This window comes from Melanotaenia boesemani, chromosome 20 (genome assembly GCF_017639745.1).
Source record: "Melanotaenia boesemani isolate fMelBoe1 chromosome 20, fMelBoe1.pri, whole genome shotgun sequence".
NCBI lineage: Eukaryota > Metazoa > Chordata > Actinopteri > Atheriniformes > Melanotaeniidae > Melanotaenia > Melanotaenia boesemani.
Window position 1 is genome coordinate 8692156 of NC_055701.1, and position 144179 is coordinate 8836334.

General features: G+C 39.2%; 8 protein-coding genes across 16 annotated transcripts; 2 read left to right on the forward strand and 6 right to left on the reverse strand.

Annotated features, from left to right (window-relative positions):
- Window positions 1-14636: 14636 nt before the first annotated feature.
- LOC121631004 lies at window positions 14637-25350 on the reverse strand. Of its 2 annotated transcripts, none has more exons than XM_041971598.1 (7): window positions 25249-25350; window positions 24362-24433; window positions 19924-20918; window positions 19701-19819; window positions 19382-19482; window positions 14889-14985; window positions 14637-14766 (listed from the first exon to the last, which is right to left on the reverse strand). In XM_041971598.1, exons 2-7 carry the CDS (start codon window positions 24378-24380, stop codon window positions 14637-14639), a joined length of 1461 nt encoding a protein of 486 aa, XP_041827532.1. In that variant the 5' UTR covers window positions 24381-24433; window positions 25249-25350. The 2 variants fall into 2 exon arrangements, with proteins under 2 accessions (XP_041827532.1, XP_041827533.1); XM_041971599.1 differs by lacking the exon at window positions 25249-25350 and adding an exon at window positions 24926-25204.
- ldlrap1b (low density lipoprotein receptor adaptor protein 1b) lies at window positions 18696-65906 on the reverse strand. Of its 5 annotated transcripts, none has more exons than XR_006008651.1 (10): window positions 65500-65900; window positions 52145-52287; window positions 51237-51349; window positions 47346-47460; window positions 46352-46424; window positions 41191-41286; window positions 39094-39227; window positions 38707-38741; window positions 35507-36560; window positions 18696-18706 (listed from the first exon to the last, which is right to left on the reverse strand). XR_006008651.1 is itself a non-coding variant. In XM_041971603.1 (10 exons), exons 1-10 carry the CDS (start codon window positions 65582-65584, stop codon window positions 36514-36516), a joined length of 834 nt encoding a protein of 277 aa, XP_041827537.1. In that variant the 5' UTR covers window positions 65585-65906; the 3' UTR covers window positions 35336-36513. The 5 variants fall into 5 exon arrangements, 4 of the variants coding, with proteins under 4 accessions (XP_041827537.1, XP_041827536.1, XP_041827535.1 ...); XM_041971603.1 differs by lacking the exon at window positions 18696-18706 and adding an exon at window positions 37207-37238 and having other exon boundaries at window positions 35336-36560; window positions 39133-39227; window positions 65500-65906; XM_041971602.1 differs by lacking the exon at window positions 18696-18706 and adding an exon at window positions 37207-37238 and having other exon boundaries at window positions 35336-36560; window positions 65500-65905.
- A 6066-nt stretch (window positions 65907-71972) lies between these two features.
- maco1b (macoilin 1b) lies at window positions 71973-83433 on the reverse strand. Of its 2 annotated transcripts, none has more exons than XM_041972017.1 (11): window positions 83131-83433; window positions 81514-81655; window positions 79965-80091; window positions 79030-79153; window positions 78353-78531; window positions 77019-77574; window positions 76234-76392; window positions 75815-75997; window positions 75592-75712; window positions 74327-74501; window positions 71973-74209 (listed from the first exon to the last, which is right to left on the reverse strand). In XM_041972017.1, exons 1-11 carry the CDS (start codon window positions 83205-83207, stop codon window positions 74007-74009), a joined length of 2046 nt encoding a protein of 681 aa, XP_041827951.1. In that variant the 5' UTR covers window positions 83208-83433; the 3' UTR covers window positions 71973-74006. The 2 variants fall into 2 exon arrangements, with proteins under 2 accessions (XP_041827951.1, XP_041827950.1); XM_041972016.1 differs by having other exon boundaries at window positions 77019-77577; window positions 83131-83432.
- Window positions 83434-84217: 784 nt separating this feature from the next.
- On the forward strand, window positions 84218-87459 carry rhd (Rh blood group, D antigen). The gene is made up of 10 exons (XM_041972914.1): window positions 84218-84412; window positions 85307-85493; window positions 85659-85809; window positions 85885-86032; window positions 86150-86322; window positions 86424-86561; window positions 86633-86760; window positions 86833-86912; window positions 87061-87134; window positions 87289-87459. Exons 1-10 carry the CDS (start codon window positions 84262-84264, stop codon window positions 87313-87315), a joined length of 1257 nt encoding a protein of 418 aa, XP_041828848.1. The 5' UTR covers window positions 84218-84261; the 3' UTR covers window positions 87316-87459.
- Window positions 87460-87469: 10 nt separating this feature from the next.
- On the reverse strand, window positions 87470-92570 carry tmem50a (transmembrane protein 50A). The gene is made up of 7 exons (XM_041972919.1): window positions 92449-92570; window positions 91808-91911; window positions 91388-91500; window positions 89777-89844; window positions 88472-88564; window positions 88242-88302; window positions 87470-88153 (listed from the first exon to the last, which is right to left on the reverse strand). Exons 2-7 carry the CDS (start codon window positions 91907-91909, stop codon window positions 88108-88110), a joined length of 483 nt encoding a protein of 160 aa, XP_041828853.1. The 5' UTR covers window positions 91910-91911; window positions 92449-92570; the 3' UTR covers window positions 87470-88107.
- Window positions 92571-93566: 996 nt separating this feature from the next.
- Window positions 93567-95562, reverse strand: mgst3b (microsomal glutathione S-transferase 3b). Its single transcript, XM_041972920.1, has 4 exons — window positions 95355-95562; window positions 95105-95227; window positions 94775-94847; window positions 93567-94199 (listed from the first exon to the last, which is right to left on the reverse strand). The coding sequence occupies exons 1-4, from the start codon at window positions 95478-95480 to the stop codon at window positions 94099-94101; spliced, it is 423 nt and encodes a 140-aa protein (XP_041828854.1). The 5' UTR covers window positions 95481-95562; the 3' UTR covers window positions 93567-94098.
- A 1028-nt stretch (window positions 95563-96590) lies between these two features.
- rsrp1 (arginine/serine-rich protein 1) lies at window positions 96591-99708 on the forward strand. 3 transcript variants are annotated; one of them, XM_041972917.1, is made up of 6 exons: window positions 96591-96804; window positions 97182-97585; window positions 97712-97773; window positions 97858-98033; window positions 99188-99259; window positions 99356-99708. In XM_041972917.1, exons 2-6 carry the CDS (start codon window positions 97203-97205, stop codon window positions 99497-99499), a joined length of 837 nt encoding a protein of 278 aa, XP_041828851.1. In that variant the 5' UTR covers window positions 96591-96804; window positions 97182-97202; the 3' UTR covers window positions 99500-99708. The 3 variants fall into 3 exon arrangements, with proteins under 3 accessions (XP_041828851.1, XP_041828850.1, XP_041828852.1); XM_041972916.1 differs by having other exon boundaries at window positions 97182-97773; XM_041972918.1 differs by lacking the exon at window positions 99356-99708 and having other exon boundaries at window positions 97182-97773; window positions 98432-99218.
- Window positions 99709-101880: 2172 nt separating this feature from the next.
- syf2 (SYF2 pre-mRNA-splicing factor) lies at window positions 101881-107587 on the reverse strand. Its single transcript, XM_041972651.1, has 7 exons — window positions 107517-107587; window positions 107118-107216; window positions 106728-106853; window positions 106039-106156; window positions 103407-103497; window positions 102760-102858; window positions 101881-102275 (listed from the first exon to the last, which is right to left on the reverse strand). Exons 1-7 carry the CDS (start codon window positions 107532-107534, stop codon window positions 102110-102112), a joined length of 717 nt encoding a protein of 238 aa, XP_041828585.1. The 5' UTR covers window positions 107535-107587; the 3' UTR covers window positions 101881-102109.
- Window positions 107588-144179: the final 36592 nt, after the last annotated feature.

Genomic DNA, 144179 nt, shown 5'->3' on the forward strand with positions numbered 1-144179 from the left:
TTTAACATCTTCCACCAGGTGAGCGTCTAAAACCGTCAGATACTGGATCCAATTTAACCCTGGACAAACTAAAAATCTCCTAAAAAGTCAAATAACAATTCCACCTCTGGGTTTAATTTGGTCAGAAAATAGAGGAAACATCTGAGGCGAGGCATGGTCCTCACTTCAGAAGGAAAAACTGATCAGAGTCTGGCATGGCAGCCAAAAGCCAGGAGAAAGAAACTGAAGGTGCCTTCGTCACAATGAGACCTGAACAAATGCAACATGTTCATTTTAAACACATTTTGTAAATGATTGAGACATCTTATTTGGAATGAACCGAGACGGCGGAATAACTGCTTGTCGGAAAAACGGACAAAAAAATATGACAGTGATTGACATTTACAATAATTCACAAGCATACAGAATCCATAACATCAGGACAGCGGCACAGGCGGCCAAGAGGGCGAACGGCACAGCGGCCGAGAGAGGGGCACGGCAGCCAGGTGTGTATATGTGTGTGAGAGACAGCGGCACAGGCGGCCAAGAGGGCGAACGGCACAGCGGCCGAGAGAGAGGCACGGCGGCCAGGTGTGTATATCTGTGTGTGAGACAGCGGCACAGGCGGCCAAGAGGGCAAACGGCACAGCGGCCGAGAGACGCACGGCGGCCAGGTGTGTATATCTGTGTGTGAGACAGCGGCACAGGCGGCCAAGAGGGCAAACGGCACGGCGGCCGAGAGTGTATATGTGTGTATGAGACAGCGGCACAGGCGGCCAAGAGGGCGAACGGCACGGCGGCCGAGAGAGAGGCACGGCGGCCAGGTGTGTATGTGTGAGAGACAGCGGCACAGGCGGCCAAGAGGGCGAACGGCACAGCGGCCGAGAGAGAGGCACGGCGGCCAGGTGTGTATATGTGTGAGAGACAGCGGCACAGGCGGCCGAGAGAGAGGCACGGCGGCCAGGTGTGTATATGTGTGAGAGACAGCGGCACAGGCGGCCAAGAGGGCGAACGGCACGGCGGCCGAGAGAGGCACGGCGGCCAGGTGTGTGTGAGAGGTACAATGGCTGTTTGTACTTGTGTGTGGGAGGGGGGTGTTTGTGTCACAGAGGCACGGCGGCCACATTCATGACAAAACTCTTAAATGATGAATTGTACCACTGACCAAACAACCTTGTAAAAAGACATAACAATCGGACGGGACTCACCTGTGAGGATGATTCTTTGTCTTCAAAATTACACGTGATTACCGTACGAACACGCACGCAATGTAGACTGATGATGTTCGATGGCAGCCATCTTGGACAAATTGAAATGAGGAAAAATTTGATGAACACTGTAAAAAAGAAGTCTGTTAAAGACTCACCTTTAAGTTGAAATGTTTCTCCTCAGATCCATCCAAAGTGAAAAAAACCACACATTTTATTTAACTTTATTTGCAAACCATTTGTGACGGTCATTCAAGATAATCCCATTCAATCCAGTTCATTGTGGACCAGTCACACACCGTCAACTCAGAAATGGACTGAAATATTTTTAAACGAAGACGTCGCATTTGTCAGATTGCCACCATGATCAATAACTGACCAAATAACAGAACTGTAATTAACCTACAACGTTTGTTATAGTTTTCTTATTCACTTAATATTCAAAGTTGATGTTCCAATATAAAAGGATCATGTATTATATTTACCATTTGCTTTGTTGGAGGGAAAAAATGTATAAAAATTAAGACAGTTTGTAGATCTTCCTGTGGGAGGAAAAGTTAATACACCAAAACAATAAATTCAGGCCTCATTGTGACATTTAATCTGTGTTTATTTAATAATTCAGACAGGATGCTGCCAAGAAAACCTTTGTACCGTTTCAGCGCAGTGAAACATTAACATGAAGGCACCTTCAGTACAGACCAGGCAGAGAGACCAAGAAGAAAAGCAATGGCACGGCGGCCAAGAGCTGTGGCGCGGCGGCCAACATACAAAAAAACATGGCACTTACTGGTCGAAGATCTTCCAATAAACCTGGAAAAGAGGAAGAGAAAAAAAAAAATGATCAAATTTTGTTTCCAACTTAGTGGATCCTTTCCAGAAATGGAAAAAGTTTGAGAACACGAGTCAAAGGGTCGACAGAAAAATATGACATTTGTCTAAACTACTTATTGGCTCCTTTTAAAATCAAGTACATCATGGACATCTACACCAGATACTTTCAATAATAGCAGCCTTTTTCTGCAACCTCACAAAACACAGTAGTCCTTGTTAGTCTTCCTAAACCTCCAGAACCTTTCCAGGAGGCCATGAAACACATGGAGCTAAAGAAACCATGATCACAATATCTCCAGATGTCCACCACCTTTTCTTCTCATTCCGTTTCTTTCTTGGTGTAAGGCCAAGTACTACAGTCTGAAATGTGCTGTACTCGACTCCAGCATCTTTTCCACATACAGGTCATCCTGCTCAAACACCCCAAGAAGCAGAGCTGGTTTTCCCTTCCAGAGAAGAACATGGTGTGGGGCTTAAGTTTCCAGATCATTGGCATCCGATAGCTTAATGATACAACTCAAAATGGCCTCTACTTCACAGAAACTGTATGGAGCCCATCGTCCAGCTTCTGTTGACAGAACTCACTAACCTAGATCATCCTCTCCCACACCACTATGGTGAGAGCCTGTTGGTGGATTACAACTACAATGGATTCCAACCTGTGCCATAGCTCCTTGAGTCCTGTCCCAATTCAAAGCGTTGAGCTTCCTTTAGTTCTCCATCTGCTCTAATTAGTGCCATTGTCTAAACTCAGATGTTCACCTGTCCTCTCCTGATAAAAACCACCACAGGGCCTTGATGAATGCATCTGCTACTTCCAGATGGACCGTCCTACTTGCCATACAGGTGAATAGAACTTCATACATCTTACAGGTTGGCCTTCCTCTCACTGCAACCGGTCTAAAGTAATCCACCCCTGTGTTTTGGTTAATGGTTGGTCAGGAAGGATTCTCACCTTTGCCAGGCCCACCATTTTTTGTTCCAAACCTCTTCCATTGTAGCACCCACAAACGCAATCCCATGATTTTCCTGACTGTTGAACTGGCCTTTAATCTAAAATTTCCCGCTCACCTTGGACAGTATGTGAATCCACCCACTGTGACCCAGATTCTGATGTGCATGTCTGAGAATGAGCATAGAATCGTGCTGGTCTCTGGAGAGAGAGAGGATGCTTTGCTTCATCTGGCATTGCTCCTTCACCCAGTCTTCCTCCGACTCAAGTCCATCTTCAAGAACTGGATCCAAACTATATCAGACTGTCTGTTCACCATTCTTCCCCTAGATGGCCTAACAAATCTCCTGGCCAAGTTTCCGTTTGCTGAAGCTGATAACTCATCCACTGTCAGAGTGCCAGTCCTGGATGTGGATGCAGTTTGTCCATCAGCTCACCTTAAACCGTTCCTTTCATCACAGCGTCAAACGGCTTCATTGGTCAGCAGTTCCAAACCAACAGCTTTACAACTGAGGACCCATGCGGCTGCTGCTTTGTCTTTTCCAGTCAGAGAAGTCAGGTAATGAGCTGGTCCGTTAGGCTACAGATGTCACACCCTTTTAAATTTGTCATTTCCTCTCTTCTGACCTCCTGGTCATCAGGATCCATTGAGACATCCAACAGTTTCAGGCCAGTCCTCTTGCCTCCTTCTAGCCACCTGGTGCCATTCAGGAAATCAGATCTTCATTCCCTTTGATACAGTACGCACCAGCTCATGTTTGGAGCAGACATGCCTCCCTCCATTGCAAAGGATCAGATGTTTCTCTGCTGGTCGAGATTCTTTTGGCCAGACGCATGAAACCTTCCGTCCTCATTCAGATATTTCAACAATGACGTCAGTCCAAAAGACTGATTCCTCCAACAGAAAATCTTCACTGTTTTTAGCCATGAACCAACAGCATCTTTACTTACTGTGAGTATGAACTCCAGTCTTAGAATTAAAATGATTGCAGCCTTCGGTGGTGTTACTCAGTTTACAGAGCAAACTGATGTAATTTCCCTGATTGCTCATCCAGATGTTACAGTTCCATATCCATTTACTCTTTCAAAGTGTAGTTAAGCAGGTCTGAACTTGCCAAATACCATTGGCTTGATGCACCTCCCTACAGTGAATGCAGTTAGCTGATCAAGTCTTCCAACCACGTTCTCCATTGAGCCAAGATGTCTTGGTTGATCATCCTCTCCACAGCCTCTTCCACGGAGCTGGTGTTGCAACAGTTTGGCAAATATGGAAACTGATGCCAGAAAATCCAACGGTTTGACCCCAGCTTGTAACTGTCAGCCTCCACACAGACCAATGTAGACACAGAACCCTTCCACTGGAAGTTTGTTGGTCCAGATTCAAAAACTAAGCTATAATCTTCTGATTGCCTTCAACATGACTGTTGCTGATACATTTCTCCAAGATGAACCCCCGCCCCTTTCCGACAGAAAGCAGTAAGATCTCACATCCAGATGGCTTCTTCGGTGTAGAACTTCCTTGGATCCAATATAAGCTCTGAAATTCCCTCAATAGTTTCCAGTTGTTACTGTTGTGGCCACAAAGTTTCCCTTTAGTTTGTTCCTGGTTTGCGGTTTAAAGCCAGAAACTCGAACCCAGCAACACCAGGTAGATCCTGTTCAAAGTATCAGAACGCTGACACTCAAACATGACCAGTTGTCGCCATCATGTCGTGAGCTATGGTTCTCCCTCATACTGAAAAGCAACTTGACATTTTTATCATGTTTATTGGCATCTCTCATTCCTGCATGTACTGGAGCTCCATCACATTGCAGCATCATCCTCAAGATGAAAGCATGAGCTTTGAGTTCCTTCACATCCTCATTTACCATGTTAAAGCCTTCTCTATACAAGTACTTGCTATTTTGTACTCATTTCCAAAAACCTGAACTCCTCAATCATCCACATAGAAATTTTGCATAACAGATTGAACCACCACATAAAACTGGTTATGAGTAGTTCTCCCCTGGGTGTAGCTTGCACAACTAGACGACAGCTCCAAAGAGGTGCAGTCGTCCGATGCTCCATGAGGTCCTCAGTAGCGTCAAAGCAAAAAATCTAAATGACTTGAAACAGTTTCAATATTAAATGTCAGGTTCTTTTCCGAAACGAAGCTGGATTCCAAGCAACGAGCTGGTGAGATGACCTGGCCGACAGTTTGCCATTTAAGGATGCACCTTGAAATGTGGCTCAAATGTTACACGGAGGGATCCTTTTATTGAATGGTGAATGCCATGGTGAGGGATGTACCACACCTCCCCTACCCTATAATGCCTATAATGCAGTTGAAGCTGAGGCAGTTGTTCTGCCTAGCCTTTACTGATGAGCATATTGATGTGCTCAGCATACTCCTGTTGGAGCCGTTTACTGTTCAAGAACCTTTTCCTTAAACCTTGGATCCTTCGTTTGGCAAGTTAGGTTACTAGGCGTGATTTTAAAATATCTTCCCTCCTGAAGTACTGCTGAGTTCTCAATGATGACCAAAACCTTGGTCTTCTCTGGACATCTCATTCTCCTTTTTGGGTTCCCCCCACTAGCTCATGATTGTACTGCCTGACCAGCACGTATTCAAGATTTACATACAAAACCGGTTTATATAGCCATGGCAGCTCTGCTTCTGAAGCACCATCATTCAGTCATTGGGCCATTAACCCATCCCAGCACCGTCTGGATAGCATTTCTGCAACCTTTGACCTCCCATGGTTCTAGTATCTTGAGGGCATTGGCACCTATTTTGCCACATTGTGCCCAACAAACGTTTTCTCTCACTTTCTGCATTAGATGTTCTGAGCAAAATGTAGCTAAACTTCTTGAGTCCAAAAAGGTCCAGGTTATTATACAGTTTACCTTTTTGCTTCTTACTCTCATAGGCAGGATGGATAACCGGTCTGGACCAGCTGCTGTATGTCCATGTTTTAAGTCAAGTTGGCTGGTTAGACGTTTCCTGTAGCTCTAAGGCTGATTGCCTTTTAATATGCAGAACAGTGGGATGGTTTAGCGCCGAACTTTACACCTCAAGCACTTGACACATTCACAACTCATGTTTTCCTACACAGACATGCAAAACAAACCCCTGGCCCCTAAAAACTGAGTCTTTTCCTTGTGCTTCTTTCCCTTGAACTGGATGTACTCCAGAAACTGGCTGCGACCACAGCAAAGGCATCCAGCTTTCTCAGACTTCTTTGGATCAAATATGTGCTCTTTAACTCCCTCAGACGTTTCCAGTTACTGTGGTGGCCACAAAATTTCCCTTTAAGTTTGTTCCTGGGTTGCGGATTAAAGCCATCAAGTCTGGATCCCAGCAACACCACTCAAACATGACCAGATGGATTAACAAAGCTGGCTGATTAGTTGTCGCCATGATGTCGTGAGCTATGGTTCTCCCTCATTTTGAAAAGCAGCGTGACATATTTTTCATGTTCATTGGCATATCCCATTCCTGCATCAACTGGAGCTCCATCACATTGCAGCATCCCTCAAGAACAAAGCATGAGCTTCGAGTTCCTTCACATCCTCATTCATGTTAAAGCCTTCTCCATACACGTACTTGCTATTTTGTACTGGTTTCCAAAATGTTTAAGATCCTTAACTGTATAGCCACGCTCGAGCCATCTGCTGGCAGCTTCGCACCAACTCACGTGGCTGCCCTCTGGTGAACTGCTCCAAATGGTGCAGACAGTCCGCTTTCCCAGCCTTGTCCTCCACTACTTGCTCAAAAGCTTTGATGAATGCTTTGTATTGAAGGGATCCCCATGAGGTGTTGGGTTACATCTTGCTGGCAGAGCAGTGTCATTCTGCTGCACCAGAGCCACCAATATAATTTGCCTATGCACAGCGGTGAGCATGTCTCCAGGCTAGACTTGATGTTTATTTTGAACATGCTGTGATGTCCCCAGTATGTTTCCCTGATGCGATTCATACATGCCACTTTAGCCCACTACTGTTTCCTTTGGTTGCACATCCTTTGATGCCCATTTTGTTGAATCCTTGTTGTACGTCCTTTGATTTAACATCTTGTTCGATTCTGCTTCTTCCTTTCCAAACAGGAGTTCATTCCATCGGTGGGACCTTAAGTTTCCTTATCTGAAGCTTGTAATACATCTAACTTAGCTGTGGATGCAGCCATCTTAGCTTCCAAATCAAGTTGCTTCCTCATCTGCTCCTCCAAAGCATCCTGGGCTGTTAGCGCTGCAGCACAGGCAACAAGTGCAGCCTTTTCTGCTGCAGAGGTGGTACTTGACCTGCCACCGTAAGGCAATCCACAACATCCTTTTCATTTGTCATGTGAAACCAGTCTTTATATATAAATAAAAAACAAAACATTTGTTTTAAATCATGCATCATGTTTTTCCCTTCATATATGGGCAACCCAACAAATTTATGTATATTTCTCACAACTTGTCCGAGAGCATTTTGTACCCATTAAACCTTGTATTGTTTTCTTTGACAGATTTGTTCAGATATCTCAACCAAAAAAAAAAAAAAAAAAAAAAAAAAAAAAAAAAAAAAAAAGCCACACACAGGACGGAGTGTTGCGTTTGCTGCCGTGCTGTCATCCTGTGGTCAGGTGATCTAGCGGTCTGCTGCTCCATATTCAGCTCAGCACTGCAGTTCCAGCGTAGACACCAGCTTCGGATGTGGACCTTCTCCAAACAGGTCCAGCAGCCGTCCTTGTCCTCTCAACTCACGGCGCTCGTGCCAAAGTTGTCCACAAAGATCCAGCCATTCTGGATTTTGACTGTTAATGGAGCAAAGTCCATTACTGAGCTACCACGTGTGCTTGCCCCAGGATTAGGTTGGCATGCCTTTTCACCGTTGTCTGATTTATTGTCCACATTTCTCCTAGATGCAGGTTCAGTGACTTTTAGCTCATCATACATACAAGTGATTTTGTTCATACCAAAACAAATGCAGCCTCCATCTGGGGCCATTCCAGTCAAAAACCTTTTGCACATCTGATGACGGACCGACGTCTTCCGCTTTATACGTTACCTCCCGAGGTAATTCAGTGCCCCCCAACAGGAACAAGGTGAACTACTGTTGTGTAGTACGTTTCTCAAGCAGAAAGACACATTTTAAAGATTATCCAGGTTACAGGTCTAGAGCAGTGAATACCTTCTTCTGGTAGAAAAACTAAACGCGTAAACATTTCATTTTGGTCAAAACCACACAGAGACAAAGGTTATAGGTGCTTTCCAAAAATCAAGGACATATTCTCAGCTGCTTCATGTCTAAAAATCTTCCACGAAGGCTTAGCACTTAGTTTAAATTTCAAGGAAGCTCCTGCATCCTGTTGTCAAAAACACCCATGATCCTTTGTGAGCTGAGATTGCATGATAGCAGTTTAGTTTGGCAAGTTACGAAATGTGTCTTTAAAGATGGTCGATAATTGGATATTTCCAATAGATTCAAAATTCTAAATCAGGACCAGCATTTGTTCAGCTGATGTAACTTCATGAAAACCATTACAGCTCCTTCAAAAACCTTGTACAGTTGTCTGCTGGCAGATTCTCTGAATTTATTTAAAATACAAGTCGACTGACAAACTCAAGTTTATTTCCACAAAAAAAAAAAAAAAAAAAAAAAAAAGCTGTTGGAAATTTTATTTAATCATGTTTAGCTCAGACTAGGTGCTTTTACCTTTGACTTAGTCTCTGATGCATTTTCTCCAACTCCTGCCCGTCATCAGCTGCAGTCCAGGCTCCATCCTGCTGATCAGGAAAAATCAGTCAGGTCTGTTTTTGCCTTTTTAATCTGAACGCTCACCAACAAAATAAAGTTGAATGGGAGTTTAGTACCTACCTACCTGGAAATCAGATCCCCAACTCTGGTCTTTGAGGGCTGTCCTGCAGGTTTTAGATGTTTCTCTGCTGCAACACACCTGATTCAAATAAAATGGATCTCTAACAACTTGTCATGTTCTTCATCCTAATCTGAACCAGGTGGGTTGAAGCAGGGAAACCTCTGAAAACAGCAAACACCAGCCCTCAAGGACTTGAGCTGATGACCCCTGGTGGCTGCCACAAAATAAGGCTTCACTTCCACCAACTTCAGTGCTGGAGATGGAATTTTATACATTCTCATCTGGATTAAGTTCATTTTTCATGTCATAACATGGTTACATTTTTAAGTGAAATATTTTTTCCACATGTCTTAAGAGGACAGGTAAAAATATTTTCCATTACTCTGAGCAAGTTGGTGTCCGTGTGGAGATCACGTGACCATTTCATGAAGGCACGATGACAAAAGAAAATCTAGATTTTAGAAATGTGCTGTACCTCCACTGACTAGCCGGTGGGTGGCGGTGTTTGAGACGACTGCTGTCCGCGGTTAACGAGCAGGTAGATTCTTTAACTGGTGTCCACTTTGAGGACCAGTATGTGTGTGAAAACGTTAAATGCAAAATATTCGGTCATGTCCTGCTGCTCTGCATTGTCCTGAAAAAAAAGTCATTGAGTAAAGTTGCGGAGTTCCGCAGCACTGACTGTTAATGCGGTGACCTCCCTGCTCCAACACACCTGTCTCTATCGATGGGTCATTATCAGGCTCGTGCAGAAGCTGCCAATGATCCACTTAATTAGAAATCAGGTGTGCTGCAGCAGAGAAAGTGGCCCTCGAGAACCGGAGTTTGTACATTTTAATTTTACTCGCTGCACATTTAATTAAACCACAAAAAGTTTAATTTAAGAAACCAGTTATTTGAGTTGCCTTTACCACTTAAACGTGCAACTGAATCAAGAGACGCGTTTTACAATTTAGAAATAGTATTTTAAATAAAAGTTCACTTTAAAACGAACGTTTTAAATGAAGTTAAATGAAACGCCTTCATAAGTTAAACGTGTAGGCTTTAGATGCACGCGCAAGCACAAACACGTCAGTCGTTAAAACACGAGCTCCTCTAGCATAAACCTGAAGAAAATCAAACTTATTCCTCACCTTTGTGATTTTCGGCCTCTTCGGAGTGATGAACGGGCACAGCTCCGTCTATTAACGTCTAAACTCGCAGCGCGCGTGAGAAACACACTTTTAGCTTCTCGACGCGACTCCTTTCAACTTCGTTTGCTAAAATGAGGCGCAGCTGATCCGCGGGAACTGGTAATTGGGCTGCGCGTGCACACCTGTTCCAATTAGGAGTAACCATAGTAACCACAGAACCACCTCAGGAGAACTTACAGGGGTTTCAATGTTTTTTAAGAATTTATCTTTATTATTATTATTATTATTATTATTATTATTATTATTATTATTATTATTATTATTATTATTCGTTAATTTAGGGGGGAAACTAGAAAGAAATGACAAAAGAATAACTCAAACACATAAAATCTAGCAGCTGGAAAAAATAAATGAGAGGCTCAGAACTTGCACACAATATTATATATTCCATTTACCAATTCTATTTTATTTTCAGTGTTATGTCTATACAATAATTTCGGAATAAACGTGTATAAAATACAAATAATAAAGTTTTTTCCTCGTTTGTACACAAACACGCTGGCGCCACCTGCTGGATGGAGGCTGAACCGCCAGAACGGAACATGTGAGCTGGTGCTTTGTGTGATCGATATCAAAGAAGAAATGGCACGGATACTAAGTTAGGGGCGAATTACCGACTACATTTTCATCTAATCGGTGATCTCTGCTGTCAAAACGATATATAGAAGTGTCAATCAATAAATAAAAATACCACTGAAAATTGTACTTTTTTGCTATGCATAACATCAATACATTCAATTTTCCAGATTCAGGGTTTTTTTTCCACTATCCCATAAACATTGTACTTTAAACATTGTCACGACTTGCAACTATATTATTATTTTTACATTTTATTCATTTCTTTTCAAAGCATTTCATTGGCACAGTTGTTTATTGAATGAAGTATTTCGTTTTCAGTATTTATATATTTATTAAATTATAAATTAAACTGCTCTACATCCATTACAGTTTACGGATCACAATGGATCTACAAAATCACAAAACCTTTATTAGCTGATATCTGGAAATGAAAAATCCAGTATTTCACATTATGATTAAATTGTCACAAGCTAAGAATTACCCTTAAATTAACATACGTGTACACTTCCACATGTGTGTAGTAATCCTAACCACCTACACTGACTCACCTGATAATACATACAGAAGTCAGATTTATTAAGTAAGAAATATACAAAAGATAAAACAAGTTCTCCCCTGCCTTGGGGAGAGCTTTATGGATATAAGGTCACAGGACAGCAGAGGTGAGGACCCAAACACAGACTGATGAGACAGACGAATGTGACTACCCAGGATTTAATATCAAGGTAGCCGATGCAGACTGAACACAGGGAAACAACCATGATTTGGCACCGAGTAAGAGAAACAAAGGGGTATACATATACAGAGGATGACTAACAGGGAACAGGTGAATCAGACCTGGTGAACTAACGAGCCGGACACAGAAAACAAAGAACACGCAAGGGAATGAACAAAACTGCAAACAAAACTAAACATGACAAAACCGAGAACATAACCTATGACCATGACATATAAGGCTCCCCGTGATACTTAAGTATTATTAAATTTGTTTAGAAAAAACTAAACATGTTACTTTGCATTGTTCGTTGCTATTGCACACAGGATGATCAAATACATGTGGAACTAACAGTTTTGGTCTTTCCTACATTTCTCAGGGCACCATCCTAATGGTGGTTTTATTGTAATTAGCTCAATTTATTTCAGCCAGTGTTTAAAATAAAGAAGCACTGTTAGGCGTCCATTCACACACAAACATCCAACAGAATGAAAGATGAAATCACAACAAAAGTAATCATCTATTCTACCGTGTTTTTCTTCCTCTAACTTTAAGCCAACAATAATAATAATAAAAAATTCCTATTAAGTCCTATGTGCTGAATTAATTTCATTAAGGTAAATTCTCCCCGGAGCATTAAAAGCACTGCTAGGTATGTGGCATAATGGAGTCAATAAAGAAGATTTATCCTGTTAACAGTTATTGGCAGAGGTTGGTCACCACCATGCACCTCTGGAGGAACATCAGTGTGCTCCTCAGGTGTCTCAGGTATGCCAGCTTGAAGACGAACTATGTGCAGAAGGCAGGTGATCCCTTCCTCAACATCATCCGCTTTCACAGTGTTTGGAGCTGTTTTGGTGAAGGCCATTTTCCAGTCTTGACCAGTCATGGGAATAGTTGGGTGTAGAGATGTAAGGAGACGCTACAATCACATGGAACAAACAAAATGAACCACATTAAAGTTTTTCTGTTAACTGTAAATAAACTATTGAGCATCTTGTCAAATCTAGTTAAAATGATAAAAATATTGTGTATCCTTTCAACTATTTCTGCTTTAATTGCACAATATGCACCTTTTAATTCCTGGTAACTCTTTGGCGAGAGCCTCCTCTCTTGCCTCAAGGTACAACTGGTATGGCAGAGATTTCTCTCGAGGCAGGCGAAGCACGTTTTGGCAAAATGCAGATGCAGTCAAATCTTTGTCACTTCTTTCCCAAAGCTGAATGTATTCGCTCCACTTCATCACAAACCTGCAACTGAAAAATTATCAAACTGTCTTCAGTTTTACAATAATTGCAAATGTATCCTCAACTAATCTGTGGTTCAGTACAGCCGAAGAAAGTTTGTAGAAATGGTTTTAGTAGAAATTGGCCTAGCAGCTTACTATTTAGACTAAATTCAGTTTTGAAAATATTTTCTGCAAACCTCAAATAAGCTACACGTCAAAGAAAGGCACAGAAAAATAAAATGCTAAAATACTGGCTCTCTAATTGTTGAAACTTCATTTACAACATCAATGACTGAAAGTGAAAACAAAGTTTCAGTAGTAAGACAAAAGGAAAGGAGCAAAAACAGCTTAGGCCGTGTCCACATGGGGACGAGTTTAAGTGTAGCCATAAAAAATGTTCAGTGTTTGGAAATTTTGCCCTCATAGAAGCAGCATTTTGGAAGCTTGCAAAAGGGAGCTTTAACACTGTTAAAAACACAGTGAATTAATCCATAGTTTTGTTTCGGCGTCCTGAGTTGATGTCTGTAGGAGCCATTTTTAAGTATCTGTATATATCTTGTTTGGCCACCAAGTGGCAGCATTGTATAGTCTTTTGCAGGCTGCGATTTGCAGGTGGGGGTGGTGGGGTGAATGGTGGACCAAATGTTGCCTCCTTCCCGGCCTGCAAATTTGCAGAGATGTGATTGAAGCTGCTACTGATCCACCAACCACAAAGCAGAAAAAAACAGCTGACATGCTTCATCAGAGCAGACTGTTTTTGTAGCGACCTACAGGCTTCCCAATTAAAAATAACATTTTTGACAGCACATTGTGGTAAGCTTTGCCAGATTTTAAATTTATATAGGGACTTTTTAAAATATTTTATTTGTATTTGGCACAAATTTAAGTTCAGTATAATGAGCATATTCTGCTAATGCAGGAGTTCAGTTCTAGTTTTAAAGAGAGACATAGCTGTTGTGGTTATATAACCTGGGTTAAGCTAATTTACAGGAGAAACAACCATTTTTAGCCTGTTATACCGTTGGTTCGCTGTTGTGTTAATTTTTCTCAAAATGATCAAAATGTTGCTCAAAATTGTCAAAATAAAAAGAAGCATGGTTAAGAAAAACAAACTGCTTTATTAGTGTCATCATGTTTATATCCATTGAGAGTGTATCAGTCATTGCTTAGTAAGGCCTATTAGATTACACAGCTTTGATCATGAAGACAATGGTGTATGCTTACTTCTGTATGCTTAAATGAAATTAAAATATCCAATATTTTCCAATCAAAGTGCTTAATTGTGCAAATTAGGGCAAATTATGACATGTAAAACAATCCAAAGACTTCTAGGCATTTTAAGAAAACAATTTTACAAAATGCAGAAAGATGTGCAAGCTCAAACTCCACTGGGTTACAGCTATCAAGATTTTATTTTTTATTTTTTGACATGAAGCCTTTTGCTTGCATTCAGTTACTGGGGGAAAAATCAACGTTTGCCTAAGAAACTAATCCAGAAAACAAAGTTTAAAAAGAAAAAAAAAAACATGGTTTCTGGTCCATCCATTTACAGACTAGTCAGCAACTTGTATGAAAGAATGCACAAGTTTGTAATGACTGAGAAATCAATGTAACCTTAATAAGCAAAACAACAAATCTCTCTGAGCTTACTCAAGTCAAACATTACAATGCATTTTCTGCATCAATTCCAGACAAAAGTGTATAATGATTAGATGAACACCTGCAGCTTCTTCACAGAGATTCTGCTCATGACAGGAGAGAAAAGAAGAAAAAGAAACCTGCAGGAATTATACTGAATAAACAGGAACAGATGAGGGAAAAACAATAAAACAAACCACTTCAAATATATAAAAATTTAAGTTTTCTCACATGCATGAAACACTGAAGTGCTTTTTCAACTTTAATTACATGAAAACCTCTTAAAACATGGATTATATCTATAAAAGGGCACATGCAGAATTTAAAGAAAAACACAAGATATTATTCAAAGTGCATGCAGCCAACACGACCAAAGACAAAAAAAGTGTAAATACTGACAGAAAGTATAAGATTATTTAAATGCTTCAATTAAGTTGAGAATGTTTGGTCCATTCGCACACGCAGTCTTAAGGAAATGGACTTCGTTCAAATATTTTTGGGACGTTGCAGAAGCGCTTGTGTGAAATTAAATTCTTAGCCCGCCATTCACCGAGAGTCATCGAAGGGATCTCGTTGCAGAACCGTTTTTGGTAGTTTCTGGAAGTAAGCACAGGTTCAGAGCCACTTAATTTATGCTGTTTGGACTCATCTGCTTCAGGACTGCTTTAAAAATGACATAGTCCATATTATTTCCAAAGAATTCAACACAAATGGCGTACCTGCATGTAAGATCAGAAGGATGCCGCCAGTGAGCTCCATTAGAGCCCCTCTGCTCAGACACATGGGTCATCAGGTCCTGAAGTTCTGACACGAATCCTTGAGATCACAAAAATAATAATTTTAAAATGAGTGATGACACTTGTTATAAAAACAGTAGGATTTTAGACCACAGCAAGATTTGAGGACAGTTCTTTCAAATATCAGCTTCAACTAAATTCCACATCCTGTAAGAGCTCTGGTTTCTGGTCAAGACACTTCTATTGGGTAAAAACTAATAAAGAAACTTGCACTGCCTTCTGAGGACGACAGGTGGCTAAATTAATTCATTTGAAACCAGCCTGATTCACATTGCTTTTTTATTTTCACAGCTTTGAGCAGATCAGGTAGAAAACTCAGTCCATATTTCCTGCTGAGGAAATAAGCCAGTTAAACCCTGGAGTTTATGGAGGGGTGGTTCGCCTGAACAGACTTACACAAATAAAATCAATAATAACTCTACAATTCTCAGGTCATTATTAGGGCTGGGTAATTAATCGAATTTCAATCTCAATTACGATGGGTTTTTTAACGATCATAAAAATGATCCGATTTTTTGCTCCTTCGCAGTTTCCTCTTGTGCTGTTTTCAGTTGCAAATCTGCTGCAGCCTCCTCCCACAGCCCGACCGCTTTGCTTTTATTCAACCTGAGTTGCCATCACCTCTCAAGTCAAAGTGATGAGTCGTGACTAAATAACCCACCAGCTCCCAGGAACACAAAGAGATAACAAAAGTTATAAACAAACATAACTTCTTTGGGGTTTTTTTTTTTTTAGCCAAAGACCAGTACTCAGTTAACACAGTAAACCTGGGATTTAAGAACCTCATCAACACTTTGAACAAACGGCATTACTGCCATGTCGTCACCATTTTAGTCGAGTGTCTCTCCTGCCCTGTGTGATGAGTGTGGTGAGGTTGTTGTGAAGGACGTGGCTACAGTCCAATGTTTCACTACTGCTACGAAGCTGTGGTCAAGCCGCACCATAGAGCCGTATAAAAATGTCACGCTACATTTTACTGACGTGGATTTCAACGGGAAAACGAAATGTCCAAAGACATAGTTGTTGGTCTGAGACAAAAAATAGCTACTGGGGCCTGGGTGAAAAAAAACTAAATGAGAATATCACACAGCTCATAGATTTTAAGAAGGTTTCAGTGTGGACAGTACCAGGCCACAATGTGCCACACAGTTATTTTACTTTTTGGGGGGAAATCTGGCTACAAAATACAGTGTGCATACCTAAAATTATATCGCAATATTTTTCTAAAATATCTTGATAACGATATAGACAAAATTGATGTCTTTGGCCAAACAAGAAGTAACAACCTTGGGTCTGCTTAGAAGATGCATTATAATATCCAAGGAATTTAAAATCTGAAATCACCCTTTTATCTACCATTATTTAGTAACAGCAATGATCTGTAGCTTCAACTGAAATATGCTTCTCCTCTGGGTGATTTCTTTGCTTTACTAAATTTGGAAAACCTGGTGATGAACATGGAAATTTATTCAGATCAGTAAATATGTTCTTCTGAACTTCTGAAACGTAGAGAGGAGGGCCAATATGCTGCACCAACTGTCTTGTTGTAGACAATGTCCTGCAGCAACACACCTGATCCACATCACACCTGACCTGACCCTGTTTTCAAGTTCTGCACAAGCCTGTGATGACCCATTAAAAATTTGACTCAAGTGTATTTTAGCAAAAATGTAAAATATGTCAAATCTGCAGGACAGTGACTCAACAGGTCCACAGTTGGTCACTAGTGCGTCAAAAAGATAGACATTTTTAAAGGGCTTAAAATACCGGAGATGAGTACAAAAAAAAATTTAATTTAAAACTTTTTTTAAAAATTGAATAAAAAAAAAAACTCAATATTTTAATTAATTTAGATCCAATACTAGCAGGTCCAATAAATAATACTTACATTCCCAAATCAGCAACAGCTGGATTTTTCCAATGAACAGACGCAGTAAAACCATGTTGTTTACAGTGGGTCTGGTCTCAGTTTACAGTCATCATGGCAAAGTCAACCGTTATTGGGACTGTTCATAAGTGTCTCATTCTTCTTTCTAACGGAGGAGTAGAGCCAATCTGACGAGTTAACATTATTTTAGTACAAAAGCAGTAACAGGCGAACGTTTATGCAGCTGGGGCTCTAAGCTCGTTGCTAACGTAGATGCTAACCTTAGCTTCATATTACAGTGAAAACCTCTCCAGGTGTATTTTAAGGTGGATGAAGGTGGATCCAGCCATAGACGTGGTGGTTTGCTGGGCTTATAGTGGTCCCTGTTTATTAAGTTTTTAATACCCAAAAGTTACAGCGGTGCTGAAGCTGCATTCACCCGTGCTGTTTGTCATTGTTTTGATTGAGTGCGGGTGCATTGTGGACACGGCTGTGTGACGTTGCGTTTAGAAAAATGAAAGCAGATAACACAGCCAATAGATATGAGATCAGACAGAGATAAGTCTCCTAAAACACCCCAAAAAATAAAATAAAAATAAATAAATAAATATAGCGACAGAGTCCTAAGTTGGAAGCATTGAGGTGCAATGGCGGCAGGTCTACTTCTGGTATTTGCCCGGATTCACCATCAGAAGTGCGCTGTCTTTAGAAACATATGAATCACAGCTTGTTGTTTGTTGTTTTTTCTCGTTTAAAGCCAAAATCAACATTCTATATACTGTACAACCACACTCTGCTTTGCTCTCCCATGTTTACTTGTTCACTTGATCAGCTGAGCTCCAAAGAGCAACACTGTCCTGTGTTAAACGATGTCATCGGCCTGGAAACGTGTGATCGTGTGATATCACAATATTACACTTCTATCGGTGTCAAAAACTAGACCGGTATCACTGCGAATGATATATTGCCCACCCCTAGTGAATACAGTTCACAATTTGGCCTTGGCATTTAGCCACTATATCCTCAGTTTCTATCACTGTGCAGTGTATGATCAACCAGTATAAAATCAGTCATAGTTAGCATTAGCATCACAGCTAGCATCAGAACTGGATATAACTACATCTCTGTTTCCTTGAGAGTTTCTAAGAGGGTGTAAGACAGTGTTCAATAGCTCGTGAGATGTAGAATGTCAACAAACTTTATTTACACTCCCAAGACCTGTGAGAAATCAACAAGATGGCCATGAATGGCAGCAACGCTGGCGCATGATCCAGTTTCACTACTATGGACGAGTAGTATGAACGTCTTTGTCCACCTCATGCCTCCAGGGTCGGCATCGCTGGTGTATGAATGTGAATGAATGTTTGGTGAAGGTTGGAGAGGCCATAGGTGCGGATTGGCTGCCATGTTTCCATCAGTCTACGCCAGAGCAGCTGTAGCTACAGGTAGCTACCATCAGCAAATATGAATGAGGAGTGAATGAATAATGGATACCATATAAAGCGCTTTGTGTGCCTTGAAAAGCACTATATAAATGCCACTGCAAAGGCTCCCCTCTGAGCTTAGGTCACGTCCTCAGCACCATAAAGAGCAGCTGGTCAGCTGGCCTGAGCGACTATGTGTACCTGTTAAAATAAGTTTAGCAGCGTTTTGCACAGCGTTTTTCGGGATAAACACAACTGAGAAAGACCAACATAAAGTGAGTTGCAGTAATCGAGCCGTGTTGTGATGAAAGCATGGATCAATGTCTCAAAATATTTATACAAAAAGGATATGTTTGATTTTGGCTAGTTGTTCTATTCGCTGAAAAAGCTGCTTTTTACTACTGCACTAACCTGCCTGTCTAAATTCAAAGCACTGCTACCGTGAGTCTCTACCAATCACAAACTCTTGTTTCAAACTAACAACTGATCTGTTCTTCTGTCACTGTGGTATTTCTCATCTCTAACACATAATGCTAACAAACAACAGCTAGCCGCCTGACTTTGGTACTAAAATGTTCCCTCAGACACTCAAGTTTGACATAGAAACCTGAATAACGAGCCAATCGAGCAAAATAGAAACAATTTGAAAATATGGCGGCACAAGTACAAAGCAAATCACATTTCTACAGAGTAGGCTTTTTAAGGCTTATGAACTGTATAACTTTAGTTAAGTTTACATTATGATAGCATTAAACTCAAACAGGTGTTGGCCCACATATTAAAGGAAAAAAAGAAGATAAAAAGTCTCCAGTTCAAACCAGTAATTTTTTTGTTTACAGTATTTAACATACATAGATTTACTCAGAGTTTTTTATCTTATCTTTATCTTCTATCTAGTTTTTTAAAGTTGTTTAGTTTTTATTTTATAATCTTTTATGGCATTCAGTGTGGACGGCAAAGTAAGAATTTCATTGTTCAGGGAAACTTGTTTCCATTCTGTGAGAATAAACACTTTGAATCTGGAGTAAAAGACATGTATGAACTACAGATGCTAAAGGCTTAATGACATAAAACAAACAGCTGTGTTATTATGGGCACATCCCTCATAAACACTGGTTTCCTACCTTGAGTCGTATTCTGATTTTCAGTCATGTGACTGGTGACAGAAGCCACGTATTGTCTTTTTTGACGTTCCCATTCTGTCTTATTTTTCCAGATGTTGGATCTGAAAAAGATTTACAGAAAAATACATTTAGCTAGACCTAAACACAACATGCCACAGCCAATATTCTATGAATATAATAAAGGGAAAACCTTTACATTAATTCTTCTTAAAGTAAGAGAAGTAGAAATCTAAAACACACAGATAGTCACCCAAGTCTTTCATAATGTGTTTGATGGTCACACAGCACCCTCTAGAGGTAACAGTGGCCTTTACAGTACCTTTGACTCTTCACATTTTTGGCACTTTGGACAGTTTGGTCCCTGTTTTGGTATGCCTTCAGCTCTAGAGTTGGTTTGCTAATTGCAGGACGACCAGGAATCTCCACTTTGGATTTTACCTTGAAAAAAGTTTATTTGTATGAATACACTCAATGCACACTACGGCACAATATGAAATATGAGCTCAGTTTCCTGAGAAGACAGAAGAGCTGAAACAACTTACCTGTACCTGCAGAGGCAAAGAGTCTTCATATGTTGTCTCCAAAGTGGAGTGACCTGGACTGTATGTATTACAGACATAATCAGGCTCCGTGACAACTTCCGATGCCTGCATCTTGGGCTCCAGTCCAGGACTGGGCTGACATACAGATGACTCAAATAGTGGTGCGCCAATATTCCACATCCCTTCCTCCTCATCGCCCCCCTCCAAACACCTCACAGAAGAGTTTGCTGGCTTCAGCAGTAGCCCACTGTTATTCAAGCCATCATTTAAGAAAGAAGCCTGCTGACCACTTATAGTAACTTGTTCATGATGCTGTGGCTCTGGTGAACTTTCACTATGACGTTCCTCCTTTTGGTCATGAGATGTGGAAACGTACCCTTTGTCATCCTCTACATCTACAAGGGCAGGTTTAGCTTCTTTATGTCCTTCTTTTGCTATTTGGCTCAGTGGGTTTATGCTCAAGATGTCATCAATATCATCATCAAAAGTAGATGAAAGCCTAGGAAGGATCTTCTTTCTCTTACAGCTGTGCTCAGTCTCAACCTCATCTGTTGGATATGATAAGCTCCCAGATTCTATATGCTCCAAGTCTAGCCGAGTACTCACACTTTCCTTTGTTTCAACTTTACAGGTTTGTGTATTTTCACTCAGTGCAGGATAAGAAGGTATAAAAGGGGACATTGAATCTTGTCTCCCTAAAGGGCTGGAGTAGTCCATGAAACAACCAAAGTCTGGGGACACTGGGATACAGGGCTTTTTGCTTCCGGAGCAATAATTGGGGCTGGAATCATCCAGTTTCCTTTTTTTTGCAGAATCATTGGGTATTTCAATTTTAAAATTAATAAATGAGCTAGAAATTTGCTTTTGTGGACGCACACTTGACTCCTGGTCACATTTGACCATCCGTGGAGATACGGGAACAGGATCCAAGTTTTCAGTTTTTTGTAGACTGAGTCTAGCAAATACTGTGTTTGAAGGAGACTTTCTATCCATGTCTGTTGGAAAAAAAAAGAAAATGCATCCCATTACTATACCTCAGCAGCAAAAAATATATGTGAATAATGAAACTAAGGATAAAGAATAACAGATGTACATGATTATCAGGTCTATGGTCTATGTCCTCTTTTCCGATGACCCTACTCTTATGTGACTCAGAGACAGATCTTGGCATACACACACAACTAGTTTCCAGTGTTGCCAGATTAGCAACTAATATATTTGCAGCTAATGCTAAGAACGCAGGCACTGCCACGTTCTACAACAGGAAGAGATGTCAACACGCACGTGAACTTTTAAATAAATCCGACACGGTCATTTAAAGTCACATTTTCTCTTGAACAGTTTCACACTTCGTCCTCATAAAAAAAGAAAACAGTTTGATGCCATTTATCTGATTTACATGACACCATGTCATAGCTGATTCGTCCCAGATCACTGATGTTGTCAAGTAAATGGACTCAGTGTTTTAAAAATAGACAATTAGCTTTAAATGAGTCAATATCGAATCAGATTTAATGGAAATTGAATCGAAATAGGCTGTTGTGAATCGAATCTGGATGCTTTACGCTGCTTCTGTGTCTGATTCGCTGTCTGGTCTTATCTGAACTGCTGAGCTTGAAGTGTTCTGGAAACGTGCTCGTCAAAAATAGACCCAGCACGTATGTTTAGTGGAGAGCCGGAGTCCTAAAGCAGTATAGAAAATGAATGAATGAATGAATGAATGAACGATTTGGATTTTTTGTTTACAGTATTTAACATACAGACAAAAAAGAAAAAAAACTTTTATGATTCCCATTCTATTCAAATAAATGAGGATTTTGGAATTTCTGTTCCCCCCAAACACGTATGGGGTACCAATGTTAAGTTTCAATAAATAGTGTGTTGAGTTACATGTTGTTTACTTGACAGTGTCATGTCAGACATAGTGTGATGTTGCTGAGTCACATACACTTTGCAGTTCTTCTCTACACAGTATTGATTAGTCAATCCCATGTACCTCAACTGTTCCAGACAGACAGAGCATACCTGTCTCACTTTCATTTCATGCCGCATGATTCCACATTTTATCCTGATCACTGAGTCAGTATAGTCGTATCACAGGTCTGGAAGATCATTTCTTTTAAAACATTCATTATATAGTTTAGAGGTCGAAGGGTGGTGGACAGGACAACGGGTCATTTATTGGCACCGACAAAAACAGACAACAATTTTTAAAACTGAGACAAAGTTGCATTGAGTTTCCAGTCTCCGATTTACAGGAGACAAAAGGTTTCATTCATAACAGATTAAAAATAATAATAATAATAATAAACACTGTCCACACTATCTTCCAAAAAATAGTTAAAAAAATGCTAAATCAGCGGACCAATTCTGATTATTCAAATATATTTTCAGCTATAAACAAAGGAACCGCAAGCTTGTCAATCTGCAGCAATCGTAATGTGGTATACATCAACCGGAGAAGATAGCACTGCTAGTATTGATGCTGTTGCAAATGAAAATGTAATTGGATACTTGTACTTATATCAAGTGAAACATCAGGACACAGCAAGAACTGCTGTGAACTTGTCAGCTTATGTGAGAGAAAATTAAGACCAATTATGTTTGAGGTTATCTACCTGATTGCAATCAGCAAGTGCTTCCCCTCTAGTTATCAGTTTATTTTCAGAAGAAATGATTCAGACCCTCCCCAGCCCACAAAAAACCCTAACACTACTACATCAACACTCCAAGTGCAATTTGCCAAAGTATTTGTTTTATAACTTGAACATATGTATGCAACAAATAACGATGCCATCAACATGAGCAACCCCAGAAACAAAACACAACAGAACGCGTGATCTGTTCGCTGCACCCCAACATGTTGGGTATCTACAATTTTAGATGATATCAAGCATAATCTTGTCTTGGCCAACCACCTCATGTCAGTCTCAAAACAAACAAAAAGCCAACCTTTGCATTTCAAAGCTAGCGAATCAGATTGCATGTTTCTCACACAGTACGTCACCAAATCCCAAAACTAGTCCTACTAAAAGCAGGTTATTTTTATTTCCTTACCATTTCGGGGGCATTTTCAGTCTATGTACACTATTCCTTGACCAAAAATCACAGCAAACTCGTCCATAGGAGTGAAACTGCGTCACGCACCAGCGTTTTATTTGCTACAATTCACGGCCATCTTGTTGGTTTCTCGCAGGTCTTGGGAGAGTAAATAAACTTTGTTGACATTCTACATCTTGCGAGCTTTCGAATGATATCTTACACTTGAACGAGACTTTATCTGTCAGGTATACATATCTTTGAGCGTAAACACAGGAGCATCCCCACTATATAAGATCTTTGATACACAGTGACGCTCACACAAAGTGAATATAGGACGGAGATGATTTCTTTCATCAGTTTAGAGATCTTACTCATCTACAACAAAGGCTAAACATGAACAGCATGTCCACGAGACCTCAAAAAACTAAATACACCCTCTTAGAAGCTCTCAAGGAAACTCAGATGTAGTTATATCCAGTTCTAAAGCTTGCAGCACTGCTAATGCTAATATGACTGATTTTACACCTACTGATTATACACTTTGGTAGAAACTAGAATAGAAATAGAATAGAAATACTTTATTAATCCCTTCGGAGAGTCCTCAGGGAAATTTGGGAGTCCTCAGGGAAAAAACTGAGGATATCGTGGTTAAATGCCAAGGCCAAATTGTGAATTGTACGCACACATCCAGATTCCCTTCCAAGAAGTAAAATACCTATGTGGTACACTTTGGCAATTTGGGTATCAACGTGGCCAAACATAGTTTTTATCCCAATTTGCTCAGGCATATGAACTTTAACAATGCTTCTGACGCTGGGATTATATTCTGTGAGGTCTTAGCTATACATTGAAACCAAGATTATGTATATTTGAGAATTGTAAAGTTATTGTTGATTTAATTTGGGTAAGTCTGTTCAGGCCAGCCCCACCTCCAAAACCCTAGGATTTAACAGGCTTATTTTCAACCAGGAATTAATAGAAATATTATAAAAAACTACAACAGCATGAAGCACAATCACCACAAGTGGAGATGAACTAATATCTCTAATACATATGCAATAAGCTATAATAATGTCTGGTAACAGGTCTACTGAGAAAGGTTAAGTAAGAGTAAAATTCAATAAAGTCTACCACAATGAAAATGAGGAGTCCTCATGTACTAAATGTAAGGGTCATATTCAATTTTTTCATTAAAGAAACAGCATTTATAAAAGGTTTTAGCACTAATGTGGCTATTCACAATTCACACAGGTGTTCACAGGTGTTTCTTTGAACAGAAAATGCCAGTCTTGTAATCTAACTAGATCAGAAATCTTTCACATAACAAAACAGAAAAAAACACTAAAATCTATAAATATATCCATTAGTCAAACACTGGAATATATATTTTACTCACTTTGAATTGAATGGGCCATGTTCAGCTCCTCTGATCCAGTAAAATCACTCCTCAGTGTTGTCAAAATACCATCTGAAAGGAAATATAATTGTAGAGAAGTGTTATCCCCATCTGATCTAGTTTACTTGTAAATGAGAGTGTCTTTACTTATTCCTAAAGGGGTTAAATATAATACAGAGATACACTTCACGGGAATGTTATCCTTCAAAAGTTAACATGGAAACTACTTAATTTCACAACCCCCTTTCCCTAGCAGCTGGGGGTTTGTAACACATGCAATGACCAGACATAGCAATATACACTGTGCTAGAAAAAAATAACTGAAAATGACATGTCAAAACTATTGAAAGGTTTATAAAGTGATAGCATTTAACTTTTTATGTGGTGTTTCTTTGTCGCGTCTTTGGCGACATGACATCAAAAGAATCTTGAATTTGAAACAAAACACGTTATAATCAGATTAACTTTTATTCGGGCATTAAAAGAACACTACACACTACTACTAAATCTAAATAAGCGCTTCTTTTAAAATAAAACGCAGTTGTCGCGCGGTTATTAGCTTACCGTTTTGCTAATTTCCCTCCATGTGGCAGTTTACAGCTAACGCTAGCAAAAGTGTTTGGTCGCGGACAAAGTTAAGATACATTATGAATTTCAAAACATAACAAAGTACAAACCCCACATTATTTTACGCTACTTTTATAACAGTGGTCGTAAATAAATTTATATAATCTGAACTCATGGTGTTGCTTCCAAAATTCTGTTAACTTTATCAGACTCTTACAAGCCAAAAACGGAAGCAGAAACTTATATTAAAATTCTAAAAACTCAAACTCTAAAAACAGTCACAAATGCAATATTCAGTTCTCTTTTGTACATAGACTTGCCGTATCTCTTTCAGCGGGATAAGTTGTCTCGGTCAAGCGCACAGCAGCGTAAAACAAGAACGAGCACGCACAGGTCGTTGACGTGGAGGCGGGGTTAGGGCGAGGCTTGTTCAAGTTCAGAGGTTACGTAGCGTCGTTATAGTGACCTCTGAATTTATTTATTTATGCATGGAAAAATAAAACTCAGAAACTTAAGAGAATATTTATTTATTTTTTATTTTATTTATTTATTTTTTTTAATGGCTGCAAGGTGATGCGGTGGTTAGCACCGCAGCCTTACAGCAAGAAGGTTGCTGGTTCGAGTCTCGACTGGGGGGAGGTTCGAGCCCTGAGGGCGGTAGCCTTTCTGTGTAGAGTTTGTATGTTCTCCCCGTGTATGCGTGGGTTCTCTCCGGGTACTCCGGCTTCCTCCCACTGCATGCATGTTGTTTGTCCCCTATGTGTTGGCCCTGCGATGGACTGGTGACCTGTCCAGGGTGTACCCTGCCTCTCACCTGTTAATGCTGAGATAGGCTCCAGCTTACCCGCGACCCGTAATGAAAATGAAAAAAAAAAGATTTATTTATTTAAGCTTCATAGACAGTGTTAATTGTGCATTGGATCAGTAGATGTATTAAACATTTCAGTTCCTTGTGTTTTTTGTCTATTTGTTTAATCCCAGTTATATATTTAACCAAATGGGTGGTCTTTTTTGTCATATTTTCAAATTATACTTTTACTAAATTGCTAATCATTCTTTTTTTTTTTTTGTATTATCTAAATTTAATGCAGATATCACAATCAATAACAAATCCCTCTTTTTGAAATCTGTAATGTTATATCATTGTTTAAAGAATCTGGCACTGTGCTAAGAAATAGGGAATTTCTGTAATATCAATTCAAATCAATCTTTTTAACACAGTCGCACGCACACACATGCATACACACACAAACAAACTATTTTAAACAAAGTTCACTTTAAAATCCAATGTTTTAACATATTTAGTTTTAAATGGGCAGTTGTCCAGTGGTTTTAAACATACTTTATAAAATCATAATTATTATTTTCTTCTTTAAATGTGTTACATGGGTTTCAGCTGGCTGTGTCTGTACAGTAGATTTTTCCTTCTTTGTTATCTTATGTTGGACTTCTTGTAAATTTCTATGAATATATGGGGTTTTCTGTCAGTTACACAAATTTAATTTAGGTCATATTTGTCCAAACTGTTGGAGAAAGAGAAGATGAGCACAGTGCAATCCAAAGGCAATACAGACACGTTAACAGTCATCGACCAGCAGATGGGAGTCAAGTCTAACAGCTAGTTTGATGCCCTTCTGCTGGAGTAGATAAACTTGAGGCTCCTGTCCTGTAGAGTGTAGATGTTTCCCTGTCAAGACACACTTGATCCAAATTAAAGACTCATTAACAGGCTTTAGCAGAACTTGACAACAAGTTGTTGGAGAACCATTTAGTTTAAATCTGGTCTGTTGCAATTCAATTTCAATTCAGCTTTATTTGCACAGCGCCAATTTACAACAACCTCATCTCAGGCCACTTTACAGAAAAATCAGTTCCAGCCAATTCATGTTGATCCAGCCAAAATTCATACAAGCCTATTCTAAAAAAATACTAGCCTAGCATCTAAAATCTACAGGTCAGGGCCCAAGAGGTCTGGAGTTGGTGACCTCTGTGTTAGAGGCAGCCAAAAGGATTCAAAATATTAATACATTCACCTGACACTTTATTAGGTACACATGTTTAACTGCTTGGATCAGTCAATCGCATGGCAGCAGCTCAAAGCGTTAAGTCTGTAGACATGGACAACATGACCCCCGTAGACAAACATCAGAATAAGAAAAAATGTTGAATTGAAGTCAGATCGGCTGGTCTGAGGATTTTTAGAAACTGCTGATCTACTAAGATTTTCACACAAAGCCATTTTTGGGGTTTACAGACAATAATCTGAAAAAGAGAAAATATCCAGTGAGCAGCAGCTGTCTGGTGGAAAATACCTTGTTGATGTCAGCGGTAGATAAGACCCAACTAGGAGCCACTCCTGTTAGATAAAAACAGGAAACTGAGGCTACAATTTGCACAGACAATAAAAGGCTAGAAAAATGTATGAGTCATGCTAGGGTCAGAATTTAGATTAAACAACATGAAAGCATGGATCCATGTTGTCTAGTAACATCATTTCAAGATGGTGAGGGTGTAATGATGTAGGGAATATTTTCTTAACACACTTTGGGCCCCTTTGTACCAATTGAACATTATTTAACTAATTAAAATCCTTCATTTTGGGGCATTTTTATATGTAAAAGACTTGTTGTGGATCAACTTTTGGACCCTTGCTGATGTAACAGGACCATTTTTGTTGCAGGTTCTTCTGCTACTGGAGTACAGTATGGCTTCAAAGATAAACTGCACTAGCAATTAATTAGAAATAAGTGTTTACTGACTCTACAGTTATGACCATAACTTCTGATGTGGGAATGTTTGTGCTATATGCCTTCTTTATTCATTCTTCACTAGTAACATATATGAAGAGAATCACGCATTTGAACAAATCTATCTTTAGTATGACCATTCAAAGTATTCAATGAATCTCGTGGTTGCAGAGATAAACTCATTTTATTATGGGTATGTGGTTTATGAACAAAACTCTAAAAATAGGCACAAAGCTCAAAGGTTAAATCTGAGCCAAAATGCAGAAGCAATGTGTTAAAAGCTAAGTACACTTCATGAGTCAGTACCTTGTAAATCGACCATAATTTGAATTAATTGTTTTTTTTTTTCCATAACATTATCAGTTTCTCACATTATTCATTTTGGGCCAATCCTGGTAAAACAATTACTTTCATTGTTTTTGTTAAATTAATAAATGACACTGTGATATACTATGTTTTTGTTCATCCAAGATTGTTCTTACCTAATTTTATGACCTGGGGATGAACAGATTATTTTATTATGTTGTCTTAATAATATGTGTATATACCTTTAATTGTAAGACTTTCAAAACAAACAAAAGTCTCTCCTCTTCATGAGAAAATGGTATGCACATGCTCAGACACAAACATATCTCCAAACAGTTACTGTAAAAGATCACATGCTTTGTGCTGCAGTCATGACCACACAGTTCAGGATGCAGTTCTCAGAAATCTGACCTGTAATTTCTGGTAAATCACAATATTTGTGCCAGTGTTGCCATGGCAACTACGATGCAAAACATTCTGAGGAACGAAAGATTTTTGACCTTATGTAACCTCAACGCTGGTAGTTGTCATTTTTGCCACAAACTTGTTTTCACTTTTGTAACCTTCAGCTTTTGCTCTGTTGATGTGGTGTTACTTAGAGTTGTAACAATGGCACTACAAGTGAACACACAGTGAAGGGAAGGGCCTATCAGCAAGCTTGTTATTGTAAGCACTTCCTGTTCATTTTCATTGGTTAAAACTGATCACCTCATACATATTTTTTTTCTCACTAGCCACACAAACACACAAACACACACACAGCTGAGAGGAAACTATTAACTCAGTTCATAACCCTATGACTCACAGTAACAGCTAGAGAATGAAGTGTAATACTTTCTTTAGTGACTAAAAAGGTAATGTGTATGGTCATTTAATTCCTGTCCGAGCAATTAAATAATGCCCTCTGGCTTTAAAAAATCACTCTACCCTTTATTACAAACTTGTTTACAAATTGGATTATTGTTTTGTGGCTTTTGTCTTAGACTCAGATCAAGTTACAGCAGTCTGTGTCTGAGCCCATACAGCAGAGCAGGGAAAACCCCACTCAGAGATGAGCTAAACATCTCACCTCACACCACCTCAATACAACACTTTTACTGGCTAAAGCAAATCATACGATATAGACCACACCCTGATTTTTTTTTCTTAAAAAAAAAGGAAAGAAAGAAAGAAAGAAGAAACTAATTCAAATCAAGCACCTTTAATATGTTTAGCAAAATCAAACCACAGAGCACATCAAAGATTAAATGCAAGATTTATAAGCTGATTAATCTGATTACATGATGCTGACAAAGTAAATAAACAGAATAACTCATAATGTGCATACAGTCAATAGATAAAACCACATTGTAATACAATAGAGGATGTCTGGATTAAATTACACCAAACCCTTATAGTGTATTCATAATAGTGTATACAATATAAATAATATCAGTTAATGCTCAGGCTTTATCAGTGTTATTATATTAATAGCTAGATATGAATAATAAAAATTTATATGCACATAAATATTATTATTCCCATATAGATATAGATACTTTATATATTTATATAATATGCTGCAATGCTACAGGAAACTGAAAGAACACTCCCTGGTGTTGCATTAAGGGTCTCCAAGCTTCCACAGCTTAGTTTAATGTTGCTATCAGTGAGGGGGGCATGAGAAACTGTCCACTGTACACTTAATGGGTCCTCAAAGTGCACACCTTGGTGCAGCATTGAGTCTGACAGCTTCCACAGCCTCAAGAACAATTCATCTGTGCACCAATACATCACGGCTGATTGGCTTATTAAGGCCGAGACACAAGTTAAAAAACAGATTGTGTTTTGCCGACAGCAAAAAAAAACAAAAAAAAACAACCAAACATTAAAAATGTGAAACGGATAAAATCCAACATATGGCCACAGTTGGACAAAAAATTGTCTGGCATTTCAAGTCTAGTCATATTTGACTGTACTGGCTTTTGTCTTTATATAAGGCAGTGAATACCGAACTTTAAACTAATCTCTGTTGTAACGCATTCATGATTGACAGGCAAAAAGGAGCTCAACTTACAAGCTTAGAATACAAGCAAATAGGTATGATAAAAATGTGTTCTTGCAGCAGTGGTGTGCAGACATGACAACATTAGTGGATGTTGGGAAGTAATGCAAGTTAGAGACTTATCAAAAACAAATTAGCAAGTTTGATCATTAAACTAGCTACAAATCCAACACATTGCTAGAGTCACAAAATGCAAGGTCTTGTATTAATACAGAGGACAAGTCTTATGGAAAATATGGATGGATTATAAGGGTTTGTCAAGTACACTGATAATGTAGTAATGAAAGCACACCACTGCCAGAGAAAACAAAGTATAAAGCATGAATTTGTTTTTAAAGATATAAGAAGTCCCTCCAAAAGTGTTTTACATTTACATGCTCTGCCAAGCTTAATGGCATGAATTAAGAGGCTCTAGAAACGGGCATATTGGTCAACATGACCTCCTCACGAGGAGCTTCTATGATCACCTTCACAGACGTGAAGAAGCCTCCGGTCTGGCTGCAGCAGCATGTCCTACCACTGAGAACAGAAAAAGTCATGTTAGCCGAGGAGGGTGGACGTCAATTTATAAGTTGATGTGATGGAAATGTATCTGAAAATACCTGCAATTTTTTCTGTATTTGAAGCCAAGACAAATTAGTACGGCAATGAGTACGACTCCGACGCAAACCCCGACACCAACCGGAATCCCAACGACTTCAGTCCAGGAGATTGATGGCTCATCTACCAACAGACAGCATTATAAGGTTTGTGCAGATTTCATAATAAAAAGCATTAGAAAAAAATTTCTTTTAGCTTTCATCATGCTAGTCAGGATAATTTAATAAATATACAGATAACAGCTGAAATTTATTGGTAAACACAAATACAGTGGTTAGGGAGGAGATAGAACACCATCCAACGGAGGTGCAACCTAAAATCTGATCATCTATTTCCAACTTTCAATAACTATCCAGTGTTGCCAAGTGAAGCAAACTCTACTTCCTGTCTTCTATTTATAGATAGAAAATCTTTTGATCATGTGCGCTGGGCTTGGCCATCCTGACTCCAAGTCAAAAAGGAAGTGCAAACTTAAGATGAAATCTTACATTATTGACACTACGGCACTAAAAATAAACAAATAATCATCATTTCTTTTGAAAGAGTTACATCTGATTACATGACTCCTACTTGTTATAATATAAATAGCCCATAACTGATAAAGATTAACTATAATGTAAACTCTACAGTCATCTCTACCTTGTACTTGGTTCAAGTTGACAACTTCACAGCTGGCTGTGAAAAGAAGAAGTGGAGGTAAGAGAAGATCAGAGACAAGATGGCAGACTTTTAAGACAAAGTTTAGACTGATACTCACTGTTGCAGTTAGCTGTAAAGTCATGCAGAGTGCCATCCTGTGCATAAAAAACACAACAGAGACTATATTAACAGAGATTATTGTTGTAAAAGAGAAACACCACATTTCCTGTCAGGATTTTAACAGTTTTTTTTTATTTGCCACATAATCAAAGTATCAATACCTCCAAGTACTCTTTTTTCAAAACAATGCCAGGAATACATTCTGAGGCAATCATAGTGTCAGCAGTGCTTGACTTCACAGGATCAATTTTTCCCTTGTTGGTAGCAAATACCGTCTAAAACAAGCACAAAAAAAGACTAGTCAGTCATAATAAACAATTAAACCCGTTATTTATGTTGACAGATACGTCTAAACAGAATTAAATCAACAACAATATTAGTTTAAAATTGTTATTTTCTTGTTGTGAGCCAAACCTTTGTCTTGTCATGTCACATATGGGCAAGTAAAAGGTGATGGCGTGAGTCAAACTTACGTTATTGCTGGACCACGAGTACCTTTGAAGGATCATGTTTTCAGTGACGGATGAGACACTGTAGTTTACTTGCTTTCCCTCCCAAGTGAGATTGCAGGAAAGTTCATGTCCAGTGCACACCCGGAAAAAGACGCCTGTGTACAAAAACATATGTAATAATTAATAAAAACTACTGTATTACTGGGGAGGTTTTACCCCCTATCAAATCCCTATCTACTTTTTCAGAGCGCCATTAAACATGTTAGAAAGTCAGAAATCAGACAGATCTGTGATTGGTTGAAAGTTAAGCGGTGTGTTCGTGTTTTTATTCTTTACGTGTGTGTGTGTGTGTGTGTGTGTGTGTATGTGTGTGTGTGTGTGTGTGTGTGTGTGTGTACGGTTGTGTGTGTGCGTGCTGTGTTATTTTTTTTTTTGTTTGTTTTGTTTTGTTTTGTTTTGTAATCTCATGTATACCTGCTGGACGTCTTTAAAAGTAAGATGAAGCCATAGAGGTGTTTTATGCAGCAGAAAAATCCAGAGGGAAAAATCCCCCAATTTCCCCGTGACGTCGCGGACGACAAGCTCTCGCAACTATGGAGCACAGATTTTGACTTAACACCTGAATATACTGAGATTAAGTTATTGTATTTGAATTATCGTGTCACATTTAAAAGACTCCACGTGCATAAATCCCACCTATAATAAAAAACGAATAAAATGTTTCAAAACATCAAACCCTAACTTTCCCCACCTCCGTCAAAATAGACACCACAATAAATGAAAATAGGACACTATCAGTATCGGTATGAGTGGGTCACCGGACCGCCTTCAGTTTAGTCATACATTAGTCACATCTACTCACACCGAATACCATAACTAGGCTGTATGAGTCAGACTATCTGAGCTTGCAGAACAACTTTTGGAGCTAAATAAAATAATTATCTGCACAAAACGCACTTGGGGGTAATACTCACAGAAAAGCACCGCTGCCACACACCCGGCCATCGCTGTTGCATCAAACAGACTGAGGCATGAAACTCGTTCAACAATTAGAGGAAGTAGGCATTTTCCCATCATGCATCAGCCTTACCCTCAGAATAAAAGCAGGAATATTAGGATTACGCGTGTCATTTTCCTGCATTTAATGTTCGGGTAAACTGTTTATTTTTAAAGATCTATACGACAAATCATATTTCTTTTTCTTTCTTTATTTTTTTTCTTTAACTTGCTCTCATCGTAAGATCTGACGCAGCCTGTGACGCGATGGATGATGAAACGCAACGAAACGTGCTGAGTACCCTGCACAATAGGAATGTTAAACTGCTGTGGTATCTGTGAAGGGATCGCAATCAAAACAAGCCATCAATTACTAACAAAAGTATCTGTATTCAAGTCAGAATATATAGCGTCAATTCATAAAAAAGTATTCCAGGAATGGGTCTGGGAAGACTGGGGAACGGATGGCACATGATAATGAGACCTTTTAAAAATGGTCTAGATGTAAATATATTATTACTACTACTACTATTACTAGTTTTACTTGCATTGTTTCAATGTCTGACATATAATCAAGTTAGCTTTAGCACCAGTGTCTATAGAGAGAAAATCGACTCAATATCATTATGTATGTATAATACATGAATTGCAAACTGTGTAAACTATACTTCCAAATGCATGTTCAAATGCAAACACAACAAATATCTAGAAATTATGCACACACACACAAAAAATGCATATTCACAAATTACAAAAATGTACAAAAAGTAGTATTTTACACAACTTTATTTTACCTTTAACCCCATAAACCTAATAGCTTAGTGTTCAAAAATGCTTCTATGCACAAAAATCGTTAAATGCATGTGCATGATTTGCTAGTGACAAACAGACAAGAAACACTGTTGTAGTGACATGGTTGTTTAAGAAATTAGAAGCCATTCATTTAGTGTAATTGTAACTGAGTGTAATTGACCAGTAAAAACCATTTCCAGGATAAATGCTCATTTCAACCAGCAGAGGTCAGAAATGTCCAGATTTTAAGTGTTTTTTTTTTTTGTTTGTTTGTTTTGTTTTGTATGGCTTTATGATTCTGCTGTTTTTCCTTTTGATAATTTTCCCCCATTCCCTCTGTCCCATTGCTGATTATAGATTGAATTCAATGCTTCCTGATAAACCACACAGATTGTAAGATTGGGGGTTTGTTACTTTTGGGTGGGTGGGTGAGATGTTCTGGTGGGGTGGGAATTAAGTTGTGGCCATTCTCAATCACTCTGTAACTCGCAAAGCATACCATATCTGTGCACTTGAATGTGTCCCCCAGTGACAAAATCAATAAACAAATTTTAAAAAAAAAAAACAAAAACAAACTACATTTATACTTTCTGACCACCTTATGAGGTACACCTTGCTATTACCAGGTTGGACCGTCTTTTTTGCCAAATTCAAAGTAACTTTAATCCTTTTTCTTCCTCATTCAGATGCTCAGATTAAAGTTCAGCAAGTCGTCTTCAACATGTCTACATGAATGAATGCATGAGTTGCCATCACGTGATTGACTATTAGATATTTGGTTAAGTGGCTGGTGAGTGTAAATCTTTGGATAAAGGACTTGTGAATAATTAATGTTTGATGACACCAAGACCAATAGGTGTTTTAGGGACGTAATGTAAATGTAAACTTGAACAATATGTTTATAAGTTTGCTACAATGTTCTATTAAGTGTCAGATTTATCAGTTAAATGCATCTTTACAACCAACATGGTATTAAAAGTGATGACAGTAATAACATCTGCAGCTGAAAACATTCTGTAATATGACTCAATATTACTATGAAACTGAATACTAAGAATAGCAACTGAACATGAAACACAAGCTCTGCACAGATGACGACAGCGTTAAATTTAGTTTAATGTATCTGGTTATGCAACACATACACAGATTAAAAATAAGCATGTATGGAATAAAGCTAAGCTTTTCTCCTTTAATATGAATATAGTACTGAGATTTCTATACGTAGAAAGGCCAACTAACACTACATTTCAGTATTATTCTTTGTTAAATTTGTATAGCTTTACTCAGAGTTTGAAAACAAAATATATTAAAAGATTTTGCATTTATTAGCAATCATTTATTGTATATTTTTCTGTTATTCTTAACTGCAATATTGGATTAGAATTCGATAATAAGAGAGTTTAGGATTTACTGAGAGGTGGAGCGAGAGCTTTATCAATACAGAGAATCTGACTATTAAAACGCTTAAAAACATTTAATTTCTGGGGTAAATACTGTTTTTTTCTATTTATTTGTATTTAACAGCAATTAGATCTTTGAGGTGAATACAGATAAAAAAAAGACTAAGATTTTCCCAATTTATTATTTATAAGCAAATATTAAATAAGTCAGGATTAAAATTCTTGTCTTTGCTGATATGTTGAGAAAAGTTTAAAAAGCACAATATTAGTCAAAAGAAGCTTTGGTTTTAGAATGAACACGACACATAAAACACAAGTAGATTTTTAATAAAATTTATGTAAATTAAATTAATATATAAACAAATGCCAAAAGTAACACTGGAAACAGTCCCTAGAAAAAGTCACTGTAACATAAATTAACATACGTTGTGTAGAGTGCCTTTCTAACACGTCCATCCTCTTGACCCATTTATCTGTTTTACAACAGCTGATGAATGAGGCTTAATGTTAAACACACTCACATTTCCTCCAGTTTTCACCCAAATCTCATCCTAAAGCTGAAAAGTGAATGATGACCAGCTTTCCATAAATCTTAGGAAACAACACTGTCATCATTACGTCAAACAATTCAAGTTTGGATTTATTAACGCAAAGTTGTAAAACTTTTTTCTGGGTTCAAGAGGAAGAATGAATAGAGGCACTGTATGAAAGCATAAAAGAGTTAGATGCATATTGAAGTTAAATTCCCTTACATGAAATGTGTGCTTTTACAGACGGATGAACGCTGAGTGCAAAAATAGATTTTGCAATCAAAAGAAAAATAGGATTGTCACTTTGTTCTCCTCTAAAGACTCTGAACAACACTTATACACACATTTTTAAAGCTTTTGATGCCCCCAAAAAAGGCTGAAGTCTTGAAGCATATAGGTAGTAACTGACCTGTTACAGAAATGGTGAATCGGCTGCCTTCACCAGTGAGTTTTTCTCTCCATCGCTTAGTAAATAAAATAAAAAGCACTCTTTACCTCACTTTTATCCAAACTCAGCTCGCATCATAGCTCTCATATCTGTACATGTATATACTGTAATGAGCAGGTAAACAGATAACAGAACACAATAAGAATACACTGAGAGTAACAAATATGAAGTGACTGCATGTTTTTCATAGAAAAGGGAGAAAGTGGTTTGTATTGCTTTGGCCAGTTTGGTGAGCAGACTGCTCGTGTTCGTCGCTGGTTTTGTGGGCGCAGTTGCATCAAAGAGCCACCGGACAGCAGCAGCGAGTGGATGCAGCAGCAGGGAGACGGTGGGAAACCTTGCTGGTGTCTCTTTGTTTTACTACAGTTTCTCCTCATCTTTCCCTGGTTTCCTTTCTTGGCAGAGGCTTCACATTAGAACCCAAAAGTGTCTTTTTGTGCAGTCAAGTCTGTCTCGTCTTGGTCCCATTTGCCTGGGGACAGGCACTCTTCAGCGTTGAAGTCCTGAGGGTTTACCCCAATGTCCAGGACCTGGGGGTTAGTGCGAGACTCAGCGAGTCTGGAGGAAAGAAACAAAGGGACAAAAAGGGAAGAGGTAAAATTTGTTTTCAAAATCAATAATCAGAATTGCTTTTAAAAAGCTCATGAATAATGGTCGGCGCAAGACGTATGGACATAAAAACGGACATTTCTGATGACAAGATCGTGACTGGAAAGAAATAATGAATTTATAATCACACGTAGACATAAAATGATTCCGATAGTGAAGTAATCCCACATAAAATCCCATCACATTGTACACACACAAAATGCAGATTTTAAACAGTAAACATGTTAGTCCTAAATGTTAACACGCCACTTTCATTCAGTGACATCGCTCATCCAGAATCATGGAACCAACAGAGTGCAAAGCCGATGGATGTGCCATAAAATCATCCTACATTTGTGATGAGGACGTGGACTCAGTGGAAGAAACGTCAGGTTCTGTGGCAAAAAGCAGGTTAGCGGGTTCTTTGTCCTGCTAACTGTGTCTGACATTGAGTTGAAAAAGGTGCTGAGCTATGTTAATGGTGTATACCACTGAAAAGAAATGCAAAACTACAGTCATTTCTCCAGCTGAACACTGATATGAGCAGGCAGGAATAGTGGGTTGGTGAGGGGAGAATGAGGTGGAAATCACGAGATCCAATGAATGACATTGTTACCTGAGTAGGATTCAAAGCTATCCAGACTGCGGCTGGGGGTGCAAAGGAAACATCACAAATCAGGCAACAATTAAACTCACAAGTCCTCTGAACTGCCTGATCATCAAATAAATGGCTGCATCCCAACGCCTAAAACTGACTTACAGAAACTAACATGAGGCTTTATCTTATTCACCCTCCTTTTGTCTTTGCAAAAGACAGATGGCCTCTTCATCTTCAGGTGTGTCTGAGATTTTGACATCTACAAGGTTGAAGAAGAAAATCGGCCAGCAGATGGCAGCGAAGACCTAAACAAGAGATCCCTAAAAGCTTTTGCTAACAAATGAGTAAAGTTTAATGATAAAATGACACAAGTACATTTAAAAAACCTTCTTTTGGACCAGGAAGCTGGCTGAAAAATAATAAGCAGCATGCTGAGAGGGACATGCAGCACTGGTGACCGTAAACTGATGAAATATTCACAACCGAACTATGTTAGTGGGTCATGATCAGTTAAAATGAAACTAACTAATGAATAAATAACTTATTCTCAAAGCAGCTATATACTGTTTGTATTTTTTTTGGCTAATATTATTGAATAAGAAAGAATCCTATGAGATGTTTGGATTAATCATCTTTAAGAAATGTGCTGAATTATTATTTCAATCTTCATGCAAAGCTGCAAACTAAAGCAAAAATGTTTTGAAGACGTTATCTCTAATTCAGCGTCTGACAGGCACAGACATCAACCCGGCCTTACATGCAGCTGCATCTCTGCTTATGTAGTAAGCATCTTCATTAATCACAGAGCTGAAGACCAGACGCAGTAATTACAGTGCGTGCAGGCAAATAATCATTTGGTAATGCATCTAAAATGGCCTCTTAGTCTTTGATTACTAAAACTGTGGAGTCTCTTTTCTTGTGCATTGTGGAATTAAATGAAAACCAGTCAGATTAAATAAATACACTAATAAAAGAGTTGACTGAATCTTTCTGGCAGTCCAAAACAAATACATGCCTCCTGACAGCAGCCCACCATGGCTAATCTGAGAGCTGCTGATGCAGACCTAACTGAAACATTAATCACTTTGAACTGTGGCTACGATCTGATTAGTTTGTTCACTGCACAAAGTTTGGGGAATTAAAATCTGCACAGTCACATAACTTTTCTGTAAACCTTGTATTTGTAGAAATGTAGTTTTTTTTGTGCAAATTATTCCTTTATAATGCTAATGGTGAAAGTTTTACTGGAGCTACAGTAACTCTCTCCATTGGGGATGAAATGCAAATACCAAGCATTTTGTCTCCAAACAACAATCCCTTTGTAATCACAGGTTTCCTGATTTCATATGAAATCAGTATGATGGTAAATGGAGCCTACAAAAGCAGCGTGACTCAGGGCAGGCGCCGACTGTGCCAGGGCCTGTAAACGAGAAGGCCAAACAACAGACTGCTTCTCTCAGGGCATCCGTTTGTGAGGGTACTTAAGGAAAAAAAATCCTAATTCACAATTGTTCTCACCTTGAAAAAGCCTCATCCAGACCGTCCTCCAACTCCTGCCAAACAGAACACACACATACATTAGTTGAATATAAAGTTTTTGTTCAGATATGCACACAGTCACCTCTTGCCTCCTTTCTCAAGCTCAAAATGGTCTTGGAAGGTTAGGCTATTTGCAGCCCCACACCCTCTGTCGCTATGTGACCATTAGATAAGGCCAGTTCTGTTCAATAGACTATTGTCTTGCTCTGTAGTAGAAGCAAAACCATTGAAACCCCACTTTTGAAAAGAGCAGGTATGGTATATCAGTGGGTACAGTTTAATCAGTGTTTCCTGCATTGCATTCTTTACACTTTTAATCAAGCCTGAACAGCTTAAACCTACTGGCCACCACAATGCACGTCTTACCCATACGGTATTGTTGTTCTCTGCTGTGTGATTATGCACCGTAAAGGGATCCGATTCAGTCCGCTTTGTTCCTGAGTGGACCTGCGCTGCGTTGGCTCCCTCTGCTAAATCCAGAAGAGTCCCTGTGGCTACATCTGAAAATGAAAACACAAAAACAAGCAAAATTTACTTCAGAACATACAATCAGGACCTGAGATTATCAGAGTCTCATGCAAAAGAGAAAAGAAGCAGACATGCACAAACTCATTAAGCGTCTATAGTTTCTCATTAATTCGGCCATCTGTGGATTGTCACTTTGTGATAAGTGAGCAAGGAGTAACCCCCTGACTTTCTGACTACCGTGACACCGCTGATCTGTAATAGGATTGGTTTGTAATGGTCTTGCCTGATGATTAATGTGTGTCAACACAATAATCTCTGTCGAGTAGTGACGTGTAGGTCGGGGTTTTTAATATCCGCAACCACCGGACCCAATAAAAAGAGCCGATCCACCCAGCCCGACCAGCAGGATTATCCCGTAATCCACAACTCACAACTCAAGCCTTAATCAACTGTAATTCTATAACAAGACTGATCAAGTTCCCTTCATTACAGCTAGTTTACCTTGACTCTAGACAGTGTTGCTACAGTTCGCTGGTGGAAATTTTAACAAATCCTACACCAAACAACAGGATAAACAGCTTAACTATTCAGTTATAGATGCTTAAACTATACGAAAGACAGATGGTAATATGCAACCAACACTGCAATCAGAAAGTGCTAACACTCAAACTTGTCACATTCGGCTCAAAAAAATAAACGCTGGTAAACTGATAATTTACTTAAATAACTTTCTGGTATCACCTCAAGCTTGTGTTTGTATCTTATCCAGTTGATGGTGACATATAGATAAGCAGATAAAAACTGACTCTTTATCTTTATTCTTGTAGTTTTGGAGGGTTTGTCAGACAAAACAAGTCATTTAATGATGTTTAGGCACCTGTGAAATTTAACCCCACCAATCAATCAATTAGCAACACCATCATTAACGGCTACCTTTCTGAAGCAGGCAAAATATAAACCCAAAACAGGAAGTGGGGTTTAAATTATGAAGCCACAGTAAGACCGTTAAAACTGGGAAAGAGTTGGAGATATCATGTCTTATAAATGAAGCTGACTCAACTTTGACAAGTCTCTCTGTCTCAGTGACATGTCATCTGATCAGCCACAGTAAAGGGTACATGCCTGTAACCTTGTGAAAGCGTCACTATGTCTGCTTTAGGAGTCAGCTTTTTTTCAAAAACGTACTCAGAAATTTCTACTGACATGCAATTATGCCAATTCCCCAAAGACTCCCAGTCACTGGCAGTTAAATGAGCCACCGACTCCTAATACGATCAAAGAGACTCCGCATGCGCCACGAAATGTCACACATTCAGGACCATGAACCCACATGTAGTGACAGAAAAGATTTAGGAAGGGGTCCCGTTATCGCTGGAGGCCATCCGACTTGGCAAAGAGAGCGGCTTAGCAGAAAAAAAAAGACTGTCACAAGACACAATGTGACGGGAAAAGGCATGCACAAACACAATAAAAAGAGCATTATGAGAACTCACAAAAGCATATTAACTAGGAAATTATTAATGTCTTACGGTCGTCTGGCAAAATGAAAGCCAACAAAATGTTTCCACGGCATGACCTCTGACTAAAACACTATTGTCTTAGGAAATCTCAAAATAACACTGACTTCTTTCATGCTTTTCACACAAATTGGACTGTAATTGTGCTGCTGCAACATGATCCCACAGCATGATAACAGCTCTCTTATCGTAAAATGTCATGGAAATTACAAAAGCAAGATTTGTTTTATTAGATCACAAAACAGCAGTGCGGCTTCAAAGTTTTTCTTTTAGGTCAAAGAGATCATCATCAGACATAATCACCTTAAAATGTCATTTCCTGTTCATTATAAGGAAAATAAGGAGACATATCAGCTGACCTGCTGCCTCAATATAGGCCAAACTTTGACAAGTGGCTGAATACACGTCCTCACCCCCTGAGGCTACGATTGCTGTGACAGAGAGCGAGAAGGATGTGATGATGGGTGACATGACTCACCTCCTCCCTTCAGGCTGCCCAGACTGGCCGAGCTGTCCGACTGAGAGTTGCTGGCTCCTTCCCCATCTGAACCTGTTTTTACTCGCTTCTCTTTCTCTGTGAACAACAAGGTGCAGAAGAGGAGAAAAAGGAGGGGGGGGCCGTTAGAGAAGAGAAGCGATCGGTGACTCTGGACCTTGTAAGAACAGAGGGAGTGCCCTAGCAGGGCAATGCTCAGAGAGCTAGCAGCTAAAAATGTGGGTATTAACTGATTCACTAACCAAACATTAAATGTTGGAAAACAAATCAGCAGCAGTACATTGACAGAGAAGGTTAAGGCCATTTCTCAAGCCATCTGCCAGCTGAAACCTATACAGGTGGGGGGTGTTCAAAGACTAAAACACACTTCATACAGTTGTTAAGTGCTGCATTTAAACAGAACGCCATCTAGGTCAGAAGGATAGCTTTGATAGAGAGCTTTGCTCACTCTATTTTGTTCAAACAATTTTCCATAGTGCGAGTGACAACAGCTGTCATTAGGCATCCTGCACAACAAACGGAGTGCAGAAAAGCAGATTCAGGGCCTGTATTTTATCAGGATTTTTCAGATTTGTTCCTCTGAACTGCACTGATAGTTAAAGCAAAGGCTGGGAACATTTCTCCAACAGAGTGGAACTAAGACAAATTCATTTATCATCCACAACAGACTTCCAGAAAGAAACTGGGCTCTTCTTAAGAAGGAGCCTTACAGTGATACTGTACAACATTTCACAATTTAGAATTTATGATCGTACTGTATGTTGTTCTTTCATTCATTCATCATTTTGTATACCACTTAGTCCAATTCAGGGTTGCAGGGGTCTGAAGCATATCCCAATAACAATTAGCACGCGAGAGGCAGCTACACCCTGGACAGGTCACCAGTCCATCACAGGGCCAATACAGACAAACCGCTCACACTCACCCCTAGGGAGAATTTAGAGCAGGGGTGCCCAAGTTCGGTCCTCGAGATCTATCATCCTGAAACTTTTAGATGCAACCCTTCTCCAACACGCTTGGATCAGATGTCATCTGCATGTCATTCAGCTCTGCAGAGGCCTGGTAACAAGCCAGTCATTTGATTCAGGTGTGTTGGAGAAGGGTTGCAGGATGGTAGATCTCGAGGACCGGACTTGGGCACCCCTGATTTAGCGTAACCATTTAACCTAATATACATGTCTTTGGCCAGTGGGAAGAAGCCAGAGCACCAGGAGAGAACCCACGCATACATGGGGAGAACATGCAAACTCCACACAGAAAGGACACTGTTCGAACCCCCCCCACCAGCCGAGGCTCAAACCAGCGAACTTCTTGCTCTGAGGTTGTCTGTAATTCTCTGACAAAACACAACAATGTATGGCTATCCTGATAACTTATATCGGCAACTGGGTTACACTACAAGTAGGCGGCAATGAACTACAACATTTACAAAATATCTACTTTGCTTCTATTAACTCATGATATGTTTACCGTCAACAGAATATTGATTTATTATTATTTTAAAATCCCAATTATCATCAATACAAGTGTATTGTGACACCCTTGTTGACCAAATTGAGCAGTACTGATGAGCAGTACACAAAATGTACATGTCTCTTTTTCTCTTTCTGCTCTTTCTTTTCCACCCTTCCTCCGATAATATCCTCTTGCATTTCTTTGACCAAGCAGCCACAGCATGCACTGAAAACAGCCAGTGTGTTGATACCCAGCTGCTAGTAAGTGATGCAGTGCCATAAAGTGAATCGCTACTAAGTGACGCAGCATCTTGGGAAGGGAAAAAAAAAACAAAAAACAAAAAAACTCGAGACGCTTCTGTGCAACAACAGCTCCAAGAATGTATATATAAATGTCAGTGTGCACTCAAAATAAGTCAGAAACACGTTTTTTATGGCTTGATTAATAAGCTTACTCTGCACCTGAGACTGATGAACAAGCCTGGGGATCACACACCACAAGCTCATCTACACCTCAAACTGACACACACGCAGCACTTCTGTCTGTTTGAGCCTGATTTGTTATATTGTGTGGACTGATGTGTTATATTATAAAAGTAAGGGGAAACATTCTGACATTATTTAGCTTGTTAGGAGCGATTTTCACTCCTTCACTGGAATTCCTATAAACCCATATTTTATAATGACCAGTCTACCCAGAGTGCACATTTCTCGTGGCATAGAGGTTCAGTTCAATTCAAGAATTCATGTAGTGTAAAAAAAAAAAAAAAAAAAAACACAATTAAAACACACATTACTGTGACAAACCTTCTGAGTGGCTGTGATATTGACCCACTCCAAGTCAGACTTTCTTTACTGAGGCTGGAGATGAAATGTCCAATTTCCATAAATCCTTAAAAGAACTGCTTTCAGCAGAAAAATATTTTTATTTCACCACTATCCCTGGTCTAAAATCAACTTTCCCAGAAGTCCTGGTAGCTTAGTGATGGCAGAGCAACAAAAAATTTCCCCAGGCACCTGATATCAGTGGAGTCTTCTGCTTCTAGTAAACATGCAACCAGTGTAAAGTTATACCAGCCCACAGCTCACTGGAGTGTTTACAGTGAATATTTTATCAGCACAGTTTTAAGAACAGAGATGGGAGCTGTAATACAGAGAGGAATGTGGGTCAAGCATGTGTGGTGTACAGAGGAAAACCACAGTGGGTGGTGGAAGTAGAGTTTGACAGAGACAAGCAAACTAGACAGACGTACAGCGGATACCACCTTCCTGCCAACATCCCTCGGGGTCTTTTAACTTTAATGAAACAGACTCAGAAGGGGATTCTCCTCTCCCTATTACTCTCCTCATTTCCAGTGTGTAACAGGAACACCTGTATGACTTGAAAAGGGAAAATAAATCTTCCTAACACCCTACACAAGCAAAGAGTCAACTCGTTAAATTTAAATAAACTGATTGCTTTGCCTTCTAACAAATCCCAAGGATGAAAAGAAATGTGAGAGAAGGAGAAATATATGAGTGTTATGAGAAAAAAAAGAGTGAGATTAGAAAATATGAAGGCTGTCTGCACTTAATTGCAGTTTTTAATATTCAACTCAGACATTAAAGAAAAAAGCGCATGAAGAGGCGTGAGGCAAGAAATCCGCGGCCTTGATCTTTAGGGCGAAGAGAAGAAAAAAAAGCCTCCTTAAAATGGAAATGTGCCCACACTAAAATGTTTCAAAACAACGCGGCAGAAGAAGGGGAAGGAGTAGAAATGTTGCAAGAAAGAAAAAGGTTGTAGAAATTTTCATTCAGAGCGAGTGTGCATCTCTAAAGGACTGAATAAATAACTGCCTTGGTGTGAGACAGGATCAATGGCACTGACATTGAATCTGTCAGGGGGGCTGAGCTTCCACTGACACACGCACACAATCATTTTCCTTTCTCTCCGACACACTCGCCATCCCAACACCCCTCCATGCCCCGCCTTTCACGCTTTCTTACCCCCATCCCCCCTCTGTTGCTCCCCTTTTCTCCACCCTTTATAAGCAGAAGCAAGTCCTGGAATAAGGATGGAGAAAGAGAGAATAACTCAACGATAAGGCAGCAGGTGCAAAACAAAGAAGGGAGTAAATGGATAATCGCTAAATCTAAAGACCACCTACAAAGCAGCACGCCTGTAAAAAATGAGGAAGAACTAATACTATGTGGCAAGAAGTCCTCATTTACGCTGGGGTCATACATCCAGTAAATGGCATGCATGTTCTGCTGAGCTGTTCGAAATAGTGAGCTGCCTGTGTGTGACACCATCCTTACACAGCAGTTTGCCTACCTGCTGTGTTGACAGTTGTGCCTCGATACACACACACACACACACATATATTTGCCCATTTCTATTAATTCACAAACTCAAACAGATTTAAGGTGTCCTCTGACTGATACGAAACAGAAACATATGAATATAAATTCACAGGCCACCCTTTTTCAATGACTTGTTAACACGAATAGCTAATGACATGGTGGCATCTCAGCGCATTCAGACAAGCAGACATAGACAAGACGAACTGCTTCACACACAGTATGAGAATGATGAAGAAAGAGGATATAAGATACTTTGAACGTGGCATGGTTGTCGGTGCCAGACGGGCTGGTTGGAGTGTTTCAAAAACTGCTGATACTGGGATTTTCACACACCACCATCTCTTTACAGAGAATGGAGCGAAAAAGAAAAAATATCCAGTGAGCAGCAGTTGTCTGGATTTAAAGGACTTAAAGAGGAGAACGGGGCAGACTCGTTGGAGATGCTAGAAAGGCAAAAGTCTTTCAAATAACCACTGGTTACAACCAAGGTATGAAGAATACCATCTCTGAACACACAACATGACCAACCTTGGAGTGGATGGGCTACAGCAGCAGAAGACCACACAGAAGATGGAAAAATGTTGCCTGGTTTGGATTTTAGTGGAAACATTCAAATGGTAGGGTCAGAATTGGATTAAGCAACATGAAAACATGGATGTACCTGCCTTTTGTCAACATTCCAGCTTGGTGGTGGTATAATGGTGTAGGGGATACATTTATGGGGCAATTTGAGCCACTTATTGTGAACTGAGCATCATCATCAGTATAATTTTAAAGAATTAAAGCAGTTATGATGACAAAATGACCTGGTACCAGCAAAGTGGACCTAATAAATAAAAGCGAGGAAATGAATGTTTGTGTGCAGTAAAGATAAAATAAACTCATCTGAGTACTAACATCTCGGTTAGGAGACAAAAATTTCCTCCAGTGAGGTCACATCTGCGACAGGCTAAGCTTAATTCCTCCCAATTCCTCCCTGTATAAAAACCTAGATGAGCTTTTGAGGTGGTTGCAATAAACTGAAACAGGTCTGTCCGAGAGGATTTCACCACCGTGGGTGGAATCAATGTAGATTTTCCTGTGTGTGTGTAAACAGCAACTAGCCACACAGTTGTTCAGGATTTCACATGACCTCTCAAGAGCGTGTCAGGGCCAAGAACAGGCAGACAAGAATTTATTCTTGCTAGTTGACAGGCCAACTTCAGAATTAAAGGCAAAACAAGGAAAATAAAGGATGAGTACAGTAAGAGGAGACAACCGCATCAGTGAGGAGGGGGAGACAAAAAGAGAGAGGAGCATTTCCACTCATCTGACACACTTGTGTCGTCGGGGGCAACGGTGCATACCTTCTTTGGCAGCCTGCCAGAACTCAAACGCCACTCTGAAAGCTTGAGCCACCGTTAAGGTTACCGCCTGGGCCTGTTGGGAGGAAGGCAAAGAGACAGAGCAGAGTGAGAGATGAATGATACATACATGCATCTCATCAACAGGAAGAAAGATCCAGGAGGGCTGAGGAGCTATCACTGTGATGCAAACAGGAACTGACCACAAACACATAAGGTTTCCTTAGTTACTTGAAGAGAAGCAAAAGAAACAAGCAGACTCCATGAAGCTGTTTATATAACTGGGAGGATACGTGGCCCTTTGGCCACAACTAAATTAGTGAGGGGAAGGAAGAGGGAGTGGCTCACTTGTTCAGAAAGCCTCCAGGGATGTGAGAATGCCAAGAGAGGAATCACAGCCTCCTCGCTCTTCATGCTCTCACTTCTTTCTTCCTTGTGACTTCATATTTATTAATGTAAGCATGTAGTCATCCTCAGGTCTGCATGCACAACACTCACTATACTCTATACACTACACACACTATACTACATGAAGCACAAGCTGAACATAATACCTAAATACAGAACTGTTGCTATTTGTAGCTGTAGTCTGCAAGTTTATTTAATGAACCATTTATGGATATATATATATAACCAGTGGTATTTAAAGAATTGTTTAATATTTTAGGAAATACAATCAATCACTTCGTAAAAGTCTTCTAGTTCCTGTTCAGCTAGTTCCTGTTTATAGTTACCACCCTATCCACGCTATTTCCTGTGCCCCCTGCACAATACATGAAATAAGATGTGGTGTGACTGCAACTAAAGTGTGTGCTGGTGGGATGTTTGGTTACTTTCACAAAGAGCTTTTCAGTTTAAACACTACAAGTAGGTCAATGAAAAAGCTACCCTGAGTGATCTTTATTCATTTATTTATTTTCAACTTGATCCCACGAATCAGACAACTTTGTGTGTGTGCATCTAAAAGGCACATAATTACACAATCTTAATTACTTACCATTTTTCTCTTGGAGCAGAGAAAGGCATGGCACTCTAGAGTCTCGTTGTGTTGGCTCTGGACGATGTAGGCAAACACTTTGTCGTGCATCTTGTCTGCAGTGCAGTATGATATTCTGAAACAGACAGACTTTAATAAAAACCCTTAATTCTTCGTATTCTTATTCCAGACAAAGGAGGACTGCAGGAACTTTATCTGCATTAACCCCTTAAGCTCATAAAACAATCTGATTTAAAATTACTTATCAACAATTTATTTTTTAAAAGATAAAAGCACTGTCACTCTTAAAACCACTCACCACTGAAAACAACAAATACACACAAGCTGTGAATGTGCAAAACTAAAAAATGTCACCAACTTGAATGCAACAAGTGCACAGATTTCTGCTCCTATTTTGCCAAAGGCGTGACTTTCTTTCCTGCTACTCCTTCACACACCCACTGTGTTAATCTCTGACACACACTTTTTAAGTCATAGCTTTCAGATAGGCTCCTGGAAATGACCTGATGGGGCTCAAAGAGGCAGAAGTGCTGCATGTGTGTCAGTTTGAGGTGTAGATGATTTTCTGGTGTGTGATTCCTGCACCAGTCTTGCTCATCAATCTCAGGTGCAGAGTAAGCTTATAAATCAAGCCATAATGGCTTACAAATAGCTTTTCCTCACATTTGAGCATGTTGCCATTACTGTAATAACAGAGGGTTGTGAAAGGTAAAACTATGGAGATTATAATGAATGTCTGTCATCTGGTCTTCATCTGCTTGTCTTTATATGATGACAAATAAATAGATATAGACAAACAAATAAAAGAAAGTGTGAAGTGAAAAACCACAGCTATAAGTAAGATTTAGAGCGACTGTTTGGGCAGGAGGGTGTTGAGGAAATTTGGTGTCCAAGGCAAATCGATCTTTTTATTGGTCGTCCATCCTTTTTGCAGATGTCTGAGGGTCGTTGAGATACAAACAGCAGCTATACGTTTCCATGCCATCCTGAGGTCACAGTTGGACACAAATCCTTACACAATCACTACAAGTTTCTGACTTTATATTCAAATGAAGGAGTTTTTATTTTAGGCAGTGGGGGCAGCTGCCTGAGCAAAGAAGCCCAGATGTCCCTCTCCCTGGCCACATTCGGCAGCTCTTCCAGAGGGATCCCAAGGCATTCCCAGGCCAACAGCGAGACATAGTCCCTCCAGTGTGTCCTGGGTCATCCCTGGGGCCTCCTCCTGGTGGGATGTGTCTGGAACACCTCATGGAGGAGGCATCCTGACCAGATGTCTGAGCCACCTCACCTGGCTCCTCTTGATGCAGAGGAGCACCAACTATACTCTGAGCCCCGAATAGATCACCAAGCTTCTCACCCTATCTCTAAGGGAGAGCCGTCCACCCTGCAGAGAAAACTCATTTTGGCCGCTTGCATTCGAGATCTCGTTCTCTCGGTCACTACCCACAGCTCATGACCATAGGTGAGTGTAGGAACGTAGATCAACCAGTAAATCGAGAGCTTTGCCTTTTGGCTCAGTTCCTTCTTCACCACGACAAACTGATGCAGAGTCCGCATCAGTGCAGACTAGGCCTGTCGCGATAAGCAATAAGTCAATTAATTGAACGATAAGAAAATAAGAGCACGATAAGTTTGCCGGCCGCGATAATTTTTATTAGTCCCCCCTTTACCATAGACTGTGTATGACAATAGGTTTCACTATGGAGTATTTCGACTAAACGCTCTGGTTTCTTGCGGAGTGATCTCTCTGGTGTCATACTTGACAGCAGCATGTTGCAGCACGAGCCGGTAAGCCGCATTTGTTTTGCAGGGCTGCCAACACGCAATGGCCGTGAGACTTGCGTATTTAAGTGGCTTCTCACGCTCTTGCGCTAAACCTCCGATTCTCATGCTGAAATATGTAAATAAGTCGAATGGAGAAATTACAGATGCAAGCACCTCCTCTTTTATCATTTCGCTGCTCCCCACATGTAAGCAGAACACACACATTCTAGCTTACGACGTCAGTACAAAGCCCCCACTTCCTGGTCTACCGTAATAACCCCTGTAATCCGCAGGCACATTACGCAAATAGAGTCAGCCTATATACTAGCGTATTTGACAAAATACACATTAAGAGCAATGCCGGCTAATCGAGAGGTTTGGGAGGATTCCCAGTGGGCCGCATTACTTTTGGGCCGGCGTCCCGGCGTATGTGAAAAGGCGCTTTTATTTATTTAGTTTATTGATCTTTGAAAATGTGTACTTGCATTATTATGGTATATGTCATTATATTAGTTGAGAATGGTCTCAAAATGACACATTAGCGCTTTGCGCAATATTATCGTTTATCCCGATAATTTCTGAGAAAATTTATCGTACAGCTAAATTTGTTATCGTGACAGGCCTAGTGCAGACATGGCTCCCGCTCCATCCTTCCCTCAATCGTGAACAAGACCCCGAGATAAGTGAACTCCTCCACTTGGGGCAGGACCCTATCGCAGACCCGGAAAGAGCACTCCACCCTTTTCCGGCTGAGGACCATGATCTCGGACTTGGAGGTGCTGATTCTCATCCCAGCAGCTTCACACTCGGCTGCGAATCGCTCCAGTGAGAGCTAAAGCTCACGGCCCGATGAAACCACAGAACCACATCATCTGCAAAGAGCAGAGACCCAATCCTGAGGCCACCAAACCGGATTCCCTCAACAACTCGGCTGCACCTAGAAATTCTGTCCATAAAAGTGATGAACAGAATCGGTGACAAAGGGCAGCCTTGGTGGAGTCTAGTCCTCACTGGAAACAAATCTGAATGCCGACCAAGAGAAAATGTTATTCTGAAAAATAAATATACCACGCATCTGAAGCAATTAGAGGTTTTTAAAGCCAAAGTTTCTACTTAAAGTTTAAAACACAAGGACAGTTTTATAAAAAAAAAAAAAAAAAAAACAACAACAGGGAAATTTGTCTTCCACACCTGGAAGGTGAATATGGTTTTTGTTTCTTCTGGGGTTATTTTTGTCTATTTTGAACATAGACATGATCCGTAATATTTTTAGATTCCACATGACTTGCGTGTTGCTTGTTCTTGCATTAAAGGACACAAAGATGGCTGTGTGCATGTACATGGGCGTGTTGCAAACAAGAACTGCCAAAAGCTCAATCCAAATACTTCTAATAGGGCTGTTTGCCAATATGTAAACAAAAAAGCAGAAATAATAAAAAAAAGAAAAAAAAAAAAGAAAAAAAAGTAGTCGTTGGATAACTGATCCACCGTTCTGAATATGACCTTTAGGAAAATCTTGTTAAAGTTAAGTTTACAAAAGAAGCCAACCTTCTGTTGAAATGATAAGTGGTGTATGTGAAGAAAGTTATCCTCAACTTGCAAAGACAGGAAGCAGGTGTCTTCTGGTAACAAAACTTTGAGGGAATTATTTAACATAAGCCGAGTCATCCTTGGAAAAATGATGGAAAGTCCCATTTCTCTTTGATAACTCATAAAAAGTGGAATTTTAGAAAAGGGATATGAGCTTGTCTCATAAACTCTACGCCAATGGATGTCAGACAATAAGGCAGGCTGTCACAGGCAAGGGGAAATCTGGGAGGCATTTACTAGAGAAGACAAATGTCTGAGTGTGTGACACCTGAGGTAAAAGCGCAGACATACAGCTCCTGTAGCACTCCCAAAAGAGCTGAGATTAATGAGACATACTGCTGATAGACTGACTACTCCTGTTCTCTCACACAGATACAGAAACACTTTGCTGCCTCAGAGAATCGCACGTCCGAGCAGTGATAAATGAGCGAAGGAGGAGAATAATAACTTCTGTTTTAGTGTGGTTGATCAGGATGAGCAAAGCATTTCAGACTGGGCGGCCCTCACTGCCTGAGGAGCTGGACGAGGAGGACTGACCTGTATATGGAGATATTTTCTATCAGCTGGTTCGAGGCACTGTCGTAAAGGATGATCCCACGAGGAGAGACGGTTAACGTGACTTTCTGGAGTTTTTTTCCACTGGCTTTGGCCTGGAAACAGAAAGAATACAAACCACAGAAACAAAAGAGGGTGTGTGTGAGAAAGAGAGAGAGACAAGAAATCAGTCTCTTTATAAATGTCAGTTTTGTATGTGAATTACAACTTTACTAAACTGTAATCAGACCAGACAATCGAAAGCCACAAATTCCAGTCCAGTCAAGGACAGATGAAACATGTATTTAACTGCGAACAACAACAATATTAAAGAAAATTTAAAAGAACAAGCCCACAATGCATTCAGATCTAATTTTACAGATCAACCTTTCACGCAGAGTTACAAATTCTAGAAAACATACCCCATTCATGAGCCTAGCATCTTTTTTTTTTTTTTTAAGGACATAAACGACAGCTAACAGATTAGGCTAAACCAGAATTTCCCTCTTCATACATCATCATGTCCCAAGTCCCACCACTGTGCTGCCGCTAACTTCATTAGCCATGGAGCTGCCAGATCCAATAACATTAAGCTTTTTCTGCCATGATAAAGCTGGCTGAGCCATACACTGAGTAACAGTGTCCACGCTAATTGCATCCTCTTCTTAAATGTCAACCTGAGGTTTGGGTGTGGGGAGGGTGGGAGTGAACAGTCACAATTCACTGAGGTGTCAGTCAGGTCATTAAAAAGAGAGAAAACTGGATGACTTTTAAGTGGCAGAGTTGATGATGTGGGGAAAATATTATAAATGCCTGACGGAAACTCATTTTATGGGGGAGGTTATTTTAATAGAGATGCATTAAGAAGAGATTTGGGTGCACTGTGTTTAAGTATGTGTGTTGTCACTCACCGTAGCCACTATCCTCTTGACAGCTGCTGCCGACAGCTCCTCACCTTTAGGCTGCTCAACCATTGTGACCCCGAGGTACTTGAGATGGAACACCATGCCCTCCAGCAGGGTCTCTCTTGTGTCCGTCCAGTTCTCTGGAAGCTCTGAAAGACGGGATACACACCAGTGACACTTCTGCTATTTCTCTGGTGACCTTAAAAACAGACTAAAACAATGGCCGTGTACAATACTAACCAGACAGCTATGGTTGATTATGGTCATATTCCCTTTCCAACTGCGTCACAGAGCTATATCTGTTTTTCTGGGAAATAAATTAACAAGTCTTTTAAAAAAAAGACTTTATCTGCCTTTTAGAAAGTTGTTCAGGCAGCTGGAAACATAAATCACTGCTCAAACATTTATTTAGTATATAGATAATATTTTTTCTGTCCTACAAAGACCAAGAAGATGTGACATTTCTAATTGTAAGGCAATGGGCTAAAATAATTTTTAAAAATATTATTCTGAAATTAAACTTGATTAAATGAATGACTCAAAAACACTTTATTCATCCTCAGAGGAAAATTGCAATGTTGCATTGTTATTTCCCCCAATTAGAAATAATTAATAATTGTTGTTCCAGAGGGTGATTTCTCCTGGGAGAAATGACCTTTGAACACACTACTGTTTCCTCACTGTGTTGTGTCGACAATGTGAAGAAATGTCCATCATGTCCAGATCATATATGTATATATCTGCTTTTTAGTACTTACCATATTTTTATTTTACTTTAAGTATTTTATTTCTATTTATTTCCTCATTTTGCCTTTATTTTTTAACATTTTTGATATTCTTTTTATTATGATGCAAACACCATAAAGAGTAGCACCCCCTAATCTCGTTGTATGCTCTGGTTTACAATGACAATAAAGGCTTTCTGATTCTGATTCTGATCAGTCACCAGCACAGAACCAGGCTTCTTGATTATTCTTTAAGTCTCTGGCTCTGCTGCTAACAGATAGCTGCAAAGCAGATTGCACTTTCCACAATGGATGTATAGAAAATATGCACCATCTTAGTGCAGACACTGAAGGATCTCAGCTTCCCTAATAAGTGAAGTCTGCTTTGTCCTTTCTTGTAGATGTTTCTGCCGCATTTCCAGGCTAGTCTGTCAAGCTGGTCCTCCACTTCTTCTTCCAGAAGGTAAAAAGTGCAATATCATTGTTTTTCTTCCACATTAAAATTGTGTGGCTAAATACATAACAAGTGAAAAATGTGAAGCACTAAGAGCATTTTTTATTATTATTTACTCTTTATTTTGCATCTGTTTGCAGCTTCTACCACTATTACAGTTTGGCTAAATAAGTGTATCTAATCTGGTCATACCCATGATAAATGACTGTCTCCTTCAATTTAAGCTATTACTTTCCTTTTATCACTCCTTATAGCATGCTTATTAATCATCATAACTACAATTAAACTACATTTAAGGGCAGTAGACAACATCTGCTATAGTATAGTCATTTTTTAATAAGGAAAAATAAAAAACTAGTTGCTCTTCCCCATTTCACTCTGTTCACTTACTCTCCTGCCAAAAGTTGCAATTAAGGTCATTAATGAAAGACAGCTTAAGTTCTCATTATTTCAGTATGAAGACAGCCATGTGCGTGTGATCGTGCAGCTGGAAACCACTGGAACCGATGCCTGAATTACAGTGTGCTAAATGAACTCCACATGAGATCCTGAACATTTATCAACAGTCAGACAGAACTAAATCAAGTTAATTAGTTGTATAAACAGTGGGAACAACATGGAAGCTCACACAGGCCGACAACTGCTTCATCAGTACTCAAACTATTTGCTTCGCAACAATAAACATCCCAACTTCTTCTTAAAGCCTATAAAAGGTTTATGGACTTGCCGCTATTTGGTGTGATTGAGTGTGGGGCACAGGGAATCCATCAGCAAACATCAGCAGCGGCACCCACCTGCCTGCATGGTCTTTATGGCTTACATCATTGCAAAGCTGAACCTTTTTTTATTTAATCCAAGGTGTGCAGCCAGGTTTAAAAGGTGATTGATATTTTTCAAAGATTCCATAAGGTTAAGCATTTTTTTGCTCTCCGATTACTTGCTACGAATTTTTCTAAGACTTTTCATACACAACACAAAGAATTAAAAAAAATGTTTATCAAATAAATTATCAGCTGATGACATGATGTTCATAAAGAACACTAATGAATCTCCTAAGGTTGTGAGTGCTTCCATTTTCTATGTTGATGCTGTTTTTCAGCCTCAGTTTATTATGGCTTCAATTTTCACCAAATCCAGTTTGTATTTTATAAACTTCAATATGTTTAAATGGATAAAAATATATGCTGCATAACAAATGTATTGCATTTAAAAACTTGAACCCATCTTTTCACAGACAAATGCACAAAAATATTCCTATCTAAAAAAAGCCATTACTTTGTTAAATTAAGGATATTTTTAAAGCTCTCTGCATTTTTTTTGTGAATACTGTCACTCTACTTAAGACACTGTATCATTTAGAGAACATAAAGCATTTAGAAAGCAGCAGATTCTAACCTATAATGGTCCTTTCTTCTAGAGCCAAACCAAGCCAAGTGTGAGTGCTTATGGAAAGCGGTTTTTAATGGCCTAAATGCAGCTGTGACCAAACCCATACTTAAGTTACGAGTGAGTCTGACAGTGAACACCCACTCGAAGGTCAAGGTCTTTCAGTTCCTCAGTGTTAAGGACAGATCTGGTTGTCTTCTTCTGATCCTGCAGTTACATTAGTGCCTGGATAATTAGCACGCTTACTGTAATAGTATCTGTGATGGGGAATCACTTGCTTCTATTCATGACCTAAAATCAAGTTAACAAGTGGACTAGAAATATCCATTATGAGTAGCCATTTACACAATTAAGACGCTCACCCTGCGCTACCATAGCATTTCCAACCTTTAGTGTTTGCATAAGAGACAGTGAACCTTCAGTCCAGTTATTTCCAGTGTTGACTAAAAGGAAACACTGTTGGCAGGTCTGCTCCTGTAAATTTTTAACAGACATGTGTGCTCTGAAAACGCCCTGTGTGATCTACAGCTTAGTCTGTATGTCAATCACACAATACACACAGCTGAGGAAACAAGTTTGTGATGGTCCAGGAGGGGTTTTAAAAGCAAGGCCCTCTGTTTCAGCAGCTCAAACTAATGCTAGAAAGATGTCAGTCTCTCGGGTTGCCCAGCGGTTCACCCTGACTGCACTGACGTAAGATTCCCTACATACGAAGAGAATCAGTCCTGGTTGGCTGAAAACATACAAACAAGCAGTCCAGCCTGCTAAAAATGAGCAAGTTTTCTTCAAAAACTGACACGATGTCAGTTCAAAAGAACAACTTGGAAACTGGTGCTATTTTTAGACTGATGCATGCATCCAGAGTTCTGCTTTGTGTGCCATGATGATGCACTTTTAAATTGGTAACATTTGCATTTACACGACCAACAATCTCAACTCCACCCACCAGTATCACCACCACCCCCACCAGAGCAACACTCTGCAGCTGCAGTGATGATTACAGCAAACTTCAAAGGTTTCATGCTTGTGGTTTAGCTCTGGCTGGATGCTGCTTGCTTGGCTGAGACAGCCTGTAAATAAGCTGGTGAGAACAGGTGACAGAGCACTGATATTTACCTCAGCATTTCCCAAATACCTGTTAGCACAATCCTATCCCCTTCCAGTCAGCAAAAAGCAGAAAGCATTAGATGAGTGAGATTTTCCAAAAGCTTTTTCAAGTTTCCACAAGACATCTACAGAAACACTTTTCACAGTGTCTTAACACACAAGCCAGAGGAGGTGAAAGTGTTAATGTGAAACAGTCAAAGCACCACTTAAATGTATACCCAGTCCACAAAGTAAAAAGCTGTTTAAGAAGACATTTAGAAAATGTCATGACGCTCATATGAACTAGAAAATGAGGGAAAAACAAACAAAAAACTCTAAAAGAAGTGATAATACACTGTTCATTACTATTACTATTATTTGTATGTGCAGGGCAGCCATGCTGGGGTGGGAATTTGGACCTGGCAAAGTTGTAAATCCAACTTAAGAGCTTGTTCCAGCTGGTTTTTTTCTGCTGGGGACTCAAAAATTAGAACCCTTGAGTTTAAATGGAGCTCACCATTAGCCTTTTAAAGATGCTAAGAGGCACCTAGTGTTTTAGTGGGAAGCAAGACTCTTCTCTAATGATTTTTCTTATAGAATTAGCCAGACTTAAGTCATTTAAGGGCAGCAACAGAGGGTGACTCGACTTGTGGCATTTTGTCATACATGGACACAAAGCCGACACAATTCCGACTTATGTAGAGATTTGTCGTTTACACCCTCCAACGTCTGCAGTATTTACTCATTACATGTTAGCATCCACTTAGCTCATTTTAAGGCAGTACTAAAATACTTATCAGTTGTACTGATACATATTATTAATCCTAGGATGGATTAATAAATTAATGTACCATTTAATGAAAAAGCACTATTATACGTGCAATATTAACACAAAATTCTAAAGTACTTAAAGACATTTCATGAAATACCATAAGCCTTTCTCAATTATTGCCCTCAATCTATGTTTGTATACATTTGTAAAACAGCTCCCCCCGTCCAAAAAAAAAAAAAAAAAACAGCAAAAGAAACACTTATATAACAGATAAGAGATTGTATCTCTAAACAAGTAGAACCAGTCACAGGATTGAGGCGTCTACTTTGAAGTGTCATTTGTAGTTTTTGATGTGAAACAATCATACAGTCAAAAATGCTTTGGCAGTAACTCAGAAGTGTAATCAGCCAGTAGTCAGGCAGCTCACACTAAAGGCCATTCTGTCAACCAAAAGCCACTTCCATCTTCTCCTGCTTCAGACAAGTCTGAACACTTCACTGGTGAGGCAGGAGAAGAGGAGAGAAACAAGGGGGGAAAAGATTACTACAACTCCAAAAACCTTTGAAATTTCTACATTACACCTGAGAAAAAATGTAAAAACAAAGCCACTGTAATAAGTCTGAAATCAAGGGTGTTCGGATCGAGTTGTAAAAGAGTGTGACGGAGGAACATCAAAGCAATGTGATTTCTGAAAAAAAAAAAGGTCTCTGATGGTGCTCTACAAAGCATAAGAATATCAGTGTTTCATGTGTACTTCAAGCTCCTAAAGTCTGTGAAATTTCAGTTTGATTTCATCAAAACATTCAACGACAGAACACGGCACATAAAAAAAGTTTGAATTATTCAAGACACAGAAAAAACTATGTATGGCTAACATTTCATCACCTCTGCTGTTTCTGGCTTTTATCTAAATGGCTGTTAACAAAGCTGGTCTACTGTGGACTCTCAACAATTAATAAAGCAGGGTAATGGGGCTGCGGGGCTCAGTAAACCGACAAGCTCCATGAAACAGCAATAGGTTTGGATTTTTCTTTAATATTCAGTCATCTGAATCTATGCTTAGGCTGGGACTTTCATTACGTTTTAATAATGATGAAACTACAGAGAGAACTGGGTCCTTTTGATGAAGCATGAGGTTTGCAGAGGTGAGACAGCACAGAGGTGCTGGGAATTACAATCAAAAGGATATGAGTGTGGGTTTAAAGACAAAGAAACTGGTGGATGTTGTGATTTTAGAGGGTAATTTAGTCAAATAGAAAATGAAGAAGGCAGTTAGAACAACAGGCTGCAACAATGACAAAATCTGCTCTTTTTAGTCTCATAACTGCTTTAAGAAAGGTGACGAAGAAAAACAGGAAGTGAGAAAGAACGACAAAAAAGATAAATCAGCCAGGTTTTAATGAATGCTTATTTTAGGGAACAAGCTGCAGTTTGAATCATCTTGATTTGACTCCAGAGCTCCAGAAGTTCAGGTCCTGCACCACCAGTCACACTGCAGGATGCACACTGTTAAGGAAAATCAATTCTATTGATTAGTCATGACACAAATTTCTTGCTGCGTGACAAAGAACGTGCATGGTTTTCATTGTTCATGAATAAGAATGCTATAACATTATTTAATAAGTTTACTGAGTTTGAGAGTTTATAGGGTTTTCTTCCCCCTTATTCACAAAGATTGTCTTTGTAAGTAAAAGTGACAGCAAAAAATAGGAGAATGAAATACTTTTTTTTTTTTATAAACCATATTCAAACAATCCTGTAGAAATTCCTGTATCTTAGCAGCCTTTTATAACAGAAAAATAAAACATGGCTTTATAATATCAAGCAGCCCCTCAGTACCCCCAGCAGAATCAAGTCAAGCATCCTGTGTCAACAGCTTTCCAAGACTGGAACGATTTTGGATGTCCGGAGTAAAATTCAGTGCATTCATCTCAGCCCACTGGATTCCAAAGTCTCAGTGACTCATTGTTTTTTAGCTTGGCTGGGCCAACTCCTGCTAACCTGCATATTTTCTCCAGGACAATGTGGGAAAATGAAATTTAATGTGGGATTTTGATGGTTTAAAACACATCTCTAGCCAAAAAAGGAACAATCACAGACATCTGAAGAGCATTAAAACACCAGTTCTTGCTTTGGCTGTGGATGTGCACTAACCTGGGATACTGAGAACATTGTGGATACTTTTCACATGGTCATTTCAGGGGATAAAAGATAAATGTCTGCCCAGGCCCAGGTCAACAACCGTTCTCAACCCAAGCAAATTGGCAGCGGAGTGAACAACCCAGTAATATTTTACATTTTTCTTTCTCTTTGTAAACCCCACAAAACACCATATTACTCTGTTTTACAGTGCTTTTGGATTTTCCTAGCTTTTTTTAGCACTTGCCTTTGGGCTTTTTCATTCCTACTGAGGATGCAGCCCTTTAAAAACAAACCATTTCTACTCATCTGGGCTTTGTACTTCTTTATTTTCATTTTCAAAGAGCTTTAGCTGGGAACCCTTATAAACCACATGTGGTGTAACAGCAAGTAGAAATGCATGATATAACCAAGTCAGAATTGATACTGCAGATGGGAAATGGTCACATTGCAGCATGGTCATATGAGAATAATCAAACTTGACTGAAATAACTGTTTTTCCCTTAGTCATTTTTGCTTTCCTCAAGGAGACAGTTTGGGGTTTTGCAAAAAAAGACCCTAATGGACCGGAGAGGTGAATCACACTGATGTCCCCAACGTTGCTGAGAAAGCACTGTTGGGAGAGGAAGTAGCCTCCGGCCCAGAAGGAAGCACTGATGACATTCAGTCAATCAGAAGGGCTTCTTCAGCGTTTAATGGTGGGATTTTTTTTTCTTCAAATTTCAAACATCTGTAATGATATGGGGAAACTTCAATAACTTATAAAAACTCTAAAAATTATAGCCTGTAAATAAGCTGCAATCCACCTGCTCAAAATCAAACTTCACCAACTCAGCTGTTGATGGTTAGGGGGTCAGGGTGGGATGATCCAACTACATCTTTCAACAGGTGGAAGAAAGATATAACTTCTATTTGATGGATCATTAAACCCGTTTGGCTTGGAATCCAGAGGACGCTCTAGTATCGGCTCGAATGCCTGCTGTGGTAATCTCTCTGTAAAATAAGCTAATGTTACATTTGCTACATTGGTACAAAAATGGATGAAACAAGCAAACAAAACTGATCTAAAAAGGACTATTTGCCTAACAAATTAGCAGATTTTTTTCACTTTCTATCCCTTTGTACAAATCACTCTTACCAAACAAGCTTGCTGAATCCGTTTCTGTCGTTGACGTAATGTCAGCAATACTAATAGTAAGTGTGGGTTTATTTAAAATAAGTTGGAGAGCGCACATTCATTGAATTGAATGAACATACCACCCCATGGCTCATTTATGTCCTTTAGAGTTTATAGCCAGTGGAATATTATTTATTCAGCTTTAACTAGACATTTGCTGGCTGGAGGTGATTCTGCTGTTTTTTTTTTATCTTTTTCCAAATTATCTAGATGGAGCAAAAAGCTGTAAAAACTTTTGGTAAAGAAAACAAGTACCTGAACGATCAATCTTCCCTTATTATTCAGATAAAACCAACAGCAACCAACCCACAAGCTTAAATCTCATCTTTTCAAGGCCTTAGCAAACCTATGCTTGTGCGGATGACCCATTCTTATCTAAATATATTCCAATCAGGACGCTTTTGACTGAATTTGAAACTGCTGGCTCAGATGAGAAAACTATACTTGATGGGTATCCAGCCTTGTTCTACTACTCTAACAATGTTTCATACTGTGTGTGTCCATGTCTGCATGTTCTGTTTAGCCTGGCAGTGAAAATAAGAGATGAGTACAATCCTAACTAATGACATGCCATTATAGTAAATGGCTGAGAGAGAGAGCATTGTTAAGAAGAGAAAGACTGAGTGTTAGTCAAAGGAAAAAGTGTGTTAGTCCACATGGGATGACTGCCACAGTCTGTCCCTGGCTGGTACAAAGATAGATCCAGGACTATTGTTCCCCACTCTGGACCTCAGCTTCTGTGGAAAATGTTTTACATATTACAGAAAACCCAGGGTCAAAGTCTCTCTTCTACACAAATAAAACCATAAATACAAATTACCAGAGACACTAAAGAAACAATCGATACAAAATGAGTAAAATGACCAGTGAGTAGGGTCTCTCGTAGCCTTTTAACCTGTAACCTCTTTGTTTCCCCCCTCCGTCATGGAGAAACAGGATGTTTCTTTTCCTTTATCCTCAAGACCAACAGGCTTACAATATTCTTCAATATCCAGCGGTTAAAAAGATAAAAAGGATGTGTTGCATCTATCGGTATTTGATTTGAAGACCATCCAAATCAATTTCATTAGGGTGAAGGGAAGGATTTGCAGAAGATAAGAGTCTTACAGTTTAAGTCCTAACATTGAGACACGTGTCTTTCAGTATTGGCTAAATCCACTCAAAGGAGGAAAGTGAGTAGAGGAAGAGAGAGATGGGAAAAAAAGTAGTCATGCCAGTTAGGGATTAAAGCTCATGCCCCACCAAGGCCAGAATGTACTCTAAACAAGAATCTGGGTTATGAAACTGATGCTTAACAAGCTGTGCTTGCAGCCTCGCCAAACAGGAGGTGCTGGATTCTAACAAAACTCAGAATGATGCTTCCAAATACGAATTCCCTCTACAGAAGGGGAACGGGTGCATTTTTAAAGCAACCATCACCAGGTATTTTCTAGACTGTCATCCGATCTATGAGTGGCAGTGAGACCTAGTCCAAAAATAAACAAAGAGAGCAGGGCAGTAGCCTCAAGGCAGAATGAAACATTAGTGAAGCGGCTGTGGTCAGTGTTATAATGATCACTTAATTGACATAAAAATCAATCTACAAGTCCTCTGGAAGTACTTGTCATTTCCTTTTCTTTTTTTCCTCTTTCAAATACAGCTTTTAAGTAGAACATTCAAACACTGACTGATTCCAAGCAGTTCATAGTTTTAGTGATTACAATTGATAATGATTTTCTTTAAGTTGGGGGACATGCTGTTAGACTATTAGCAATAAAATAGAAACCCGCACCTGCCAGGATCCAATTATAATGAAAAAAGTTTGGGGTCAGCTCTGAAAAAGGAGTTATAACACAGAATAGAAACAACACACTGGGACCTCTGCACTGAGTCGAAACAACACAACAGTATATCTGAAAACCAGATAAACCTTTTGAGTCTTCGTTCTAGTCACATTTTGCCCAAAAGGCAGATAAATATTTGTCTTGTTTAACCAGTTGACATGGTGGATGCAGATCAGCCATATGTCCCTTTCTACAGTGAGGACACTGGCTCCTCGACAAGACATATTTACAGAAAATCACTCAACTTCTGGCAGCAAAACATATAGAGGCGGAAAGAGAGATTAAAGAGATGTACAGGAATCTTATATTAATGACCAAAAGTCCCCTTCAATTCCCAAGAAATTCATACAAAATAAGCTTAGTGTAAAGATAAAGTGTGTATTCTGGAGGATTTTCTCCAACCTATACATGTGGGTCTATTGGGACGAAGTTTGAAGCAAAAAAAATCTGTTTTAGGGAGGGTAATATTATGTTTTACCTCAAATTATATGCTTACCAGGTTGGGGGAAGGGAGAGGCAGGCTGCTTCAGCAACAACTACAATACCTTCATTTCTGACAGAAGGTTAAACACTAAAAAGACATCCATCCACATCCAAACTATAACAGCTTGTCTAGTAACAAAATACACTGACTTTCATATTGTACACATATGATGACGCCATGTTCATGCTTTAAGACATGATTTAAGGGGAAGGGCTTTAACACATTCAGACATTGAGTAACAAAAAGTGCAACTCCTTCCTGGCTGAGATCACTGTCTAAATATGTATGAGCAGTATTTGTTGTTTATTCCTACTGTTGTAGCATTTTCAGGTGGTATTCTTTTGGTCGTTAAGAGCTTCTAATGACAAAGAAGCTGAAGAATTTAGCAGCAGCATAGACCATATGTCTAGACATATGGCTGAAGAGGATTACACCATTATTTCTTCCCCGAAAAGTGAACTAGTTCACCCATGTTCTTTCTTCAAACAGTTCACAACTGGTTTCACAGAAGAAGCTGGCCTTTCAAAGATGAGTGACTGTTTGTCAAAGTAGCATAATAATTAAGAAAGATTAATATTTCTTTGAGTTCTTTTGAATTAAGATCTGTGGTTCACAAAGACAACTTCCTCTGATATAAAAAAGCACATGAGAATATGCAGGCATCTTTCTGATCATAGAAAACCAATTTTAACATGACACAGATGCAAACACATCAGCTTTTTGCTTCACTTATTCAACAAGCTGCCACTAAGAGCTCAGTTTTCAACTGCAGCTTTTAAATGTTTTAAAAATAACAATTACGATGTTTTGACATATCCTGTTATTCCGGCTGCATCAGCTGAAACCAGAGAAAACCAAACATCCATTTCCCTGCCAGATTAAAATTGTCCTTCACGGGGAAAACAGTGACAAAGCAGGATCGTGCAGCCAGGTCTCCACATGACACCATTCACTGACTCCACACACAGAAGCAGCTTACAGATACGTAATATCTAACAGGGCTGTAAATCAGTAAAGACTTTACTACACCATAAAGGAATCCTGCAGGAAGCAATCTCCATTACAGGCTGGCAGGCCTCTTTGGATGACTTTGTGCAGGGGACACAGCCCTAACCAACCACGCTGCCTGACCAAACATGTACTGAGAACTAGCTGGTGCTGACTACATACCAAGCTGGTGCTGACTACATACCTATTAACACCAATCTAACACTGCTCTGATGCTTTTAGAATAATGTGCAATAAACAAATTAGTCACAACTATGATTTTCAGAGGGAGTATCACAAACACTCACTCTTGAACGTGGATGTTGAATTATTTGAAATGCTTTATGGGTGAGAGCATGCAAATCTCTGTTTACTGATCCTTATGACTGAGCAGACATTTGGATATCTGGCTGTTTGGATAATGACAGTCCTGCAGAAGATAGCTCCTTGGCCAGGAATTGTTTCTCCTCAGAGCAGACTCCCACACTTTTCAGATTCTTTTTTTTTTTTTTTTTTTTTTTAACAAATAGGACTTCCATGGCCTGAAAAGACTGATGATGTTGCATTTCATTTATGGGAACTAACTGGATGTTATGACAGGACAAGCAGGGTGGTGTTCTGTCAGCTCAGCAGACTGCTGGTATAAAAGCACCAAGGAAATGAGTGCAAAAACAGAGCAAATGGAGAAAAGTAGGTCTAGATTAAATGTTGACATGCAGTTTAAAAAGAAGAAATATTACAAATTGACAGCAGATTCATGAAAACAGTAACAGAACATATTACAAAACACTAACAATGGGAGAAAGTGAACACTGTGCTGATGGATGCCAAAGAAGTTAATAGGCTGCTTTGAACAAGACCAAACACAAACTCAAGCCAGAGACAAGCTTTCTAATGTCAAATCCCCTGATTTTATCTAAGGATCTGTCTAAACTTAGCTTTATGTTTAAATAAACTATGCCAGTCCGGGGCAGAAGGTACATTATTAAAGGAATATTTATTCTGGTCTAAACTACAAACTGCCTCTTGTGCAAAAAGACAGGGTTAACTCTCAGGAAGAAGCAAACCAACATTACAAGACCAGACAAGTTGTGGTTAATAAATGAAACATAGTCATAGTCATAAAAAAACATAGAAAAGCAGAAGATGAAGAGCTGCTTGATCACAGAAAAAATAGGAACCTCTATAAATGTATAAAACAGATAAAAATTAAAAGCAATGGGGAGGGGGCGGAAGGATGGCACTTTGATCGCCGATTGAATATGGAGTCATAGCTCAACAATCTGAGCTTCTAGAACTGGTTGATTGATTAGTCTGTGACCATTGCATGGCCACATGTGGAAAGACCCTGCTGATTGTGCATCACTCCCCCCAGAGAAGAGTGGACCAAAACAAAGCATTGATTGCACTGTGCAGCACGTGTAACAGCGTGCTGCCAACTGCCCCATTGTCTGTGAAGAAAAAAAAGGCAGAGAGGCATGGAAACAAGGGGGCATCCCTTCTGTGGAAGCAAACATAAAAGGGTCTAGGCAGCTAGGCTTAGATGTCGAAACCACGCCAGCAGTACTCTCGTGTGATCATTCCCAGCCTCCAGGGTAATGGTTGCACTCTGGAAAGATGAAGCCAGACATTCCCTATAAAGCCTATGGTGGCTTTTGTGATAATTAAACCCCTAAGTTGAAGCTAAGTACAAGGCTTAACATTTTAAAGAATTTGAAACCACTCCTTAATACAATCTCCCGTTTTTCTTTCACATTATGTATCGCCTAGCAACAGTGCGTTGCTAAGGATTGCACAGGCTTGCCACGAAGACGACCACACATTTCTCAGCACCTCTTGGCTCTCGTGGCTTCTTCAGTCCGTATCACAGGATTTTAAACCATGCGAGTCTGGCAGACAAAAGGGTGATTTTACAGGACTCCTCAAACTTTTGTCCTGTCGAGTGTCCGCTTTTGGTTTCAGTTAACAAAGCACAACTCAATGGACTTGCAGAAAACCAGTTTAGAAACTGGACTTGTTACTTTGTGCGCAAGAGCCGCAACAGGACTCAACAGGGCGCTGCTGTCATTCTGAGTGTCAAGTTCTAGAGCATAAACATTTTCGACTTTGATAGCTCCATTTTTTAAATCACCATTTCTCCGGGTTTGTCTGCTTTACTGGCTATTTTTACCCAGCAACTGTAACTACTAGCGCTGAGAAAACACCGGTCGTAACGTTAGCTACTTATGACAGCTAGCTTAATTTAGCCAAGTTAGCTTTGGTTATAGCCAAATAAGCACCAATGAATTGCGAACATCACAATAATCTGATGAGCAACTGAACACTTACTTTTATGTCTCCCCGAACCCCATGACTGTTTAGCGATACTGGGACTCCGTATAATTGCCCTTCCAGCGGATTTCAAAGCGTCCATATTGTTATCCAAAAGTAGGGCAAAAAGCCCAACAAGCGCCTGTTCGTCTCCGTCGAATCACTTCTCTTGGTTTAAATCTGCACTCTTCCGTACAAACTTTTCTTCATCTGTTTTCTTCTCCCTCTCCGCACGGTTAGGCTTCAGCCGATGGTAGATTATCATGTTCGTCCCCTGGGCGGTGTCATGTATGTAAATTAACCGGATAAAGTGCGTGACGCCCGTTTGTGGTATCACGCGAGTTATTGCAGCGGAGCTCGTTCCCTGGTCGGGTAGCTGCAGCTGTTGTTCCTGTTACTCCACGCTCAAGCAGTTTTACTCCCACCCAGCGTCTTTCGTGGCAAATGCTCTAGTAGTCCGTGTTAAATTCTCTCTCGTGTTCGTTTTCTGATCTCTCGAGGGCGTCATCAACGTCATGAAGGAGGGTGAAACTGCTTCCCTTCTTCCGACTCACCATAGCAGGTGGGTTTATTGACTACAAGGGTTTGATCCAAGTAGTGGTCACTAATGGCACATGTCATGGCATATGTAATCTGATATGAATGTTTTTGATTTGTTTTTAGATTACTTCCAGATGAAATATTGAAAATATTAACCTTTTACTGACTTCCCCACAAAATTTGAGTTCTACAAATAAACACCCTACTATAATTAATGAAAGGCTACATGGAGTTTCTCCTATAAAGATGAGAGGAACACTTATTCTAATTTTCTTTCTAGTTTCTTTCATTCATAGCAGGGGGTGGGTCTAGAAAAGTTTTGATAGGAGCACACACTGGGAAAAGAGCAGCACATGTAAATGACACCTTTAAAAAAAAGTCCATATTAAAGGAAACATATTATTACACTCACATGTGCTAGTGGTAAGATTATGTTGTGTAAACCTTGCATTATTATGCTGCATTCACTTGTACTTGGACATCTAATGTGGCAAAATAAGCACCCCTGTCATCAAAAGAAATCTTCCAGTCAGACAATGGAGAGGGTGCATTTTCAGCCAGAATATGCACCCCTTTGTAAATCTGCCCCTGTTGGGCCCTGCATTTTGAGAGTATACTTAGAACATTATCATTGATGAATGATATGTTTGGAGGCCATAGCTAATTTATTTTTGTAATCATATACATCAGGCTCACCTGATCATACCCTGAACAATATCAATTTAATGCCTGTTTCAAAATCACAGATTGCCTTCCATGTATACCATTATTTTCTGTTTTAGTACATCATTATACACTTAAATATTCTTCCCCAGTGGCCTGCTCTTATACCCAGTGTACAGAGGATAAATGTGAGGGAAGAAGAGTCCCCTGAAGTTCAGGACTGTAAGCTCAACATGGTTTGTTTCACAAACCCAAACAAGTGGAGTGATAGCCAAGAGGGATTCATGTTCTACTGAGCATGAATATCAATAAATGTTTAATGGTCAAAAGGTCTAAGCGTCAGTCAACTAAGAACAATTTTGACATTTGAAATTCCTGTGAGACTAAATGACCATTTTGGGGACCTTTTAAATCATAAGACATGTCAAAATGTATGAAAACAGTAGGCCATCAAAGCACCATCACGTCCACAAATAAGATTATTCTCTTTTGTCTTTTTTTTTTTGTAGTCTACATAATTTTTTGTACAGACCAAAATAGACACACAGTATGCAAAATCTTTAGACTTATCTTTTTTTAATTGTTACAGTCTTATTTTAAAAATGAAAATGCTTATGTTTTCTAGGAGTTCTGATCAAAAGATTTTAATGACACTAAGCTACGTCTCTGTCAAGTTTCACTGAGCTTACATCATCACCATTTGAATGATTCACTCAAGACAATGGCTTGCAAAAATCTTGCAGTACCAGATTTCCCAGAAGATGACAAGCTCAGAGACGAGTTCAGGAGGCTAGCGTGTCCCTGGGGACATATAAGGTAAAATCAATGCATTCTTCAACCTCAAGCCCAGCATCTCATTGCTGCAGGAGTAATCACTGTTTCTTTCTGAGCAGCTTCATAGTGTGCAAGACATACCATAGTTTAGAATATGATTTGCAAATCTCATGAATATTTTCTAATATTTCTATGCTAACCACCGCAGCCTCACAGCAAGAAGGTCGCTGGTTCGAGTCTTGGCTGGGTTTGAGGTTCAAACCTTGAGGGCGGTGGTCTTTCTGTGTGGAGCTTATATGTTCTCCCCGTGTATGCGTGGGTTCTGTCTGGGTTCTAAGATGCTTTAGAATAGAGGAGTCCAGGTGTTGGACTGGCCTACCTGCAGTCCAGAGCTATCCCCAGCTGAAAACATTTGGTGCAGCATAAAGCACAAAATATAACAAAGAAAACCCAGACTTGCTCAGCAGCTGGAATTTTATATCAGACTAGAATAAGAAAACACTAATTTCCCAAAGGTAAAGCAGCTGGTCCTCAGTTCCTAGATCTTTAAGAGATGCTATACAGTGGTAAACATGACCCTTCATATTCAATAGGAGCTAATATTTTTCATTAATAGTGAAATTTCAACACTTTGTTTTATTTGTTCTTTTTTTTTTATATATTTTTTTTCTTGAAACAACAAGATTTATGCACCTCAGTCTCTGTCTGCACTCAGTACTGTATAGAAAGGGAGTGAGGAGCTGTGCAAACATTCGTCTTGCTGCATAGGTTAATCAGGTATATCTGAACAGGTCCTGTATGTGGCAAAATGCTGAGCAGAGACCTCTTTCATGCGTTGAAATTCAATGTACTTGGCAGAGGGATTCTTCATCCCTTCAAGGAGAAAATTTCTATGCACTGAAGGAATTATCGCTCAAATCAAAATGTGTGGCAGCCCACGATTTGTTCTCAGACTGAAATCACAAGCTCACAGGTCAGCCTAGCATAGAATCTCCCAGCTCGTAATTACATCAAAATATGAAATGTAGACAAAGAGGGACTGTGGGGAAAAAATGTGCTCAAGTGTTTAGTATTTCCCCTCTGGTAAATGGAGCACACCCACCACCAAACCCAGTACTGGCAGACACCATTGTGGAAGTAGCATGTTTGGACTTGGTGAAGAGATTATTGTTAATATCCTTTTGACAGAGCTGAACGGGATTTAATAGTGTTGAAAGGTGGAATTTTATATGACAGAATTGTTAACCAGAACTTTTATTAACAGAGTATATCTTTCAACTGACATTGTGCAGAATTAAACTGCCTCCTAGTGGCAAAGAAATGGTGGTAACCATCAAAGTTTGGAAAATTTTAGCCATATAAGTATTTATATAGTCTATTATGACTTTAGCCAAGGGTTTAATTTAAGATGTCTTGCTCATTAATTTACAATTTATTATTTTTAACACTAGAAGTCCCAGAGAGGGGTCAATGGACCTTTCTACCTTTACAACCCAGAGATGGGTCGATTGACCAGTAGGATTTTAGCTAAAATCCTGTCTTAAGCTGCGAACAGCTTCTTTTGTTTGTAGACGAGTCAATTACTGGCACACCCCAGGAGGGCGCATACTTAGGGGAGACACTGTAGACTCTTGAAACCGGACTGTCAACTTTTGCCCAAAGCTTGGCTTGAGACACTGCTTGGTCCCCTGAGTATGAGATTGGAGTAGACCTCAAACAGATTCAGAAAGGTTTTCCTGCATTCTAGTATATTTCAAATAATTAAAAATATATTTGATATGATATATGATATATACCTCCTCGACACATTTGTGTGCTTTTAGAAGAAAAAAAAAAGATAATCATTGTGGGCCTTCAATAAAAAAGCAAACAATTTAGAATGATATGACAAAATGATGAATTCATATTTTTTTTAAAAATCACTTTAAAAGGTCCAGCTCTCCTCTTTTCATACAAATGAAAAAATACAAATTTTTCAGAATTTTTGACCAATTTTTCAAACTTTCTAACCCAATGTTCATGTACCTTATGTCCAAAAAGCCCAAGCAATGAACAATTTTGAATATTTAAAATGAACATTTTTTGATTGTGGTGGTACAGGCAGGGTCTGTGAGTAAAATGTCCAGAAGCATTAGTGTCTAAGTCAAGAGGGCATAAATGTCAACATGACAAAGATATAAAAGAACAACTGTGAATTTTTTCCAATGCTTTTTATTTTTGTCATAAAAAAAACAACAAAACAGTTAAAATAATGCAAGTAATGAAACAATTTCACAAATATTTACACAAGGCTACAGTGGCATGCCCTTGTGTGAATGGCTTTTCTGCTCTTTCAGCAGTCCGTCTGTGCTAAGTCCAAACATGCTTGGCACTTCCATGGTATCTCCATCCTGCATTTGCCACATGTGTATTTGTAGCAGTCAACACATCTTACAGTTGCGCAATTGTTCTTGCATCGATGGTTGACCTGACATTTTGCCCTTTTCCCAGGGCTAGGTGTGGGAGGTTGCTGCTGAAGCAGTTGCTCCTTATGTGCCTTCTTCTGACTCACATGAGAGTTGGCCAACTCTTTCGCGAGCTCAACCAGGAAGTCCACTCTTCTCTCCTGCACTCCGGTGCATTCCTTATGAAGAACATGAGCGTTCAGTGCCGCCATGTCGATCATGTTGTAGAACACGGCGACTGGCCATCTCCGTGTTCCTGCACGCACGCTGTACTCCCGCACCATCTGGTCCATCACATCCACACCACACTTTGTGGTGTTGTATTGTGTGACAGTGTTTGGCTTCCTTTTGGTGGTATTCTCAGTCTCAACCACATTGTGCATGCTGCTGAGAAGATAGACAGTCTTTTTCCGTTTCGGCGCATATACTGTGAGTGTTGCACCAGTGGTGGAAAACACTCGAGTGGTGAATTTAGTGTGGTCCTTCTGTCTAGTTGACTGAGGAATTTCCCGGCGAATCTTGTTGACTGTGCCAAGGATGGTGGTTTTCCGGCTAAGCAGTCGTTGCGCAAGGGACAGCGATGTAAAAAAATTGTCTGTTGTTACAGTTCTGCCCTTATCCATGAACGGCTCCATCAGCCTCATCACTACACTCTCAGAGAGTCTCTCTCCACTGGGACTACTGGGGTCCTTGCCAAGATATGGCAGGATATTGCAAATGTACTTTGATTTCAAGTCACAAGCCAGCCAAAACTTAATGCCAAATTTGTCCGGTTTTATGCCAAATTTGTCCGGTTTTGTTGCAATGTACTGCAGAAAACTGCAGCGAGTCTTTGTCGGGAAAAGCTGTTCATCAATAGTGATGTGTCGACCAGGGTTATAAGATCTGATGCAGTTATTGACAAAAGATTCCCACAGATTAGAAATTGCAGCAAACTTATTTGTCTCCACTCGCTCACTGCGTGTGAACATGTTATCAAAGCGTAGGTGTTGCATGATGTTTTGGAAGCGGTTTCGGGCCATAGTAGCAATGATTCGTGGGTTTCCCAGCTCTGCTGACCAATTGTCACGTAGTGATGGAACTTTCTTCACCCCCCGCAAGATAATAATTGCAATAAATGCCATTAGTTCTGGGAGGTTCATGAACCATTCTGCCTGCTCCTTTTGCCGTGCATGCTGAATGGTCCATTCTTGAATGCTACGAAGCATTTCAAGTGTTATAAAACAGAAGAAGCTTTGAAGACGAGTCCGGATACTTCTTCTGGCCTTAGCAGTTGGCTCTCCATCTGTGCCGTATGGTTCTATTGGGGTGAAATTGAGACATGTCCCCAGCTGTTCTTCATGCCACACTGTGCCATCTTTAGCCATCTCTGTCCTCTCACTTCCCAACCGAGCCCTCTTTTCTGGCAGTGGAGCAGTCTCATCATCTGCAAGGTAAACAATTTCACAATTTCAGAGGACGAAAATAGGATGTTTTGGAAATAAGATTAAAAAAATCCTTTATTTGTACAAAAATGGAGAAATTCCAGTGTTGCAACTCACAGTACAGGACAAAGCAGAAAGAAAGAAATTTGTCATACCAAAAAGTTCAATAATAGTTTCAAATCTTACCTGAAGACTGCTCAGAGTCAGAGTCCGAATCCAGCTGAATTTGTATCTCTTCTCCATCTGAGTCACAAGGGTTTGTATCGTTGAGGATCAGGTCCAATGCCTGCTGAGTTGTAAGCCGCCTCTGCATTTTGCTTCCTTCTATTTGTTGGAGGTGAAGCTAGCTACTATTTATCCCCCTCAGCCCACCATCCCCCACTGCCACAGAATTTACCAGACGTTTCAAGGTAACAAGGAGGGGCTGGATGCAATGGGTGCATTCCTCAGGTAATGGCTGCATTTACAAATGAAGAGATGCTAATTTTTGCCAGCAGAGTCGTCAGTTTGGACTAAAGGTCTTTCGACCCTTCTCTGGGACTTTAGGGAGATATCAAAATTCCTGGGACTTCTAGTGTTAAAAAGCTGGAGAGACTCTCCAATAGAATAATTAAAATACAGTAACAATAAGAAGAGAAAACAATACTTGGAAGAAAAAAAAACCCATTTTATTCCTTGTAAACCTCACAGAGCGAGAGTGTAGCCAAGGTCAGACCTGGGGGAGAACACAACAGTGACTGTGGGCATAGAAAACAAAAAAAACAAAACACTTCTTTATACTTTCAACAATCAGTTGGCCAAACAACTGACTAAACTGCCATTTTCACAACATTTTCAAGAAGCCAACGACGGCAATCTTAGCGAAAAAAGCTTCTCCATATACAGTAGGTGAAAACCACACACACAACAACGACCATTTGAGGTGATGGTGAAACCACGTCGGGCTCAAGCAGATTTTTCTTCCTGCAGGAAAATAATGATAATACCAGAAACAGGAGTAAGGAGAACTGCTTTTGAAACAGCCACCATTTCAAAGAAAGTTGCAAATACTGTACCATTCACAAAAAGAAAATGTGACTTTCTACTCCCTTTTTTTTTTTTTAAACTACACAGTCTACTACAAACAGGTGAATACTTCCTCCGCCTTCTAACTGAAACTTCCTTGAACTGATATTCAACTGCATCGCTGACAAACGTGAGCCAATGTATTTCCAGTACATTCTTGAACACATTACTAGAGAAACGGGCATTCCAGTCTTGGCACACTGAAGTGGAAGATAAATTATTTTATGTAAAACAATGAAGTTGGCATTTCCAAAGCTTTGTGTACATTGCACATTCCATCTTTACAGTTTTCCCTTTCAAGACAAAGTTTGTTTTACACAGTGCACCTTTAAAAAAAAAAAACAAAACAGGGCAGCAGCTAAACCAAAGGATTTAGGGTTAAAGAGCAGCAGAAATGAGCTTCTTTTTGAACATATGAGCTGCAGAGGGCGGTGGCTTCCTTCATGTCAACACACTGAAATAATGTGAACACTGTTTTGAATTTAGGAGTTATTCAATGTCAGGTAAATGTTGTGTGGAACAAGGTTCAAAATTGCCCCTGAACATGGATATCAATTAGATTCGTTATCAGTGGAGATATTAGTAGGAAGTTTAAAAATAAAAAATATATATGAAAGCAGCATCAATAGACAATCTTGTCCCATTTCAGTCTGCTGAGAGGAATCCGTGTACTTTCCAGTTAAGCCTAATTTTCACAACTAATTCAAAAGGTTTGGGTGGTATCTCATGTCCTTAACTCAAGGCACTGTGATCATAACTATGCAGAGCACTGAGAGGCTGTACATTTGCAAATACTTTTTTTTATTGCTCTCTTTCAGTACAAACCCTTTACAAAAATACAACCAAGCATGGGTTTGGGAGAAACCAAATTTGCCACCAGTGAACATGGTCAACGGCTTGGGTCTACTTCGTTTTAAATTCCAAAATTCTGCTTTCAGCTCAAGGTATTTCACAGCTTTGTTGAAATAAACTCATGAAAATCAAAATGAACAAATAGAGTCACAGAAAATGCTTTAAAAACTATTAACCAACACATACCAAAGCAGCTGAGATCAGGGTGAATTTTGTTGACTGTGGATTAAAAGAATAAGTTAAACAAAATAGGCGACTCTGTGCCAACTTTGCAATACATTCCTCTGGTTGTACAAATGTTGTTGTACTATATTAGGAGGATAACGATCTGTTAAATAAATTAGGATGCACATCTAGATGTGTTATGAAGGACTGTTTTCCAATTTTAAGAAAGAATAATCAACTTAAATTTTCTCCAGAGGACCAAAGAGCAGGTTTATGGCTGGTGTGTTGGTAGGAAAGGGAGGGCAACACCCTTGAGATGAAGATACACGCCCGAATCTGTGAGGTTTCACTATACACTTAAGAGAAAAAGATAAAAAAAAAAACCCTGGGGCTTCCTATGTGACATGGGATGTCCATTTTCAAGTTTTTTTGTCTTTTGTTTTAACTACAACAAATACAGTCACACAATACAACATCCTTCTGACCTGGCGAGAAGAGAGAGAAAGAAAAAGTTCTCAGCCGCAAGATGATGGACCTGCTTGAAAAGTAAAAACGTTGGTAGACGGATGGAGGAGAGGGAGGGGGCGGGATGAAGCGTTCACTTTTTGAGAGGCTGGTAAACGGAAGCGTTAGGGTCCAGGCCGGAGGGATTGGTGTCCATGAACTTTGAGGAGTAGTGGGGGGCCACCGGGGTCATGCTGCTGGTGTCGGCTGTGTAAGAGATGCTGGGCATGACGGCCATCACTTCTGCTATCTTCTGCTTCAGGTCTTTGATCTCCTGGTCCTTCTGCAGGATCTGACCTAAAAGCAGACAAACAAGTCAAATCATGTCAACTCTGCAGACACAGTTTAGAACAAAAAAAGTTATTTGGCGGTGTCACAGTAAATGTGGCATATTTATAGAGATTTTATAAAAACCTTGTGCAATCTCCAGCTGTCTCTTGGCATCTCCAAGTGCCGAGAAGAGATCCAGTTTGATTCTGGTCTCTGCACTCAGGCTGTTCTCCAAGTGCTGCGTCTTGTCCTGCATGGCTGACAAGGCTGACATCAGCACCTCTGTGTCTTTTTCATTTTCCTTATATTTATGAAGCTCCTGAAAGACAAAAGATACAGTCAGAATCAGACCAAAGGGTTAATATTTTGGTATTCTGGTGATAACTGGTGCAGTACTTTACTTGGTAAGGATTGCTGGTTGCTAGCACAATGTAAATACTTTCTGAAAATATTATTTTATATTTCCGTGATATTTTAACAGTAGATGTAATTGACAAAGAAAAAAAATGCAGTTTGACAGTGCAGCATAACTTATGTTCTCCACTCTGATTTCCATTAGCATGCAAACAAGCAAATAAACAAATAAATAAATAAATGGCCAACCAATGCCTGCTATTGGTTGGCTGCTCCTGATATGTCTGCATGAACGGAGCAGTAACCCACTGCCTACAGCTTGTTTGGCTTCTTGTGTAATGTATGAGCACTAGTCAATTTGCAAGTCAATTTTTCCCACTTAACTAGTGTGGATACATGGGTTTGTTGAAATGCAGGTGCACCTGTGAAAACAAGTCTTTCCCACTGGGAGTAATAGTGCGAACTGTGCAGACCCTTACAGCTGGAAGCACAGCATCCTTAGTAAAAATGAATGCATGTACAGTTGTTGTGTTCCCATTAATGCTGTGCAGAGCTGGAGCTGATTAATAATCGCAACTACTCAGTCATGCTATGCAGGACTGAATGCACTCAAAACAAAGATGTAATCCGGTTTTTGAATAGTTGGAAAGGGTCATTATGATGACTCTTTTCGATAACAGCACAAAGACAACTCATAGCCGCCTACATCTCACATTATTCCATATACTGCCAACACTGCCCCCAAATGGAAGTAAAACTTGATAAACAAGTAGAAGCGCATCTGCAAAGCCCAAACACAGGGACCATGCAGATATATGCTCAGGTCTTTGTCATTATTTTTTAAGATTATGACAAGAAACCAAAAAATGGCATGCAAGATTAATTCTCTGAAGTCATTTGATTCGTTTGTTTATTCTTTTTACATCGTTTTCATGTGACTCAAATATGACACATCTTTAAGAAACACTGCATTCTTGAGACATTGCTGATTTTATACCGTCAACACATTCAGTATGAAATTTGTTATTTTCTGCCACAACTAAAAGAAAACCTACCTGCACTTTTATTTCAAGCTCTCGTATCTGGTCCTCTTTCAGCTTGATGTCCATTGTTAATTTTTTACACTCTGTTTCTAATTCAGCGATCCGACGCCGAAGCGTATCTGTGCACTCTCCTCTGGCGGAAAAAAGAGAAAATAAATAGTAAATGTTTTTGAAAAGTCCACACTGGAAAACTGGCTACTAGGAAGTAAATTTCATATGTTAGGTGTGCACCTACCTGGAAGCTGCTGCTAGTGCTACTGCTCTAGCTGCTGTAGCATCTTCTAACTTCTTTCGCTTCTTTTCATCTGCGAGCTGCTTCTCTGCAGTGGCTCGAGCTTCCTGCTCTGCTTTGAGCCTTTTCTCCAGTTGGCCCACAGCCTGTTTGTCCTTTTGCTTTGCCTGCACAGCATTATGGAGCCTAACACATAAACCACATAACACAGAGCAGGATCAGTACGTCATATTTGCAATATATGTATTCAAAACCGTTTCTAAGGTAGAACAGGAGCAATCCCAGCAACAGGTGATGTAAACCTGCTGAATGAAAACTGCACCCATCAGGTCCACATTCTTTTAAAGTAGATCATATCTAACCAAAAACAAAGTGTTCCCTTATCTAACCTTGCAGGCTTTACAGGTAGTTGCACCACTTACTTGTTTTGTAACAGTTCGTTTTCCTGGCGCAACTGGCCCAGCTCAGTGCGTATGGAGCGCTCAGCGCTGCCCAGCGAGCCGATCTGGCTGCGTAGGTCCTGCTCAACCTGCCGGCTGGCTTGCAGGTCCGCCTTCAACTTCTTTATGTCCTGCTCCAATCTGTCCCAGGTGGGAGCGTAAACAGAAGACATATATTGGATTTTAGATGTATTGATCCAGCTAAACACATGGCTCTCTTTTAAGACTTTACATACATGTACAAATATTAACCAAGGACATCTTCCATCCAACTTTTAAATGAGATAACCATGGATATGTCCTCAGTGGAGACTGATCATCATCATCAGTCCTGCCAAAATATATAAGATTTAAACAACCAACAGTGTAAAGTTTACTTTGATGCTACGGATATTTGACTAAATCCGAGAGCACATTTAAGAGCAAACAGAAGAGCATATTAAAACTATGACATGTAGGCTAAAACTCAGTTTCACTGATATTTTAAGTTACAGCATACGCCTACATATAAACTACTTGGTCCTGTCCAAAACCTAATGCCAAATCAAATCTACACCAACACTCTTCTTTCCACCAGAAGTACTGGATATAATTTTTTTCAATACGACAACAGAATAAAAACTACTGGTGATCTGCTTGAAATCATTTTAGCTAACCAAAGTTGTCCTCAAACTTTTTCAAATGTACAGTTTTTAACTGGAATATTTACATAAATAGTCTTAATGAGCAGATATCTTTATAAACATGTCTGATCACACAATTCTTACCTAACAAGTGCTTCTGGTTTACTCAGCTGGTTGTTGGGGATACAGTTTTCAGTGGGATCCCTGTGGGAGCCACCTGATGTCCCTTTCCCTACTGCTAACTTGTGCTTCTTCTCATTCTTCCCTGTGGAAGATGAAGATGGCGGTGCAGAGGAGGGCACGCTGCCGTTGGTGGCGCTATGGCCACGGGGCGAGGAATTGAGTGTAGTGGCATTGCTGCTAGCATTTTTATAATTTTTAGAGGAGGATGATGATGAGGAAGAACAGGAGGAATTGTTGTCCTCTTTAAGCAACAGGTTTTCTGTGCTGCCCAGCTCTGTGGTCAGTCTCTTGTTGTTCATATGGTTCTCCATATACTCCATCTCCTGGAGTTTAGAGTCCACTGATGATGGCAAGATGCTGTTGTGTTGCTTTTTAACCTCCCCACCACCTCGTCCTTCTTTCCCTTTTTCTCTATACTCTAGCTCTGGTAGAGGCACCGATGCCTTTTTATTGACTGGAGCGCCATTCTGTGACACTGGAGGCGTGTCCACTTCAGATATTCCTTTAGCTGCTGCTGCTGCTGCATGAATAAGACAAAAATGAAAGATGCATAGAAAATATCTTATAATAATTTACATGCATTATAAATTGTATGCAGTTCTCAGTATCTTACATTAAAACACGACTATTCACCGTGAGCAATGATAGGATTCAGGTGCAGTTTTTGTCGTAATTGTGTAAACTGTGCGTCCATAGATCAATGTTGCATCTCAAGTGATCTGAATCTACTGGTTTTTGTTTGACTTGTGTTAAAAAAATAAATAAATTAATGATATTAAAATAAAAATCTTCCGCTGTATGCAATTTTCCCCATTTCCAACATCTCACTCAAAACTAATAATAATTTTGTTTGTTCATCTAATCACACCCACTAACTCCTCTTGTGATCGCTGTGTGTACAGTGTTTGTTTTAACAGTGAAGTAGGTGCACCTGCAACCACAGCCTTTGAATAGAAGTTGAATTTACGGCAGATGTATGTTAGCATATTGATGGCTTGTTTTAAAAATAAACAAGATTCATGATAAAACAAGAAAAATATGAAAGTTTGGATGTGATTACAAATTAATCACTTTTATATTTTCATCCATCAAAATCCTCATCTTAATTCTATCCTCAAAGTGAAGCTCTACAGACAGTGACAGACAGACTATGATTTTTACCAGCTTTACAAAAACTAAAACAATTAAAACAGCAGGGAACTCTGACGACTACCCACTTGTTGGGGATTGTGTGTATACATGTGACCCAAGAGCTTAATGATTGTGTGCAGTATGCATTTGTGTATGAATCCAACCTTCTTCTGCTTCTCGCTCTTGCCTCTGAAGCATCTGTTGCTCTGGAGGAAGTGCCTGCTGTAGCAGTTGCATGTAAAATTCGTTCTCTTTCTGCACCTCCTTCTGCTTCCGCAGGCGCATTTTATAACTAACGTAGCTCTTGAAGCCAAAGCCCAGCGTGACCACGGGGTAGCCAATGCTACAGAAACGGAGAGACAGACACAAAATGTACACTCAGAAAATATCTGCTAATCAAAATCACAATTTACTAATTCAGTCAAGGTTAATTTTATTCATTACACATTACATTTCATTACATAACAGCCTGGTGTGCTTCAGAATGTCAATTTAAAAGGTGATAAATAAGCATGAACAAGAGAGTTAATTCTTCAAACTTAAGCTTAAATAAAAATATATATATATATATATAAAAAAAGTCGATAGCATAGGTCATATTTTATTGAGGACAAGTAAATAAATAAATATGGTTCTACAATACATGTTTATTCGTCAAGGGAAAAGGGACAAAATTAGAGTGCCAGCGTTACAATGGGATAAAATTATCTAACTGATAGATTGTGTATCAGTGAACGAAGCTTTATAAACTTTAACATCGGGTCCTACATCAATGCACTTCCTTTACATAACCACGCAGCACGGTTACACTGCTCCTGGAGAAAACAGAACAGAAGCTTACCAGTGTGCAGCAAAAGGACGACACAAGTCCACATGGAAGTTCTTCAGGTCTTTGAATCTGATGGCTGCCTCTATGTACACAAAAAGTATCCATAGAGACACGGTGGGGAGACAGACGCCTCTCTCTGTAAAACAAAGCCAAGAGTAAAAGTGTCAGACCTGCATGTCAAACCTGAACATGAAGCTACACAAAACTGTCAAAACATGATTTTATTTTTTTTTTTAATGGAATAAAATGTGGCCAATTTAACTACATGTTATTGATGGCAGTTAGAGAAACTATTAGCGAGTGAACTATTATATAAACCTTTAACTTCTCTACACTCTGTATAGCTTTCTAATGCCCCACCATTATTACTGTATGTATAATTACTTTCACCAGCAAGATGTGACATGGGGTCAGATATTAATACTCCTGTGACATCCTATGGATCTGAATGTCATGGGTGAGTTAAGTTAAAGAGCTGAGAATGCAAGAGGGAACCTCTCCGTTTCTCCCTCCCCCAACAGGCACTAGGATTTCAATCCGACACCTGGCCTTTGGTCAACACAGGCAGATGCCACTAAAACAGTCTTACAGCTAATCTGCAGAGCACTGCTCACTCACGCCTTGCAAAATTCTAAGAGACAAGCCAGCTGTTTGTAAAAAAAAGACAAAACTTTGAGTTTTGCCATAATTGTCACACCTGATTTTCAGTGAAGGACTACGTGAAAGTTGTTGAAAGAATTCATACTAGACTAAAACGTGTCTTATCTTAGTAGCCCACTGTATAACAGTAAATGTCATCCTTTTTCATGGATTGAAAATAAACCATTTAGAAATTAAATTCACTGCCACAATGTACGTTTAATAACTGATTTCTAATACAAGTCTCTGGCCTTATGCAGTATCAAAAGTTAGAAATGTCAAGAGACCAAAAGACACGATGACCTTACCTGTATGCCAAACATACTGCACCCACACATAAGTACTGGCAGCAAAGAACAGCCATTGCACTGGGATGAAGAGGAGGCAAATGATGTCTGAGGTAAACGCCACACATACAAAGAATACTGAGAAGGCCTGATGAAGAGAAAAGAAGTGTTATTATAAACTATACAGAGATCTTAATATTTGCATCATTCGGACTAAATCAGAAGTTCAGGACTAAATTTTTTTTAAAAGTGGGGAAATGAACGTGGATTACAGGTTAGCAACTAGCTAGTTGACAGACATATCGGTTGCCATATTTGAATTGTCTATAATTAAATTTTACCTTTGTCCGATTATGTGAATTATTTATCCCCATTTCTCTTTCTCATTTCTTGATGAGACAGACAAGACACAAATAAACCCAAGTCTACTCGGTGCATGTTAAGAGCAAGCTGTCCAGCACAATAATGGCCCAATAACATAATAAATATTAGAAAATAATATGTAGACATTAGGCTGACTGGTGACCTGCAAGTGTGATTGGAGCCATCAACATGTGGTTGCTCATCTGCTAGAACTCAAGCTCCGCAAAATGAACTGTTGATGACACCGTTTCTCTACCTAAATGTCATTAAGCTTCAAGAGGAAGGAGGCAAAATGAGATGTTAACATGAAGAGAGCCAGTCAAATCTAAAAATGGTAGATACTGTAGGTAAATGTAAAAATACTGATGGAAATATGGCATTTAAGACAATAGAATCTTTATTGTGACTGTACAGTAGGGTACAGCAAAACCTTGTTTTGCAGCAATCTGCAGCAACAGCAGTTTCATCCAGTTAAAAAAAAGATAAAAATATGCTAAATGATTAAAGTTATTATCTCTAATAACAGCAAATACGCCATCATTTTATAACGGCCACCATTCATAACCAGAAATGTCAAATTCATTGTACATGTACTATACATCTCACTGCCCCCTGGTTTTATAGGTACTCTCATTATTTAATAGCCCTGATTTACCTTTAAGTTTTGACACTTCTTATTTGGATACGTCTGTCTCTGAAACAAAGTTCGAACTTGTGGTTATTATGTGCTATATCCGAAAAAACTAGTCCTTGTTAATTCAGTTTTATATAATTTATTATTTATTTTTTGTACACTGAAAATAGCAGATTATTGTGTAAAGCATAAGTTCATCTTTGAATCAAATCTGACTGAAAAAAAGTATTTCAACAATCAGCTGTTAATTATGTGATCATTAAGCTATTGGGAAAAGTGAAAATGCCATTTCTGCAGTGAAAGAGACACTTCAGCTTTAACATGTATTTTATAAATAGCCTCCAACAGTTTGGTTCAGGATACTCTGTTCTATCATGCAGTATTCTGTATTAGTTGGTTTAGTTTTCATACTTCGCTTGACTTGCTTGTTTCTATCTTCGTTCTGAACCCTGTCACCCAATCACCATTTGACTTGTCTGGCCAAAAAAAGGTTTTTACACCATAATACTAAATTCTAAACACAGAGTATATGTGTGGTTCTGTGGAGAAGCTTACTCAAGCATCCATACTCACCAGTCCCTGGTACCTAAAGGAGTCGTACACACTCCGGATGAAGAGCCAGAATGGCCAGAGGTACTCAAACCTGAACTCAAGTACAAAGTCTGCCAGTAGGACCAGTGCCCACACCACCAGGAACTTCAGGTAGAGGAAGGTACTACAGATGGAAAAAATGTTGAACATGAAAAACCTGTCTTGCAATACACAAAAAAAACTAAAGGGCATTTTTAGACACCAATAAAAAAGTTTTCTCATCTTTATCCTCTGCACTGCATATCTAGCATATTCTTATTGTATGCAAGTTCATGTATGGGATGAATTAAGCATAAGATGAGTGCTTTGAGTCTGCTGCTGATTGGCAGATAAGACACATGTGTGTGATTCCCTTATTCCAAACAGCTTAGGATATAAAATGCTAACATACTCCTGAAGCAGGGTTTTCCAAAGTCGGTCCTTCAGAGCCATTGTCCTGTAGGTTTTCATTGTGTCCCTACCTTAACACACCTGACTCAAATTAAATTTATCCCACAGCATATGAAGTCATTGAGTCAGGAGTACTGAACCAGGGAAACAATAAAAACCTGCAGGATTGTGCCCCCCCCCCCAAGAACTGAAGCTGAACATTTAAGGGAAAGTCTAAAGTAAATACACAGGCTTTAATATGTTCTCATATGATGTTGCCCTGAGGATTTGGGTACGAAACGAGTCCCACACTACATTATGCAAAATTTTCAAGGGTTTACACTAGTTCTCACAAAGAACACAGTTATGACTCTGGTGATTTTTTTTTATTCTGCTCTTTTAATCAAATGTACATATCAATTAAAAAGCTAAATACCCCATAGCTGATCATAGTTAACTTCTACTTTTTAGTGAGAAACCAGAACGAGTCTCAGCAAGGTTGTTCTTTGGTCTAACCGTTTTATGAAGTGGGGCACGGGTTCAATAATTCAGAAACTGGCCCATATCTTCAGACCTCGATGCCACGTGTTTAACTGGATACTGTTAACGTTAGGCTGATCAGATAAATCGGAAGTCACACAGAGGTGGAATCTATCAGAAAGGACAACCAAGCAACTTTACAATTAAGACAACTCATGACAGCTTCAGAAGTTCTTAAGTCAGACGGATTGCAATCTTATCTGTTGTTTGGTGTTAACAAAAGATTACACCGCTTTTGTATTTGTACTGTTCATGTGATGGTGTTGGCAATATGAAGGCAGAGCTGTTGTGTAGCTGTCAAAAGTTACATTTCCTAAAAGGGGGTTGCTAGTTTTGACAGGACTAGTAGACTAAAACTGACACGAGCAAACATTAGCCTGGGCTGTCCAGTAAATTTCCAACAATGTGCTAAAAACCTTTATCTTGGAATAATGTTGCTGTAAAAGATCTTGTGACATACTTCAAAAAGGACTGTTTTGGGGCCTAGTGGTACAGTTAGCTTAGTAGCTAACGTTACCTGCTAATGTAAAAAGAAAACATAACTACCGCTAGCTTAGCTAGCATCCAGCAGACTATCTAACAGTGGCAATTCATTGACCATGTCATAAAGTAGGGACGCTAATCGTCCACAGCCAGTGTCCCTATATGCTGCTGTTAGGTAGACCCTTTGTCAGGCTCCGTGTAAGTTACCTGCCGTATATACCCTCGGTGATTCGGTTCCGTTTTAACGGCCGTCGTTTGCTGCAGTCCGCATTGCGCCGCTTCATCCTCCTCCCCTTGGCTTTGGCCTTCGAATAGCAACTGTAATCTTATCCAGTTTTCTTGTGTTTACAGACAAAGATAATAAATAAAGTATCCAAGGTATATGTCGCTCTTATTATTTTTCCCCACTGAACACAAAGAAATAAATAAAGGACTCTATTCGGGAACCTCCTCTTTTTCTGTTAGCGCAGGCTCAATAAGCCCAATCCGCGCTATACTTTACATACGTCCAGTTGTCAGACGGCAAGAATATCCAATCAACCTGTCAGCGATTTCTTCTTTATTTGACTGACAAGCACACAAGCCAATCACCTTGCAGAAAGGCCGCTCGTTCTTCTTTCCTCCGCCAAAGACAACAGAGGAAAGCTTTAGAGGCTTCTGTGTTGAACGTGTCGCTGTTTGACCAATTAGATCTTCGTGAACAAATCGGGCATCACTGATTAACCAATAAGACGTTTGCAGAGGCGGGCTCTGTCGCAGAGGTTTTTGCCTTTGGTTTATTATGAGCAGAAAATATGCTGTCTTTGGTTCAAATTTTCCTTTGTGTCTGATACAATAACATCCATTCCAGCATATGAGGCTATTTATATTTGGGCCTTTGTGAGAGGTTCATTGACAGACTTGCCCCAAGGCGCTGAATGCCATCAATGCTTTGTTACTAGGTTAAAATGTGTACACGGTGAAAGCAGACGTGTGCACGTTTTACTGAAAAGTGAGGGTTATAGTTATGATTGCCTATAATGAAGTTAATATTTTGTATGTCAGTCTGTATGGCATATAGTACTATAATTATTTAGAATATTTAGTTTTTTATAAAAAAAAAAAACATGTATAAAAAGTACTACATTTTCTTTTAGTAAAATTGTAAAATGTGTAGAATTCCTGCAGTTTTCCAAAACCGAAGCATCCAAACCTTTATTTCGGTGTGACTTATTTTCCACACACAAGCCTTCATGCTCAGCAGCTGATAAAGACCCGTGTTGGTTGCGCCCACTTTTTAAACGGTCGTGGCAACTGAACTCGTGCGTCATATGAAGAAAAATTGCACAAACATCTCCAATGGCTCCTCAATACGCTCCAAGTCTGCGCTCCCGTTTGGCACCTTTATTGCTTTTTCTACAAACTGGGTTTATCATTATATTTGCCTTTTACTGTGAACTCGACAGCTATGGAACAAAGGATGGAAAAACCTTCAGCGACTTTTACGCAGGTGAGTTCTTATTAGTTTGGATGGGGAATAAGGCTAAAACAGTTGGCAAATAAAACTGGGCTATTTATCTTTAATTTGAGTTGATTATCTGAGGTGAAAATATGTTTTAAATTAACTTAACATGGCCCAAAATACAAAACATATCCAACAGAGGCCAAATGTGTGGGGAGGTTACTGGGCATTGGTAAGCTCATAATAGTAAGCTTTATAATCATATCACTAAAGTAAGGAAATTTGTGTTTGGTTGATAATTTCTTACCTATTGGAATTAACAAATTACACTATTTTATATGTAATTGGAAAACGTGATTAGTCACCTTTACAACAAGGTATAACTTGTAAGGATGGTGCATCTGTGGAATGAGCAACGTGGCTAAATGTTTGGGTAGTGCCCCCAAAAATGTGCCAAAATCTCCTGGAATATTCTCCTATTTTTGTTTAGTTTTATTTTTAAATTCAAATGCTGCCAGTTGTGTGTCAGTCACAGATGTATGACTGGCACATGATAAACACCAAATTGATAGACGGACATATCAGAATGAGATTATTGAGTAAATGGAGATGTCATATCTTCCGATTTTGGGACCTAACTCCATCGTCCAGAATGACAACTATCTCCTAAAGCCAGGATCGTCACAGAGTGCCTTTAGAATTTGGGAGTGGAGAGGATGGAATGGCTTTCCATGGGTCCAGACCTCAATCCAAGTGATCAAAAAGGAAAAATAATTAACCAAACGCAAAATCTTTACTTTTTGTGCTAAGTGGATTTATATAGCTGGACGTTGGGGGAAATATAGGCTGAAATATAGTTCAGTAGTTATTTTTTCAAAATGCATCTATCAAGCTTTCTTTCTTCTATTTTTTTTTAAACTATGAGCTTTTCCTTTCCTGCAGAGTTCCAGGATGTGAATGTGATGGTGATTCTAGGTTTCGGCTTCTTATGCACCTTTCTGGTGCGTTATGGGTTCAGTGGCTCTGGTTTCAACCTCCTTGTTGCTGCCATGGCCACGCAGTGGGCAATCATACTGAATGGCATTGAGTCCTGGTATGAAAGAGGAAAGATTAGAATTGACCTGAAGAGGTAGGGTATCACATTTTAATAACAATAACACAATTCAAACGGAATCTGTCCATCAGATGAATTTTACTTAATTTAAATGTTACTTATTTTTTAATGTAGAAAATTAAATACATTATTTATGTTTTCACTGTATTAATTCTTAAGTCATTTTTAATTGTGATTTAGTATTTTAGTGGCTGAGATGTGCACAGCTTCTGCCCTCATTTCCATCGGAACTGTATTGGGGAAGACTAACCCTGTCCACCTTATCCTGATTGCTCTGCTGGAGGTGTCGGGATTTGTCTTGAATGAATGGGTACTCCTGACTCTCCTGAAAGTTAGTACCCGCCCCCTTGTTTTCATGCTTTATTTTTGCTTGCAGCATGTAGCTGACAATGTTTCCTGTCTGCAGGTTCGGCCTCTTAATGGAATCATGTTGCTTCACATCTTTGGGGCCTTTTTTGGACTCACGTTAACGTGGATCCTATATCGTAAAGGCTCAGAGGAAGGATTTGAGAAAGAGAAATTTGACAGAAAATCAGGATTGTTCTCCATGTTGGGTAAATCATGGAGCTTTTTTCTGGTTAGAGAGCTTTAGCATTTTAGATAACTTCAGGATAATTGAATCCAAACCCTGCATTTCCACATATGAATGTTAAGTATTGTCTGTTTTCCAGGTACTCTGTTTTTATGGATGTTTTGGCCCAGTTTTAACTCCATTCTTGTGAACAGCCATACTCCTTTGAGGAAGGATTGGGCTGTATGCGGCACCTACCTGGCCCTGGCTGTTAGTGCTGTGACAGCAGCTGCGGTGTCTGTGCTCTCCAGTCCTCTTGGAAAACTCAACCTGGTATGATTTGACACTGAATGTGTTAATTATAATACAGCATTGTAACCTCATAGTTAGCTGGACTATAACTGCTTGTACTTTTATTGTCACTCGTTGACCAGATCCAAATGCAGTCAAGCATCCTTGCTGGTGGCGTTGCTGTTGGGGTTTCCATGCCAGTAATTCAACTCCCTTGGGAAGCCATGGCAATTGGATTCACTGCTGCTATTATGTCAACCATTGGATTCAAATATCTTAAGGTTCTAATTACCATATTTACACCCTTTTTGAATAATCTAGACGTCACAACTAATGCTGTCTTTTTGACCAGATCCACATGCTACTTGCATTTGAGAGCCATGACACCTGTGCTGCTTTAAGCACACATGGACTCCCTGGTCTGCTGGGGTGGCTGGTACATCTCCTCCTGCAGATTAAAGACTTTGACAATTACACAGTGTAAGAATGCAGCCAACATATGACAGTCACTAGTAGGTGCGACACCACGTCTAATTGGTCTTTATCTTGCAGGGCTATCCGTTTTGCTGTGTTTCACATTTGTACTCTCCTTGTCACCATTGCTATAAGTTTGTCAACGGGAATTCTCACAGGTATGTTTTGCCTTCTTGTAAGCAGTTATTGGTAGAAGGCTAAAGCCCATCTAATATTTTCTTGTAGCAGAAACAAAGGCAACAATTATGCTACAAGTATAAATTGATATATTGAGTTACTTCAAGGAAATTCTGACATTCTTTACAGGGTTTCTATTGAAGTGGAACTTCTGGAGACCATCTCCAAACAAGAAATGCTTTGATGATCAAGCTTTCTGGGAGGTACGCAATCAGAGGTCCCTTTTATTTTAAGAAAAAAATATCACAAGATCTTTCCTTTATATGAAAAAAACAAAAAAAAATTGATTAGATGTACTTAACGGTTCTGTTTGTATCTGACAAGGTAAATCCATGAACATATTTTTGTCTTTTGCAGTTTCCTCACAATGCAGTCCGCAAGTAAGGAAACGTACCAGGCATTGTGGCATTAATTCTCCTTACTGTACATAAATTCATGTAATTTTTTTTCAGTATTATGTAAAATTGTTATTGGATTTTTTTGTGAAGGGAAAATAAAAATCAAAGCTGAAGTGTGGGAGAAAAAACAGAACAACGCATTTACTGCTCAATATGTTTAATGCTGTCATTGTTGTCAGAACTGATTCAATGTTTTGGTTGAGAAAAAGAGATTGGTGCTGCACTTAAATGCAAATTTCTGTTACATAAACAACACCATGCTGTATTGAAACCTTTGCTGACTTCAGGTCTGCAATGTGGGCTAAATAAACTCAATAAATCTGAATTACTGCAAAGTTTCAGAGCTGATAAAGCTACAAGAATAAAAACCAACAGCCTCACATACATTCAGTAAATGTGAACATCCCTCAATGATATCTTGTACCATTAGGCTAACTGTTCAAACTTAAGGATGTCATAGAAATGAATTTACCCGCAGGAAAATAGTAGCACGGCCCCCAATATACACAAGTTGTAAAATATTCTAACAACATGGTTACACAGTGAGTGCAAACAGACACATTTAAAGATGTGCCACATTTGAAAATATTCAAACTTTTAACAAACCTATGAAATTTTGTGCTTAGTTATGATTTAGCTATTATATAGAAAATAACATAAATTAAAGATCTTAAGCTAAAAATAGTTTATATATAAAGTGAATAACTGCTCAAGCATGTTGTCTCATACAGTTTAGAAAGCAGTGTATAACTGTGGACATAAAGGTGTGCTCAGTCCATTACTGCCAGAGATCTTCTGTGCGTCCAAACTTGAAGACCAAACCACTAAATAAAACAAACAAAAATATGTATGAGCACAAGGTTTCAATTAGTTGAATGATAAACAAGATGCTACAGAAGATTTTTAATTTACCCAAAGAAAATGAATGCATTTTGGAAGAAAATGGCAATACCAGGGTACACGACTAGCTTTTCTGCAAAAGACAATTATTTCAAGGTTACAAAACTACACACTGTTGTCCTTACAGTTACAGCAACTTTCATTCAGTTAATTTTCTAAAACATGCTTTGGTGTTGCTTAGCACAGTAAAATGTCTTCAGACACAGTCACACCCTGCATTCTGCAGATAAAACTAAACTTACGGGGCACTACGAATCCCCCGAAGAGAATCCATATGGAGGCAATGAGAGAGCCGAAAGCCAGCATGAAACCGATGAAGAGCCACACACGAGCGCCTGCAAGAAGAGATAAGCAAGGGTGGGTTACTGGGTGACATGACATCGTGCTTGTTTACTAGTACGTAAGTACGGTAAGTAAAACTTTATTTATATAACAACTTTAAAGGTATAAAATCACAAAGTGCTTCACAAGAGCTAAAAATGCAAAAAACAAAAACACAAAACCAAAAATAAACAAGAAATTATTAAAAAGCAGATTTAAAATTATTTTAATTGGCTTTTAAAAGCGACCAAAGAGTCTAACTTAAGTCAGAAGGAAGATCGTTCCAGAGTTTGAACAGAAGGCTCTGTCTCCTTTAGCATTCAGTTTGTCTTGGGCACCATCAGAGGCCCTGGTCACAGGGACCTGCTAGGGAGATATGGCTTCAGAAGCTCTCTTATATGACCAGGTGCTTGTCCCTGAAGAGCACTGAAGAGTAAAAGAATCTTGAATTGCAGTCTGAAATAAACCAGAAGTCAGTGGAGTGTCATCAAGATTGGAGTCGCATGAGAAAACTTGGGAGGATTTTGCCTGAAGCCTGGCAGCAGCATTTTGAACAACTTGCAAAATGTGTATCCAAAGTAAAACCAGAATCGAAGGTTATGCCAAGGTTCCTGACAGAGGATTTAGACAAAGAACCAAGAGGTCCAAGTGTCTCCATTATCCCAGATATGCATTTTTTCTGGTGCAAAGATAATTATTTCAGTTTTGTCTTGATTTAATTAAAGAAAACTGTCTGCCATCCATTGTTTTAGCAGAGTGTAGGCACAACTGAATATTATCAGCATAAAAGTGATAAGAGATGCCTTCAAAGGTTGACAGAATGTGCCCAAGGGGGAGCAAATACAGTCAAAACAGCAGAGGCCCCAAAACGGTACCTTGAGATACACGAAAATGGGCTGCACTACAAAGATCTTTACTACAAAAAAATACTAACAAATAGGTATGAAGAGAACCAAAGCCGATCCTGACAGACCAATCCAGCACCTCAGCCTATTGAGAAGAATGTGATGGTCAACTGTATCAAAAGCTGAGGTAAGGTCCAACATAAGCAGCACAGAATTACCCTTGTTACTCTGCATTAAAAAGTCATTTGATACTCTCTGGGTATCAGTCTGAAAATGCAGCATTAAAATATCAGAAAATAAATGAGACTTAGACTACAGAGATGAGCATATAGGTTAAAACTGCTCATAGTAAGAGAATTAATCATATCCCATCATACACACCTGTCTGCCCCATGCATCCTTCACTGTAGCTGTCACCTCTCACCTGGCCATTTGAAACAGCATTTATCCTGGATGGGCAAAGAAGCAGATATAGTATTACAGACAAACCAACAACTACTGAATCATCTGAGGTGGAAAACATTAACCTAAGATTTATTATTCTCTTTTTATAGGACTCCTGATCAACTTTTGGTATCATTCCAGGTACAGTAAAAGCGCTATATAAATACAGACCATTTACAAGTTAGAAAAATCTATTTTGCAGCAGCTGTCATTCTTTTTTTAAGTTTCCTTACCATGCACCTCTTAAAAAAAGTTACTACCTGGGATTTTTTACTGAAATAGTTGAACATTATTAAGGAAAAACAGGGATGCGGGTTACTTGCTGCTAAAGTTAGTTTTTACTTTAGGAGTTGGCAGCAGTAGGTAAATCAACATTAAACACAGCCAGTCATACAGACATGATTATACTGTTTGTTTTTACATAGAGGAAGCTATACTGCCACTGTGCAAAGGTACAAAGGTGTAGGCAACCCTTGTTTATGGTGTTGACTTTTCTTCCCCAAAAAACCAAAACAACCTAAAAACAACTGGACATCAATGTCTAAGTCATTTAAGACTCCACTACATTTGTAGCAACAGTCTCATACACACATTTTATAGAATACATTTTTATATTTAGTTTAAAATATAAATATTCAAATAAATTCATATTCTTATGCATCCATTTTTCACATAGTGAAGTTGAACGCTGGGTAACTATGAGTGCTTTAACTTTTGTCCTGTAAAAATAAATAAATAAATGGAGGGAAGCCTGTGGCAAGAATTAAATGGCCCAGCAAGCCTAAGGTTAATTTAATAGTATATGTCTTGATATTTATAGACGTAAACCTCTTTTAAATATAGCACATCCTTAAATTTATATAAACTTGTACATAGTACTATGATTCAAAGGTCATTTCTGCTTTCTTTTTGCACACTGTAGATTTAAACTCATTTTGAAACTAAAACATTGTTGTGCTTGATTAAATTGTTTAAAACAGAGAATAGATTTTAATCAAATCACAACCTAGAAAATCAAGTATGTGTTGCCAAAAGATTCAGTCAAAATTGAAAGTGTTTTTCAATCTGATAACTTGACTCTTAGTTTAAAGTCCAGCAAGAAGAACGTCTGAACCAACATAATCAAGGCCTAATAAGAAGAAAATCTGTTTTGTAGAGGCTTTCAACCACATGACAAGACTTTGCTCAGTTATCAAAGAGCTGGATTAGTTGTTATCTCATGGCATGCAGTATGGAAATCTCAGTCACATCAAAACCAAAACTGGTCAAAGAACCACACAAAAAAATAGTGTTAGTCATCAACAATGGTGGCTAAAGCAATATACAAGAGAACAAGACACCCTTAATGAATAGAGACCCCCCCCACCCACACACACACACATTTATCACATGACTGAAACTCTATACTGAGATCATGTGCAGATACACCTTATCCATGACCACAAGCTAATCCACAAGGCAAAGAAAAGCCTTTTATTAAGGCTGTATGCTTCAGAAAAGTCAAACAACTGTATAATAACTGTGATACAATGTGAAATAAACCCTTACATGAGAAAGGCCACTGTTGCTATGACGCCACATGTGTGATAGGCATGATGAAATTGCACCTCATCAGGATATTTCACTGCTGCATCAATGATGATCCACCAACCTGTGAAGAACTGCAACAAGATTTACAACTGTCAGGGGAGTTTAGTGATTACTTATTATTACATATAATTTGTTCCCATTGCTTTGTTGTTTTTATTTATTATTATTTTTTATTATTATTAAGAGTGCATAGCACTTTGAACAACCAGTGTTGTTATAAATGTGCTTACTTATGGACTCATGGAGCTTTAATGAGCCTTTGTAAACATCAACCGTCCTCTTTCATCATTAAAATCTAGAAGGAACTATCTGGGATTGTCGGTCTGTCTAAGTAGCTCACATTGGTACAGACTGTTTCATCTAAATGAGTGCAAATACCAGAACTCCAGCAGCTATAGATGCGATGGTGTTTCTCCTCTCTCCCCAGTCCACATTGCACTCGCAGTCTCCGCAGCGGATTCCGTCCAGAAATCCTGACATGACTGAGACAGGGCGTCAAATCCAACAACAAGGCAATACAACATCGGACATTTCATATAAATACACAACTATTTCGATAAAATACGTGGTGAAAATATCTATGACTACCACTACAGAACGGGTGAAGTATATTGTCACGGAAAGTGATAAAAAAAATCTGAAAAGCAGTGAATATTTTGTGCGCAGTCGCCGTACAGTAAGAATGATGCTAAACCGTCTTGACTCGCCTCGCAAGCAAAAATACTGTAACCCAATATTTATACAGTAAATTAGCAGATATGTTAGATGTAAGTGAAAACAAGACAGTGGATATATACATATATTTTAAATAAAAGAAACTGACAGTGTAGTCAAAGGATAAAACGGCTGTATTGTCTCTATTGTTTATCGCTTTGGCACTAGCAAACATTTCCTTGAAGGTTTCTTGTTACGAAGTCGTCCAAATACAGTAACTCTAACAAGCAACTGTGACAAAGAACAAAAACAAACAACCAAACTACAATAACTGTATCTAAAGTTATTTTCTAAGGGGCTGTTACCTTTTTATTTTCGGTTTTGATGTGGATCTCTTGGTTAAACCCGATCTGGCTTCCGACAGAACTCGCTCATGCTCATGCGCAGTACACCCACACCCGTTTGATGGGAGAACCTCTGAGACGTGTTGATATTGTTGCCTTCACGTACCGTAGACAGAATGGGAATTTTGTGCTGACAGTCAAGGAAACCGTAAACAAGTGCGTATAAGCAGCGATCTAAAAACAATTTTACTTAAGCGCAGCTCTCTGGTACCGAACTTGTAGTTCGCTAATTTCTACTTATACTCCACTGAACTTCAAAAGAAATTTCTAGACTGCAGTAATTTACGTTACATCTGTATATTATCCCATATCTCCTGATATAAAGTAATTTAAAGCAAACGGCTAGCAATAAATTACTTAATGAAGAAAAACAGCTGTACCGCAGTCATTTTCAATATTTAGAAGCTGCTTGCCTAATCTAATTGTGTAGCAGGTCAAACCCAAGAACTATCACAGCCGTTTGGTGTGTAATTCACAATGCAGATTAATTTAAATATTGTTTGGGATGCAAACTTTTACCTAAGAAATTACTTTAATTGTGGTACTATTTTTGCAATAAGAGTCGAATACTTATCTAATTACTGTATGAAAGTTAATGTGCATGTTCCTGCATTTAATACAAGTTTGCAGTATATAGTGCCTGATATACGCTTAACACATTCTCTTCTAACAAGTCAAAGCTGCATTTAGTATGCAATCAGGTATCTGTTCTGTCACTTCAGTAGATTGAACTCTTTTATGCCTTAGCCAGGGTCTCTTACTATAATGAAGTTAAATATTCCTTCTCATGTGTAATGTAAAATTCTTGCAAAATAAATGGATTCTACTAGAAAATGCAGTGCAAGTGGATCTACAGTCATTTGGAAATACAAGCCAAGCACTAAGAAGGAAGTACCAGAGATGGCCTTTGTGTAGACTACATTTTTTTTTAACAAAACAAATACTTAACTACAGTTCAAATAATTAAAAGCCACATAAAAATGAATGACACACTAAAAGAAGAGATCCATTTTGTATCCATCATTGCACACAAGCTGATTTTTACTGTCTATAATCTGTGGTAAAGAAGTGCACCCGAATAAAGGTTTTAATCAGTGAAATTTATTTGAAGACAAAAAAGATTAACAAAGACATTTTTCATTTCTGATAGTTTACGCTTTCATATCAAATATCTTACAGACATTGAACATTTTTTTTCTTTCATTGGAGTAAATTGTCTGCAGGAACCGTCCCTTACTGATGGAATATTTGGGCTGAGACATTGTGCACGACGAGTCTTATGGATTCTCAAAGCCTGTTGCAGCCGGTCTTTTCAGTACTCAAACTGTAATGCGCAAAACCCACAGGATATTTATATAAAAAATCGCTGGACACTATAGCATCAGTCTGTTTTCTGGTAATCACTGGATATGGTTAAGTACATCTAATAGACAGTCAAAAATCTATACGTGGGCTCCAGAGGAATTTCAAGTTACTGGTCCACAAAAATATTTGAATAACATTTATAGAGCTGTATAGACTTTGCTAGTGATATATTTGAAAATATTATGCTTGCCAATTAGAGGCAATAAACTCTGCAGGCAGATAGGCGAATGCAAGCTGACAATCATCTTAAAAGATTCCAAGCAGCTGCAGAGCTACAGATATGGACATTAAGATGACCCCAAAGAATCCAATGTAGCCATAGGCTCCATTCATCCTCTTGGCTGGATCTGGAATAAAGCAAGACAATGCGAACTTTGACCAAGGCAGAGTTAAATGAGAGGAATAACCACAACTTAGCATGAGCAATATAGACTAATACACTGATACACTGCAGCATGGTGCATGAAGGTTTACAGACTCAGAACTACAAAAATCTTTTCCCTTATGGCTTTTACTTTGATAACCTTTCACTTACATCCTGTCAAACATAAATGATTAAACAAAACTGGGTGTGGAGCAATAAAAGTAGTCAAACAAACAGTGAACTCTGACTTCTTTGAAACCTGAAAGCAGTCTTCTTTACACGTGTAATGCAGACTTAATAGTATTTTGCACAAATTATTGTGTGAATTCCCTTACAAATATAATTGATTGTTTTACATGGGAGGGTAACTGAGAAGTTTTATTACCTATAACATTAATTTCAATGCAGAGGAAAATTAAAAAAATGTGTGACTTAAACTTTATTGGTGGTTTGAGACGTTTAACTCTGTCTGCTACATGAACAGAATTAGTTTAGGTGCTTCTTTGTTACATCTCCATGAAGATCTTAGACAGTGCATGCATTTTAAGTTAGTCTTACCTCCTGTGTAGTAGCCCCAAGCATAGGAAAACCTGCTGGTCACCCAAATAGCTCCCAGCACAGATGCAGATAACTGGTTATGAAAACATATAACACGAATTGGAATTGGTGAAAATATGCTTGATCACTATGACACAGCTTTTCTTTCTTTTTAAAAGACTCGTCTCTGCTATCTGGTGCATTCATGCTAAAGATCACAAGGAGTGGCTTCCCCACCCCCAAACGTAAAACTCAGAGTATAAAATATTTGTGGATCGTGGATTCTGCAGCGTTGCACACACAATTTTTTATTTTGCTTATGTATGCTTAGCTTTGGAAACAAACACCTACCGGATAAACAAGGGCTGCAATGGTTTGGAAAACGAGCCACTGAGGGTACACTTCCAAGGTGTTCTGATGGGCTCTCTGGATACAGTTGAACACTGGCTCCTTGTCGCTGTACATCGTAGGGTACTAGAAAAATAAACATGAAATATACTAAAATATACTAATATAACCTTTTTCGCAAATATAAACGTAAGCGTTTTCAAGAATACAAAATTTTCTAATAATTTTAAACTACAACTCAAACTGCGATTACCTTGACGTCGTATTTCTTTCTAGCGCCTCCAACCTTGACTGCCAAATAGCCCAGCATAATCCAGCTGTAGAGATAAATCAGTATAGCATATCCGAAGCTGGATGGTAACACCGTAAGGATATCCATCTCTGATCGATATATTTCCAACACGTATGTTTCAAGGTTTGCGGAGCAAGATCGTTTGCACAAGTCAGCAAACAGTTTTAAACGGAAGACGACAGTAAACAGAAGTCGTTGTGTAAAACATCGCGAGATTTTCTGACATGAGCGAGACTATGGATTAAGGATAATGCCACCAAAATAATCTCCTGTTAATCGAACAATGAATTAATGCAATCGCAGTTGAAGTATGGCGTTGTAGATCCCACAGAATTACACGATCTGATAGATGTGATACTATGGTATGAAAGATATTCAATTAAAAGCTTTACTAAAAACTTAAGTATTAATGTTTCGTTTGAAAAAGATGCCAACACTCCCAGCTGCTCACAGGTCATCTGGAAAACTGTTCCACAGGCAAGGACCATAAAAATTTAAAGATGCTTTTCGATAGGTTTTAGGAACAAATAATGTCCTGAGGGCCCTGAGAGTCTCGTAAAATAAAAGCAAGTCTGATAAATACTTATGACTAATTACATTTTTTAAATTAATAACTTAATAATGTAATAAAAGTATTACTTATTTAAATTAGTTTTTCGTGAATGTTTGACGTGAATATTCATGCAGGTTTAACGACTTCGTAGGGCTGAGCTGTATGTAACCAGACTATGCAGTATTAATTACAAAGTTCGATAAGAACCACAATAAGAATTTGGTACATATAATCAGAGAATTATTAAAAGTTATTCTTAAATTTACAAATGCACAAAATAGACATATTCGTTAGAAAGAAAGAAAAATAAATCATTCAAACAGACTTTCCCGACCGCTTCTCTGCGCCTTTAAGGGTCGTCCTGACCGACTATGTTCTTAAAAGCAGAGTCAATGACTGAACGGGTTTCTTTTTGTAATGTATGTAATAATCTTAGAGTAACTTATTACTTAAATATGAAGATACATGGCAATAATACGTTGGAAATACATTGTGGAAAAATTTAAACATAAAAATTACACCTAGGGAGTGGTAAATTGTTTCCGTTCTACCGACTCGAACCTCGTGGTCAAAACAGCAGGATCGTCTGAGACAGCCCACGAATGGAAATTTCCAGAGGCTTCTTAAAAGCTGATGCTGTTGCAATGCAACGTTCATTCCAGTGACGACGACGGAGAAGACTCGACGAAGAAGCGACGACCTCTTTATGTTCGAAATAATTAGTTCAAAATTAAACTATTTTGATTATATATAGCTGTATTACCAAAATTATCGTCTTGTTATACATCTTTAGAAGCGATATTCGCAAACAGTCGTATTTATCGACGTTTTCAAGAGTTTGACGCTACAGTTTACCTGGTAAGCACTGCTAGCTAGCATTAAGCGTTTTTGCCGATGTAGAATTCTTTTATTCTTTTAGATTTCTTAATTAAAGTTTCAGATTTTATATTAGGTAGTTTTAATCTTATTTAATGATGCTTTTAATTCACTGGGTTGGATTTGATGATTAAGAAGACAATGTGTAGGCGTTAGCCTTGCATTAGCCTGGCTGTTTTTTTTTTAAACCCAGAACCCTCTGGAACAAACCGGTCAGCTAGCGGTTATGCAACGGTGCTATGCTCGCTAGAGGTAGTACTGGGGCAGGGTCAACGATGGTTATGTAATATTTTCCCATCCCTTTCACTTATCCATTGTAACTGACGATAATCAATTAAACATCTCCTTTTTAATTTCAGGCTGCGACAGACAGTTAAATAATGGCCAAACGACCGGACTCCGAAATGGCCCAGGCTCGTCAGACCGACGGCCTCAACGTGATCTTTGACCAGGAAAGTCCCAGCTCAGCTCGCTCCCGCTCACGATCGACAAGCGGCAGTGGTAGCAGTAGCAGCCGCTCTGGCCATTACAGGGGAGGCCGCAGGGGACGTCACAGGTCTTCATCCTCTTCATCTTCCCACACATCATCGAGTAGCACGTCTTCATCTCGCACCAGATCCCGCTCTCGTCCTCGCTGCCACAGACGCTCCTCCCGTTGTGGCTGTGTGGATCACGGCAGATATTCTCGTGGCCATCGCCGTTCTCCACCACGCCGCTACAGGGCACATTCTCGCTCCTATAGCCGCTCAGCCTCGCGGGACAGGTACACCCGTCATGGCAGATCTTACAGGTCTCGCTCCAGGTCCCGTTCAAGGTCTTCTGGCCGCTGGAGTAGGTACAGGAGACCCATGAGCCATTTCAGAAGCACATTCTCTCGATCCCCTTCCAGAGCCTACAGGGGGCGGTCAAGATCCAGATCTCCTGGACACTCTGTTAGTTTGAGTGTGAATGGTAAGTTAGTGTGTTCAATTAGACTTACAGACTTTTCATTCTAGAGTAAGGCAATCAATAAAATGTTCTCAATCTGTTGTTCAGAAAAAAGGAAACTCCTTGAAGCTGCTAAGGTCAATGCTATGAACATCATGGGAGTGGAGAAGTTGGAACTTCCTGAAAGTGTGAAGCCAATCCTATCGGAGCAGTCAGAGTCCAGGCGGTTGTCACCAGAGCCAATCAATGGGGTGAGACAAGGCTCTAAAAAGACTAAGCCACAGGTAAGTGTCAGAGTGTTGCCTGTCAGGGGAACATTGCACATGCAGAAGATAAGGATCATGATTTCTAAGTCAAGACAAAAGAGTAGTTTGTCCCTTTTTGCATTAGATATAAACTCAGGTGACATCAATGCACACACCATTAATTTTTCCTGAGTCATAGCGAGATATTTTTCCTGAACCTTTTTTAATGCATGGTTCCTGAAATCCTTTCTTTATTTTTTTAAATCCTTTTTGTTAAAAAAAAAAAAAAAAAGTTGAAAAACTCAGTTGTCTGCTGTGTTTTTTTTTTTCTTTTTTTTTTTTGGGGTTGGTCTCTGTGTTGAATTTCCTGTCTTGTGTTAACCCTTGGACCCATGAGGGAATACACATACTCTCTGTATTTATTCCTGTCTTCATAGATAACATGACAGTGGTCTCCTTCACTCATCGGCACCTGGGATTAAAAGGCTGTCATGTGACTTGGGTGACAACAAAATTTGTTTGCGTGAAAGGTTATCTGATGACTCTTGTAATGTCTTAATGTTATGAGTTTAGGGGTTAAGAAAATACAGATTCTCACACATAACCATGATGTACACATCTCACACATCTGCTAAATGCACACATAGATACATTGATGCACAAATTTCAGACTGTTACTAACTTTGATAATAGAAAAGTAGAATTTTGACATTACAAATGTATGTATGCTTGCAGATGAAATGGGTTATTGTTATTTAGCAGAGTTCTCCACTTGCTGATGGAGCGCAGGCGTGTGGACTGCATTATAGTGACTATTCCTGTCAAGAGAACTAAAAACTGAAGAACTCCACTCCATATGCCAAAGATAAGTTGGTACAAAGATGTGTGCTAAGGGGCTGGGGAACCTGCGTCATCATCATTCTACCACTGTTGACAGAGAAGACATCCTTTTTACTTCTGATATATTTGATTTATTTTACATCTTGTTTTATTCAGCTTCAAGGTCTGAAGTATTTTAGTTGTTAGGAGGGCTGCATGAAGGCTGCAGTTTGAACTTAACCTTTTTATGTATTAGAAATTCTTAGTATCAGTAATGGAACTTGAAATCCGGATATCAACTTCATACAGTTAAAGCAATCTGCCATGTTTTTCACTCATTATTGACTAATCTGTCTTTCTTCTTTTTAAATTAGGACACAGAGGAAGATCCTGAGGAGTCCAGCCCAAAGAGGTCTCCAAGAGGAAAAATTGCGTTCAGCATTAATGTAAGTTAATTACAGATCATCCTATCAAAAGCATATGTTTCAGTGAAACGTGAAGTAATATACTTTTTTTTTTTTTTTTTTTAATTCTCTACCTAGAATTCTGTAGCCAAACCAACAGTGGTGGGTCCATCTTCTGCTAAGGTAACTCCCAGAGTGGACAGCTATGAAAGCAGGAAGCCCTACGGCCACTGGATTCCTATCGGTTCTGGTCAAACCTCCAGTGCATGCAAACGCACATAAACAGTGTCACATTAGTGTGGCAGGGTACATGGACAGTGTAAATAATGTACATAATTTGTACATAAAATGTACATGATTCCATGGTCATTTTCTTTCAGATGTTAAAAGATTTGGGAAGGAGTGAAGAATTCTTTCAGGTGGGGTTATTTCCTTCTCTTTTGTGCATTGTGTTTATTTATAGTGTTAATAAAGTGATTTTTGTGAAGAAATGGATTGTTTTGTGTGTGTGTATGTGTGGTGTTATTTATTTATTTTTTTTTCTTCCCTCCCCTCAATAGTCTTAAAACTAGGTCATTAAAGGCCTGTCAACTAGTTCTAAGGATGCAAAAGACATGATCAAAATGTCTTGAAGTTAAGACTTAAGAACTTCCATATACTACATAGAATCAAACTGTTTGTTCAGGGCATGTTTGAAAAAGTTTAAATGTCAACCAAAGTTATAAAATAAATTAAAAATCTAGATTAAAAATAACTTTAAAGGTAGGTAGGTTTAAAAAAAAAAAAATGAAACATGAAAACAAAAATGAAAAGTGACTATGGGGAAGGATGGATATGTGGATTTGTGCAGCAACAATGAGTAGGAGATATTTCCACAGTCACCACTTGATGTCAGCATCTTCTTGGCCATGATCTCAATGAACAATGTACCATCAAAGGCTGGCTTTTTTTTTTTTTTTTAAAGACTTCCAACAGTTGGTCCAGCTTCTGGCCTTACTGTTAAACTTGAGAGACAAATACTTCAACTGATAAGCCATACTGCAACACTTTGATGTAAATGTAGGGGCCTGTTCCAGAAAGTGGGTTAACTTGCAGCTGTTAACCCTGAAACTCAGGGTTTTCCCTTGTGAAAAAAAAGCAGGGTAAGTCCCACTCTGAGTCTGGTATGGTAACTGAAGTGAACCTCCTCACTGTCAGGAGGTTCACCATGTGGAAACCCAGTTTCTTTGTGGGTGTGTGTATATATATATACACACACATAAGGTGAGAAAGCATATACTGTGAATTAAAACAGCATTTCTTGGGGGTTTCAATCACTAGCTATAGAAATAGCCACTGAATTTTCCTGAACCAATGAGTGTAAAACCTAAAAAAAAAAAAAGTACAATCATGGCCTAGTATAATACATTAACTTTCAAAAAGTTGTCTTTATACCACATCTTTAGCTTCCTCTGTTTTTCCCAGTGGGATTGAACCTACATAAAACAAAAAAATGCTCTAGCCACCAATATTTTAACCCACCTGCTGCAGTTTTAATGAAGTTAAATATTCAGTCAGTGGACAAGTGGATTCCAACTTTCACAATGACTCAGCAAAGCAGCAGTTTTCTTCCATGATGCTTTTCTCTTAGCACCAGCAATGTTCCCTTTACTTCTTCATATTGCTATATGCTTCAATAAGAACCTCTTGCTCCACTCAGGTAAAATAACTAGCTTTTTGTCAGTGGTTGCCATGGTGAATTAATCTATCAGTGCTTAATTGATTGTGGCTTTTTGTTGTGGTTCCCAACTCTGGATAAAGATACTAAAAAGTTGATTGAATCAACTCACAGCAGTTGTTCTGCAACTAAAGACTCGGTAAGTTAACCCTGAGTTTCTTTTAGGCTCAACTGAGTCATTTCTCAGTGTTCAGGCTGCTTTGCAACTAAACCCTGAAGCTTATGTGATAACTTTGGCAGTACTTTGACACATCTTAAAATTACAATTGAATTATTGCTGGAAGGTAACCAATTAAGTGTAAATAAATATAAATCAGACTCGGATGGATGTAATAAAAGGTAAAATCACAGTTGGAACGTCTTACTGCCAGACTGTCAGTCTCCTGCTGTAACCTGACCTGCTATTTTGTGTAATTACTTAGATGGGAGATTATGTGACGCAAATATTAGTCTTCATCACTTGTGCACAAGTCACACTCAATTGAAGGTGTTTACTTGATGCAAATAGAGATATGCTCACAAAAAACATATCTGCTTTATCTTGTAACATATGGAAGACAATATACTATATTGGTCACAAAAACTAGAAGCTTCTGTCCTGCAGAGGGCGCAGTGTGGCTGCTTTTTGTGATTATGAAGAAAAGACTTGCATGGGAACCTGTTTGCTTGTCTCTGCTGCAGTCACAAGGCTTTCCTGCTAATGTCAGTGCCCCAGGCAAGTTAGTACAGAGATGGAGGTGATAAATAAATTGAATTACTCCAGTGATGATCCTTATCTCTGCGTGCACCTTCACTAAACATTCTTTTGGCTGACATCCTCTGCTGATCATGCCCAGAGGTTTGATGTTAGTTAATGGTAGTACATTCTCAGGCTCAAAATGTCTTCATCATGAGACCACACACAGTAAAGTCAAAGAAAAAACAAGAAATATGTGGGATAGCTAGATAATTAAAAGTGATTTATTTAGATATAAAGATGAAACTAACAGTTTTAAGACTGTACTAAAGAACATTAAACATGACATTTGCTCAAAATAGCCACAGCATGACAAAAAAAAAACCCTATCCTACAATGCATACTCCATGTTAGCTTGTAAATACACGTACTCTTGGAAAGCAGCAACAACAAAATGATGCAATCAAGAAGCAGCGAACCACTGACGTGACTGGACTCATTAGACAGCTGTGCCCCTCTCCAGATTCTGTTTGATCTCTGCTGTGTATTTGCCATAAAAACGCTCCGCCTTCTTGTTGAATTTGGCATTCCTCTCGTTAATGTAGTCGATGTCTGCGTCGTCGTTGTAGGCCCTGCGCCGGCTGTATTTGGCCCGCTTTTCAATCCTGACAATGACAAATGAAACAACTCATGGAGGATTTTATAAACCATTACGGCCACTGTGCATGTCCTATCCAATAACAATAATTGCCCACAGGCAATAATTAAAGTTATGTATTTTAATTTGGCAATGAGAGTGGCACTGGAAACCCTAACACACGCACTCAGAGGAAAAAACTGTGGGCTCCTATTCTTGATTTACTGTGTCTTCAAAGCATTGTTGCATATCATACCCAGGCAACTAAATTCTTGTCTAATGCCCCACAGTTGTCTCTAACACAGGCTCTCAAATATAGAGCTCCTTAGGCAAAGACCAGTGATGAAAGGTTAGAGCTTTCTGTATTAAAGACAAAACACTCAGACTTGGATTCAGTATTAAGACTTGCATAGACAAGTTTTATTTGTTCAGACTGAAGCCAACTCAAATTAACCGAGGGTCGTGGAAAGATAGGCCATCTCTTTTTGGAATCTCTACCAAGCGTGACTTACTGTTTCTCAACATCCTCCACCATGCGGTCTATGCCATCCTTTGTGGGAACATGGGTGCCGTGTATCAGGCTGTTGGACGTGGGGTAGAAATCTTCACCACTGTGGAACACAAGCAAAACAATTAGAAATACATAATTAAATATAATCACCATGTTAACACACTTAAACTGACTTTTCTATTCCATCATTGTGATTATGGTCGTCCATTTAGAGATGATGATGTGGCTTCAGGGCACATTGTGATGGTGCATCCTTCGCGCTTCTGCATGTGGCAGCTTTTAAGGGTGGAAAAAAAAACCCTTCGGGCACTGAATTCTTGACCTTAGCATGGTTGCTCTGTGCATTTACGGTTTCAAAGCTTTAAATTATTTCTGGATTGTTGCAAGTACGTCAACACAAAACCAAAGGCAAATTAAAATCTGTATGACCAAATATATAGAACATGTGAGGAGTGATATCTGGGACGATAACGGCAAGTTAAAGGTTACAATTTATTTTACTTGACTTGAAATTTCACAGTTGATATCTTTAAAAGCCAAAATGTGCTTATGGTTCAACTTTACAGGCCTGTTAGTAGAACTAAAAACCTTTACAATGCCAGAGGACATTTCTGTGCATTTTGAGCTGTAGAAGGAAGCTAAACTCACCTTTCCTCTCTTAGCTTCTCGTAGCTTTCCAAGTCTGGTCTGATTTGCTTTGTTAGTCTCTGGTACTGTCGGAATTGGGCCTCAGCGTAACCTGTGTCATCATTTTGTGTTTGTGTGTTTGAGAGAGACAGAGAAGGAAAAAAAGGAGTTATAATTAGTGGAACAAACAGCAAGCAGACACGAGGCTCAGCAACACAACCTGCGGCTGGTTAAGGAGGGCTGAAGAGGCAGCTTTCCTCCCATCCTCTCTTGAAGCCCCTCTGGTGATCATTTTCTCTCAGAGGCTTTATTTCAGGGGAGGTTTTGGTGCAACAGATGGCAACCATATTCGGGAGACACAGCAAGTCTTATATCAGCAGATTAAATTAGGAGCTGTTTGAATGACTGGCATCAACACTCTTGCGTGCAGCCAGTATTGATCTCTATTCTGCTACCAGTCAGAACTGAAGCCGTTTCATCTTAACTACCAACTGTTCTCTTTAACAAAGAATCAGGAAACTTCTCAATCACATGTCACAGCACAGGAAAACAAAAAAGAACAGAATGAAAGTGCGCCCCTTATCTCAACATAAACGGTATTAAATTACTATTTATTTACTAAATGAACAGACTGAGGTTCTGTGATGTGACAGGAGGGTTATCCATGCCAAAAATAAAACTGTTTGATCTAATCACCGTTTGCTTGAAGGTTGTTTCCTGATATGACTATAAACTCTTACAAAAGGATTCCAAAGTCGATAGACATTAACTGATGTCTGTATCAGTGTGTTAAACAATGTTTAGTAACCATGTTAGATGTGAAAAATCTTTAACTGACAAAGAAATGTTGAATCAGATTAGATCCCTATCAGTTGAAGCTAAATGAGACTGCCGTCTGTAGTCTGTACTTCAAACTGAAGTGACTCTCACAGTGAATAATTGTTAAATTGAATATGTGGCTGGTGACTTGTATAATAAAAAGATGGCATCCTTGTGGTTCCTCCCACTGACAAATGAGTTGCTGAGATTGAGTGCATGCTGGGCTTTTGTGACTTAACCCTTTATGACTGGATGGAACATATATGTGTGTGTGATGTGTGCTTGCTTCTACCTTTCAAGCCTGATGCAACATGAACACATTGCCAATATGTCAAATGTTTAAGCCCTAAAATGAATTTTACAGTATGCTTCTATTTGACTCAATTAGATTATAGCATGTTTTTAGTGAACTCTGACCAACTTGCCAAGTGTCTGAAAACACTCCATGGGAATATTTTCAAATAGTACTTAACCAGTGAGACTTGTAGCGTGGTCTTTTCTGCTCTCTCAACATTACAGAAAATTTCCACTGATCAAACCACAAACTTTGACAAAACTGGCCAAGAGGTAAACTGTGAACTTCAAACAGTGTACTATTCAGACATGTAGCTGCAGAGAAAACAATCTGGCAAAGAATAAGGGAATTCATGAGGCAGAGACTAGAGAAACTCAGAAGTAGGACAACCTGATAAACATCCAAGATCCAGGATGATGTGACCAAGAAAGATAATCACACCAGCCAAAAGAACAGAAAAGATCAAACTGTCACATAAAGCTCTGTTCAGATATGGGAGACTAATTATATCAAGGCAGGAGTATTTACTTGTTAAAGCAATGGCATTCTTTCATTCTTAAATTGATCATAGTTTAAAAAAAAAAAAGTCTAGCTAAACCCTTTTTCATGGGTTAAAGGTAAAAAGTATCCCAAGCCAAACTTCCTTTCTTCAATTAATACCCACCCACCTTTCGGATGGGTGGGTATTAATGCCTTATATGCTTTTTCATAAATAGAACAAAGGTTTCACAAATCAGAAACTTTGAGTTATTTAATCCACATGCCTTCAGTGCAGATAAACATGCTAAATCTGGCTGTTTTTAAGCAGGACAGGGTCAAATGTGGTCAAATTCCCACAAAAAGAAGTGGAATCACCCTTTGTGGATATCATAAATCACAAGCTAACTTCAGCAATGTCAGGCTGATGTCTCTGAACATTTCTTCATCCATGCTCATCGTCCATGTTTAAAAACTAAACAGCCTGATATTATTTATCTCATTTAAATAACAGCATGTCATTCCTGACTACATGGTCGCACATTCACAATTCTCCACCGTCCCGATGTGCAAACACACAGACATGTGTGCGCACACACACCCAAGTAAGCACAGTAACTTACACTCTATCCTCTCTTTTTATTTCCTTTCAAAAACCCTATAACATTGTAGATCTGGCACAGTGTTGGAATACTTTAGCCCTGCTTATTAAACTAAAAAGTTAAACTAAAAAGAAATGTTCTAAGAGGAAAAGAAAGTAGCAGTACAGTTAAATTGTTACAACCCTATACACATGCTACTGTCAGCATATTCATATTCAGAAGGGTGTTCCTGAAATTGCTTTGGATTTATTGGCTTTTTGAATGGTGCCTTGAGTCTGAATGGACAGTTACTGCATGTAGTGACAGTAATAGATGTATGTTGCTTGATTTGACCTGCTGAGATTGTTGTCATGATTTGTTAATGAAGTTAAGTAGCTGGGTGCTCATTAGACACGTCAACAGTTAAAATACAAAACAACCCAGATATAATTAGTGCACTGTCTTTGGAGGAGCCACCAACCTGCGAATCCTGTGTCAGGATTCTTCTTCTTCTTCTTTCTTTCCCATCGATCTGCATCATCAGCAGTGATTTCCAGCAGCTTCACTCGGTTATAGTCCTCCCCACGGGAGGTGCATTCCTGACAAGCAAATATTTTATTTAATACAAAAACTACATACAATATGGAGGAACATTTTATACACCGGTTAGATTCTGATCCATCCCACTTCTTCCGACACTTTGGTGAAGAGTTCGCTAATGAAAGGGACCTAATTTGTAAGATTCAGTAAACTTCTTAGATAATTTACCTTTCCTCAGTGAAGGTTTAACAATATTGAAATTATAGAATGCCTATCAACAATTATGCACATCTTAGTTATTTTCAATATTAATGTTATTGTTGAGATAATAGTTTTCAAAAATAATAATTCCCATTCAGAGAATGATTAAAAAAGTTAAATTACCACTGTTAATCAGTCAAGTTGCAATTTACATCAACCTGAAGAGGATGAAATTAATTTGAACTTGTCTCTGGAGCATCTAGCAGTTCTTCTTGAGTCCTGTATTTTTTTAAATCCCAAATTTAAAATCCCTGTAAGTGTTGCTGAAAGACTAGTTTAATCAGAATGGGATAGAGGGATAAACAGACAACTCAAAAACATAAACAACGGAGTTTATGGCCTCCAAGGTAGACTTAAAGTCTAAAGTACCTTTTTCTTTTCATTTTCAGCAAGCTCCCACTCTAGTCGAGCTTTTTTAGCCTCCCAATTAGCAGGTAGTTTCAGTCTCTTATCCTCCTCCACAACCTCCTGATGATTCAGTTTACGTGCTTCATTCTACAAAGAAAATTAACACAACGACAGTGTTAACAAGCTGACATATGTCCAGAATGTGCAAAAACAAACAATACGCTATTTTTACAAAATACTGGAGTACAAACTACTATTCGTGGTTTGTACTCCAGTAGGGCAAGTTGGGACTGAAAACCCAACCTGCCATAATCACGAACAATAAACCTAAAACAAGGCTCTACAATTAACATTTGTGTCTACTGACTGTCTAATCATGTATTTGACTTGTGATATTGGAAAGCAACTTACCCGTTTGAAATGTAGCTCTCGGAATTTACGAAGTCTCGCTTCTCTCTTCTGGCCACCCAAACTTTCCGTTGGTTCCTCTTCAGTAGCCGTAGCACTCCCCTAAACGTAAAAAGAGTTATTACAGTATACGGAAAATACGAATTAAAGTCGTGTTGTTTTAATGGCCGAAGGTATTTTACTTGGCCCAAGAGAAATTTTAAAACCCGAGATGTAAAGTTAACTAGCATATATGCTAACAACCGTTAGCTTACCACAATAACCCTGTATTACTAACAAGGGTAGAACTAAGAAAAAATATTTCGACAAAAAGATACGTATTTCTGTAAGGAATTTTATTAAACAACCATTTATCACATCTACTGTGTAAATGCCCCGTTCAATTCACATAAAAACACCAACCTCGCCACAGGTCGCCATTATTCTTCCCGAGGAAGAAGACCGGAAGTGCGCAATTTATACCGGATATTATGATAACATGTAAACAGCGTAGAAAAGCGGTGGAAATATCCCTATCTTTTTAAAATTTTCTTTATAAAGATTACTAAAATCACTTACATCAATTTTAAAGTTTTTTAAATAGATTAAATATTGTTTACAATTTTCTGTATATGTTAATGAAACTGATTTCACAAATATTATTGTAAGTCAATCTAAAATATCAAGCACAGATTTATAGTTTATTTATAGTTTAGTAAGGCTTGTTTATAGCTGAACACAAATTTATCATTTAAGATGTATGGAGAAGTTTCAAGTGGGTTCCCAAGACTAGTCTCAGTCATGTAGTATCTTATTAAATGTGAGATATGATGGCAAACTTCACATAAGTTATGACTTAATAAAGGACAGAAAAATGTATTTGGCTACAAGACATCACATAACTGTGTTGTTATCTTTGACATTTTATGAATTTTAGTTTAGTTAATTTTACACATGAAGTCATAATGGTCTGTATTTATACATGACAAAATTATATTTCCTTCCAAGTATTCTTACGTTATCATGTTATCATATAGATGAACCTTTGTTAAAATGTTCTCCCTTTTACTTGGTTTTGTTTTTACAAAAACTCCAATAAACAATCGTCCTCTAAGACAAAAATCCAGGATCAAAATGATCTCATTTAAAATTATTTAGTCTGACAACTGGATAGTTGTGTCATCAGAGCCAAATGATCAACCATGAAAAATCTGTGCAAAGCCTGTTGTATCAATACAAGAACTCATAATTATCTGCTGTAATGCTTCTTCAGTGTGCATTTCTGCTCATTTGATCATAGCACCATAGCTAAATTTATTACCAGGCATCTTATGTTTTATAGACTGGCTTTGTGTATAATTTTAAACCAGCTTATATAGCTTCTTTTTGAAGTATAAATTCATTGAGGAATCCTGCTGGACTGTATTGGAAACTGGCATGAAACACACAGGCAGTAATTGTGAATATAACTGGGGGTTATAAAGTGAGAGGCATGAAAGGTCAAGCATAAAGTCATCAGTGTACCACACAGAGAGTCTGTTTGGACTCTCCTAAACTCAATTGTTACGGTCGTTTTTGCTGCAAACTGAATCCTACATGTATTACAGACACATTTTATTTTTACCCAGAAACACGTGAGTATCAATCAAGGCCTTGGAACACGGGACTTCCAAATAGGATTCTATGATCTGATCAGAAGACAAAAGTAAACACTTTCAAGAGTCTTCTGAGCATGTTTGACTTGCCAAAATGGATGTGCTCCCTGTTTGATTGTATTATACTAATAGAGCTCCTTTGGAGGATGTAATTAAATGAAGTTTATAGTCTTAGATTAAAGCATCCTCTAGATCACAGGCAATGTTAATGGAGTGATGCATTTTCACTGGAAACCAGATGACAGCACATCACAACAGAGCAAAACATCCTTGGGTACAGTAATGGGGATGGCTTTACTATTACCATGCAAAAAGAAAAGCCTCTTTATAATGAATTACTGTCAAATACAGAACTAGAGTAGAAGCTGGTATAAAAAAGAGAATGAAGCAAACTAGAATTTCCTCCATATTTAATCATAAAACCCATGAGTACAACATTTGAAAGTGGTGCTTATGACTTTGAAATCTCCAGACATAAATAGAGAATAAGCATATGGGTTTACATTATGTCTTGTATAACTTATTTTCGATGAATAACTAGTAATCTTCTGTTCGTGTCATTCCTCGCTGTCCTCAAATATTTTCATATGTTTACTTTCCTCTGAGAGTGCTCATTCAGTTTCCTAGAAGTTTGAACATTTTTTGCTCTTTCTCTGTTGAGAAAAGAAAGACATGAAACTGTGAAGGAGACATCCTTTTGGCAGGAATTTATCCCCTTAATCAGAATCTACTTAAGAAGAAAGTGGTAACTGAAATCAATAAAGTAATCAATTTCTAACAATTCATCAATACACAATCATTCAGTCTGGTCTCTGATAACTCCTCATTTATCCTCCTTAGAAAGGCAGAGTCTCAAAAGTAAAGATGGGGAAAGGTTTAGTAACATGCAAAAAAAAAAAAAAACTCTATAAGTTATAAATCTAGTATAAATCTATAAGTTGTGTGGGAATTACAGAATAAGTGTACTAGGAATAAGGCAGAAAATCTGTACGTTATACCCAGGATACTTGGTCCTTGAGAGTTCCTGCTTTCAAAAGTGGGGATGATTCTGACATGACAATTATTCAGGAGCCCTTCCAGGTATTACTGTCAGTGATTACAGTTTGCCATCCAAAAAAAATGCAGGTGAAATGTCTTTCATGCAGAAGTCATATGTGAACACACTTCAGAAATGCTTCTCTGGGCCAAAGCGATCTTTAAAATGGACTGAAGCAATATGGAAAAAAACTGTTTTGTGGTTAATCTAATCGAAATTTGATAACCTTTTTGGAAATCATGGACTCAAGAAGTGGGACCATAAAAAAAAAAAAAAAAAAGGAAGTGGGACCATCACACTTATCATCACAGTTCAAAAGCCTGAATTTCTATTCATCTGCCTCACACCTCGAATGGCAACATCATAGCTGAAAAGTACATACAGGCTTTAGAGGAACATATGCTCCAATGCAAAGACATCTGTTTAAGAAAAGGCCTTGCACATTTCAGCTTGTTAAACCTCATGCCGCATCTATTACAACAGCATAGCTTCACGGTAGACAAATCTGAGAGCCGGAGTGGCCTGCCTGCAGTTGTTTATGAGATCTACAAATCATTGTATTTTGTTCTATTTAAATTTTACAAAATGTTCCAATTTTTGGGGAACTGGGGTTGTATTTACACTTATCAAAAGAAAAGGGCAGTTTCAGCAATCCCAGCATAAACATCCCAAAAGCAGTTACAGTTTAGGTGTTGACAGTGTAGACAAAGACAAATGGAATATATTTATTCATTCATTTAACCACAGTTCTCTAGGGCCTACCACAACTTCATTAACTACAATATACTCATGTTTGCTTTTAATGCAAATCCAGACTGAATGTGTGACAGGCAGATCTCAGCGATGTTGTCATTTCCATTTAAAGGAAACTAAACTTTAGAGCACTGCAACATGGATCTTACATATGTTGGGGCCACCCACTAAATGCTGAACAGCCACTCTTCAATATTAACTTTTCCAGTCAAGCAAATCAGCCCTGAAATAGAGTAACGTTATATCTGCAAATAAATTAAACTTTGGTGGCAGATTTATAAATATGAAGCAGACTTCACGGTGCTTTCTAACAGCCCCCCATTAATCAAACAAGATGTGATTTTAGTTGAGTTTGCTAGATGCTATGAATGAAATATTTCATGTTTTTCAAAAACAGGCATGTGTTTGACTAGTGCTGTTATCTTGCTCTTAATAAGTGTTCCTCCAGATAGTGCATGGGGGGCAGGGCCTCTTGCAGAGCAGGCAGCTGTTTCACATCTGGAACTTAATGTAAACATCATGGCCAATAAAATCATTCCATTTCCTTAATTACTATTCCTGTCATTTCCGCACTAAATGAAAATCATATTAAATCAGGGCCAACACAAACATGGTTCTCCAATACGAGGAGCTGCTCCTGAAGCGTCGCCACCCTGACTACAGGCTGCTGTCACTGGACTGGAACCACAAGCTCCTGCCTCTCTCTGCCAGTGTGTGTAGTGAACAGAGGCCAGGACGCTGCAGACATGATCGGAACACAAGATGCCATCTTGTTTTCCGTCTCCTCAATATGCCCCAACTGGTGCCAGCACAGTCATGTCAGTCAAAACCAGTCCTGTGTCATCTTTTGCTATTTCTCCATGTGTGTTTGACACATATACTAATACCCTACACTCCATTATTTTCAACTTCTCCTGCATCCATTCTCTCATGTGCCCATGTTGTACAACAGCTTTGTTAAAAGGGGGATGATAAGACTGTTTCTGTAAATATTTACCGCAGCTATACATATTCTAAGAAAGCAGTCTCACAGGGTCATATGTCATCATGCAAATGTTCATTTGAGGCCTTCCTCAGAACATATTATCAGCGTTCATTAGCGATTGAAGGCTTCCCTTTGATTTGAAAGCATCTGCTGCCTCTAGACATACAGTCAAACCAAAGAGCATGCATTAATAGAGTGAATGGGGAGCTAATTGGATGATAGCCCCAACATTTAATGCACCTTTGTATCAGCACAAATGACACTGTATGCACTTTTTACCATGCTTGACACATCAATTACCATCTTTCCCTGTGGGCAAAATAATGCTATTATAATGCAGATTGTGACGTATATGGTTTAACACGGTTTTAGCTGCTCTGGATCCAACTGAAGCCACTCACAGGCCAAGATAAGGAGAGGATCTGGTGACACACATATACTTACACAAAAGATGCATGCAGGCACTCAAATACCACCAGTTTTGTAGTCAATGCTTTTGCTCCACCACACACAATTAAAGTTCCAATTAAAGGCCATTATGGGTTTTCCACTAGCAGCAACCGCAGGGAGAACAGCTCCCCGACCCGTACATTGCGGGCGCACAGATGTCTCCTGTGTTGTCATCCAAAGGAACTCAGACTGATCCACAAACTTTATGATCATAATTACTGATCAAAATTAAAGTGCAACAACAATATAAACTCTGAGGACTGCACTGAAAAAAAAAGTTTGAGTGATTCCGGTAAGTGAGGCCAAGTGGGGCTGTAGGAGGGATGTGTTTGTAAGAAGCTCATTCTGAGGAGGATTTATGGAAGCGGTGACAAGCCTTGACTAAAGCTCCTTTCTTAAACTGCTCCCTTTTAACACAAGAGGGAGCCATTTCCCTGATTTTTCAAAAAAATATGAGCGGTACTATTAAATAAAAAGTCCACATTTTCATGCCTGTTCATGCTGAAACTACTTGACCCTCTTTTCCCACAGCCACAATCACCAGCAGATTTGAGTTCTCACCCCAGATGAAAGCGGTGGGCCCAATATATCTACTGTGAAGCATTCATTCACCACCATACCCACACACAAGTTCAACACAAGTGTCTTCCCTTGAGCGGGGCCCATAAGTGTCATGGGTTTCCGTTTCTGAGTTCCCATCCTCTTACCCAGTGACCTTAATGAGAGAGTAAAGCTCTCATCTGGCCAAACAATACGCTGTTGTATACGACTTTGATAAGAGGTGGCCATTCAACAGCCTCTGGACATACAGCTGTGTAGGCGAACAGCCTTCTCTATTTGTCCCTTGCATGAGATGCAAAATCAGTTGCCAGATAAAATAACTTCACATGGAATCTCACACGTGTCAAAATGCATGAGGCTGTGCAAACACACCGAAACGCACAAAAAGCGAATCCGATTCCCACCAAATTTTGCTCTCTGAGAACCAACAATCTATTTAAACTGCAGTGGCTCCTTTCATCTCGGCTTGATGAAAGGCACTGATGATCTAATTTCAAATCTGATGATGAACAAATCAGTGCCAAATAACTAAAACAAGTGTTAACAACAACAGTACTGTGAACTGCTAAGTGATAAATGAGCCCTTTCTTCCTGAACAATATGGCTTATTCTCTGAACTATTTAAGGATTAAAGAGATCTTTTACATTCACGAACAAACTTATTTTGTGAGACAGAAAATTTTAATTAACCCTATGTGGAGAGTATTTTCCCCTGGGAATAATGGAAAACAGCAATTTTCAGACAGAGAAAATATATATTTTTAGTAGAATAGAAACTCATCACATAATCAGTTTTGTAACTGTTTTGAAGCACATGTAATGAAATGTGTACTGAATAATTTAAATGTGTACAATAGACTCAGAACAGCCGTGCAATTTCAAGGAACATGATCCAGATAATTTTGCCATGAAAAGGCAGATAAAAGGCAGTAAAACAGACAGGCGTCATTGTGGTGGCCCCAAAACCCCCCCAAAACAAAACAAAACAAAACAAAACAAAACAAAACAAAACAAAACAAAACAAAACAAAACAAAACAACAAAAAAACAAACAAACAAAACAACCATTTTCTATACCTGCTTATCATTCAGTTATTATTGACAAAAAAAGTCACAGAAAAAAACAAATGTTATGTGAAACACACTTTTTGTGTGTTATTAGCTTAATTGTAGAATTTTCTGAAATATGATTTCCATCTCATTGATGTGCGATCTGAAATATGTTTGTGATTTTGATTTGAGTTATTTTCTGAAATTTTTACTTTTGTGTCATTCTTTTTTTTTAAATTCAGTTCAATTAAACTTTATTTGTACAGCACCAATTCACAATGAAGCTATCCCAAGGCACAGTGATGAATCAGAATTAGAAGCAGAAGAGGAGGAAAGAGATGAGCACAGAACCGTGGCACACAACTGAACCAAGACAACCAAGTACAATTCCTGACAAAAGCAATTGATGCTGTTAGAAAATGTGAAAAAACACATTCTTAAAGTGTAAAAATTTCCAGCGTGGTATTGGCACGTTTGTGTCCTTCCACTTATAACGGGACTGCGGGTAACTTGCTTTCATTAAAACCAGATGCACACATGAGAGCGTTGAACAGGAGAAGGAAAACAATGACAGATATTCGTCAGTCAGTGGACTGTCTCAGCCAGACAAGCTGCAGTGATGTAGGGGTACGTGTGTGAATGAATGAGGTGTTTCCCCTAATGTATGCTATAATCTGACCCTCTCGGGAGGAGCAGGCAGAGTGCTGTGGAAAATACTCAGTGCAAAATCTGGACTGGAGGTCCATTTTAAAATCTTTTACATGTAGGGAAAATTATTTGAGTGTGTCCACAAACAGAAATACAGAAATCCAGAGGGTGAAAAAACAATGTGTGTGAAAATAAAGGCAAAAGAAGGGAGCAAACTTGAGCTGTGTGTAAATAGAGTATATAGAAACCAGATATGGGGCAATCCTAAAGGTAATATGCAGAGAATGAGTTTAGCAGGGTCCATTAAAGGCAAAAGCCTCGAAGGGATCGCTTCTAGGCAGACATGGGACTCTGATGGAGATAGCCAAGACACTCTAACTCCAGGTTAGCCTCTGAGTAATGGACCAGGGTGTTTTCAGACTCCCATGGCCCCTCGCAAGCCCCGTTGAGTCCCTATGATGAAGTTAGAGAGGGGCAGAAGTGCTACAGCACACACAGAATGAGGCATACTCGTCTCCAGTTGCCGTTGAATGCAATTTTGGATCGGATTGCAACGGAAGCACAACTGACAGAAGAGGAATCTATCGAATTCAGCTCAGACATCACAATAATATTGAGTCTTGTTTATAAACACACATTCAGGATGCTGCGGGAGTATCATTTGTTTGAGAAGTTCACTGCTCTTACAGCAAAGCCTGATGAATAGGTGTGAAATTGCCCTCTGCTCTGCTGCTCTGAATTTATATTTGGCTGGCAAAAAACGAATAAAAAAGCAAAGAAAAGCTTTATTAGCCAAGTATGTTTGTTCATTCAAGAATTTGATTTAACTTCAGGTATCAAAGTCTGATGAAAAAAAACTTAAATACTTTACAGCTATTCCAATACTGGGATTGAATTAATCCTCACCTGATAAAAGAGACCAAGTGTTCTTTTCCTCTTATCATTCATTGCGCCCCTATTCCTTTTGCTAGTGGCTGATTCTTGGCTTCCTCCTACATAGCAACGCCATTGCTATTATAATGCCATCATTCTTGCCTGCCAAGCCATGGAGAATGATGTCACTTCCACTCTTGGTCATGGTGGTTTGGGTTTGGCCACTGGTGCACGTGACAATTTGTGCACTACTAGGAAGGCCTGAAGCTTCCAGCTTGGCAATCAGTCATGACATCCACAAACCCACCCAGTTTCATTGATGCAGCATTTGACTATGCCCTTATTTCTACTTGATCACTTTAATACAACCATGCTAAATATCAAACCAAACTCCCCACCCCACCGTCTTCTATTCCCGTCATGCTGTACATCGTCTCCTCTCCCAGCATTTAGTCGGCGGCTTTGTAGTCGAGTTGTGAGGCGGAAAGAAGCTGGGCAGAGCCAGGCGCAGGCCCAGCAGAGGCTCATGTATGACTTCTGGAGAGGATACACAGAACAGGCAATGAGAGAATGTGGAAATGTACACATGGCGAGGTGCCCGCCGAGCCCGGCCCACTCTGTCTTGAGTTTAGCTGCAGGCTTTCTTCTAATGCCAGGTGGGAGGGGAATTAAAGAGGGCACTGTGGAGGCGGGTGAGAGGACACAGGCTTCGGATCAAACAGAAAAGAAGCAGTGGAGGATGGCAGTAGTCGTGTGATGAGTCGGAGGAGTGGTGAACTGAATTCATGTTTAAAATCTCTCATTCAAATGTTGCACAAATCACCCATGCATGAATGCTGAGGCTATTTAAACATTTATTAAAATGCTAGATGCCTTGATTCGTTTTACTATTGTGACATAATTTGTAAAATTACACACACCATGCAACTGAAGGGAGCTTTTGCATGCTTGATTATAAATAATAAGCTTGGAAAATATTAGCTTTGGCTTTAATTTTCTACTCCATGTGTACTTGCAACACATAATATCCACCACTTTAGCAGGACCCATGTAATTTGTCAGTCAACATATCACTATCCAAACTCTGATTCTGCATTCTGTATTTGAGGCTGGGAGTTTCACATACATACTTGCAATGTGTCTAAGAGCAGGGGCGGATTCTTTGTTGTCCCCATAGTGTCTCATTATCGCAGCCCTTCCAGCTCAGGCGTGTGGGTTCTCAGTGGAGAGCCCCAGCCCAGAGTGTGGTGGTGAGGATGGGACAAACCAACCACCACTCACAGGCTCTGGTCGGATGAGGAGGGAAGAGGACGACACTCATCATTTGGAGGTTTGGGTCTGATCGCTTCCCCTGGTGAGGGACTTAACGATCCCCAGTGGGAATGCGGTCCCTTTTACACCCACGCTTGAAGACAGAAGACGAGAGAGAAGTAAAAGTACACAAATAAAACAAGAAGTAGAGCCATGAGGATTGAAGCTGACTTTGCAAAACAAGATCAGTAAGTCAACAAACAAGAACAACACTGATAAAATCTGAATAAAATCTGTTATGAATATCAACAGATATGGTGGGGAATCCTTTCTTTTAAACAGATTCAGCGAATATTAACTTGCACAACTTAGTCAATATTCCTACATTTTTTAAATCATGGCTGATTTCAACGTTGAAGCTGTCTGATAACTTTGAGTTAATTCATTTTCTTTACAAATAACGAAAGCAATTCATTTAATTAAGTCGGACTCAGCAGAATATATAGACCTTTTCCAAATAAATAAAGAACACAACAGACTAAAAAAACCCTCTTTAATCATGCCCTATGATCCAACACTGTATTTCTCTGCAATGACTTAACTGATGCACTAAATTGTTTTTTACTTCTTTAATTTATGATTTTTATTTGACAGGCTGCATGTGGGGCAGTAGTCAAGTTTAAAAGCTGCCTTTGCTAAATAAAAACCTCATTGTCTGACTACTTGTATGTAAAAAAAGAGGTTTAGCTCATATCTGCAAAGAATAACTCACTGAAATAGTCACCCTTTTTGAGACTTTTCTGTTTTCACTCCTTTAATGAAAACAGTTGGAAAGCCAGATTAGTAATCTTTACAACAAGGTGAAACTTGTAAGGATTGTGCTTCTGCGACACAGCGAAGCGTGTGGGTAGTGCCCCCCAGAAATATTTTCCTGCGGTGCTCACTCTTATTTTTAGTTTCTTGGTGATGATTGCACTCTCCCACAGTAATAAAGAAAAAAAAAAATCAGCACACACGAAAGCTTTTTATACTTTATTCATTGTACATTGCAGGGACCTCAGTCATGTAAAAGAGCCACATACAGCTACAAAAGCCTGTAACCTCCCCTTCATGCTGGTCACCAGCCTGGTCACCTTATACTGTGGGATGGCGTAATGCCCAAGCTTATCCCACAAGTGTTTTCTTGGGTTCAGATCTGGACTCACAGCAGGCCATCCCATCCCCTCCACTCCCAAATTCTGGAAGTAGTCTGAGATGATCCTGGCTCTGATGGAGCTTGGTCCCAGAATTTGAAGATATTGGACTATCACTGGCTCCAAAATCTCATTCTGATATATCCACCTAACATTCAAGTGCCAGTCACACATCTTTGACTGGCACACATCTGGCAGCACCTGAATCTCAAAATAAGAGTGAATACCATATTCCACAGATGCATGATCCTTACAAGCTGTACCTTGTTGTAAAGGTGAATAATCATGCTTTCTAATGATGAATAATATAACACCAGCTGGTATTATTAAGAGAAGAAACAATCAACCAGACACAAATTTCTTTACTTTTTATGCTACACTTATGTCTTCTACCAAATAAACATATACAAAAGTAGAAAATAGCAAATAAAAGAATAAAGACAATTAGAAAAAAATTCATATTCTCTGTTTTTCTTATAGTATGTGGCAATTTAGGTAGTTGACAACGGATCTTTAGGGAAACTAATTGTCATGAAGCTGATCATTAACTTTGAAGTGTTGTGTAGCCAAGAAAGGGTTCATCTTGCTATGTAGTCAAGTCTTTAAAATTTTAAAAACAATACGAAATGAAAGGGCTTTATTCATTTTTCATAGGGCAATGAAAGAAATAAAATCAGAAATAAACAAAACAAATATTGAAATGGTTAAAGCAACATTGGAAACAAAAATTAAAACCAAAATAAATAATACAGTTAATTCAGAAAACACTTCGCAAGATAGAAGCAATGAAGTTTTTCTTGCTTTATATGAGACAATTACTCCAGTACAGCAGGTGGCAGCATGCACCTCAGTGCTGGTATTGAGATCAATATGGGAAAACCTAAAAAAACAAAAAAAGGGGGGGGGACTAAACTTGTATCCATGTGGACTAGGCCTCAGAGTCAAATGGATCCTAATGAGGTAATTTGGTGGAAATTACGCTCTTTCCTAACAGACATGTGAATGTAAGTCATTGATCAGAGCCAGACACTGCTCAGTTGATTCCTGACTTTACATCTGAAATCCAACCACGTTTGAAAGCCGACCATGTTTCATTGAGGAACCCATGGGTAGGAATACACAATCAATGTAATTTTTGTCTTGCCCTGCGAAGTTCCTGCCTGCTTGCCTAACCCCTCATTTACAGTTGAATGCAGTCGCTTTATTGGCGCAGACGTTCCTGTTCTAAAACTAATCATTTCAATTTCCTTGTATCTTATTTCATTCATTTACTTTAATCACAGTGTATGGGAGACGCCAATGATTCCTCATGAGCAGCGTCTGCTAAAGAGAGCAGAACTTTGCAGCAGACTGTTCTTAGCTGCCACTGGGGCAGAGACATCCATACTGTATTTAATGAATGAGCTGGAGTTCAAGCACTTAGAGCTCATCTTAGAGGAGCAGGAGGTCCTTTTGATCTTCGAATTCAGCAAATGAAGTCAAAGGGACAGACGGAGACAAATCACCTGCGGTTTGAGGAAATTCCTTTGGAACAGACTGGCTGTCCGTACTGATAGGGGGTGAAAAAGGCTTGATCTTTGTTTGATCGCTGCTGCTTTAGATTACCTATCTTCTTATTTCTCCAAGTGTGTGGGGGTGAAAAGAAAGGAAGATTAGCTTGAGTTTCCCCGAAGATTAATGGTGCGAAATCTTTCAAACTGGGGGAAAAGAAAAGAACGGCGCTAAAACTGTGCAAGCATGAGGCAAGCAGCATGTAGATGACTATGATGGCCAAACTGCCTGGCACTGTGGCAATCTCTGGCCAGTGAAGAATTATGGCCTTCGTCTGCTCCATTAATTAACAGCCATTCAGACAGGAAACCAGAGTCAGCACTCCAGTCCACTTTTATGTCTCATCCCATTTGCTTGCAGAAACCTCATTTTTCATTATTTATTGTATCACTTCCAGACCGAAGATCATTGATACTCTGAAAATGAAAGGAGGCAAAAATCTGTCTGGATCAAGTATATAATAGTTTGTCGATGAAATATTGGTGTGTGCTATGTGTTGTTAGTGAAAGCCTCAGTGGGCTGTCACTGTGTGACATTAAAAAGGCAGGCTTGTACAGCCACACATCCAGGCGTAACAGTAATGAACCCCAGGGACAGGGGAGGGGGCCACAAAGTGGACACAAGTGTTTTATGATCTGGCAGTGCCGCGGACAAAGCAAATAATCGCCAGACACAGAGGAGCAGGTAGTTTCACTTAACCTCTGCTCAGTGCTGAGCGGCAACTTAACTGGAAGCACATGGGTGCCGAGCATATTAGATAGTCAAGGAGACATAGAAAGACTGATTTTCCCCCTTAACTGACCCACAAGTTAAATATCCTTAAAGGTGCAACAGGGAAACCAGCTTAATAGCACTTAAATAGTTGCAAACCTTCTGCTGGTCTATGCAATCCTACTGTAGGGAGTTACTCAAGTTACCAAAGCCACACAGCAAGTGGTAAAAGACACAAAAGAGTTTAGGAAGTCACAACTCTAGTTGATGTACCTGCATAGTCAAATGGAAAAGAGAGCATACATCCCGTTGACTGTGGTCTGCTGTTTACTGGAACTCTGTGGCCTGTGGCTTTGTCTACCTCCCATTAGCGTGTTTGGTGTTGTTCATATGCAGACTGGCCCTCCGGTAAATGCTGCTTATCGGTTGGCCATTCTTGAGGGCACTGCAGCCACAGAAACCCCTGAGAGGGTTTAGAATGGATGAGGTGTGCAAGTGAAAGAAAGTGTGTGTCTATTCAGGTATGCATTGGAGGACATGTATAGATTGTTGTGTAAAAGTCTTGGGCCAAGCCTAATTTCTGTTTATATATCACCAGGAAAATGTTAAATAAATGAAGAATTCACTGATGCACATGCAAGCGTTGATGTTAGCACGGTAGATGAGGTAGAAAACAGAATTAATTATAACTCCAAGCCAGATTAAAATCTTACAGTTAAGTTTGGCTCTGTAGAAGTAACATGCAAAGAAATCAGGGGTGGCTCAAGAGTTTTGCATAGTACTGCTGAATTGTTCTGATGTATATGTTAAGGGTCAGACTCACCATTGACCATCCATCTCATAAGTGTGGAGCTGTCCAGGTTAACTTCTTCTCTGGTCTTGAAGTGGTACTATCAGGTTCCCCCATGTGGTTCCACTTAGACCGCCAGGGGCTCCAGCTACAGTCTGCAGATGGTCTCTATAGGCCACATGACGGCAAGGCCCCAGCTAGTGGGTATGCAGCAAGCTCAATAATCCACATCATGGTACACACCTCATTGCGGTCTCATGGCCTCTGTAAAGCCCTGAGTGAATGTCTTTCTGCCCTCTGATTATTTCTGTGCTCGTCTTCATACTATTAAGAAAAGTGGTCAGTTTTGATTTGACAAAGCAAAGAAAGGCTATGTGTTTTTATAAATGAGGATCAGGATGAAATTTAAGACACAGAAACACAACAAACATTCAGAGGATAATTTTTGATTTATGGACCAAAGCACGAATTTAATGATGTAATTACAGCTTTCTTAAGACATGCCCTTCACTACTGTAAATGATCGTAGTTCTGTCTGCTCGAGTCAAAGCTGGTCTTTCTGTTTCAGTGTCCCTCCATCCCTCCATGCCCCTCCCCGCCTCTTACAGTCTATCATTGTATATTTTTATTGATGAAGCCTGACAGCGCCCCAATTCCAATATAGCCTAGGACATCTGATATGCACACCCCACCCTCAAAAAAAAAAAAAAAAAAAAAAAAAGAAGAAGAAGAAGGAAAAAAAAAAAAAAAAAAAGAAAGGAAAAATGTACCTCGGCCTCCCTTTCTAAGTTCAGAGACTCCACTCTGTAACAGCAGGTCCTAATTTCTCTTTCCAGTCATGGAATATGATAATTTTCTTATTTGCAAGAAATATCAATTTCTCAAGGCGGACACATAATCATTGGGGAGGAAAGGAGAGGCTACCTGTGTAATGTGCTTAACAGGCTAACCCATTTAGCCACAGCCGCTGTTTGAAAATGAGAAAGTGCTGATGGTCAAAATCAATTTTCCCTGTGTCCAAATTACTCCCTGCCCGGCTTAGAATTTCACCTAAATGGCTAAACCTTAAAACACTGATACTAATTCTATCATATTAGAGCCTGGTCATATAGTTGAAGTTATTGCTAATGTTATTTTGCTGTATTTATTGATGCAGGATGATGATGCGAAGGCTAGGGAGCAAGGAGTTCTGTTACTGCCTTTTTGTTTGTGTGTAGATGCATATCAGTGCCGCTCAGTGCATGGACTCCACATGTAGGCTTTTGGCTTTAAACATATTTTAGGATATTTGCTGCTTAGGGGACCACAGATCTAATCACAGATCTAAGTCACAAGAGAAAAGCAGCATAAAGGTTGTAAGTTCTCTGTTATGCAACGCTGAAAACATCTTGGAGAGTAATGCCTTTAGCTTTCCTTTAATAACAGATAAGATTCTTTATTTTTCGAGTTCTAGTGTTTCTTAGAAAGGAGTTTATGTGCACATGAGAATTTTTTATTTAGAAATGTTCTGGCATAATGGTTTAATTATGGCAGAGAATGGACTAGCATCTCTGAGTTTCTAGTGAAGAGCAGTAAAATTAATGAGTAATTGGAGAGAAAATAGAAGTGGAAAGCTGAAAAACGGTTGTGAGTGTTGCATTTAACCTAATAAAAAAAAAATCTACACAAACAAAATTCAAATTAATGATCTTGTGAGTTAGATCATTATTGTATCTTAAAGGAAATGTAGCCTGATCTTTGATGACTGGGTTGAAGAACTCAGTGTGGTTCGATGATTTCATGGATTTGCATGCAGAGGCATTTTGTATGACCAATGAAGTGTACAAACATGGTTCTTTTTGCCTACTAAAGGGCAAATTTACTCAAATCTACTGAAGAAGTTCTGTGTTTCAAGTCTTTATGCTAAGCTAGTTTTCTCCTGTTTTTTGCTTTACTTTTAGAAAACAGTGATATTTGTATTCTTCTTATTTTCTAAATGTAACTCTGGTATTGCAAATTCAAAAGTCAGGATAATAAAGCATTTCTCTCTGTGGAATACAGACAATATACTGGTTTCTGATCACTACAGCTTACAAACGCATGGTTGTATAGACTAGGCTGTCATTAAGTATGTTTAAATGATGTCAGAAGAAAATTATTGTGTTAGTCTGACAAAACTGGACTTTTAAAGTATTTTGTAAAATTGTTATTTCAACTGAGATTGCCTTAAATTCAATTTTTCAAATTTGGAGTCAACCACAACTGCATGTAAACGTTCAATTGGACACAAACTGGCTTCAGCACTCTGAACATGATCTAGTTCCTGCAAAGTGCTGAAAACAACTGGGAGAACCTGGAGTATCAATGAGAAGTTGAACATACTTATACAGTTAAAATCACTGATTCCTCTCCTGGGCTTTAACACTGACACAAGGACAGTAGCCCACTGAAAAGGCCTGATTGAGCTATAACTGTGAGCGAACTGAACTTTGTCTGAAAACAGTTATTTGCTTTGTTTTTTTTGAACTGGCATGCTAACTTGGAGGTGCAGCAATATGCTGTGATTTATATAATTAATAAAATGCTGTCAACATTAACTGTAGATTCTTACCTGTCTACATATGATCAATTAAATCCAAAAAGCTTGATAGGATGTATGCACTAATGTCTTTAATTAACATATGAAAGTTATTAACCACTTGTTATTGTTGATTACATAATAGGCTGTGCAGTGAGACACGGAGGGTACGTTAAAAGGTAGATGTACATTGACAATAAATTCAAAGTGCACAAGGGATTATAAAGAGGTATTCACATTTGGTAAAAGTATTCTAACATGTTGCTTTTCTCTGTAAGCAACATAATAATGTACTAAAAAATTTATCTAATTAGCTACTTTTAACATTATTAAACATTGCTGATAGGAGAGGCTTAGTCTATAAAAGTACAACAACATTTAAAACAATTTGCATGTGTTACCGAATGCTTGAAAGTTTTGCTGCCCAAGGTTTTTCCAAATATTCAGCCAAAATCCTGGCAATTCCTTCCAGGAACATTTTCTTTCAATTTAAGTAGAGACCTTTACTGATTCTATCAGCTTCACTTTTTCTCAATCTTTAATGTAATGAATATATAACAATGGTTCCAGGAAACTTCTTTGTAAATTACTAGCTGCATTTAAGCAAACTGCTTGAAGTAATTAGAAAACTTGAATCAGAAATGTTATCTGTAGAAACGGGGAACATTTATCCTTTTAATATTTGCTCATACTGTATGTCCTTGTGCTCCCACGTAACATTCTGGATTTATATATGAATGTTTACATGTCCAGAATCACACACTAGTCAAACTATGATAATAGAGAGATGAATGTGGGATTATGACAAACTTTTTCTTTCTTCTCAATAAAAATTAATTAGAAATATTTAATCAACTGTCACCACTACTTGATGTGGCTTTTAAGGAAATGTTAAAATCGAATAAAACCTTTAAAAAACTGTGCCATAACCTGCAACATGATTATGTTAAAGAGCTGCTTCAGACTTGCTCGAAAGGAGCTGGGATTTTACTTGCTGGGTCAGACCTGACTTGACTTTCCCCAAAACAACTCTGGTCAGGACTATAGATCTGTGGATTAGAGGTTAGCTTGGCTTGTGGCTGTGGCCCGTCCACCTGGGCTAGCCACATCATAAACAACAGCTGTGTGTCAGGTCTGCTTCTGTATCAACATCACCACACTGGCCACCGGCTGGAGCCACACATAGGTATTATATCCATGCAACTTCCTGCTGCAGGACAGGCCTGTAAACACTGAGGCCACTGTCCAGGAAGTCAAATTTACCACTGTGAGGACATTAAGAGGTAACTGCAGAGCCATGAACTGCTGAGAAATGAGTGTTTAGTTCTATCTAGATTTGAACACGGTTTCACTTGCAGTTTCATCATAATTAATGGACTTCAATATGCCCCCTCACACTTTCACTCTATGGGCAAATTCCCAGAGCTTGAGATTACATATCTGTTGCAGCTCTGATTTATCCGTTTAGCTCTTTCCGCTACTCAGAACCCAGGTCAGCCTAATAACCTTTGTCAGCTCTTTAGGCGCGAACAAGGTATATAGTAACCATTTGGGCAGAAACAAGCAGGCTTTCCCGATATTGACTCAAACACACAAAGGGGAAAAGGAGGGTAGCCGAGGAATAAAGTGACACTAATGGAACACTGATGACAAAACAAGGCGAGCACAGGGACCACTTTCTAGCATTTTTAATTCTTAATGCCGCCGCCTCAGGTTTCAACATGTCTTGGTCCGAGGCGGTTTCTTGAGCCGGACGGATCTGGCATGAGGATTAGGATTTCTTCGCGAGGAAATGGTCACGTGATTTACTGTTGCTGGAGAAGCTCTACAGGTGCCAGCGCATGAGGAGGGGGGGATAAGATGACCGAAAGCCCGTCTCTTTGGAACCGCACAGTGCTTCTCACCCCGCTCCGGAATCAGCTCTATCGTGACTGGGCTGAGAGACCGGAGCGTTACCTAATACTTTGAAAACACACTTTGATGGCAATTAAATATTAATATGGGGAATCATAGCCTGAGAGCTGTATCCACATTACATGGAGCATGCAAATCGCTCCAATCAGTGAGCCAACTGAAATAGCATCTGGAGAGTTGTAAAAATAAGACTATGGTTATCTTTAATATCATTAATGTGGACTAAACCAACTGCAAAGGGGAAAAAATAATATAAAACTGGGAAGCAATTACTATAATTATGATTATTTTGCTTGAGGATACACTGTGATGTATGGCTGCTTCTACCTTGTATATGTGTCACCAGCCAATACTAACAAATAAAAAACTTAAAAAGGTGTTTTTCTTAGTTGATAAAAGTGTCAATCTTAAAAATACTTGAGTTTCAAAGAGGAAGGGTGTGGCAATCAAGAAAAAAATGGTTACAGACATTTAAACAGTCATCTGCCTTTTCTCTTGGCTTCTTTAAAACTCTACATAATCAGGCCTGGTTTCCTCCCCATAGGAAAACATCCCTCTTTCCTCTTTGCCTGCGTCTGTCAGCGATTCTGTGTGGGCCTGGCCTCAGCTCAGCCTGTGGCCAAAAATATCCCCCCATGGCTCCTCTGACTGGGACAGGCCACATAGACCACAGGCACACAGCCCTAAAAATACAGACCAGCTCAGCCAAAGCTCTCCTCGTTCATTCATTAGCACTTAACAGACTCAGGAGCTAAAAGAGAGCAGAGAGAGAGAGACTGCTGCTTTCTGCAAGAGATGCAATGTTTTTCCAAGTACAGTAAGTGTGGAAGAACAATGGCTGGTTCCTCTGAGACAAGTTTCAATAAAAATGACTCGTACAAAGAGCAAGACTTCAGATTTCAGCCTAGAGACAAAAAAATATCTTCTGGCAAGGTTTGAATACCTAGCATTGGCGGCGTGGGAGAAATTCATTAGAAATTGTAAAACTGTCTCACCAAAATGATGGATGGCTCTCTGGCTGGCTCTCAAAGCTATCACATGTCATCACAAAGTGCCAGCCATTATCGTGCGACGGCAGGTGAGGAAGACCAGGATTAATTACTGCAGTTTTGTTTAGCATTGACAAGTTATATGTCTGCATTCCTCTCCTGATGTTCAGCTGGTACTCTTTCTCATTCGTTGCGATGCCAACCAGAGAGCTGGGCGGTGGCTCGATGCGTGGGCTCCGTTTCTTATGAATTCCCTGCCTCTAACTTGCCAACAGACGGGACAGGCCTGGGCCAAATCACATGATATGAGTGTGTGTGGGTACATTTGAAATAGGAGTCTATTTGTATGACTTCATTTGCAAATATGAATATGTTTTCATGGAGACTGAGTTTATATAGATGTGATCTGTATCTGTTTGTCAGTATGCATACTGTAGCAGAGAAAGCATGCTGCATATTTGTGTTTTTTAACTATGTGTGTATGTCTGAGGGTGTGTGTGCATGTGTAAACAGCTGGCAAGCCAGCCTGTGGTGCTGTGTACACAGAAGTGAAGGTATTTTGGCTGAGGTTACGAGGTGGGTGGGGGGGTACGCTGAGGCTGAATGAGGCATTTTATGCTGACAGTTAAAAATACTACCGCCGCAGCTGATCCACTGGAGCCTACCAATACACTTCAGCCACCACATACACCCTTTACATCAACCACTGTTTTTCAGGAGTGATCTGGCTTGTGGCCCACCATACTAAACCTGATGTAAGATAATGGTTAACCAGAGGCATGAGAGCAGGCCTGGGTGTCCTCCCACACATGAAGGCATGTGGGTTCCTTATTGGAAGAAACCAAATCGTTTGATATTCAAAATTAAACATGATCTTATCGTGCAGCACAATGCTGCAGTGTCGATGTGTCTGCATGCATACAATCAGCAATATTAGAGCCAGTGGACAGATTTATGACAACCTGTTTACAAAACGACTGAGCACAGCAACAAATATCACTGTTTGTGTATAAATTAAATATTAGATTTAGATTAATGCCTCTCATTTAACTGCTAATAAAATGGGAAAATACATGAAAACATTCATCTTTTACCATTTTAGTTAGTCTTTACATTTCCTTTAAAGAGTCTTGAGACATATCTAATTACCTTTCCATTGTTCCTTAACATTTTTCCTACCAATCTGCAGCAAATAAAACCACACCTAACATTGTTGTTGTTGCTCTTGTACCATCAAAACAGATCTATGCTATCATCTCTATGCTCTATGCCAGCATCACAGGACCTGTGGGAGTGTCCTGTGGTGTCTGGCACTTGAGGCAAGTTCCGCATATTCAATCTGATCAGAATTAATTTTTGTAGGGTCCGTAAATATCTGCCAGTATACCATTTCATCTGTACATTTCAGTCTTTAATTGGAAATTTAACTGTAAAAATGATCAATATCAGTGTCAGAATCAGCTCCTCTCTTCTCAATGCCCATCATGCCTCATGATACCATTGTGTTTCCTTATTCTTCGTATTAATTTCCCTCACTGTTTAATGTACAAACCAAGAGGTCCAGGAACATAGAGACGGTTGTTTGTTGGTGGGTTAGGGCAGAGAAAAAGTTATAAACTGCAACACACACAAAAAAAAAACACTTGCTGTTAAAACTAGACGAAAGTAAGCTGCAACCTCAAGCAAAGCATTCTATCAAAGTCTATATTTAATAATCACATAATTTAAAAAAATAAAAGACAACCGAAATGCATTAGGACAGCTGTTCAGGGCTTTGCTTTTTGTCTCTAGGCTCAGACTTCGGTTCATTTATTTGTCCAATAGCAAGTTTAGAGAAGTTCAGGGATTTTCTAGCTGACTCACCATAAAAAAAAAAAAAAAAAAAAAAAATCACCTCAGATTTGCATATGAAACACCAAGTGGGAATGTCTGGCAACCTGTCCCGGGTGTATCCTGCATCTTGCCTGCTAGCTGCTGGTATAGGTTTCAGACCCACTAACCATGCACTGGAATAAACAGGTATAAATAATGGATGGATGGATGGCACTGAGTTAGAGTGTGAATGAATAACATAACTACAGAGCACAATACAAGACAGATTTTGTCTTTGTGGTTACGTTTCCAACATCACCAATTCCAGGAGCAATTCTTAAGCTAGTTTCAATTCAAGAAGAAGAACATCCCCATCGTGTGAAAAACTGTACTGTTGCCAACAAGGCAAAGACCATCAGTAGTTCTGTGTTTTGAGAGACTTATAAACTGGGGGTGAATTTATTACAGATAAGTAAAAACAATTGTGATTTATTATTTTTGTATTTACTGCAACTAATAAGCTTGCTGGTCAAACGTCTACAGTACCTCATCCTTTTCATCTGTCATCACCCCATTTTTTGCTCATATATATTCCAGCTTTGTGTACTGTGCTGCAACTTTGCTGCACTTCCATTCTCAAAAGTTTTCTTTCTTTAATCTTCCCAGATAATATAGGAAATATGTATGCATTTTATAGTTTTTCTGCTGCACCATCAAGGAAAATGTTTATTTTAAGAAAAGAAAAAGTTTATTTTTCTGCAGGTAATTTTTCTTCTTTTGGTTTCGGTACAAAAAAGCTGCTAACATTAAAAGTTATAATTACCTAAAGATGGAGGAATACACTGTAAGTTCCCACTGGCTGAGGTTAGGCTGCTTATACATTATAACTGAAACAACAACTTAATTTCACTGATTCAATCTGGCCATTAAATCATTTTAGTCAGAAGCAAATGGAGAGCTGTTTGCTGTTTATCAGACTGAAAGGCTTCTTCATGCTCATTTAATGATAGCATTACAGTAATATAGGTGTTTACGATAGGTGTGGGGCTTATTTAGAGTTAATAAAACATTCTCTTTCCTATGTAATGAAGGATGCTATTTGACATAAGTGCTTTTTGTTTGTTCTGTTTAGTCTCAAGTGTGAGAAGAGGACCATTAACTTGAGACAAACATTTTTACCAGTGGTTTGTGAAAGCCTTCTCTGAAATGAATGTGAGGAAACGGTCTGATGCTCAGTTTCTTGTCTCTACCAGCTGAATTCAAAGTAGCAAAACATTTGGCATGATGACATTCTCTAAATAAAATCTGATATTTTGAATGCAAACTAGAAAAAGAAGATTTTAAAAAATATATATACTGTTCTGTTTGTAAGTGATGGTGCATTTAGATGAAAAATGATTTTGATGAATAAAGCGGCTTCTGTTATAAAGCTAGCAATACAGTTAAAGCCTGTTCTGTACAGATGCAGTTTTGGGAGCCATTTCCACATGATTTATCAACGTGACGCACACCATCACCTTTCCAGAGGATCTGACTTGTAAACATGCGTAAACACTTGAAAGAAAGCACATAGATGTCTGAATACAGTAGGTGGAGCTCTTGTTAAAAAAAGGCATCAGTGTATTTTTATTGGGGCTAGACTGGTAGAGGGGGATATGGTTGACAAAATATAAAACAGAATGTGTGTTTTTGTGTTAAATTTGATAATGTTTCCCCTGGGTTTCTAGGAGCTCAATGGATTGAACAGAGTGCAGAGTGTACGACAGAGCTTCAAAAAGCAGCTATTTAAAAAGTTCCAGTTAACAGGACCCTCCAAACAGCCAAACCGCTTCAAACGGCAGCCAAACAAGATCCATATTGTTCAATGGCATGCCCAAAGTGGCCATAACCCTCGCATGGGCCCATAAACAACTTGTAATTGGTTTAATTATCATATAATTTAAAAAATATGGCTTGATATAGGGTTTATCCTTTTTATTTACCCAGAGCAAAGTGGAAATAAGATTTGGGCCCAGTAACAAATTCAATATGTTCATTATGTAAACTTCTTAAAGAGCTACGAGAGCGAGGGAGGAAAGGGAACTAGTCAATATGTAGAAAGTAAATAAGGGTTTTTCCTTAAATGCTTCAAATATGCAAAAAGTCTCCAAACTAAATGTTGGGTTCTTTACAAGAAAACACATTGAGGAATAGATAAAACATGGTCAAAATCCCCTCCTGCCTTTTTGGCTGTTTTTCATAGAGCTGGCAGATAATGAAACTGACTGGCCGAGTGTTTCACAACAACTGCTTCCTTCCTGGATGGAGGTGCAACTGGCACAGAGGGATAAGAGAGGAAAACAAGTCAAAAGTGACAAAAAGCCTTTTCAACAAAGCTTCTAAGCTCCTCCTTTCAAATGACAGAGAAGTGTAAATCAACTTGCCTCCTGACCCCAAATCAATACTCTTGCTCTGCAACTTAACGGTTTAGTGTTGAGGGACTAAGGGGAACTCATGCTTCATACATGGCCAAAAAAACATGAGGGAACATGTTCTGCATGTTTACTTCAAGTGCTGCATTGCTGGCAGCCTGACATGAAATGCAACAAATGACAAGCGATGACAACATGCAAATGAGCAAGCAAAACCCAACCTTAGTCAGGTCTGATCATGTTTCATACACTGGGAGCTGTGGTTACAATCATAGCACTTATTACAGGAATACTACATGGGATTAACTACAGTGTGTGGCATGTTTTGCAATAAAGAGCTGGAGGGAAATTCATTTCTCAACAAGGCAACTGTCCTTTTAAATCTTCTAAGAACCTGTGCTAGTATTTTCAGACTTTTAAGACTTTTATGTTTAAGAAAAAATGATAGGTTTCATTGATTCTTGGGCACGATATAAGGGTTATGTTTGCAAAAATAAGTATACACAAGAGAGGACATTTGCCACAGCACTTTCACATGGCACAAAAGATCCCAGTCTCACAAGACAGCATCACTGTGGACATATACCAGACATAGTTGTGCCATAATACATGGTTAAAAAACAATGAATGAAGCTGTGTGACATCATGGGAAAACCAAGTCATGAATATAAAAAAATCCATAACTGATACTCACCATGTGAATTTCAAAAATCTGAACTTGACCATGTTTAGTTTTATCTCATTACCCTGATTCAAATGGAGAGTGAGATTATAGTAAAACAAACAAACAAGCAAAACATGTAAGGGATAGTGAATGTAAGAGTGGCACTGACTATAAAAGCCCTCTTCAGGCTGCAGAGACCAGGCATGTAGCTGCTTTCAAAAAATACTGTAGGTCTATGGCTTGTTTCTATGCGCTTTACTTAAAAAGTCTTGCAAATGTTACAAAAAAAAAGAGTGAAAAAAATAATAAACAACACCAACAACAAAAACCAAAGTGTGCTCTCTGGGTTCCACAGCAATAATTTACAATAAAAAGAAAAGTATACATCATGGATGGCTTGTTAAGCCAGAACCAATCGGAGGCTGGATCTCAGAGCAGCCTTAATTGTCTTCAATTAAGCTTGTTAAAGTCCAAAGCTGTTTCATAGTTAACTAAATCAATATTTTACCAACATTAACTAAATGGCTCTAACAGTGAAAAACATGTGGGATGAGTGTCAAATTTGTTTCTCAGCCTCAGGATGCTGCAGGGCATCAATGGCTCCAGAATGTGCATAACATGTATCAGTTTTCAGAAGCACAGAGTTTTTAGGTCGGGAAGTTTTGTAGTGTTGCTTTAATGTTCAATTCAGATTTTTCATTAAGATTAAATTTTTAGTGTGGTTGTTTGATTATAATCTAAATGTGACCGCCATCAGTTTCCGATGTCAACAGGATGAGATACTGAAATGACCAACATGAGCAGAACAGTGCACGACCCCACATCCACCACACTGTCGAACATATGATCTTGCCGTGTCGTACCTCCTCCAGCACAGAATTGACTGACTTCAATGATGTAAAAATCAAAAAATAAAATGCAACCTAGCTTTGAAAAACATCTGATATGTATCTGATTTAGGACCACACATGAAAGTGGTCAGGGTCAGATTGTCATAAGGGACATTTTGTCTGCAGTGTGAATGTAGCTGTACAGATGTTTTTGTACCAGGCTTTAAACATGTTTATTTCTGCTGTGAAGTTGGTCTTTTTAACATGAGAGTCTATGGGGATTTGCTCTGTTTTGGAGCCAGCCCCTAGCGGATGAGGGGTGAACTGCAATTTTTTGCACTTCCGCTTCACATTTTACCGGCGGAGGTTGCCACTTGGTCTATACAGGAGTGTATTGCAAATGTGTAATGGAAACACTTTTTTCACATTAACACATCCCTGGACGTGACGTAGGATAGTCATGTGACTAGTTTATTTTAAGTAAAGATGTAGACAAATAATTTTTACAAATAATTAAAGAAAAAAATATAATTGTGATCTTTGATAGCAAACAACAGCAAAATTCTGAGTTTTACAACAAATTAGAAATCTCCATCCTCCCCAAAGTGGAGTCTCGAGGGACGCGATTTTATGAGAATAATAGCTAATGCGCTAAACACAATTAGATGGAAACACCTGCGAACTGCAATTGTACTTTGTTGAAATTTTAGAATGGAAATGCAATGAAATGTTGAATGTTTACATCATCACCTGGTAAGGCATCGTCAGTGCTGTCAGACAGAAGTCAAGAATCTGTATTTACAAAGGGAAATTATTCAGGAAAACGTGGTTGGTGCAGTTGAAAAGGCCACAACATGTACTGAGGCATAGTTTTTACACATTCTGTCAGAATTTGGGTTGGTGTTTTCTGGGGATTAAAAAAGTTTTTCTCTGACAGAGGTGGGCAATGAGCTTCTTATATTTTCATCCGCTAAACATGTAAAAAGGTCTAGATTTGTATTTGCTGCTGTTGCTGTAAACCCACAACATTCGGTCAACTGACGAATAAACTGCTGAAGGTAAAAACAGTCTATCATTACCCCGAACTTTCCGAAAGGAAATACACTCTCAGGTAAAAAGTAAACAAACAAAAACAAATTAGACTTCATCTCAAAAAGCTTGACCTACTCTGGAACAGTGTTCTTTAGAAAGATCAAACTAAAATCAGTCAAGAGTGATGGGAAGTACTTAGTATTGTGTAGCAATGTGTTTATCATCATCTGTAAAATACATGGCAGCAGTGCCAATACAGAAGCTTTTGTATGAATTCTGAAGTATACAGAGACAGTCTACTTAGACATACTGAAATGCAGCAATGTTGATTGGAAATGACCAAAAACAAATAGCAAAGCAAACCTTGAAGTTAACAAAGATTAAAAAAAAAATTAAATATTCTACAATGGCCGAGTCATATTTGTGATCACAGTGTGATAAAGTTGCATTTCACATGCTGAAAACAAGCTAAAGATATTTAAATCAAAACAGAATTAAGGCAGCTATAGTAAAAAGTTTTTCAATAAGTAACCCTATGCTGCAAGTCTGCACTTTAAGCCCATGTTCATTGTTTATCAGTAGCTTTAGTACTGTTGCATCATTGTGTTACAAATCCCAACAAGAATAGTTTATGAGTTTTGTTTGTGCCTCCTTCGACCCAAACGCTATCATGCAAAATCTGCGGCCTCACCACAATTTCATGCAGTGCCAGAATGAGGACTAAATTGCTTTGAGTCATCAGATTCCTAGTAGAGAAAATGTAAGTAGAATGATTGGCAGCGATACTAGAACTGCTTTTTAAACAGTCAGAGAAGATGAGGGAGGAAAAAGCGATTGAGGCATCAGGTCTATTCCAAGACCAAATCTGACTGTCTGCAATGCTAGCTTGTGATTGGGCCCTCAAGAACGACTCTTGCTGCAAGCCAAGCCTTTTGTGGAGAGGAAATGGAGCAATAACAGGAACCTGATATTGTGTGGATGGTCAACTCAACCACTCAATAGATCCAGAAAGGTTCGGCTTTACTACTTAAAAGAATACCATTCTTACTCTTGTTTGCACATCGGGGAGGATTAAGGTTGAATATTTTAGTATGATGCTCTGTTTTCAGGGAGGTCACCTCATGAAGGGAGCCCTAATGCATCCACACACCGAAGCAGCTTTATTTTGAGAGCCCTCATATATCTTTAAAATGTGCGTTTCATTTACAACTTCAACTTTGCCATCACGTCGTTATTTCCAAAACAAGTTCTCTCCTCATTAGAAGCGAGAAAAGTGATGGAGCGATGGTTGGCGGAGAGGGAGAAACTCAGAAGTAAAGATAAATGGGACACGAGGAAAAAGGAGAAACAGCAAAAATGAAAGAGAATTTTGGTTGATGTGAGCCAAATGACAGGCGCTGGGACACGAATGTGAAGACTTAATGGGCCTGGCCTCTGAAGCTGGCCTCCCCAGTAAAATGAAAAGCCTGTGGAGCTGGCTCCTGTGATGGATGAAGCGTTGCGCTCGCCCAGGCCTGACAGATTCTGGGAAAGTGCCTGAGCCGTCTCCGGTCCTGATAAAGAAATAAAAGGAGAGCCGGCACTGCTCGTCTCACTCCTGAGGTGACAGAGGAGCTTTATAATGTGGTGAATTTTCCCAACCACAGTCATCTCCAAAGCTGAGCCACATAAATATAAGGAACATGATTTACTTCACGCCCTCTTTGAGGCAAGATCAATCCTTAATGAATTACCTACCTCCGTAAACATAAACACACTTGACCCTGGTGTTGAAGGTCAAAGCCTTTTTAAGTGTGTGACCCACTGACGTTAGCGGACTACTGATACAGAGGCTTGGAATTGAGCCCACATCTTCCTGTTCAGGAGATGTCTCCAATCTGGTTTCTAATTGGTACCATCTCCTCTCAGAGTGACATCACTGGAGTAATGGCAGATGTGATGGGAACCAGATGGTGAAGAGATGGTGACAAGACACTCTTCTTCACTTCTCATTCATGTGGTTTTGTTTCACTTCTTTTGCTTATCTTATCTCTCAGATCGCAAGGATTCATCCCCTCTGCTGTTTCCATCAAGATGTTTTTTATTGCCTTTGGTTTCCAATGTAATTGCAGTGAACTGAATCAATGTTCCTTCACTTCAACTTGCACATTCCTCATGGAGGCTATGATTGATCCAACAAGATCAGTTGTCTTTTCATTCAATAAATAGATTGATTTGGTTAGAAAAAGAAGTGATCTTCTTTTAATGGCTCATGGTGGCTGAATCCTCCTGTACAACCTCTCATTAACACCCTCCCCCAATCATTTCCCAAAAGCGATGCAATCCAGCCTCAGCAGTGAGTGTTGACCTGGCGAAGGTCGTACCTCTTCACACTCACACAGAACCACACAGATGAACACTCACATTGATCTTATGTGTTGGTGTTCATTTCAGATTCCTGTTAGGATCCATCTACCGCATTGATTTCACCATCTCCTCTGATTAGGCAATTGAGGGGAACATAACAGCATTCCAATGGGCTTGATCAGGGAGACTCATCCCAAAGGACAAAAAGTGGACTGGGGCCAGAACTGGCTGGTAAGGAAGCTACACTCTTACTGATGATACATCTACCAAGTATTAACACCCTGTAGTGGTGAGATGAAAGACTTACCAGTCTGCCTTATTCTTACTTTTCTCTGAAACAATTGCTCAGTGGTGTCTTGCATAAAAGCAAACAAAAGCAAGACTTTCCTTTCTGGTGCCGGTACAGGGTTGCATCAGTTGTAGCAAGCTGGCTCTTGTTAAAGTTCCCAAAACTGATTATGAAAAAGCTGCCTGAACACTGAGACATTTTAAATAAACAATTCAATTACTCCTTCTACTCAATTTTTTATGTCTCCAGTGACTTCACCTGTTCACTTCTTCAGTATCTATTAACTTAAATTTATCAAACTTGACCTCCCGAGCCTCCTCCTACTTTAGCCAGTTCTCATCTTTGTTCATATTTTGCTCATTCAGATGTAGCTATTAGTTGCTCATCTATGTTATAAATAAGCCCTCTGTGACTTTCAGTTAAAGTCAAGGGCAGACAATAAAGATAAATGTCATGCTTTGTGTGGGGGTTAATGATCCCATAATGCTCCAGGGCATTATTTTAACAGACTCAGAGACAAATGTACATTCCTACCAACAATGCCATTTCCCCAGTTTTTTTTCTCATATTCTAAGGTCATCCTCTAACATATTTTAAGCCTATCTCTCAGATGTCTAAAAAAAGTACTGTATCTGCACACACACCATACAATTTCACTCCAGTAGGGGATCCACAACCTGACTGAAGAGGAGTGTTGACAGCTGCCTTCTAAGCATTCAGCTGAGAATAATACTGACTGAACAGCTTCTAAACCTTGTTTGTTCTTCTTTAGCTCTCTTGGCAGACAGGAATCATCTGAATGCTGCTCTTTAAAATTTACTAAAACAACAAAGGCGTGTAAAGACAATTATAATACATGCTCGTTTATAATGTTAATCTAATAATGTTAATCTAACAGATAGCTAATTAAAATAAGGACAAAATAAGATGCCATTTTAGCTGTGTGGATTTGCTCTAATCATCATAAACTCATATCTACAAAAGTGCACATCACCCACTGCCCACACACAGCATGTAAAATATGATCTCACTGGCTGCAAATCATTTGTCGTAAAAGAAAGACAGTAACTTATCTTTTTTTTGTCAATGCCCAAAATAAGCAAAAGATACCGGTTGGTGTTGCTCATGTGGTGCAACAGCTGAAGCAATGTCAAGAAATGACTTAATCTGGTCATGACAAAGCAGCAATGTCTATGTTTTTAGTTGTGTACTAGAACATAACTACTGTGAAATAGCTTTCACTCCAAGTTCCTCTGGCTGAAATGAAAGGAGATTTTTAAAGGACCACTTAAAAGATGCTCATTTTTTTAAAAGGTTGCTGAGGTGGAAATACAACTGATGATACTATGAGCAGATGCATTTTGTTCCTTTTTCTTTGTGTTTTGGTAATTCAAAAAAAAAGACACCATATTCTTTCACTCAACTACAATATAGATTAAAGTATTTTTCTAGCATTTTTTTAAACAAATGTTACGCTTTATTGAAAAATTAAAAGTTTAAAAGACTTACCATGCAACCATTGGATGGTAGCTCTACAAAAGCAGTGATTTAGTTCAAAAAGGCACTGCAGCAATGTTTCTGTGCTTAAACTAACTCAAAACTATTTTTTTTGTGGCTTATGGAAAGCAGTAAGAGGTGTTCTGCTCAATGATTTCAGGCCTGCAAGACAAAAACCAGACACAAATGTTGCTTAGGCCCACAACATGGACCACAAGCAATGACCTATAAGGGTCTCTAAACCCACAGTCCAGACCACTTCTGTAGTAGAAGTGGATCTAGTCGCAGAGACAAAGGAAACTGTCCAGGGATTCTTCCCTGTCTGCATCAACAATGATACACCTCTTCTCTAGCTTATCCCCTTCTTTCTCCTCCAAGTCTTTACAGCACTGATACTGGATGGGAGAGAAAAAACAGGCCTGTCTCATAGTGTAAAGCCAGTTCAGGCTGCTTTTATTCATGATGCTTCACTGTCTTCAGCAGTCCACAATCCCAGCTTTACTTGGGGTCTGTCTCTTATATAGTCCCTCTTGTTTTCCCTCTTCAGAGGGATAAAGCAGCAGTTGAAGAAGAAGCCCACCCTAGGGGTTGAAAGCTTGTATCCCATCCAACCCTGAAAGCTGTTTTTACTCATAACATTGTCAGCATGCCCAAGCATGTCAAAGGAAGTTTTTTGTAACAAGGGGGAAAGGGAACTATCCTTTAGATCTGTCATCAAGCTCTGGAAGGGAAGCTGACTGCTCACTGGCTGCACACTTCTGCTGGCCAATCAGATGGCAGAAAGAGAAAATTAAAGAGGAGGTCCTGTCCCTTAATAGGAAGCTCACACTGGTGGTTTCATCATTGTGCTGGTGTGTCTGGTGCAATGGCGACAGTGTTTGTACAAATGTTTTCACTTCCCATTTTTCCTCTGTGGCTCATTCACTCTCATTTTAACAGTGAAATATCCTTAAACACAGTTTGAAAACAAAATAACGGTGTGGTACATAGTTAGTATTAGAGCAGGAGAGGCTAAAATGTTTTATTAATTGAAAAACTAATACTTTTCCTTTATGTATCTTAGTACTAATAATGCACTTAATATAAATGTATCATCCCTCAAACATCAGCAGCTGTTTATGAGTCTATATTATTTGTGACCGAACAACATTCCTAGAGTACAGCAAGTCCAACCAGCTCTCTGTGTGTAAAAACAAACTTGATTAAAAGATCATAGGCGAGAGGTCCGACAATAGCAGAGCTCATCGATCAACAACTGCCACGGTGTGCGTGACATGGTGGGAGGTTTGGTTGGAAAAGCATCACAGAAAATGACTCATGCCTTTCCAGATTTGTTGGTGCAGTTCCAATGCGTCGCCTCCTCCCTCATCAGGAATTTCATGGCAATCAAAGAAGATGTCAGCGGCTGATTGTTAATCACTGGCAATGAATTAATATGAAGATGAACACAAACAAATGCAAGTATCACACTGTACTGGTAACAGCTTGACATAGCAATCTACACACACGCAATCTTCAGACACAATCATATGCACACCCAAATTCCCTTCATGCAAGCTGTGCCCAATCAATTGTTGTAACCATTATTCAACATATGTGGCTAATTTGTCCCTGGCAATTTCCATCATGGTTGGATGATGGTCTAAAGAGGGAGATGGAACAAAAGCCGAGGTGGTCACATGACAAGTTCCGATCAAACCATCTGAGCCACAAACACAGAAGATAAATGCCAACACTTTCACCAACCTAACCCTCTATTCTTCTTCTGTCATCACACACCAGACAGATATATATTAGTCAACAAAAAAGGCTGTACTACAGAAGAATATGAGGTAATGACTGAGGCTGGACTTGATGTGAACACGTAGACGTTTGCCAGGTATCGAATGTGAAACTTCTGTTGCACTGGAGTCATTTAACCAAATTAAGCCAGATTAATGTGCTGGAGCCTGTGGTCGGCAGAATATAAAGAGAAGAGTCACTTCTCCGTCCACACACATTTGTCAGTGCAGGCGGATGGGCCGAAAAACCTCAAAGCATATGCATGCACACACACATACACTCACGCTTTGTGAGCAATAGCGGCTGCATGGGTGTTAGAGGGGCGCCACTGTGGTCGGACTGGGCTGTCTGGGAGCATAAAGTGGCCTTCTCATGGTTGTCCTCATGCCTGGGTGGTCTGACTGAGGTGTTAGAGTGTGTGTGTGTGTGGATATGGACGGACATACACTCATCCTGCAAGGGTGAGTTGAGTGAATGTGGCAAAGGGTGGCGAGACTTCCAGGGTAATGCCCACACATGGAGTGCCACTGACCGTCCTGTTAAACACATACACACACAAACAACACACACAGCTTCCATCCATGTGGAACAAATATTTTGACAGAGACGGTTAGACGATGGGGCGTCTCCTCTCTCTCTGAGTGGGCTACTTCTGGTGTCGGGCCAGACTGGGTACAGGATAGTCTTGCTGTGCCCAAACAGGACCTGAGGAAACCTCAGCCACTTTTAGAGTCAATCAGCCCCCCACCAAACCCAAAATCCCGCCCAGACGACTCTGGAGGCAAACACTAACACTGAACCATCAGATGGTGGACCGAGGAGGACAGCGGATTCCTTGGGTTTCTAAGTTGTGGCCAAGGGGAAAAAAAATAAACATTTTCTCTATCCAATGAGATTTCAGCAGGGAGATATACTGCCTGTCGCCTTTTCAGTTACATTGAGAAAAAAGTGTCCTTCTCTCTCATAAGTGCCAGGCTATTTTGGTTTCCCAAAATATTTTCTAAGGCTTGAAGAGCTGCTTTTATATATCTGTCGCCTTTGCTGTTTTAAGACGAGTCTCAGCTGAAAAGGAGCATTCACTAACCAGAATCAAAGTACTCTGACCAAGTGAAATGGTCTTCTATTGAGAGGGAGGGCCACCTCAGACCGCAGAACTAAATTACATCTCTGTAGTATCTAATGTCTGTTTCCTTAGACATTGCTGATCATGTTGAAAAGATTCAGGTTATTTGAACAGCTTTGTAAAACAGGGAACATGACTGTTGCTTTTAATGGGTTTTCTGTCTTTCTAGCCCCAAAATATTTTCTGACGACGACTCAGAGGTGAAATCAGAAGATCAGTATTTTCCCTTTTAACACAACTTATTTATTTAGTAGTAAAGATAAGAGTAGGGCCTTAATAGCTAGAATATTTGATTACATTTAAATTTCAATTTGTAATTAGATGGCATAAAAAATAAGATTCAGAAAGAAATTAATATTTTCCTCCTCTAGATTTTTTATTTATTTTTAAATAACCACAACAGATGACTGCTGCCATCTGGACAAACAAAACGGCTACCATCCTTCTTGAAAGCATATTCTGCTTTATCATTTTTTTACTCTAAATGGGACCATTATTTACTAAGTTAACATTGTGGCGTTGTGAGGAATATTTAAACTAATACTTGAAATAAATGTTATGCCATGTTTATCTTTTATGTAGCGCCTAAAGAGTGTTAATGATAATGATGGCAATAAATGTCAGTGGTGCCACTTCTGCATGTGAGGGCAGAAACATGAGCAATCAGTAAATATCTTTCTTGTTGTTACAGGTAAGATATGCAAGCAGCCAGGAGCCCATTAACAGACTTAATTAAATAATATGTGGAGATCTGTTCATAAACTTCCATCTGAAATAGTTAGAAATTCATTTCATTACTAAGAGACAGGTAATCTGAGAACTGCATACAAACACAGCAAGAAATGTAGAGACAACAGTTGTAGAGATATAATATGGTCAGGGACGCCCTAGTTCCTGAGGTGCGTGGCTGGAACACTGAGGTGGGTGCTGGCCCACGCCGGGTGGTTGTCTGGGGTGGGCCTAGTCCTCCTGGGTGTGTTGTAGGCCCTCTGCGTTGGGGGGGTTGCCTCTGGGCTCTTGGGGCTCTGGGCACGCTCTGTCTGCCCTGGATGGCTGGTGCCTGGTGGGGTTGGCGGCTGCCAATCTTGGCCCTCCTGGGCCTGTGCCCCATGACCGTGAGGGGGCTCTGGATGGGGCCTTCCTCTGCCACCCTCTGGGTAGGTCTGGGGGGTCTTTAGTGGTTAGGTGGCTTGGGTTTGTGCTCCGGGATTGCAAATTTGCTTTTATATACAGTCTATGGGCATAACAGAGCAGCCAGACATCATTCTGCTGCTACCATGCTGGACACGACAAGTTAGAGGGGAAAAAAAAAGTGTTATAATTTTGCTTTTGCAAGCATGAAATGTAAATAAACCAATAAATAAAAAGGATTAAGATTTGTGGCAATTCCAGAAACTTCCACTTAAGGTGTGTTCACACTTTTAGCTCATTTTTCTGCTCAAACAAAATAAATTATTCATGGTTTGCTTTGCTGTTCACCCAGACATTCATGATATCCTATCAGACAAAAATATGCTTAGTAAAAGATAAATGAGTAAGGTCACACACTGATCAGACTTCAGGGTTCTCAAAATTAATTGACTGAACTTACAAATTTAAAAAGCAATGTTTTATATGTCAGGATATATCTTATTTTTGGATTTGAAAAAGCTATAATGGGTAATTTCTTTTTTAACCTGGAGAGACGTCATAACGAACTTTTAACATGTATAAAAGAGTAAAAATAGCTTCTAGTTGAATTTACTGAAGACATATTTAATTACGAACGGCAGAAAGATGAGGCCCAAACAAGAAGATTGTCTTCCACCATCCTCCTTCACTCACTCACACATACAGCTGAGGCAGTTGAGAAAGTTTGTCAAGGAAACAAAGAAATGCTGCAACATAACAGTAGTTCATTTTAATCAAACTAAACTTGTCATGTGTTAAAATACCCTTATTTACCCTTTTACAATATACTAATATTTTCACCTCTTCGAGAGTAAAAGCTTTTCCCATGTTTTTTCTTTCTAACCAGTGATTGCATTCTTTAAAAGCATACGAAAACAGCTGGAGAGAAACGCAGCTAGTGTTGTTACTCTTCACAAAAGAAGGCTTCCTTGTTTACATGTAATTTCTTTGCCGTCTTCATGCATGCAGACAGAGTTAAGAAAGCACCATTTATTATTGATCAGGCTCTTTCCAAATGTCCTTACTGAGTAATAAACAGTCATTCACTGACAGTCAGTGCATTAGTGTCAGCAGGAGGCGGACAGGAGAGGTCTATCAGTCACCATCACTCTCAAAGTGACGAGACTGATTATAGGTTATTATTAAGCTGTATTGATTACTGCCAGGATTGGCTAAGAGAACAGAAGAGATTGTTGAACCATACAGGGAGAGACTTTTATGGCTCCCTGCACTAAAACACACTGTGCTGCAGTAATGTGCAGTTTAAAGCAGTTTACAGTGTTTGACAATAAACACTGTATTTACTAACTTGTTTCTTTAGCCTTGCAATAGAGTTATTAAAAACATGTCTCTAACTAAATTTTATCAGTGGATTTTAGCTTTTATCATCACATTAATCATAGCTGTCTATTTGTTGAGTAAACTTTTGAAGTGGTAGCACATTTGGATACTAGAGCCAACCCAAACACACCACTATAGAGGCAGAAGAAGCATCGAACAGGTTGTGGAAGCCATGAGGGTAACCTCTTGTGTACAACTTTGTCCACACACACATACACAAACATTCACTATTCTGTCAAGCCAATCATTATACCCATCGTGCCCACAGCTTGAAAGTCCTCCGGTCTACAGAACACACTTAGTTGTGGTTGAAGGAGCACTTACACCCACTCAAGCAGGCAGTCATTCCCTCCTCAAGATGCTGCCATTTTGGTGGGGGAGATCTTCTTTTACGAACTTCCTGCAATCATCCATCAGCCGGCTAAAAAGAAGTGGGTGGGCATGGTGGCCACAGTCTCTAACATCAAGAAAAGCCTAATGCAAGCTGCTTCTTTGGACCAGCTTCTCAGCCACTGTTGCATAAGAAGCGATGCTATCAATTATTAATGCTCCACTGGGTTTAATATTTAATGGTGGCGACGTGTAATTTACACTTGCACTCGAGAAATCATGGGGTGCAGACTAAAATAAACAAGTGTATTTGTTCCATTTGTTCCAGGGGGTGTTACATGAATCCTGTTCAATGGGCTCTGATTTCACTGAGAATCTGCTCTGTGAGGCTGCAGATGTGTGAGTGTTTGATTCATATAAAAGAAAAAAAAAGACAAATCCTGGAAGCAGAAGATTTTAAAGCACAATTTATCAACAGGCTCTTTTAGGTTTTGCAGTGGTGGAATTTTAATCTTTATACAATACAGCTTTTGATGAAATTCTTATGTACAGGCTGCTTTTTAACACCACATAGCTCAAAGCAACATGTGTCTTGCTTCTGATCTAAAAATACTGTTTAAAATATCAACTAGTAGCATGTGGCACAACACCACACCGACTACAATTTCATTTTCAGGTCCAACATATCTGCATTGACTGCATTACAACTCAGAGTATTCCTCTGTTGCATGGCAGCGTAATACCAAACATCCTTTGTTTAATATCCAGTCAGGCAGAGGACCTATTTAACAGAACCACAGAAAAGCAGTGGTCTGTCACAGGCGGCATAACTTCTCCTCACTGCTGTTACTGCTCTGCGTCCATCTTGGATCAAATCATCTGTGTTTGTCAGAGACTCAGCCAGACTGAGCCGTGGCAGCAACCAGGAGTGTTAAAGGAGGTGGCGAACTTTGAGTTCACACCTTTCAGGGTTACAGATGATGTGAACATGTGTTGTGAATTTAAGCCTGCACTCTGCTTCCAGAGCTGTGCAGTGACCTCTGACACGTGTAACACCTCCTAATTTGTCCTGAGTAGAAGTTAACAAGGCCTGCTGGGGAGATGGTCATTAATGCAAAGGGTGCCGGAGGTTTTGTTGACAGAGGCTAGGAGGCTGTGTGTATATATGATGAGTCGGTGGAGTTAAGAGTGTTTTTAAAGGGATATTCATGTGTAATTTATGTTTTGTTAAATGGTGGCTAATCATGTCAGGAAAGTGTGATGTACACTTAAGTGTTAGAGAATGAAAACGCAGGGATGAAACGAGGACTCAGGTTTGAAATGTACTCAATGTCTGAATAAAAACCTTTGCATATTTTGTAATGTCAAAACATGCAGGTTTTTTTTTCATGTCAAGCTTTCTAATACATTTGCTGGTCTACAGTTTGGTCTCCTGAAAGAGCAAATGAGTCATTTGTCAAGTCATACCATGAAAATCTTGTATCTTGTGGTTT

Bases quoted from the DNA above. Each gene is read 5' to 3' on its own strand.
- maco1b (XM_041972016.1), bottom strand. From the start codon at position 83,207: ATGAAGCGGCGCAATGCGGACTGCAGCAAACGACGGCCGTTAAAACGG. The intron at 76,393-77,018 runs GTAAGAATTGTG...CACCTGGGACAG, and splicing joins AAACCAGAAGCACTTGTTAG to ATTGGAGCAGGACATAAAGA. The intron at 74,210-74,326 runs GTTTTTATAAAA...GTCTGCTTTTAG, and splicing joins ACAGCTGGAGATTGCACAAG to GTCAGATCCTGCAGAAGGAC.
- syf2 (XM_041972651.1), bottom strand. The intron at 106,157-106,727 runs GTACTTTAGACT...TTTGCTTGTCAG, and splicing joins CTGAAAATGAAAAGAAAAAG to GAATGCACCTCCCGTGGGGA. The intron at 102,276-102,759 runs GTAAGTCACGCT...TGTCATTGTCAG, and splicing joins GTGGAGGATGTTGAGAAACA to GATTGAAAAGCGGGCCAAAT.
- rhd (XM_041972914.1), top strand. From the start codon at position 84,262: ATGGCTCCTCAATACGCTCCAAGTCTGCGCTCCCGTTTGGCACCTTTA. The intron at 85,810-85,884 runs GTTAGTACCCGC...TCCTGTCTGCAG, and splicing joins TACTCCTGACTCTCCTGAAA to GTTCGGCCTCTTAATGGAAT. The intron at 86,033-86,149 runs GTAAATCATGGA...TCTGTTTTCCAG, and splicing joins AGGATTGTTCTCCATGTTGG to GTACTCTGTTTTTATGGATG.
- rsrp1 (XM_041972916.1), top strand. From the start codon at position 97,203: ATGGCCAAACGACCGGACTCCGAAATGGCCCAGGCTCGTCAGACCGAC. The intron at 98,034-99,187 runs GTAAGTGTCAGA...TTTTTAAATTAG, and splicing joins CTAAAAAGACTAAGCCACAG to GACACAGAGGAAGATCCTGA. The intron at 99,260-99,355 runs GTAAGTTAATTA...TTCTCTACCTAG, and splicing joins AAATTGCGTTCAGCATTAAT to AATTCTGTAGCCAAACCAAC.
- tmem50a (XM_041972919.1), bottom strand. From the start codon at position 91,909: ATGTCAGGATTTCTGGACGGAATCCGCTGCGGAGACTGCGAGTGCAAT. The intron at 91,501-91,807 runs GTATTTGCACTC...ATCTTGTTGCAG, and splicing joins CTATAGCTGCTGGAGTTCTG to TTCTTCACAGGTTGGTGGAT. The intron at 88,303-88,471 runs GTAAGTTTAGTT...TGTCTTTTGCAG, and splicing joins CGGGGGATTCGTAGTGCCCC to AAAAGCTAGTCGTGTACCCT.
- LOC121631004 (XM_041971598.1), bottom strand. The intron at 14,986-19,381 runs GTAGGAAACCAG...TGTGATCTCAAG, and splicing joins AAATCAGAATACGACTCAAG to GATTCGTGTCAGAACTTCAG. The intron at 14,767-14,888 runs GTACGCCATTTG...GCTTACTTCCAG, and splicing joins CCTTCTGATCTTACATGCAG to AAACTACCAAAAACGGTTCT.
- ldlrap1b (XM_041971600.1), bottom strand. From the start codon at position 65,584: ATGGACGCTTTGAAATCCGCTGGAAGGGCAATTATACGGAGTCCCAGT. The intron at 47,461-51,236 runs GTCAGTCCTCCT...TGTCTGTTTCAG, and splicing joins GAAAATATCTCCATATACAG to AATATCATACTGCACTGCAG. The intron at 38,742-39,093 runs GTAAGACGTGCA...TCTGTTTGGCAG, and splicing joins AGAACAACAATACCGTATGG to GAGTTGGAGGACGGTCTGGA.
- mgst3b (XM_041972920.1), bottom strand. From the start codon at position 95,480: ATGGATATCCTTACGGTGTTACCATCCAGCTTCGGATATGCTATACTG. The intron at 94,848-95,104 runs GTAGGTGTTTGT...TTTCATAACCAG, and splicing joins TTGCAGCCCTTGTTTATCCG to TTATCTGCATCTGTGCTGGG. The intron at 94,200-94,774 runs GTAAGACTAACT...GCTTTATTCCAG, and splicing joins TTGGGGCTACTACACAGGAG to ATCCAGCCAAGAGGATGAAT.